The sequence below is a fragment of the Ahaetulla prasina genome, chromosome 13 (genome assembly GCF_028640845.1).
Source record: "Ahaetulla prasina isolate Xishuangbanna chromosome 13, ASM2864084v1, whole genome shotgun sequence".
NCBI lineage: Eukaryota > Metazoa > Chordata > Lepidosauria > Squamata > Colubridae > Ahaetulla > Ahaetulla prasina.
Window position 1 is genome coordinate 1106473 of NC_080551.1, and position 139605 is coordinate 1246077.

Sequence of the window (139605 nt, forward strand, 5' to 3'; positions counted from 1 at the left end):
GACATCTGTGTCAGGGACAAGAGGCGGCTGCATCCAAATGGGAGATTTGGCAGCAGCAGCTACAATTACTTTCAATGGTGTGGCTTGTCGATGATACCTGAATTTTTAAAACTTTTTCATTGCATAAACTTGCAAATATTTTGGCTTTCAGAATGTTTACACAGAATGAGTGTGAAAGGAACAAGAACCGTTCCATGCTCCGAATAAATGGAGATCCTTCCTCTTAATATGGCCAGGGCAGATCAGAAAGGGCACTGAATGTAGGAAGCTATGAATGAATTTTTTATTTGCAAATTCAGTTGAAAAAGTCACAACAGCTGTGGATTCATCACTACAAAGTTTCTAATCATCGTGAATACACTGAAATTCTGCCTAGCAAAGAACCAAAGCTGCCTCCTGTATACAACATTCCTGGGGAAGGCCCTGCAGTTTTAAAGGAAACCCAAAAAACAGCTCTTTTTAAATGCAAAATTCAAAACGCTACCCAGAGATACTAAAGTGCATGATGATAAATAAATAGCAACAATCTAATACATTGTTGCCTAAAAGTAGGCATGGAAACAAGTGTTGAAGTACAAGAAGAAAAATGGAGTAAATGGAGTAAAAACTTTGCAAGAAGACAGAGAAATGCATAAAATAATAAAATGAGGTCATCATCTTCCTCAAAGTCATGATGTAGAGGAGGATCAAGAGAGGCACTTTTTATTTAATTTCCCTTTTGTCACTTTCTAGCATAGCCAGCTATGTATCCTGAAACTTTATTTGAAAAGGTTTCCAGAAGAAGAAATCTCAAAGCTTCAGGGTTTTCTGCGTCTGCAAAGAGAGGACAAGACTGTTATCCCCAATCATGATCAAAGTCTGCAGTTCTATATGAAAAAACAGAGAGCTTAAAATTGGACTGGAATCCAATTTTCCCTCCCAGCAGCGACCCAGAGAGGTGTTTCAATTCTCAGAGCCACTCCCTGGCACAGGACTCTCTTCCCTCAGAGGAGTGGGCACCACACACCTATCTTCTACTGCCTTGTGTTCTCTGAACATTGTCCCGGGGCCATAGCTTGGCTCAGGGAGACAAATGGAATAATGGGCCAGGAAGAGTCAGCATCCCAGAAAGGCTTAGAGCCTAAACCACTGTGTCGTGTCCCACTCCTCCGCTGACGGCCGGGTCGGGGAAGTCCGTATCAAGCATGCCTCTGCAGCTCTGCCAAAGTCCTATCAGAGTTCTCAAGGCAGGCAGGAGACCAGGAAGTGACTTCAGCAATCCAAGTTAGACTTTGCCTGACTCAGAGAATGCCAGAAAGCAGATCCTTTATATAGGCCATGGGGTGTGGCTCCATGACTCAGCACTTATCCAGGCCTGCCCCTCCCTTCCTTTTGCTGACGTCGCCTCTCAACTCTCCGGAAGCGAGGATCTCTCCAGCCTCCAGCTGTTGACAATCCTAGCTCATGACTGGCCTCACATTCTTCAGGCTCACATGCTGTGGGGGAGGGGTTTAGTTGCTCCGTTTGCCTGGGCATGGTGCCAGGACTGGGGGCTGAAGGCACGTCAGGCCCTTCGTCTTGCTCAGCCTGTCTGGGCATGGTGCCAGGGCTGGGGGCTGGAGGCATGCCAGGACATTCTTCCGAACTATCAGTGTCAGGCAGGAGATAAGAGCGGCAGGGGGAGCGGGCGAGACACAACACACTGTATAATAGAGTGAAAGGAGTGTGAGAAACAGAAACTCAGGCCCACCAGGGAGAGTTGCATGGAGGACAAGCAGGTTGTGCTATCCAGCCCTCCCTGTAGCTAGAAAACCATTAACTGGCAGGTTTGCCCGAATGCTGACGATTGCCTTTTACTTTGAAGAACTCGCATTAACCTCTTTTTACCTCGGATGCCCTCTTTCCTGCCTTGCACAACTGTCAGTGTTCTTCCCTGAGCTGAACAGATCACTTCCACAGCATAGCCAGCACTTATCTGCAAGAGGTCAAACCTCAATAGTGAAGTCTTATTTTCAGTCCTAAGCACTAGCTCTTTACCCGTCTCCCGCACCAGCACCCAGATCTTGTCAAGTACCCAGCCTCTCTCTGGAACATTGGAGAAAGTCTTCAGGCTGAGAGGAACACGGAGAACTTACTTGGGCTGAGCGTGATGTTGATAGCCAGGCCCAAGGTGGGAACCTGCTTTCATCTCCACTGCGACTGAACACTGGCCAAAAAAAAAAGGCAGGCAAAGCTGTCAGGAGGCGACTCGGGAGCACCCATCCCATCCTCTGCCAAAGATACTCCTGACTTACCCGTGTTTCTACATCAGTCCATTCTGACTCGGAAGCCTCCTCAGGGAGGCGAGGGCTTGAGGGAGACGATCGCCGCTTGCGTCTGGAAGAGTTGGTGGGTTAGGTATAGAAAAGGAGAAGGTTGTTAAGGTTTGAAACAGTTCAGAGGCAGGCTTGAAAACTCTTCAGGTCAATCTCCTGCTTGAAAGTACCCAGGTACAGGCTAAGGGGAGAGGAAAGACTGTCCCTGTTTTATATTAACCTAGAGATATTTCCAATTTGTAATTTCATATGCTTACTCTGTATTTTTACCATTTTACCCACGGGAGTTCCTGGCCTTCTCGGAACCCAGATTCTTTAGGCATGCACGAAAGATGAAGGCCTGGTCATCATCTCCACTAACACCCAGGAATCACCTCCGTTTCCACTCCCACTGATCTGGGGCATGAAAGGGCAAAACCGTTTGGGCTGAATGGGACTCACCCTGTTGGTGACTCTTGTTTCAAGGTCTCTATTTCAGTGAACTGAACAGCCTGTCCACCGCCTCTGGTCTTGAAAACATCCCCCTTTCAAAAACAAAATCTGTTTATAAGAAAATCTCTGAACAGAAAAAATTTATTGGCACAATTGACCAGGTAACAACTTATTTTCATTGCATTCTTATACATATGTAAGTAAAGCTAGAAGAAAAGGTTTTTTTCCTGATCTCTCAGAAGTACAAAGCAGCTAAATTACACCCCTTTTCCAGAGATAAAGCCCAGTCAGTCAGTCAAAAGCTCAACTAGGTTTGTACCACTATTTGCCTACAGCCCTGAGTAACAAATTATAGACAGTTTTGCTCCAGTTTAACACTTCCACCCAACAGCCCCAGAAATTGTAGGAAAGCATCCCTGGTTGCAATGTGCTTTTTTCTTGGAGGACCTCTGGAGAAACTCGATGCACAACACAGGATGCTCCCAGGGCAGCACTCTTAACAAAAGTCTCCTTGCCAGCCTAACAGCTTACCTTGATCAGCTTTGTCTCAATCTCCCCATCCGAGGCCAGCTCCTGGTGGGTCAGCATGTATTTGTCACACTTGGCCAGCGCCTTCTCATTTGCAGAGGTTACCATGATGGCATGGGGGACTTGTGGCTGCATGACTGTTTCGGTCTGGATATTGGAAGGAGGTTTATGATCCACCCACCTCTCTCCTGCTGAGCGAGACCGTCTGTGACGAAGGCGAACAGGAGGAGCATTCTGGGAGATCACCAAAGGAATTGTATAAAATTAGTAGGCAAGTTTCCTAAGCTTATCCTTGGAAAGTGCATCTTCTAGGGATAGTCGAGCAAGTTAACCCTAACCCAACATTTGCTACTGAAATCTTACATACACTTCATTTGTATTATAGGAAGAGGAAAAACAAGCACAAATTGGCAACCGCAGATTAGCCGAAGCTCTCTACCAATCAATTTGGGTCAGTAGTTTAGGATCCTTCCAGGCTTCAGCAGGTAAAAATCAAAGAAACCAGAAGCACCAAGAGAGCAAAGAATGCCACATTTTGAGGCCAGATCTCAAAGGTTCTGCTTTTACGCACTCTGCCTCTCCCAGCAATGCAGAATAGCAGGAAATGGCCCAGAAGTCATTCAAAGATCATTTTATGTATGCATACATACATAAAATACAAAATAGTGCACTCTCTACTATGATGATTATGAACATAGAAAAAAAGGCAGAGAATAGTAAGCCGTTCCCAAGCTGCAAAGTAGTAAACCCCTTCAGGCCTAAGTGGCCTTTACTATTTTTACTAAAGACTTGCAGCCTTTACTATTAAGGGCATCACCGCAAGATATTGGAATTTCTTTGAAATTCCAAAGGGGTTGTTTTTTTAATTTGAGATTTATTTGAAGAGCTAATTTTACTTAGTTAATTCAAACTAGTTACCCAAAATTAGAGATTTGTCGTAAACAAGTATGTAAGGATAAACTCATTGTCAATTAACGTGAAGACATCAGGACAGTGTCCAAATGGCAAGAAAAAGGGACAGAACCTCACAGGACGACCATTCAGCCTCGATGGAGAACCTTGACCCCAGGGAGAAAGCTGGCCTGGGCAGCAAGCAGCTCCTCCAGATTAGCCCCGCCTGTGAAGGCGAACAGGAGGAGCATTCTGGGAGATCACCAAAGGAATTGTATAAAATTAGTAGGCAAGTTTCCTAAGCTTATCCTTGGAAAGTGCATCTTCCAGGGATAGTCGAGCAAGTTAACCCTAACCCAACATTTGCTACTGAAATCTTACATACACTTTATTTGTATTATAGGAAGAGGAAAAACAAGCACAAATTGGCAACCGCAGATTAGCCGAAGCTCTCTACCAATCAATTTGGGTCAGTAGTTTAGGATCCTTCCAGGCTTCAGCAGGTAAAAATCGAAGAAACCAGAAGCACCAAGAGAGCAAAGAATACCACATTTTGAGGCCAGACCTCAAAGGTTCTGCTTTTACGCACTCTGCATCTCCCAGCAATGCAGAATAGCAGGAAATGGCCCAGAAGTCATTCAAAGATCATTTTATGTATGCATACATACATAAAATACAAAATAGTACACTCTCTACTATGATGATTATGAACATAGAAAAAAAGGCAGAGAATAGTAAGCCGTTCCCAAGCTGCAAAGTAGTAAACCCCTTCAGGCCTAAGTGGCCTTTACTATTTTTACTAAAGACTTGCAGCCTTTACTATTAAGGGCATCACCGCAAGATATTGGAATTTCTTTGAAATTCCAAAGGGGTTGTTTTTTTTAATTTGAGATTTATTTGAAGAGCTAATTTCTACTTAGTTAATTCAAACTAGTTACCCAAAATTAGAGATTTGTCGTGTAAACAAGTATGTAAGGATAAACTCATTGTCAATTAACGTGAAGACATCAGGACAGTGTCCAAATGGCAAGAAAAAGGGACAGAACCTCACAGGACGACCATTCAGCCTTGATGGAGAACCTTGACCCCAGGGAGAAAGCTGGCCTGGGCAGCAAGCAGCTCCTCCAGATTAGCCCCCGTCTGTGAATCTACAGCTCTACCAATGACAGCCATTCTCTTGTTCTGTCTGCAACTCCCATGGTGGTGAGATATGTTTCCCTGCCATTCAGTCAGGGGTAACCATAGCTGCGACATAACACTGACCCTGCAGCACAAGTCCTCTTCTAGCTCTAAGGGCCCTTTAGTGCTGGAAGCTGCCAGAAGTCCTGTCCAGCACATGCCCCGTCTTCTCTCTGACATAACCCAGGGCCTGGCTTGTTCTGGCTCCTGCAGTCTACTCCTGGCTCTAGGGAGGCCATTGTCACCCTTGTCAGGAGGCTTGCTGTGCCGAGTAGGTGTTCTCTGTTCCCACTCCGAGATGCAGGAAGCCACGGAAATGCTGCTACAAGAATTTGAACGCCTCTGCAGCTTTGGCTGGCTTCTGGCAGGAGGATCATAGTTGTTAGGCAGGTGAGGGATACAGTTACTGGAAAACTGAAGAAAGGTGCAGTTAATGAATAAGGCAAAAAGAAAAGAACACTACCACAAAACTCAGCCCCATCTCCGATACGAAGCAGAGTTAGAAAGAGAAAACATGCACAAACAGAAAGATTCAAAGCTAATTCAAGGTGGTGGCTCACAGAGAATTCTCCTGGCTGAACTACAGTCTCCCAGCCATAGGAGTTTGATTTCTCAGATTCATTTGCCACAGTGGTGGATGTGTGCAGAGACAGGTGCACATTCACTCTCAAAAGAAACTTACAGGTATTGGGGGAGGAGACAATGATCTTTGTAGAACTTTCTCTCGATCTTTTTCCCGGGAAGGCCTCTCAGGTTTGTTACTCTTAGGCTCTGTGACAATGGCTTTGAGCTGCTTTAGTTTCTCATCTTTCACCCAAAGTTTATTCTGCATCTCCAGTTGCTTGGCTGCCACACGCCGCTCCTGCACGGTAAGAAGAAAGGCTACCATTACACACGGTATACTAACCAATGCAATATTAACTGATTGGCAGGTTTTTGATTCCAAGGACATGTCTCTAAAGTGAAATAGATGCCTGCTGAAATATTAAGATTCTGAAAAATTATCTGCTATGTTAATTCAGGAATGGCAGGAAAACAGTAACACCAGTAATTTTAATGGGCAAAAATAAAGAGATTTTTTTCTTTCAAAGTAATTTTAGTTAAGTGGTAAGAAGAACACATACCAGTTGTCAGAAAATTAAGGTATGGGTTGACACCTACTAATTCCAGCCATGGCCACATATTTGTATTCCAAGGAAAGGCAGCCTATGGTTCAGTAATGCTGGCTACATTTGCCTTAAAATAAGATCTGCAGTCTCTCCTTCATTAGACATTAATGAATGCCTAATCATGGTCTTACCACCACGACAAAAGACAGAGGCTGCGGCCCAACCTCCAAGGTCCCTTCCAATCCTGAACATCAGGCTTTCTTTATTTTAAAAAAAATTACTGCTGCCAACTGTTTACTTAAATCTTGCATGAATAAATTATAGCAATAAAGTCCTCCTCTGGTAGAGAAAACCATCACCAGGAAAGAAACGGGAGATGCCCACACAAATCCTCAACCTTCTCTAATGCAGTCTGGAAGATCAGCTTGCACCCTATACAAGAATGAACGTCAGATGCATTCCCAGAAATGTTTAATGAACAGGCCAAAGCAGCATTGTACATCTTTGCATTTACAGTTTAATGTCCCCACTCTTATGTGGGAAAAATTAAGCACACAGAGACATGCCTTATAGTGTTTAGCTGCCTATCCAGCAATCAAGTAAGTTAGCCAGACTTTCCAGAAATAGCATTAAATCCTTCCAGCTATGTCTTCTACTGTGAAACGGAAACTGCTTCTTCCCAGCCCCATGGTTCAGTAAACCAGTCATACTCACACATTCCTTTTCCCATTTCATTGTCGTCTCTGTCACCATGCCCTGTAAACGAGCTTCTAGTCGGCGCTTGTCTGAAACGTGACGCTGCAGCTTTTGACTCTTGCTTTCTAGTTCCTGCTGCAGGTTGCGCTTCTCTTCTTCATAAATTGCTGTTGTTTTCTCCAGGATGTCAATCTGGTATGAAAGATTGCAATGTGGTTGGAATGCAGTACTGCAGGCTACTTTTGGTGACTGCTGGCTGCCAGCAGTTCGATTCTCAACAAAAGTAAAATGAGGGTCTAGATTGTTGGGGGCAAGATGTTGACACTGTAAACTGCTTAGAGAGGGCTGTAAAGCACTGTGAAGCAGACATAAGTCTAAGTGTTATTGCTATTCTGAAAACTCCCTCCACAAAATTTAGCACAACTTTTTTGTTTTTTGGCAAAGCAAGATCCTGCATTGTAAAAGTATGGTATCATAAAAGTCATTAGCAACCATCACAAGACAGTAGTTAACCACTGTTTGCCAAAATTATGTTTTCAAACCTGTTGAGTAAACTGAGGTCTCCCTTTTAGTGTTCAAAATTTCTTAGCCCTTGTGGTATTGCACAGAATTCATGATGCTGCCCACTCTCTTAAAAGCCTGCTAACCTCTCAGGTCTGCCTCATGTCAAGAAATTACAATCCATCAACAAATGGAGAACTACTTCAGCAATCCAATTTTTTATTTCTGGGCAGAAATATTTACAAATGAGTGCTATACTTAATCATGAAACAATAAATAAAAACCTTATATTCCAGAGTTTTCGCTTTCTTCTCTAGTCGCTCAATCTCAGTTTTCTGTCCTGTTATAATTTTTTCTCTTTCAGCTATTTTCACTTGTGCAAAGTTCTCCTTGGATACAATGCTGGCATCAAGTTCTTGCAACATGTTCTTTACACATAGAACTAGAACAGAAAAAGATATTTGATTTCTATAGCTGCCTATCTAAACAAGTGATTCTGTTTATCACAGAAACATGGAAACAATATAAAATAAATATATATGGTCACTGAGTAAAACTATTGCCATGTTACTATAACCATGAAATGAGTCCTTAACATTCTTGGGGCCCCAGACCTGGGCACATAACCGGGTCTCCATGGCATTATGAAAGGCCAACAGGGTTGCAGTCATCCTCATTTCTGAAAGGAGAATGTTCCAGAGAGGCACTACCACAGAGAAGGCACAAGTCCCAATACCTATCATCTACATGCCTTGGTTGACGGAACCCGTAGCGTGCCCAACCTGCCAGACTGAGCTGATGGGTAGAAATGACTGGGAGAAGCCCAGGTAATCTGATCAAAGTCTTAAAGGGCTTTAAAAGTAGCAACCAGCACCTTGAGTTGCATCAGGTAGCCAATGCAGCTCACATAGCAATGATGTTATATGTGTCAAATATCTGACACCATTCAGCTGCACTCTGCATTAGCTGAACTGGTTGAATGCTCTTCAAGGGCAGCCCCATGTAGAGTGCATTGCAGTAATCCAGAGGAGAGGTCATGAGGGCATCAGTGAGCAAAGTGTCCAATCCAAGAATGGGTATAACTGATGCACAACCCTAAGGTATGCAAAGGCCCCCAATTTACAACGGGTGAAACATGGAAATTCCAGATACAGGATGTTGGACAAACACACATTCTAAGATCTTTTCGTGGAAAACTTACCACCTCTTCTAATTATTTTTAGGCTACTGTGTATTTGCTGATTTCAGTAAGCAATCACCCTCCCATGAGGAACCTCACAATTTATTCACTTTCAGCCAGGACAAGACAAGTTGGTGCCAAGTACTTACCGTTTTTGGCAAACTCTTCTGACAACTTCTGCCGAATGTGGTGCCGCTTTTCAAGCACTTCAATCAGCCGAGGGAGGGTCTGGTCATCATTGATGTCCAGAAGTTCACAGGAAGGCACTGGAGGGAAGTTCTGCAGGAGCAATTCTCTGACCAAGGGGCCTCTGTCTAGACAAGCAAAACAAGTCACGGTCAGCCTCCACTCCAACCTTCACTCTATTTATCTTCTATGTGTGCAATCTGTATTCACTAGTTAGATTGCAATGTCATTATGTTAATGTAAAATAGTTTGTATACTATCCTATTCAGGTTTTTTTTTTAATTTGAATTTATATCCCGCCCTTCTCCGAAGACTCAGGGCAGCTTACACTATGTCAAGCAATAGTTTTCATCCATTTGTATATTATATACAAAGTCAACTTTTATTGCCCCCCCCCCAACAATCTGGGTCCTCATTTTACCTACCTTATAAAGGATGGAAGGCTGAGTCAACCTTGGGCCTGGTGGGACTTGAACTTGCAGTAATTGCAAGCAGCTGTGTTAATAACAGACAGACTTAGTCTGCTGAGCCACCAGAGGCCCTTAACAGAAGAGGGCTCTTTAAGAGTGTCGTCTGACATAAAGAAGAAGGGAGGGGGAGCAAAGGTTTGAAATCAGTATGAACGCCAGACGTGCGGGCTTTCCAACGAACCCTGCATTCCTGAGATGATAAAACTGCCGGTGACCTTCGGAAGATTACCACGGGGGGCGAGAAGCAACTGGCATTGGACCAGCCCTGCCTGACCTTTGGTGGGGAGGAGGGACTAACGAGGGGATATGGGATGTTAGCCATATTTTGTCTCAGATTCAACTTTACACGGCTGTAGTCCAGATGTATTTAGTAAAAGTACTTTTCTTTATTTCCAAATGAAGTCAAGGTGTTTCATTTCCTAAATATAATCAGAGACAGTCTGACATTAAGTTGAATCTGCACACCATGTCGATCAACCAGGATTTAAGCCTAAATACCGAGGGGGTCGAAAAGAAAACTTCGATGGGAAGCCAGCCAGCTTCTGAACTGGAGGAGCCACCAGGAGGTACTTCTACTGTTAGTTTTAACGCTGAACTGGAGGACTGCAGAGCTCGGTGGATGGAACAATTGCAGCTGGAAGAAAAAATGAGGCAGCCAGATCCCGAAGAGCCTCCCTCTGGAGTGGCTACAAGGAGAAAGGGGAAGGCCAGGCTTTCAGATTGGAAACAAGAGCAGGAAATCAGAGACAGGCTCCAGTTGGACGAGGCATTGCGTCTTTACCGTGAGGTGAAACTAAGGCAAGCAGCTCGCCAAAGGTATGAATCCCCTATTCGGTCCTCCAGGGGGGAGGGAGAAGAGGACGAAGGAACTGCCAGGGGAGCAGCTGGGGGAGTTTCCCAATGCGTAGAGATTTCGGAAGGCCCAGAGCCAGAAATCCCCTTCCCAGAGGCAGCTGAGTCGGATGGAGGGCGTACGCCACCTGCTGGCCAAGTGAGGCTGCGCAGAGGAAGAAAAAAGCCTAAAATTCCCCCCCTATCTGGGAAATTCGATGGAGATGCCAAGGAGCTAGGACTGTTCCTGGCGTTAGTGAATAACCATATGATGGACTGGGGGGAAGAATATTGGTCGCAGGCAGTGCAGGTTAGAGCTGTGACCCAAAACGTAACTGGAAGAGCAGCTGCGTGGTTTGTGTCGTTATACAACGGGCACTCCCCCTTACTGCAAAACTACGAGCATTTCATGACTGCACTGAGGAGGAGGTTCGAGGACCCCCTGGCAGAGCAGAAGGCCAAAGGCCGGATGAAAACCATCAGACAAGGGAGGAGACCAGTGGCTGACTACAACCAGGAGTTTAGTGATCTGGTTCCCATGATGAGAGGATGGTCGGAGGTGACCCTTGTGGACATTTACAAAGATGGCCTGAATGGAGATTTGTATGCGCTGTGCTGGGCACGGGCCTCTCCAACCACACTGTATGGCTGGTATACCTTGGCAGCGGAGATGGAAATCGAGCTGGCGAGGGATAGTAGTCGAGCAGAGCACGTTGGAAGGCAAAACCCCGCCCATTTCCCTAGAGGCCCTTCAAAGAGGCCCTTCGGAGAATGGGAGGCAACGTTCTACTGCTTGCTACAGATGTGGGAAAGAAGGCCACCGAGCAGCTGACTGCCAGGTGAAGCTGGTGCCAAAGACGACTCCTAGTGGTAGAAAGGAACCGGTGAAACCAACTACTAAGGCGCGAGAGCCGGCAAAGGCAAAAGAAGGCGTCGCCAAGAAGGCCACTTCCATCGAGGAGGAGCGTGGGACGCCAACCAAGTCAGATGACAGCGAAACCACATCCGAGTCCGATGAAGACCTTCTGGTGAGTTGGACACGGGGTCCTTTGAATATCCCGGTCAAACTGCATGTCCCTTCCTCGGGAAATAAAGGGGAAATGCTAGCGCTCCTAGACTCCGGGTGTACTAGGTGCATCATCAGCCCCGAGGTAGTAGAGAAAATGGAACTAAATTGAGAACCTTAAGTAGGCCTATAGCCTTTGCCCAGTTGGATGGCTCTGTGGCAGGGGGAGGCCCCGCCCATTTTGTAACGGAACCCATAGAAATGACGATGGGAGACCATCAAGAGGTCCTAAACTTCATAGTAGCCCCGGGGATGGACCAGCCTCTGCTGCTAGGCCTGTCATGGCTGCGGAATATGGGGAACCCCCCATATTAACTGGAAGACGGGGGTCTTACGCTTTTGCTCTAAGGCGCCAAGAGTGGAGACGTGATGGGGGCAATGACAGAACGAATAGAAGGGGAGGAGAGAATTCCCTAAGAATACTGGGACTTATGAGAAATCTTTAGTGAGAAAGCATCAGATGTTCTACCCCTGCCCCCCATAGGCCTACTGACTGTGCAACAGATATACTCCCAGAGGTAAACCAAAAGCTTACCCCATGACCCAAAAAGAATTGGGGGAGCTACGTAAATTTATAGACAAAAATTTAGAGTGGGGGTTTATACAACCGGCTAGGCCTCGAGTGGCTGCACAAATGATGTTCCGAGAAAAGAAAGATGGCTCCTTTCGTCTCATAGTCGACTATAGAAATTTGAACGCGATATGCGCCAAAAACGTATACCCCATGCCGCTCATGGAAGACATGTTAGCCCATCTAGCAAAAGGGAAGTTTTTTACCAAATTAGACCTACGAGAGGCTTACTACAGAGTTCGTATAAAGGAAGGGGATGAGTGGAAAACAGCTTTCAACTGCCCCCTGGGATGCTTTCAGTTTCGAGTACTTCTGTTTGGACTGCAGGGGGCGCCTGCAGTTTTCATGCAATTAATAAATGAAATACTCCATCAACACTTTTTTAAAGGGGTTCTTGTTTACCTCGATAATATACTTATCTACACAGAAACAATGGACGAGCACATAAAGCTAGTAAGAGTGGTACTCAAAAAATTATTAGCCGCAGAACTTTATTGCAAACTATCCAAATGTGATTTTCATCAAACAAAAATAGACTACTTAGGGTACCGCATTTCGGCGGACGGATTGGAAATGGACCCAGAGAAAGTGAAAGCTGTCTTGGAATGGGCCCTTCCACGCACACGCAAACAGCTGCAAAGTTTCTTGGGATTTGCGAACTTTTATCGTCAATTCATCCCCTCCTTTGCTCAAATTGCTTTGCCAATCACCAACCTCTTAAAAACTAAAGGAGATATAAAACCCAAACCTTCATTACCCCTTGAATGGTCAGTGGAATGTCAAGTGGCGTTTGAAAAGTTGAAACGGCTGTTTGCTGCTGAACCTATCTTAAAACACCCCGACATGGATGTTCCTTTTGTGGTATAAGCAGACACTAGTGATGTAGCGGTCGGAACCATTTTGCTCCAAAACAATGCTGATGGTAAACTACAACCTTGTGCTTTCACTTCCCGAAAATTGACTGAAACTGAAAGAAGGTGGGCTATTTGGGAGAAAGAAGCGTTTGCAGTCCACTGGGCTCTTCGTACTTGGAGACAATTCTTAGAGGGCTCTAACCATCCTTTTGAAGTTTGGACTGATCACAAAAATTTGGAAGTTCTAAAAACTCCTAGAAAACTTTCGCCTAAACAAGCCCGCTGGGCTCAATATTTTAACCGCTTTAATTTTACTTTACATTACATTCCCGGAGGAAAGAACTTTCTAGCGGATGCTCTTTCACGACTGCCACAATACAATGGTGCACGTTCCGAGGTGGTACGCCCAATACTCCCCATTCAGCAATTAGCAGCTCCGGCTATAACCCGAAGCCATACCAAAACTGAGACATCACTACCAGATGAATTAACTAAGTTGTTAAAAGAAGCTTTGAACACAGATGACTGGTTCTCGACTCATTCGCACGAATGCACGCTCCGTGATGGACTAGCTTGGATTGGAGCAAAGCTATATGTTCCTGTATCACTCAGAGAAACCATACTACAACGATGCCATGATGCTAAAATGGCAGGACATTTTGGTTTTGTAAAAACCTTGCACCTTCTTAAAAGACAATTTTGGTGGCCAGAACTTAAAAAGGACATTAAATCTTATATAGCAAGTTGCCCTGTTTGTGCATCATCTAAAAGACCACCAGGAAAACCTCCTGGATTGCTTCAAACAGTAGCCCGGCCAGGAGCCCCATGGAAAGAAATATCCATGGATTTCATAGTGGAGTTACCCGAAAGTGCGGGCAATACAGTAATCTGGGTAATTACAGATTTGTTCTCCAAACAAGTCCACTTCATCCCATGTTCCAAAATACCTTCTTCAAAAACTTTGGCAAAAATGTTTGTACAACATATTTACAGACTCCACCGAGTTCCCGAACGCATAATCTCGGATCGAGGAGTTCAATTCACTTCTCAGTTTTGAAAGAGTTTTTGCGGCTGATAGGCTCCACCCAAGGATTAAGCTCCTCCCATCATCCTTAGACTAATGAAAGCTGTGAACGCTCGAACGCGTTATTAGAACAATATCTACGGTGTTACATTAATCATCAACAAGACAATTGGGCGGACTTGCTACCTTTTGCGGAAGTAGCCTACAATAATTCAATTCATAGTAGCACAGGATTCACTCCTTTTAAAATAGCCTCTGGTCAAGACTTTGTTCCCATCTCAGAACTTCCAAAGGAAAAAACCACGATTTCATTGTTATCAGAATGGATAGATCAAATACAAAGCACATGGAAGATGACTCGCAAAGCAATTGATGACGCCCACTGTGCACACAAAAAACAAGCTGATAAAAAAAGGTCTCCAGAGAGCAAGTACCAAGTCGGAGATAAGGTTTATCTCTCCACCAAATAATTACAAACCACTCAAAAGTAAAAAAAAACTTGGGCCTAAATATGTGGGACCTTTCCCGATAGTAAAAGTCATAAACCCAGTGACTGTACAGCTAGAATTGCCAAAAACTCTGAGAAGAATTCACCCTGTTTTCCATGTTAGCCTACTGAAACCAGAACACACGTCTTCGTTCTGTCAGAGACAGTCTGACAGTCACTTAGTTGAGGAGCAATCCACAAAGATCAGAGTCTACATGGTTAGTAAAGGCAGAAGAACTACATAAGGCAATTGCTGGAAGGAGAAATTTCTATTGTTATTAATCTCAGGTGGTCTAACCAACCTAAAGATTTACCTCCATCAACTGGTCCACCTCGGATTTCCAGCTGTCGGGAGAGCTCCTCTCTGAAAGCCTGGTTCTTAAATCGCCGACCAGGAGTTAGTCCACACAGAGGTTTGTCAGCAGGTCGTGCAACCTCCACTTCTTGGGTGATTTCTGCAAATCTCATGACTTGCTATCAAGTTTTTTGTTTTTTAAAAAAAAAGGAGTATTAGAAGAACGGAAGAGTATATTTGTGGCTCAGGCCTGAACTGTGGATTCCTTGGTGCTCTCTGAGCTTGTTTTCTTGTAAATGTTTCTCAAAACCTGCATTTCCACAAGCCTAGGGATCCCCTGGGGAGAGGAAGTCTGCGCTGGCTATGCAGTAATACCTCGGTACTTGGCATTAATTCGTTTTGGGAGGTGCGATGGGTAGTAAAGGGGACAAGTCCCAAACAAACCACGAGACTTACCATCTACATTCCTTGATACAGAGTCTGTCCCTTGTCCTATGTCAGCGACCTTCCCTGTATGGCTGATTTCCTGTTCATTCCCCATAGCCATCCCCCTCTTCCTCTAGCAGCGTGTTTGAGTACTAAACAAAGGTCGAGTACTGGGACATTTTCACATCAAAATGCATCAAGAAATACATCAAATGCATCAACGAGTTTTGAAGCAGCCGAGTACCAAGGTAATAATACCAATATTATACATAATAGTGTATCTGTCCTAGTGACTTTGCTCTATTTTTATCCACATTTAATGTTTAACTGATTTTTTTGAATATTTTTAATTTTGATTTTATTGTCTGTCACTAAGAGTCACTTTGAGTAAGATGAGCTACCATATAAATTTGATAAACAGCACACATATTCTGAAATGTGAATAGGAAGAATATTCCAGCATTTAAAAAAGTTTCTATAAAGGACAGCTGTCTCAGGAGCAAGGTATATATAAAGTGTGCTACCAGTTTTTATAAATTCAAGCATCTGAACTTAAACAACAAATTTAAATTACCAAACTCTCATCATAGTCTTCTGCCTTTGGATTCACGCAGACAATCATACGCACTTTACCCTCACCATCAAAATAATTCTTAAAAAGATGAGTCAATTTGGAGTCTCGGTAAGGGACCATCTGAAGAATTAAGCAGAACAAAACATTCTCAGAGTTTAGGAACTGAGAAAGTGAGGAAAGGAGGAAAAACCATAGAAATAGGTAACTACACACCTTATTGGTTCCATAAGTTTGATTCTCTCGCAAAGCTTCTATACAGGTTCTTAATGTCATCAGTGATTGATTGATATTACCTGGAAGAGTTAATGGCACTTGTCTGACAACCATCTGATATGATGCCTACTCACAAAAGAATTTGTCTTTATAAGAATTTCTTAATTTCCTGTTTTTGAAAGAACATGGGATCACCTCTCCTATGAAAAGGAAATAGCCACTTTGCGTTTTCAATATCCTTGCAAAGGATAGGGAAAGAGAAATTTCCAGAAATAAGGACCATTTTAACTAAACTTTGGACAGTGGTCGAAAGCCTTAGCTAAAGGACTACTATGGAAAGTATAAGGGGAAGGTTTACGACAGGGGCACCATCAGGCCAATCTTGGCAGGTTCAGCACTGGACTATGAGGAAATCCCAAGACTCTAAACTAAACTAGAAGACTATGCCAAACCACTTCCATACAGTTGCCCAGAAAACTGTTAGTTTTTCTAACTCTGAGAAGACATCACAAGTTAAACATGATTAAAAAGGAACTCTATTTTACAAGGAAAACTCCACCCAAATAATCCTAACAATTGTCCCAATGCATATCCATCTTTGAAGAATGGCGGCCTGGAAGGTACCATAATGTATAAACGTGCTATTTTACTTTTGCCTAGTAAGAACAGGGACTGAGAATGTTTCAAATCCTTTGCAATTAAAGTTAAAATATTATATTAAAATTAAAGTTAAAATAATATTTTCCACCTGAATAGTTTTTCAAAACTAAAGGAATTCCATATTAATTTTCCTCCAAGATTTATCTATCACTTAAGAAACAAGAGCTATTTTAGCTCTTATATAACAGAAAAAACATACAGAACCAAGAGCCAGAAAAACCTTCTGGATAGAGAAGAATCTTTCAAAGAAACTTCCATATTTCTGTGGGCCCCTTGGCCTCTGTGATCATTTTGTGGCTTCCCTCACGTCAGTCAGCCCTGTTTCTTTCTGCTGGGAAAGGCAATTTAACAGAGTATCTCCTGCTTGCTTGAAGGAACGGTCCACTTGAATTCAAACCAGAAATCCTTGTCTGAAAGAAGACACACAACCCCATTCACTGGTATCAAAGTACCCACCAGCCTCACGGAGTCTGTTTCCTTCGGCTTTGGTCCTGTTTGTTCTCTCACTCCCTGCTAGGTCAACCAGGGATAACTGGCTCAAAGATATTAACTCTTTGTCCTGCAAGAAAAGAGATGTTATGATTTTCAATCAGGAAACTACATATACATGCATCAAGATGAGAATTTCTGGACTTTTTAGGGAAAGCATAAGTTACAGCCAGGACTCTGAGCAACATTTATGATGACTTGTGCTACTGGTCGAACAATTATCACTTTTTGAAAAGTTGACTAAAGAAAGAAATCATCTCTTTGCTAGCCAACCTTGATTTTACCTGCAGAACATTATCTCCATCTGCATTGAGAGGAGCCTGGGCCAGTTTAATTAGAAATACACTGTGGGAACGACTAGATTCTCGATTCAGTTGAGTGTGTGCAATGCGCCTCTTCTTTTGGCCTGTTAAAAGAAGGGAAAAAATTTAGATCAACTATCATAATTCAGTCAGGGCAGAATTTTAGCTATTGTCTCTCAAAGAATATTGTTGAATGATGAAAAAAAAAACGCAAACAACAGAAGATTGGAGCATCTTCCCTATCAGAAAAGGCAAAAACATTAGGCTATTTTCACGATCTTTGTAACATCTTCCCCTTCCCCAACTTTGATTGGCCCCAACTTGCAAACTTTTAGGAAGGCCCTAACCGCATGGCTGGGCCACTGTGCTTGGCAGATTGGCAATGGGGTGGGGGGAGCTTTTACAATGGCTTTGATCAGCTTGATGCAAGGATGGATTTTGCTGATGAACAGTTGCTTTTGTTTTCAAGAGGTTGTTTATTTTATGCATGTATATTGCTCTAACTTTCTTATTGCTGTTTGTTGTGAGCTTAGGGAGATAAGCGGCCACACAAATGCAATCCATCCATCCATATACTATTAAAACTCATGTCTATTTATTTGTGACCTTTAACTGGGCAAAACAGTTTACAATAGAGCAACAATTATTAAACCAAGACACCTTAAATAGGCTAACTTATCAATTGCAGGGACTCATTACTCCTGTGGGAATGAAATTTGGGAAAGTAATGGATGTTCAGCCATCCACTTCATTGTGATCACATGATCATGTCTAACTCTCCTTGACAGCTTCCCACAAGACAACAAGGAAGTTGGCAGTGAAGATCGCAATTTCCTCCCCAGCCTCTCCCCACAGCACACCATATGCACCCCAACCTGTGCCCACTTTCATGCAACCTTCCCAATCCATGCTGCACCTTTCACACACCACATCATACCCTCCCCCATCTGGCAGCAGCCATTTTGGGCTGGCCTTGAACTTACAACTTCTTGTCAGCTTCCCCACTGACTTTCTCTCTGCAAGCTTCTCATAAGCAAAGCAAATGGAGACAGGGAGATTTCCAATGCACATCAGCTTTCCATAAGAAAATTCAATGGGGAAGCCAGCATAAAGTCAGAAGTCACTCTCACTCCCACTGCTTTTTTGTCTATCTGTGGGCATTCTGTTTCTCTGTTTAGGTAAGGAAATATCTCTGAAAGAATGACGCAATGGGACCCAAGCTGTCTAGTAAATTCTAAATGGAGAAGAATTACAGTTAATGAATATGTATTCTGCTACAAATACACCCTTCCAAACTCCTTGTAACTGAAACTCACACCTACAAATACAGATAAGAGAGAAATGCTGCAGCTTATAGATGAGTTATTTTATAATGACAATCACTGGAACCACAAGGCTTTAAAAAGGAAAAAGCAGATCAATGGGACAGTTCAGCATGATTTTCAGTCCATGGCTCTGTAGCAGGGGGGCTTCAATACAGTGCCCAAGTCCTACTGGAGGCTTTTCAGGGGACAGCCAATTATCTGGTTGACTAATACAGAAACAAGATGCTGAATAAAACACATTTCCTTTCACGCCTCATGGCTCTTTTACTCAATAGCATGCTGTCTTCAAAATGATTTGACATGGAGTGTTTCAAGTGACATTTTCAGGAAGTAACTCTATTTCTTACCTCTCCAAAACACTTCAAAGGCTTCTTCTGTAGATTTAACTTCTACCTCAGTGCAACCTGCAACATACATGTTGTGATTTTGATCCTCACGGAGAATTTTAGATTGAGGAAATCTGCAACAGGGATATTCCAATGATATCAGTTATCTAAAACAATTAGTTCCTTTTAATAATTTAAACAATACAGCCAAAAGACGACCAGAGGTAGATGCAAGCATTTCGTATTGGCTCATCAGCACCTACATTACAATAACATGGTTGAAATCAGCCTCAAGAGAATTAATTAAGCCTGTGACATATGCAGGAAAGCAACCAATGGTAAGCCTTATGCCCGTGGGAGGCATAGATTGACATAAATCCATTTCTGCACGCACAAGGGGGGCTTCAGTTAATGGCAACTGCCTCAGCAAACTGTTGATATCAGTTATCAGTATTTGACAGTTACTTAAGACAATGTTGAATTAGATAGATGCATTTTAGTTTCTGCTGAGACTGACAGCTATCATTAGTTTATCCAGGCAAGCGAAGAGAATAGAGGGAAACACAGACTGTCCAGATTACACACAGGGATACAAGCATATTCTCTTGTCCATGCAAACTACTAGCGAGCAAAAGTCACATTACAAGCTTTACAAGGTAGAAAGTAACCACTGATTACTACAAAGGTAGGGAGGATAATATCCACATACGTGAAGTCAGCATTCCGCAGTGGAGTGCCACAGTTGTTCCACCTACCAAAGAAAATAATTTTCCCCAGTGACTTTCCTTGTTACTAAATATTCAACTGACAAGCATTTCCCTAAGAACCACTTTTATCATGACAGCTACTAAGTCTCAGAAAACATTCCCGTGCCCAGTTAAAGAATTGTCCAAATTTTGGCAACAACTAATAGTTAAACCAGGCTAAACCAAAGAGTATCAACAGGAGAAAGCAAGTCCTACTTAGCAATGTCTTTTGATAAAGCAGACTTTTAAAAGGCTATTTCCAAAGCCTATGAACATGGGAAAACTACAGCTCTCCAAATTTAGAGCTCGAAACAGGAGGATGCTACTGTTTATCTAAACAGTATCTATCTACCTATCTAGGCTTAGAACCCGACACAGCCTATTTTCCCCAAGCCATCAACTACCGGATCTATAATCTACTATATACATTACCTTTCCTTGAATCTAAATCACTGAACCACAATTTTACTTGCATATACTATAACTGGCTTGTTAGCATAGTTCCTGATTGAAGAAAAACTACTCACTTTGGTTTTGTGGGATCAAGCGGAGATTCATCCAAAAGATCATAAATGTAGTTGTTATAAATTTCAATGTAAGACACAAACACACTGTAGACACTGTCTTCATCAATATCTTCCAGTTTACAATTATCTTGCACATTGATCATGTCAGCAATTTCAGGGTCTACTTGTCGCCTGCCAAGGTGAGAATCATCTGCAGTTATTGCTTCAATGAAGCTTCTCTAACATTCCTGAATGATTCCAGTCAGTCAGAGCCACTTACTTGCCCACCGGTGTCTTGGGAACTGGAAGTGCTTCTCTTTTCTGGCGTTCAAGTAAAGCATCCACTTCACATTGTACCTCAACTCCATTCTTATCATCAAGTTTGAAGACCTGGGGATTAAGGGTCACAGGATAAATAAGGGGATCCTTGCCAAGAGATATCCAGAAAGTGTTATTTCACTAGTTCCGGGACAGTAATGAAAGCAGTGAAGGCTCCGATCCTGGCCTGGATTGCTTGAGTTCCGTTGAAAAGGGGGATGACTTTACTGGAGACTGGCAGGCCTGCCTCACTCATTCAACTCACTACCACAATTTTAACAAGTTCAAAATGCATCAAGTACAATCAGATATTACCCTTCAAAACAACCTATTTTCAGCAAACTGTTTGTGGAAATGGGGGGACTCTTCATCTCCACTTGCTTTTTCCTTCTCTTTCCCAATTTTCCTTCTCCTTCTTTTCCTCAAGGTCTTATGGCTATCCATTTTTAGGCCCTCCTATTTATTTGTGCTAACCTGCCAATTCCCAAGACTTGGAGACTGAACTCACGTAGCGCTTGGCCTGAAAAGACGCTATGCTGTTGAAGATCATGTCCAAGCAACGAGGAAGCAGACCTCCCTCACCAGACGATCCTGTCATAGTGTGCGTTTTTCCACTTCCCGTGACTCCATATGTAAAAAGGAGGCCTAGAATTCAAAAGCACAGAGACACAATTTTCTTATATACTGTATGAAAATACTTTACCATTATTTTTTTGCCATCTAATGAGAAACTTTTAAACATAGTACAAGTTACCAAGATGTCCAGATCATCAGCTGTCAATGGACTTTGCAATGCAGTTAACAAGTACAATCAATGTGCATGAAGGAACAGTTATGAGATGAATCTTCGGGTCTAAAACCTCAGAAAGACATTAAACAAGGGGAGGTTGAAAAATTATTTTCTTAAGTTTCTTTTGAAGAAATCAGCATGAAAGAGAACTTGCAGTAGTTTTTTAAAATTGTGCCAAGTGTTCAAAAGTGCATCTGCACTAGAGACAGCACTATAAACAGATGTTTTCAAGCACTGAGCAATATAATTTAGGCATATTTCATTCTAAAGCAGTGGTTCTCAACCTTTATAGTGCTGCGACCCCTTTAATACAATTCCCCACGATGTGGCGACCCCAACCGTAAAATTATTTTTTTTAGGCAGCGATCTCAGCGCGCCTCAGCAGCCGCAGAAGGGGAAAAAAAGCGGCAAACTGTTTTTTTGAATTTATCGCGCCAGAAGCCGTATTGGCTAGCGATCTGAACTGCTTGCGATTGCCTTGAGGACGGAGGCATTAAAGCGGAGACTCCTCCCCTATTAAGTTTATGGCGCCTGAAGCCAGATAAAGCTAGCGATTGGGAGTGATTGCAGTTGGCTTGAGAGGGAGACATCAGAGCAAAGATTTCTCTTTTTTAATTCATCTCGCCTGAAGCCGAATTCGGCTAGCGATTTGAAGAGCCTGCAGCTGGCTTGTGGAGTCAACCATTAGAGCGCGATTCTTCGACTCGCAAGTATACTTCCCATATTGCTGATGGTCTTAGGTGACCCCTGGCAAATCGTCATTCGACCACCAACGGGGTCGCGACTCACAGGTTGAGAATCGCTGTTCTAAAGGAACAGACAAAAAGATCCATGTGGTCATCTTGGCAATGAATCAGATATGTTTTTTTCCTAATGCCTTCTTCCCAAGTTTTTTTTTAATTTCTCAGTCTTACAAATGGGATCTTTTACTACCATATTCAATCCTGTTTCCATATTATAAAACCTTTGAAGAATTGGTGGAACTATCAAAGATGCAGGTCACAAATAAGATTAAATATTTGGGAATCTACTTGATAGCAAGATGTAGTACACTTAGAGAATAACTATAGTAAACTCAAACAACAGAGAGTGACAGACTTGGCAAAGTGGGAGAATTTACAATTATCATTAATAGGGAGAATATTAAGATGAATATATTGCTTAGAATTCTATATTTATTCCAGACAATTCCATTTAGGTTGGGGAAAGAATATTTCGAAGAATTGAATAAAATTGTATTGAAATATATCTGGCAGGGCAAAAAAGCGAGGATAAAACTAAAATTGTTGCAAGATGCCAGAATACGAGGAGGTTTGGGATTGCCTAATTGGGAATTATACTATCAAGCAATAAATCTGATGTGGATTAAGGAATGGATAATGTTAAGTAATACTAGAATATTGACTTTAGAAGGACATGATTTGTTGCTGCGATGGCATGCCTTCCTATGGTATAAGGAAGCAAAAACACAGAGGTACTTCAGAAGACATTTTATATGAGAGGCCTTATTATTAAATTGGGAGAAGATTAAGCGACAATATTATTTAAAAATTCCAGCCTGGTTATCAACTATTGAAGCATTCTCATATTTAGAAAGGAACATTTAGAAAGGAACAAATAGTTAGATATAGTGAATTATTAAATGAAAAGGGTGAACTTAAATCTATGCAAGAATTAGAAATACAAGGTATAAAGATGAATTGGTTTTCTTACTTGCAAATACATTGTAGATACGATAAAGATTGTAAGACAGAAGGTTTCTATAATAATTTAACTAATTTAGATAAAATTTTAACAGGTATTGATGAAAACATAATTAAAAAATTATATAGATATTTATTAGAGGTTAAATTGGAAGAACAAGTTAAAGAAACAATGATTGCTTGGGGGAAAAATTTTGGATATGGGATTGACTTAGAGAAATGGCAAAAACTGTGGGTGCAAAATTATAAAATGACAATGTCAACTGCATATAAAGAGAATTTGTATAAGATGTTTTACAGGTGGCATCTACCCCTAATGAGAATAGCCAGAATGTTCAAGAATAAATACGAAAAATGTTGGAAATGTCATGAGATACCGGGCTCATATTACCATGTGGTGGACATGTGTAGAAGTGACAAGATATGGACTAAAATCAACACGTGGTTGGAAAAAATGATAAAAAAGCTCATAGACTTTAAACCAGAGGTTTTTTTATTGGGGATTATACCTGAAACATATAACAGAGAATTGAGATATTTGATTGTAAATTTATTAACAGCGGCTAGAATTGTGTTTGCTAAAAATTGGAAAAATGAGAAAATACCAACACAAGATGAAGTTATTAAGAAAATAATGGAATGTCATCTAGAGTGGACAGGTGTTCTTTTACCATTTCTTTGCCTATTTTAATTTGTGTTTTTAGTCTGTCTTTTACAGTTGTATTTTTGGCAAGTTCGGCTATTTTTTGTTTTTGCGTGAAGACAGATGCAAAGAAGGAATTAAGCAGTGCTGCTTTCTCCCTGCTGCCCATAACTTCCTTGCCATCTTCTCCCTTTAGTGGACCAATTGCTTCCTTGACTTTTTTCTTGTGTTATTTCATTCAGTGCCTTAGCTTTTCTGACTTCAGCTTTGCAGATTCAGGCTATATGCTGGTATCTCCCTTTGTTTATATGTCCCTCTTTCCATTTTTTATATTTATTTTTTTTGTCTTTCCATTTGTCAGAGAACTCTTTGTGCAGCCATGGTTTCTTTTTGAATTTCTTATTTTTCTTTTTCGATGGTATTGTGCTGGACTGGGCTTTTATAATCAATTTTTTAGAACTTCCCATGCTTTTTGAGTTATTTTCCCCTTGAAGATTTTCATCCATCAAAACCTTTCCAAGTTTGTTGAAACCAACCCTTTTAAAGTCTAGGACAGGGGTGTCAAATTCAAGGCCCGGGGGCCGGATCTGGCCCACGGGGTGCTTAGATTTGGCCCACTCTTTCATCTGACCTAACTATATAAACTTTACTGTCTCTTGGTCCTCTGAGATGCAGCCCCTCCCTTCTGGGAATGCAGACTACATAGCACAGGCTATATTATCTACCTGGAAAAAATTCTCTAGACAATAGCAGAGTAGACAATAGTCAGATGAAAGTCAACTTCATACATCCCATTGTCTTTCCTTAAGAGTTCACACAGGCTGCTTTGAGTCATGCTCCACTTTTATAGGCGGATAGCAAAAATATTTGTAAGCTTTACTGTGTTTCACAGACAAGTGAGCACAAAATACTGTGGGCAGATAAACTGCAAGTGCAAAAATTTCAGGACAGAATTAGTTGGTTTAGTAAACTGAGCTTCCAATGTGCACAATTTACACACTCCTGTGCTGTGATGCTAAGTTTCAAAACATTTTTTTTAAATTTACATTTATATCCCGCCCTTCTCCGAAGACTCAGGGCGGCTTACAGTGTACAAAGCAATAGTCTCATTCTATTTGTATATTTACAAAGTCAACTTATTGCCCCCCCAACAATCTGGGTCCTCATTTTACCTACCTTATAAAGGATGGAAGGCTGAGTCAACCTTGGGCCGGGCTTGAACCTGCAGTAATTGCAGGCTATTGTGTTCTAATAACAGGCTCCTTACAGCCTGAGCTATTCCGGCCTTCATTTAAAAATGAAGACTTCTAGGGTGGACTTACTGAGCTCAGTGCATGTGCATTCAATGCATGCTTATTTCTTGATGTCCAACTTTTAGAATGAACTTATATTCAGGTTTTGCTCACCAGTGGTGCTTGGCAATTCCAAGTACAGAAACAGATTTCCACTACTGGTTTACTAATTGCAATTGAGATCATTAAGTCCATTGTTAAATGGCACAGTTGTTGAACACAACATCAGTGATCATGCAAACTCACATCAGATCTTACCGGTTACATGAATAGAATAGAATAGAATAGAATAGAATTTTTTATTGGCCAAGTGTGATTGGACACACAAGGAATTTGTCTTGGTACATATGCTCTCAGTGTACATAAAAGAAAAGATATGTTCATTAAGAATTCTAAGTACAACACTTAATGGTAGTCATAGGGTACAAATAAGCAATCAGGAAACAATATCAGTATAAATCGTAAGGATACAAGCAACAAAGTTACAGTCATACAGTCCTAAGTGGAAGGAGATGGGTGATGGGAATGATGAGAAGATTAATAGTAGTGCAGATTTGGTAAATAGTTTGACAGTGTTGAGGGAATTAGTTGTTTAGCAGAGTGACGGTGTTCGAGAAAAAACTGTTCTTGTGTCTAGTTGTTCTGATGTGCAGTGCTCTATAGCGTTGTTTTGAAGGTAGGAGTTGAAACAGTTTATGTCCAGGTTGTGAGGAGTCTGTAAATATTTTCACAGCCCTCTTCTTGATTCGTGCAGTATACAGGTCCTCAATGGAAGGCAGGTTGGTAGCAATTGTTTTTTCTGCAGTTCTAATTATCCTCCGAAGTCTGGGTCTTTCTTGTTGGGTTGCAGAACCAAACCAGACAGTTATAGAGGTGCAGATGACAGACTCAATAATCCCTATGTAGAAATGTATCAGCATCTCCTTGGGCAGTTTGAGCTTTCTGAGTTGGGGCAGAAAGAACATTCTTTGTTGTCCTTTTTTGATGACATTTTTTTTAAATTGAAAAAGTTTTACAAAATTTTAACAAATATCTGCCCTCCTTCCCCCAACTCCCCCCACAACCCCCTAGCCTTCCCAGAGCAAAATACAGGGTATATCAAACATCTAACAATCATAAGCTAAACTTATGCTAATTATCCATAAACTCTCATCCTCCCCTAGGACCTTAACTCTCCTTTTACATAATATTTTTAATGACGTTTTTGATGTTAGATGTCCATTTTAAGATCTTGCCATATGGTAGAACCTGGAAATTTGAAGATCTCTACAGTTAATACTGTGTTGTCTAGTGTTGTAAGAGGTGGAAAGTATGGAAGGGTTTTTCCTAAAGCTACCACCATTTCTAGTTTTGAGTGTGTTCAGTTCCAGATTATTCTGGTTGCAGCACGAGGCTAGTTGTTCAAACTCCCGTCTGTATGCGAATTCATCGGTCTCGAATGAGACCAATCACTGTTGTATAATCTGCAAATTTCAGTAGTTTAACAAGTGGATCGTTAGAGATGCAGTCATTGGTATACAGAAAGAAGTGGGGAGAGCACACAGCCTTGTAGGGCCCCGGTGCCAATTGTACAGGTATCTGATGTGATTCTGCTTAGCTTCACCTGCTGCTTCCTGTTTGTTAGGAAGCTTATGATCCACTTACAAGTCTGTTCCGGTACCTGTAGCTGGTTTAGCTTAAGTTAGAAGAATGTCTGGAATGATGGTGTTGAATGCTGAACTAAAGTCTACAAAGAGGACCTTTGCGTAGTTCTTTGGAGATTCAAAATGTAGGATGTAGTGCAGAGCCATATTAACAGCATCATCCCTTCATCTATTTGCTCAGTATGCAAATTGCAAGAGGTCTAACAGAAGATCCATGATGGTTTTTATCTGGGACAGCACTAGCCTTTCAAAGGTTTCATGACTACAGATGTTACAGCAACGCGTCTGTAGTCATTCAGTTCCTTGATGGTGGGCTTCTTTGGCACTGGGATGATAGTAGAGCGTTTGAAGCAAGAAGGAACATAGCACATCTCTAGTGATTTATTGAAGATACGGGTGAAGATGGGGGGCCAATTGGTCAGCACAGACTTTTAAGCAAGGAGTTATCTTGTCTGGGCCTGGAGCTTTTCCTGGTTTTGTCTGTGAAATAGGTCTTGCACTTCCTTTTCTATGATCACTAGGGGTTGTGAACCCAATGGGATGGGGTCAGTTGTAGGAGGCTTGGCTGATGTTGGTGTGTCTGGAATGGGGGTTGTGGAGATAGGTGGCTGTAGTTTCCTTTCAAACCTGCAGTAAAACACGTTCAGGTCATCTGCCAGCTGTTGATTTCCTTCAGCCTGGGAAGAAGGTTTGCTGTAGCCGGTGATATTTTTAAGAGTTTTCCACATGTTTGCTGGTTCATTTGTTGAGAACTGTTTCTTTAGCTTTCCAGAGTAGTTTCTTTTTGCTGCTCTGATCTGCCTTGTTAATACATTTCTGGCCTGATTGTACAGCATTTTATCACCTTTTCTGTAGGCTTCCTCTTTGGAATGACGTAGCTGCTTAAGTTTAGTGGTGAACCAAGGTTTGTTGTTACTGTATATTCGCACATACCTGGTCGGTACACATAGGTCTTCACAGAAACTGACATATGATGTTACAGTATCTGTGAGTTCATCCAGGTCTGCAGAGGTATCTTCAAAAATATTCCAATCAGTGCAGTCAAAGCAAGTCTATAGCTTTAACTTTGCCTCCTCTGTCCAGGTCTTCACTGATTTGTTGGTTTTGTGGTTTTAAGTCTTTGCCTGTAAGCAGGTACAAGGTGAATCATGCAATGATCAGTATCCCACAGCTGCTCATGGTAAGGACTGTTAAGCATATTTTAGTGTTGTGTAGCAAGGGACTAAAGTATTCTTGCCTCTAGTGGGACAACTTACATGCTGAAAGTATTTTGGTAGCTCTTTCCTTAAGTTTGCCTTCTTTACATCTCCCAAAATAATGGCCAGTGAATCAGGGTATTTGGCTTCAGCCTCCAAAATTTGGTCAGCTAGTGTTCATGCCTTGTTTATATAGGCTTGTAGTGGGACATAAACAGCAATTAGAAGAAATGAGGAAAATTCACGAGGCGAATAGTATGGTTTGCAGTTGATAATTAATTTCTCTAAATTTTCATCACAGAATTTATATATTATAGTTATATCCTGAGACCAGCTGTTGTTGATATATAAGCATAAGATATATACCATGAATCAGTGGTTGTTAAGTACAACATCACATGAATAGAATAGAATTTTATTGGCCAAGTGTGATTGGACACACAAGGAATTTGTCTTGGTGCATATGCTCTCAGTGTACATAAAAGATACCTTCATCAAGGTACAACACTTACAACACTTAATGATAGTCATAGGGTACAAATTTAACACGTAATGCTAGTCATAGGGTACAAATAAGCAATCAGGAAACTCATGACCTCTCGCCTGGACTACTGCAATGCTCTCTACATGGGGCTCCCCTTGAGGAGCACCCGGAAACTTCAGTTAGTCCAGAATGCAGCTGCGCGGGTGATTGAGGGAGCTGTTCGGAGCTCCCATATAACACCAATCCTGCGCAACCTGCACTGGCTGCCTGTGGTCTTCCGGGTGCACTTCAAGGTGTTGGTTACCACCTTTAAAGCGCTCCATGGCTTAGGACCAGGTTACTTACGGGACCGCCTACTGCCGCCATTTGCCTCCCACTGACCCGTGCGCTCTCACAGAGAGGGACTCCTTAGGGTGCCGTCGGCCAAGCAATGTCGGCTGGCGGCCCCCAGGGGGAAGGGCCTTCTCTGTGGGGGCTCCTACCTTATGGAACGAACTTCCCCCTGGACTTTGACAATTCCCTGACCTCCGGACCTTTCACCGCGAGCTTAAGACCTACTTATTTGTCCGCGCGAGGCTGGCATAGAATTTTTAGATGTTTTATGTGCTTTAATTTTTAATTAGTTTTTTGGGTTTTAAATGTATTTTAAATTTTGGGCCAAATTTAATAAGTTTTTTAGCTATTGTTTTATTTGTATTGTGTGTTTTGATTGTTGTTTTTATATGGCTGTTCACCGCCCTGAGTCCTTCGGGAGAAGGGCGGTATACAAATTAAAAAATTATTATTATTATTATTATTATTATTATTATTATTATTATTATTATTATTATTATTATTATTACGACTGAGTTGCAACTTTCTGCTGAATTTCCCATTGAGTTTGCTCATTGGAAGCAAACTGTGAAGGTTGCAAATATATTTTATTTGATTGAAGTTTACTATAACCATTACAAGCACCCTAAATTACTATCACATGACCCCGGGAACATTGCAATGGACAAAACTTTGAGGCCCAGTTGTAAGTCTAATTTTTCAATGTTATGGTAACTTTTAATGGTCACCAGTCAGAAAAATACTTGTTAATATAATACAATTTTTGCAAGCTGCTTAATACTATAATATAGGGTGGCACAGTGGTTAGAATGCAGTATTGCAGGCTAACTCTGCCCACTGTCAGGAGTTTGATCCCGACCGACTCAAGGTTGACTCAGCCTTCCATCCTTCCACGATTGGTAAAATGAGGGACCCACATTGTTGGGGGCAAGAGGCTGACTTTGTAAACTGCTCAGTGTGCTGTAAAGCACTATGGATATAAGTGCTATTGCTATATATACAATAATTGCATTGTTTGAAGTTGCTATGTAGGTGGCAATCCAAACTGTTAGTACAATTAAATTAAAAACTGCAATAGGAAGCAGGAGTTTTGAATCAATTATATGAACAAATGTAATTCTTTGTTGGGGGAAAAAGATTCATATTACTAGTCCAGAGAGAGATTCAGTCTTAATAACTTAATTACATCATACCATTTTTTCCACGGATAAGATCTTCCACTAGGGGTTTAGCAACCACATCAAATACATATTTCTGAGAAATGCTTGTGCCAAACACTTCTTTAAATGAATACTGAACCTGGAAAAAAGTTTAACAGTTAGGAAGCAATTAACCAGCAGCTTTACTCATTTGCTGTTTCACGTAGTCTTCTCATTTACTTTCATACTGCATCAAAGTTTTGAATGCACAACTGCTTCATAGTCAATTTATCTAATGCTCCAACAATAATACCTGTGGTCCTTTTCCTATTTTCTTGAGAAAAAGTAACTAGTACAAAAAAAATCTAAAAGTTTTTATCTCCCTATAATAATGTTGAATGCCATTTGGTAGGTGAATCAGTCTTCCCAAAAGTACGTTTTGCTTCATGCATTATGTATTTCCAGCAACAGAATCACTAAAAAGAACCTTAGTATGATTAAAAGGTAAAGGTTCCCCTTGCACATATGTACTAGTCGTTCCCAACTCTAGGGGACGGTGCTCATCTCCGGTTCAAAGTCAAAGAGCCAGTGCTGTCCGAAGACATCTTTGTGGTCATGTGGCTGGCATGACTAAATGCCAAAGGTGCAGGGAACGCTGTTAGCTTGCCACCAAAGGTGGCCCCTATTTTTCTACTTGCATTTTTTACGTGCTTTTTAACTGCTAGATTGGCAGAAGCTGGGACAAATAACGGGAGCTCACCCTGTTACATGGCACTAAGGATTCGAACCGCTGAACTGCCGACCTTTTCATTGACAAGCTCAGTCTCTTAGCCACTGAGCATTACTGTATTTTTCAAACTATAAGACGCTCTGGACTACAAGATGCACCTAACTTTTGGGGAGGAAAACAAGAAAAAAAAATCTGCCTGCCTCCCAGCAATTTGCCTCCTTGCAGCAAGCAGCAAACAGCCTGGTCCACTTCAGCACAGCCTGATTTAGCACGAGCAGCCGATTGGCGGTTGGATCTGCCTCCTGGAATACCACTGATCAGCTGTTCCAGGCTGCGGGGATCACTGCCGCCTCCCTGCGCCCTATTTTCAGCCTCCGCACATCCCGTTTTCGGCCCGTTCCAGGCGGTGGGCAATGCCATCGCTGCTGCCTATCCCTGCCATCTGGAATGGGCCAAAAATGGGGCGTGTGGAGGCGATCTCTGCAGCCTGGAACAGCTGATTGGCAGTATTCTGGGAGGCAGATCCAACCGCCAATCAGCTGCTCATACTAAATCAGGCTTTGCTGAAGCTGACCAGGCTGTTTGCTGCAAGGAGGCAGAAGCCAAAGAGTGGGGGCTGGCAGGTGGGTGGGGCTTCGGCAACATTCACTCTATAAGACGCACAGACATTTCCAACCACTTTTTTGGGGGGGCGGGGGGAGTGCATCTTATACACTGAAAAATACGATAATTCAAAAAGGAATTCTAATCCTATGCATACACACTATGATAAATGCAGCTGCCTTAAATGACACAATCTTAATAAAAATGCAGATTGAAACACATAGTTAACAATAGTACATTTTCAACAAGAACTACCTCTTTATATTCTCCATTACGGGCAATACGGTACCCATCAGGTGAGTGAACTTGGACTGTTGTGCTGCTGATCACTTCTATGCAACACTCTTGGTTTGGTACACTGACTGGGCGGACCCGGCAATACACCTAAACAGAGGAAAAAATGCCCTATTTAGATACACCAGCTTAAGACTGTCCTCCTTGTCTACAGAACAAATATCAGAATGGAAAGTCTTTACAACTGGTCCTCAACATACCACAATTGAACCCACAATTTCAGTTATAAGTTGGGTCACATGACCATCTGTTTTTACATTTTTTGCAATGGTCATTATGCATACCAGCACGCATAAAACAACCCTATTATTATGGGGCAGTTTCTGTTGGAAACAGGAAGTAAATGCTGGTTCTCAATTAAAACCTCATAAATTGTAGTCATGGGGCAGCAGGGTGCTTCAAACAGTTGTAAAAGTGGGCCAGATGCTGAGCTCTAAAAATGTGGTCATGTGATGGGTGGGAATACCTCCCCCACCAGGTTTCAGAATTTTAAAACCAATAGTAAGTCCCATTTTAGGGGATATATTGTAATATAATATAACAACAGAGTTGGAAGGGACCTTGGAGGCCTTCCAGTCCAACCCCCTGCCCAGGCAGGAAACCCTACACCATCTCAGTCAGATGGTTATCCAACATTTTCTTAAAAATTTCCAGTGTTGGAGCATCTACAACTTCTGCAGGCAAGTTGTTCCACTTATTAATTGTTCTAACTGTCAGAAAATTTCTCCTTAGTTCTAAGTTGCTTCTTTCCTTGATCAGTTTCCACCCATTGCTTCTTGTTCTACCCTCAGGTGCTTTGGAGAATAGTTTGACTCCCTCTTCTTTGTGGCAACCCCTGAGATATTGGAACACAGCTATCATGTCTCCCCTAGTCCTTCTTTTTATTAAACTAGACATACCCAGTTCCTGCAACCGTTCTTCATATGTTTTAGCCTCCAGTCCCCTAATCATCTTTGTTGCTCTTCTCTGCACTCTTTCTAGAGTCTCAACATCTTTTTTACATCGTGGAGACCAAAACTGGATGCAATATTCCAAGTGTGGCCTTACCAAGGCATTATAAAGTGGCACTAACACTTCACGTGATCTTGATTCTATCCCTCTGTTTATGCAGCCCAGAACTGTGTTGGCTTTTTTAGCAGCTGCTGCACACTGCTGGCTCATATCTAAATGGTTATCCACTAGGACTCCAAGATCCCTCTCACAGGTACTACTATTGAGCAAGGTACCACATATACGGTACCTATGCATTTTGGTTTTTTTGCCTAAATGTAGAACCTTACTTTTTTCACTGTTGAATTTCATTTTGTTAGATAGCGCCCAATGTTCAAGTCTGTCAAGATCTTTCTGTAACTTGAGCCTATCTTCTGGAGTGTTGGCTATTCCTGCCAGCTTGGTGTCATCTGCAAATTTGATGAGTTCCCCATCTATCCCCCCGTCCAAGTCATTGATGAAGATGTTGAAGAGTACTGGGCCTAAAACAGAACCTTGGGGTACTCCACTGCATACTTCCCTCCATGTGGATGTAGTTCCGTTGAGGACTACACGTTGAGTGTGGTTGGTCAGCCAGTTACGAATCCATCTGGTGGTGGTGCTGTCTAACCCACATTTTTCTACTTTAAACAGTCGCTAAGCAACTGGTCCTAAGTTGAGGACCATTTGAACTAGCATCAGAAGATAAGTCCAATGGTTTGTAGCTCATATGTGCTTCGATTAAGGCATCGATCTTTTTAGGTTGGCAATATTTGAAATCACCTTGATACCTGCCGTTTCTGGGGTTTAAAACAACCTTATCATAGCTGGGTGAAAAACCACTTACCCAGAATCAAGGAAATAATGCTAAATTCTAAATGAAGCTTTCAAAAAAAAGTGTCAGTCTTTATTGGCTTTGCAGATTTTGCCTCTTCTCATATTAGAAAAACGTAGTAATTCATATACAAACGCATTAACAAAATAAAGAAGCAAGTCCAGCTTTCAGAGTCAAATCCTACAATATGGAAGAATAGATTAAAGAGCTAATTCTGCTGTAAAACAGCCACTTACCCCAACAGGATCCTTCAAACTATTGTTAGATGCTTTTTTAAATGCGTGTTTCCTAGGAGTTTTAATTCTTCTGGAAATTAATAAATGTCAGATAAGTTACAAATAAAATCAAAGATGCACACTACACAAAGCAATCAACTCAACTGATCTATGAAATGCTCTATTGCAGCAATGCAGAGGAAGACCAAAGCAGCCACAAAGGCTGTTAAAAGCAACTAATACAAGTGGTATTACTTTATTAATACTAATAAACAAAGTGTGAAGAATGCGTGGACGTGTTACTTAGAAGATGCCTTCTAATATCCATAACAACTGCATGTAAAATCTTCCATATTTTTGAATTAACTATTGTGAACAGAAAATCCAAATCTACAGAGCAAATCCTTAGACAGTAAAAGAAGGAAAATGAAAGCTGGAAAGATTGGTCTATTTTCCACCAGAATTTTCGTAGATTTAAAACCCACCATTTTTCTATTTTTCCCCAAAGGCCAAGCCTCCTTAATTGTGAAAATCCCATCAGGGAGTAGCTGCTGTGCCCTTTCTCCCCACTGTACTATAAAAGCAGGGCCCTCAACAAAACTTTTAAAATGTATAACTAAAATTCCCAGTAAGAGCCATGGTGGCACAGTACTGCAGGCTACTTCTGCTGATTGCTAAGCAGTTCTAGTCTTACCAGCTCAAGGTTGATTCAGCCTTCCATCTTTCCAAGGTCAGTAAAAATGAGGACCCAGATTGTTGGGGGCAATATGCTGACTCTGTAAACAGCTTAAAGAGGGCTGCAAAGCACTGTGAAGCGTATATAAATCTAAGTGCTATTGCTATATGAATATCAAAATGACAGGCATAACAGCTGAAATTCAGCAGTGACTATTTTTTAAAATTCACACCACTTTCCCCATGGAAAATGCCTAGTATAGTTGTGCAATTTGTTTGGCATCGTGTCTTCAATTTTCTTTATCACTTCATCCATTAGGTGCTGGCAATAGTTACTTATAAGCAGTGTAACATCCATATAATCTATGCCCATCTCACAAATCAAATTATAACAGCCAAGATTGGTTTTTTGGTGATCATATTTCAACACTGCAAATGTGTACGTTAATACTGTACCCTTTATCTGAAAAGGCTGAGGATTCCATTCCTATACCTGTACAGCAGTTGACTATTGTGCCAGATCACACTGCTTTCTGTAGGAAGGTAGCACCCACCCCCCTCCTAGAAGAATGAAACATTTTAGAAAATATTTAAAAGGCAGAATATATTTCCTGACAGACCTGCCGCCGTCCTCTGGGTTCACCACGGTGCTGGTGGTGGTGGACATGCTCACCAAGATGGCACACTTCATCCCATGCCGGACTGCCCACAGCCGCAAAACGGCCCGCCTCTTTCTGCAGCACATCTTCCGCCTCCATGGTCTACCGGACAGGGTGGTTTCGGACCGCTGGAGTTCAGTTCACAGCCCGCTTCTGGAAGAGCCTGATGGCCGCGTTGGAGGTGCAGCTGTGTCTGTCGTCATCGCACCATCCGGAGACCGACGGGGGTACAGAGAAGGTCATCGGTATACTGGAACAGTATCTCCGTTGCTTCATCAACCAGCAACAGGACAACTGGGCCGACTACCTGTCCCTGGCGGAGTTTGCTTTTTAACAACTCTCAGCACACCTCTACTCAGATGACCCCGTTCTTTGCCAATGTGGGTACCATCCGCGGCTCTTCCTCTGGCACCACCGACTCTCCTGTTCCCGAACGCAGACCTTCCTGACGGAATTGCATGCGGTCCAACAGTTGGTACGCCAGCAGCTGAATCGGGCAAAGGAGGATTACAAACGGTCCGCCGACCGCTCCCGACGGGCAACGCCCCGCTGGCAGTTGGAGACCGGTGTGGCTCTCCACCAAACACCTCCCGTCCGACCGCCGGTAAAGAAGTTGGACCACCGATTCATCGGCCCGTTCCCTGTCGAGGCAGTCATCAACCCGGTAGCCTACCGACTGACCCTGCCACGATCCATGCGGATCCACCCGTTTTCACCGGTCCCTTCTGGTTCCTGAGGCCACACCGAGTCCCCTTCGGTGCCCAACAGCACCGTCACTGTCGCCGAGGACGGATCGGAGGAATCTGAAGTCCACAGCGTCACGAGACTCGCTGGCTAAAGGGTCGTTTCCAATATTTGATCGCGTGGAAGGGATACGGGACTGATTTCTCCTGGGTAGATGCCTCCGACGCTCATGCCCCTGACCTGGTGCAGGCCTTCCATGAGCAGAACCCAGCCCGACCGCATCCCGATCGTCAGCCCGGGGAAGGGCCCTGCGGTGAGGATAGTGTTGTGACCCAGGTTCCTGGACCCAGACTCCTGGACTCGGATGATTCAGAAAATGAGGGAGAAGACCTGGCAAGCCCTGCTTCTCTTGAGCCCTCTCCTCCCTGGCACCCACTCAGAGGGAGGGGCCGGGGCCTGATTCTCCGGGCCTTCTTCTGATTTGGCAACGCCCAAGAACAGTTTTGAGGGACGCAAGGTTACGAAGGCTTGATCGGCGCGCAGCAGCGGAAGAGTTGGGACAAAGCCAAGTCATAATTGTCATGCAGTGACATCTGCAGAGACTATAAATAGGAGGCGGGACTTCCTGGTTTTTTGTCTCGGACAAAACAATGAATTTGGCGCAAGCTAATTCATGGAGGGAAGAATATATTCGTGAGTAATTCTGGCCTTATCTATAATTTCCTCGTTATCTCCAGAAACTTGGCAGGCCCGTGGGTAGACGTGGCCAGGACATGTATCTATGTAAATAAAAGGAAAAAAAAGGAAGGCCTCTGACGGACTCTTTGCTGGGAGTATTGGGGGAAGGGAAACAGAACAGGTAAAGGTTCCCCTTGCACATATGTACTAGTCGTTCCCAACTCTAGGGGACGGTGCTCATCTCCGGTTCAAAGTCAAAGAGCCAGTGCTGTCCGAAGACATCTTTGTGGTCATGTGGCTGGCATGACTAAATGCCAAAGGTGCAGGGAACGCTGTTAGCTTGCCACCAAAGGTGGCCCCTATTTTTCTACTTGCATTTTTTACGTGCTTTTTAACTGCTAGATTGGCAGAAGCTGGGACAAATAACGGGAGCTCACCCTGTTACATGGCACTAAGGATTCGAACCGCTGAACTGCCGACCTTTTCATTGACAAGCTCAGTCTCTTAGCCACTGAGCATTACTGTATTTTTCAAACTATAAGACGCTCTGGACTACAAGATGCACCTAACTTTTGGGGAGGAAAACAAGAAAAAAAAATCTGCCTGCCTCCCAGCAATTTGCCTCCTTGCAGCAAGCAGCAAACAGCCTGGTCCACTTCAGCACAGCCTGATTTAGCACGAGCAGCCGATTGGCGGTTGGATCTGCCTCCTGGAATACCACTGATCAGCTGTTCCAGGCTGCGGGGATCACTGCCGCCTCCCTGCGCCCTATTTTCAGCCTCCGCACATCCCGTTTTCGGCCCGTTCCAGGCGGTGGGCAATGCCATCGCTGCTGCCTATCCCTGCCATCTGGAATGGGCCAAAAATGGGGCGTGTGGAGGCGATCTCTGCAGCCTGGAACAGCTGATTGGCAGTATTCTGGGAGGCAGATCCAACCGCCAATCAGCTGCTCATACTAAATCAGGCTTTGCTGAAGCTGACCAGGCTGTTTGCTGCAAGGAGGCAAATTGATAGGAGGCAGAAGCCAAAGAGTGGGGGCTGGCAGGTGGGTGGGGCTTCGGCAACATTCACTCTATAAGACGCACAGACATTTCCAACCACTTTTTTGGGGGGGCGGGGGGAGTGCATCTTATACACTGAAAAATACGATAATTCAAAAAGGAATTCTAATCCTATGCATACACACTATGATAAATGCAGCTGCCTTAAATGACACAATCTTAATAAAAATGCAGATTGAAACACATAGTTAACAATAGTACATTTTCAACAAGAACTACCTCTTTATATTCTCCATTACGGGCAATACGGTACCCATCAGGTGAGTGAACTTGGACTGTTGTGCTGCTGATCACTTCTATGCAACACTCTTGGTTTGGTACACTGACTGGGCGGACCCGGCAATACACCTAAACAGAGGAAAAAATGCCCTATTTAGATACACCAGCTTAAGACTGTCCTCCTTGTCTACAGAACAAATATCAGAATGGAAAGTCTTTACAACTGGTCCTCAACATACCACAATTGAACCCACAATTTCAGTTATAAGTTGGGTCACATGACCATCTGTTTTTACATTTTTTGCAATGGTCATTATGCATACCAGCACGCATAAAACAACCCTATTATTATTATTATTATTTATTATTTAAACTTTTATTATGGGGCAGTTTCTGTTGGAAACAGGAAGTAAATGCTGGTTCTCAATTAAAACTTCATAAATTGTAGTCATGGGGCAGCAGGGTGCTTCAAACAGTTGTAAAAGTGGGCCAGATGCTGAGCTCTAAAAATGTGGTCATGTGATGGGTGGGAATACCTCCCCCACCAGGTTTCAGAATTTTAAAACCAATAGTAAGTCCCATTTTAGGGGATATATTGTAATATAATATAACAACAGAGTTGGAAGGGACCTTGGAGGCCTTCCAGTCCAACCCCCTGCCCAGGCAGGAAACCCTACACCATCTCAGTCAGATGGTTATCCAACATTTTCTTAAAAATTTCCAGTGTTGGAGCATCTACAACTTCTGCAGGCAAGTTGTTCCACTTATTGTTCTAACTGTCAGAAAATTTCTCCTTAGTTCTAAGTTGCTTCTTTCCTTGATCAGTTTCCACCCATTGCTTCTTGTTCTACCCTCAGGTGCTTTGGAAAATAGTTTGACTCCCTCTTCTTCGTGGCAACCCCTGAGATATTGGAACACAGCTATCATGTCTCCCCTAGTCCTTCTTTTTATTAAACTAGACATACCCAGTTCCTGCAACCGTTCTTCATATGTTTTAGCCTCCAGTCCCCTAATCATCTTTGTTGCTCTTCTCTGCACTCTTTCTAGAGTCTCAACATCTTTTTTACATCGTGGAGACCAAAACTGGATGCAATATTCTAAGTGTGGCCTTACCAAAGCATTATAAAGTGGCACTAACACTTCACGTGATCTTGATTCTATCCCTCTGTTTATGCAGCCCAGAACTGTGTTGGCTTTTTTAGCAGCTGCTGCACACTGCTGGCTCATATCTAAATGGTTATCCACTAGGACTCCAAGATCCCTCTCACAGGTACTACTATTGAGCAAGGTACCACATATACGGTACCTATGCATTTTGTTTTGTTTTTTTGCCTAAATGTAGAACCTTACTTTTTTCACTGTTGAATTTCATTTTGTTAGATAGCGCCCAATGTTCAAGTCTGTCAAGATCTTTCTGTAACTTGAGCCTATCTTCTGGAGCGTTGGCTATTCCTGGCTATTCGTGGTGTCATCTGCAAATTTGATGAGTTCCCCATCTATCCCCCCGTCCAAGTCATTGATGAAGATGTTGAAGAGTACTGGGCCTAAAACAGAACCTTGGGGTACTCCACTGCATACTTCCCTCCATGTGGATGTAGTTCCGTTGAGGACTACACGTTGAGTGTGGTTGGTCAGCCAGTTACGAATCCATCTGGTGGTGGTGCTGTCTAACCCACATTTTTCTACTTTAAACAGTCGCTAAGCAACTGGTCCTAAGTTGAGGACCATTTGAACTAGCATCAGAAGATAAGTCCAATGGTTTGTAGCTCATATGTGCTTCGATTAAGGCATCGATCTTTTTAGGTTGGCAATATTTGAAATCACCTTGATACCTGCCGTTTCTGGGGTTTAAAACAACCTTATCATAGCTGGGTGAAAAACCACTTACCCAGAATCAAGGAAATAATGCTAAATTCTAAATGAAGCTTTCAAAAAAAAGTGTCAGTCTTTATTGGCTTTGCAGATTTTGCCTCTTCTCATATTAGAAAAACGTAGTAATTCATATACAAACGCATTAACAAAATAAAGAAGCAAGTCCAGCTTTCAGAGTCAAATCCTACAATATGGAAGAATAGAATAAAGAGCTAATTCTGCTGTAAAACAGCCACTTACCCCAACAGGATCCTTCAAACTATTGTTAGATGCTTTTTTAAATGCGTGTTTCCTAGGAGTTTTAATTCTTCTGGAAATTAATAAATGTCAGATAAGTTACAAATAAAATCAAAGATGCACACTACACAAAGCAATCAACTCAACTGATCTATGAAATGCTCTATTGCAGCAATGCAGAGGAAGACCAAAGCAGCCACAAAGGCTGTTAAAAGCAACTAATACAAGTGGTATTACTTTATTAATACTAATAAACAAAGTGTGAAGAATGCGTGGACGTGTTACTTAGAAGATGCCTTCTAATATCCATAACAACTGCATGTAAAATCTTCCATATTTTTGAATTAACTATTGTGAACAGAAAATCCAAATCTACAGAGCAAATCCTTAGACAGTAAAAGAAGGAAAATGAAAGCTGGAAAGATTGGTCTATTTTCCACCAGAATTTTGAGATTTAAAACCCACCATTTTTCTATTTTTCCCCAAAGGCCAAGCCTCCTTAATTGTGAAAATCCCATCAGGGAGTAGCTGCTGTGCCCTTTCTCCCCACTGTACTATAAAAGCAGGGCCCTCAACAAAACTTAAAATGTATAACTAAAATTCCCAGTAAGAGCCATGGTGGCACAGTACTGCAGGCTACTTCTGCTGATTGCTAAGCAGTTCTAGTCTTACCAGCTCAAGGTTGATTCAGCCTTCCATCTTTCCAAGGTCAGTAAAAATGAGGACCCAGATTGTTGGGGGCAATATGCTGACTCTGTAAACAGCTTAAAGAGGGCTGCAAAGCACTGTGAAGCGTATATAAATCTAAGTGCTATTGCTATATGAATATCAAAATGACAGGCATAACAGCTGAAATTCAGCAGTGACTATTTTTTAAAATTCACACCACTTTCCCCATGGAAAATGCCTAGTATAGTTGTGCAATTTGTTTGGCATCGTGTCTTCAATTTTCTTTATCACTTCATCCATTAGGTGCTGGCAATAGTTACTTATAAGCAGTGTAACATCCATATAATCTATGCCCATCTCACAAATTAAATTATAACAGCCAAGATTGGTTTTTTGGTGATCATATTTCAACACTGCAAATGTGTACGTTAATACTGTACCCTTTATCTGAAAAGGCTGAGGATTCCATTCCTATACCTGTACAGCAGTTGACTATTGTGCCAGATCACACTGCTTTCTGTAGGAAGGTAGCACCCACCCCCCTCCTAGAAGAATGAAACATTTTAGAAAATATTTAAAAGGCAGAATATATTTCCCTGGATGAGAAATGGAGAAACATGTTTTAAAGACAAAGCAACTTCCTGACTCCCCCCACCTTTGTCAATGGGCCATCATCTGCAACATAAGGGGCATCATAAGAGCACAAAAGTGCCTACAGTTCCTGTCCTATTGTTCTTTTCATTATAGTATTATATGCATACTTTTACTTATACCTTTTTACTTATATATACTTTTTCTCTCATGATGGGTTATTGTTTATGTTGATTGTATATACTGTTGTGACAAAATAAAAATAATAAAAAATAATAGGACCCATCTAGCAACTGAAACTCACCACATGACACCTGGGAAGGCTAGCTAAGACCCCCACCCCCTGGGGGTCTGACAACCAATCAGGATACTCATCCTGTGCCCCAGAAAGTTCAAAGCTCAGAGAAAGCATAAAGCCAGGGAGTGCACAGGATCTCAGCCCTTTTCTGTTCAGGATCTCAAGCCATGTGATCCTGGCCACCATTAAACCATCTTTCCAAGCAGCCTCCATGTTTCCAGTGTCTTTGTCCCCACTTGGAACTGAACCCAGATGGATATTTCTTCCAACATTTCCTTTACAAGAACACATAAAGTGGTAAACACACCAGTTGTGAATGGGGGGGTTGGGTTGATAGGAATTTTATTTCTACATCTAGAAAGCATCACTTGGGGAAGGTAACCGTACACTAAAAGGATATATCATACACAGCTTCAAGCCTTGCCTTTTGCAAATATAGCAAACTCCCCAAACTGACAGGCAAGTTCTGGGTTGCCTGTAAAATCTGCCTATAAGCAAGCAATTCAAAACCCCACTAAGAGGGACCTGTCCCTTTCCTGGCAACTGCGTTATGGCGACAGGATAAGAGCGAAACAAGCATTCAAGCGGATAAAGAGGCCTGGCTATACGGATGGTAGAAGACGAGCCGGGATTTCCCTTCCCAGAGAAAGAGGCCCGCCACCCTCTAAACTCCCACAGGGCCCGGGCTTCTCTTCCGCGACGGCCGACAGGGCCGGAGAGCCCATCTCCTTCGCGCCGCTGCTCCCCCGGAGCCCCAGGCCGAGGCCGGAGCAGCCCCGGGTGAAGCAGCTCCGCCGGGGGAGAAGCCTCAGGCTACGCGCCGCATCGCCCACCGCGGCCCTCCGAAAGGAGCGGAGAAAACTTACGCCGCCGCCTTCATCGCGCCGCCCAGAGCGGTTCAAACGTTCCCTCCACTTCCCAGCATCCGTTGCACCGCCCCGTTTTTAAATAGAGCCAATCGGGGAGAGGAGGCGGGCCCGCCCTCTTTCGGGCGTTTCGCTTGTGGCGTCATAAAGGCAGGCAGGCGGGCAGGCGGGCGGGCAGGCGGGCGAACGCGCGCGCGCCGGGAACCTGGGCTTCCGGCAGGTCTTGCTCTGGGCTGGGGCCCGGGGCGGCGGGAGAAAGAAGACGCTCGAGTGCCGCTGCGCCTTCCCCACTTCGGGAGCCGGAGGAGGAGCCTGAAAGGAAGAAGGGAAGGCCAGCGGCAACTGTGGGAGATGGGAGCTCAGCCTGGTCAACCAAAATCCAAAGGCTGCCCGCGCGCGCATCGTTGATGCATTAATTTATTAATAAAATCTATTATTAGATTTTAGAGGCCGCCCACGGTGACACCGAGCGGCTTACAGACGCGCAGAAATTTAAATACCGTTCAAATACAAGAGACCCTCGCCTGCCTGAGGCGAGGCCTCTTTCGCCAACTCCTGCCCATAGTCCCGCCCTTCTTCCCCCCTATTGGCTCCCCGGGTCACGTGACTGTCCAGAATGACGTGGGGCCTGGTAGCTTCTTGCAGGACATCTCAACACCGACGATTCGCCGCGGGCCCCGGATGGAGAGGAAGCGGGCGGGCTGTGGGTTCTGGCGCTTCTGCTAGGAGGCAGGGCGGGATGGTCTGCGGGGCCTCCCATTTGGTGGAGTGCTTTGTGGCTTAAAGAAACCTTGCAGAGGCGGCTGGGCCGCCGCCAAGTCCCGTCTGCGAGTTTGTTTTTCCTTAAGCCACAAACCCCCACTGGGCCAGGGGGCTCCCATGCGCCACTCTCTCTAGCAGTAGAGAGCCCTCTTGACAGCCGGCTCGCCCCCCTCCCCTCCGTGGCTTTCCCCTGTTGAGATGGCGGTAGCGAGGTGGCCGTGCTGAGCTGGTGGTGCTGGCCGAGCCATCACTCATCATTCAGAGGCGAAGGGACCCAAGTCTTCAAGGTCATCGCTGCCTTGAATGGGGGGCACCAAAGGGTCAATCCGTGCTTCCCCTGGAGGACTGGAGGACTGATTCTTGGGTAAAAACACAGTGCCCAGAGCTTCAGTATTGTTGCCAAGATGACTTGGGGATGTGCCTGGACATCCTCAGCAGAGGAAATGACAGCAAATTAGCAAAGTAACAACCCAATTTCTCACAAGAGGAGCTGCGTAACAAATTTACAACAAATGCATTGCAACAATCATCCTCTAGCATCTAGCAAAATAGATACCCACACAAATTTATCTAAACATACCTGGCAACATAACCAGCTGCAGTAAGGCATGTGATAAAATAGACCACAACCTACTACTGGATAAGATAGAAAAATGTAGGTTAGATCAGCGGCCCCCAACCTTTTGAGCACCAGGCACCTGTTCTGTGGAGAGAGGTTTTTCCATGAACCACGGTTTGCATGCTTACACCCTCCAGATGGGGCTTTGCTTGTTTGCAAGCAACCAGTTTTCTGGCATGCTGCAGCCCACAGCATCACCACCAGATGGATTCGTAACTGGATGACCAACTGCACTCAGTGTGTAGTATTAAAGGAAGCTCAGCTGTGGGAACTGGGCAAATGCAAAAGTGTGGAAGTGGAAAAAGTGTGGAGTGAAAAATTACAAAATAAGGGGAGAACTGTAACAGAATGCCGTAAACTGCTTAGAAATGAGAGAACGCAGAGACTGCTTCCTGGAGAAGCTGAAGGGCCTCAAGGTCCTGCAACCACAGCTGACTTTGGTGTGTTGTCAGCTGGCCAGACACCATTGCAGCGCCCAAGTGCTACACAGGCTCCAGGTGCAGCTGGCAGTTGGCAAAAGGCCCTGGCCAAATTAGAGTAGGTTAGCCTCCTTGGGTGGGCTGCTGCCCAAATCCAGCCCTTTAGCTGTGGCACAGGCTTTCTGCAGCTCAAGGTTTTGGAATGCAGACAAAATTATGCAGAAGGCAAAAGCAACCTGACAGCTGGGACGTTCCTACATTGCCCTCAGCTATGCCCAGGCGAGACCACCAGAGTTCATGGAGCCCACATGGCGCACACCTGTGGCACTAGGGACTGGGTAGCTGGAAGACTGGAAATGCCTTCAGAGCAATTGTTTGGGGAGGATGGAGAATGGCGGTCCTAAATTCCCAGAATAGCTCTACCATGGCTTTGTCAAACATGGCCCTTCCCGTGCTCTTCCTTTAATCTTCTGGCTGTCCTTGCCCAAAGTGCCACTGCCCTCTCTGCCTGCAGCCTGTCCGGACCCCCATCCGTGTGGTTACCAAGACCCCTTCCAAAGGCCAGATGGAGCGCAACAAGGAGAACGTGTCTCTGATCAACAGAACAGCTATGAGCGGTGGGTGTACCCTGATTATAATTTTATTCTGCATTTAATGTTGTGCTTCTGATATGTAAACATGGCTGTGCTGCCTTAAGAAACATCTGTGCTGCTCATCTCAGAGGAAACCTAAGGTGGCCACTGCCCCTCCCCCAATTCTCATTCATGGGATGTTGAATCAAGATAGAGCTCCATGAGGCTGCTCTGCCTCCAGAGAAACACCTGTTGGACATGGCTTCTTCAAGGCCCACTCTCAGCAGCCGCAGCTTGGACAAACGTGGTCCATGGCCCACAGACCACGTCCTGCACCCTGAGATTCCTCTCCACAAAGTAGCAAACTCTCCTGGGCCAGTCAGAGGTGGCTGCATCCTGGTGCCCCAACTGGCCATATTTCCCTGGGAACAAAAGCATCCGTTGGCCCCACAAAACCTCTGGCCAAGCCCCCCCCCCATGCACCTTACCTACCCCAGCCCCAGGTGTAGAGATGGCCAGCGCCTGAAAAAGAAAGGACCAGGGTGAGCCCTTCCCTCTGCAGCAAGGGGGGCAGCTGAAGAAGGGTTGCTGTCCCGAGGCCTCCCCCACCCCCCACCCCCGTGCGGGAGCCCCCAGCGACCATCTCCCTTGGTTTGCGAGGAGGGCCTTTGCGGGGAGGGACCCTCCAAGTCCCAGGAGCCCCTTTGCCCGCGCCGGCGCTGCCTGCCTGCCTGCCTTCCCAACGCCGGAGGGCCGCTCACCCGTCACGGCGGCGGTGTGTCGGGACCCGCAGCTGACCCTCCGCACCTCGGCCTCCTCGGGCAAGTCCAGCAGGGCGGGGAAGGGCTGCACCGAGACGAAGGGCGCTTCGTCGCCTCCGGGCCCGTCCGCAGCCCCCACCACCAGCCTGTCGCCGCCCGGGGAGACGCTGCGCTCGCCAAGGGGGCGATTCCGCGGGGTCGAACCGGTCTCCTCGGCGGCCGCTGCTACTGCAGCCTCGCTGGCCTTTTTGGAAGGCAGCCCGAGCTGTCCGGCCTCGTTCCAGCCCCACAAGTACAGGTCGCCCGCATCTGGAAGGGGGGAGGGGGAGGTGTGAGTGGCAGTCGGGGGGGGCTTTTCCCCTCGCTCGCCTGCCCAGGGAAGGGGCCGCCGCGCCGCTCACCGCTGACGGCCGCCGAATGCCAGCCGCCCGCCGCCGCCTCCGCCACGGCCAAGCCCTGCAGCGCCTCCACCGGCCGCGGCTCCCACCGGCTCTCCAGGTCGCCGTGGCCGAGCTGCCCGTGCCTGCGCAGAGACGGAAGGGCGGTCGGTCCCGCTCCGCTCCGCTCCCCTCCCACCCCCCATATTCCCCGCCCGGCCTCACCTGCCGCCGCCCCACGAAAAGAGCGTCCCGCCGGCCGCCAGCAGCAGCGCGTGCTCCAGGCCCAGCAGCAAGCGGCGCGCCCGGAGGCCGGCGGGCAGCGCTGTGAAGAAGGGCGGCCGGGGGGCCACGTAGCCGCCGGGCACCAGTGGCAGCTCTGCGGGGGGGGGAAGGAAAGGGCGGGTCAGCTGGGCGACCCCTCCTCCCTCCCTCCCTCCTGCCGGCCGCCGCCCACCTATCGCCGCCGCCTCCTCTGCCCGCAGCTCCCTCCGCCAGGCCGGCCGGCCTTCCAGCAGCGCGTCCGGCGCCGTGGCGACGGGCCAGGCTTCCAGCGCGGCCTCCCGCAGCAGCAGCACGTGCGTCTCGGAGGGCAGCGCGTCCAGGCAGTCCCTGGGCAGCGCCGCCGCCACCGCGCCCTGCAGCCGCACCCGCCCCGGCCCGCCGGCCGCCACCAGCGCCGCGAAGCTCCAGCTCGGCCTCACGCGGCGCACCGGCCCGAGACCCTCCGCGGACAGCGGCTCCGGCCCGCCCACCGCACCGCCGGCCCAGCGGAACCCCAAGCAGAACCAGCCGCTCTCCCCGCCAGGCCCCGGCGCCATTCCTCCGGCAGGCATCGGCTGGCGGGCGGGCGCTTCGCTGCTGGGAGCCGGCCGGGGACGGCAGGCTCGGCCCTGCTCAGCCAGCGGTCCGGATCGCCGTTCCCCCCGCGCGGCAGAGCCCGCCAGCTCAGGGGCGGGTGACGGTCGTTGCCATCGCCGCTACGGCGCAGAGAAAGGCGGGCAAGCCCGGAAGCCGCGGGGTGGGGCCTGCGCGCTCGACCGACGGGCACGTTCTGAGCTGTTCAAATGGTACCATCAGATTACAGTTTAACATAGCTGGAAGGGACCTTGAAGGCCATCTAGTGCAACCCCCTGCCCAAGCAGGAGACCATACACCATTTCTGACAGATGGCAGTCCAGTCTGTTCTTGAAAGCCTCCAGGGATGAAGCTCCCACAAGTCCGAAGGCAACTTTTGTTCCACTGATTGTTCCCACAGTCAGGAAATTCCTCCTTATTTCCATGTTGAAGCTCTCCTTGATCAGTTTCTGCAACTGGTCATCATATGTTTTAGTCTCCAATCCCCTAATCATCCTGGTTGCCCTTCTCTGCACTCTTTCTAGAATCTCAACATCTTTTTAAAAGTGTGGTGACAAAAACTGGATGCAGGATTAAGGCTTTATAGAGTAGTATTAGTACCTCACTTGATCTTGATTGTGTCCCTCTGTTAATGCAATTTAGGCTTGCATTGGCTTTTTTGGCTACCACTGCACACTGCTGGCTCATATTTAATTGGTTGTCCACTAAGGCTCCAAGATCACCTCCAGTGATGAAGCACCCACAATTTCTGGACGCAATTTCTGTTCCACTGGTTAATTTTCCTCACAGTTAGGAAGTTTCTCCTTAGTTCTGCGTTGCTTCTCTCCTTGATTAGTTTCCATCCATTGCCTTGGCTTCTGGGGCTTTTCAAAATAAATTGTTTCCCTCTTTTTTGTGGCAGCCCCTCAAATAACCTGGAATACTGCTATCATGTCACCCCTAGTCCTCCATTTCTCTAGACTGGCTTTACGGTATTCCTGCAACCTTTCTTCATATATTTTTGTCTCCAGGCCCTTAATCGTCTTAGTTGCTCTTCTTTGTATTTTTTCCAAAGTCTCAACCTCTTTTTTTGTAACATGACCAAAATTGGTTGCAGTATTCAAGGATTGGTTTTACTAAGGATTTATAAAGTGGTACTAATACTCCATGTGATTTTGGTTCTATGCCCATTATACAACCCAGGATTGTATTAGCTTTTTTAGCTGCTGCTGCATACTGCTGGGACATGTTTAAGTGATTGTTCACTAGGACTCCAAGATCCCTGTCACAATTACTGTTTGTGAGCCAGGTTTCACCTAATCTATACTTGTATTTCTTTCATATAATGCAGTTCCATTTTCTCTTTTGTTAGAACTGTTTCTTCTGAACAAGTTAAATTTCTTTAGCTGTATGTTCCAGTCATGAGTTTCACTCCACCAAGTTTCAGTAATAGCAACTATATCATATCTGCCTTCAAGTTCACTGTTTGTTCCCTAAACTTGGAGTATTAGTGTATAGGCATCTGAGTCCTTTATAGTTGACCCTGGGTTTGTTTCCTACATCTTCTGTTTTATATCTGAGTTTTCCTTCCTTCCCATCACTCCCTACCTCCCTCAATTTTAGTTTAAAACCCTTTTGATAAAATGACTTCTACACCAAACTGCCTCTCTCAGTTAAAGCTGAAGGAAATTCCTTTATTGTTGTTGCTCCAGAGTGGAATCAATTATTTAAATGATAAGAAAGCAATTTTAACAAAAGAGCAGGAACATCTTCTGAAGAATATGAGCCTTTTGACACGAGAAGTGCCTGGCATGCAAACTGTTAGCTATCTTATGCACTTGTTGTACTATCCTTCCTTTCAGTTTGGCTTGTGTCCAAACCCCAGAAAAAAATAAAATATTATAATTTTTATCTTTGTGTTAAAACAGCAGCTGATGGGGAAAAAATCTTGGCAGAATGAGGTGGGTTGTTCTGAGTTCAAAACTGAACTCCCCCCCCCCAATTATTCCTGATTTGTTTCAGCCGGGTAGCCTGGCTTGGGAGGGAGGGAGAGATGCTACAAAGAAGGGAAACCCAATCTAAAGATGAGTCTTGAGGACATATTTCTCTTTAAGTTTATTTTGTAATTTATGACTAAGAAATTGGTGGGATGGTGGTTATTCCCAAAAAGCATCAACAAGTGTTTGGTGTTTCCTTTGGACAACAACCTTTCTCCCCACAACTGAGGTGAAGCACTCTCCATCCACCCATCCTTCCTCCCTTTCTAGAGTCAGCAGAAAACTTTACATCATGAACCATGTTGTCTCCATTGCTACTCTTAGCCTGCTTCTCCTGCCTCTGGTACCTGTCCTATGCATTTCTCCAAGCCTCATTGCCTAAGATATCTCACACGTGCTCAGGCTGCCTCGTGGAATGTGAAAATAAGGATTCACAAATACATCAGTCGCCTCTGCGACTCTTTTAGTCCAACCCCTGCTACAGCAGGAGACCCTACACCATTTCAGACAAAAGGATGTCCAATCACCTCTTGAAAACCTCCAGTGATGAAGCACAACCAAAGAGAGAGGCATGTTTGTGCCAAAATTTGGCTTTCTCCCCTTGCTCTCTTAACCTTGGCACAAACCTTTTCCAGGCCTGTCTGCATAATGTTGTTTTTATCTCATTGACAGCCACCTTCAAGGCCCATTGAAGCCAGATTTCCCCCCCAAATTCCTAAAGAATAAATCAAGAGAAATTTTATAAATTTTGTTTTTCAGAAAACAAAAGCTGGAGAAGAGGGGAAAATAAGTTTCTGTCAAGATTGAACTGCTTTGCTTCTTTCAAACCTTAATGCTTTTCAACTTGCCAACGAACTGGGGGGAGAGGAGGGGGACATAGAATGTCAAGAACATATGCACAGATCATGTGCTTTACCAAGCCATAACCCTGAAAGCAGGGAGCCACGATGAAACTATCTGGTTTCTAGGAGCCCCGAAAATACCTCGAAGTATACAATGAGGGTAATGGAGGTGCGCTGCATTTTGAAGTTATTGGAGGGTAGTTTTTCTCATTGGTACAGTATAAAATGGAGAATTCAGCAGAGTTCAACTCCTAGGCACGGACTAGACAGGGAGATCCAGGTTGTTTTCTTGGCAACAGCATAGATGTTCTTTTCCATGCCATGTTTTATTTCCTGTGACCCTCAAGATCATCAGGATATCTAATTCTTTGCTGCTCTCCGAGCCTGTTTCCTTGTAGACATTTCATTACCAAACTAGATAACATCATCACTGTTATCTGTGCATCTGGACTCCACAGTTCTACCCTGAGCTACAAAGGTTCTATTGCATCAGATATCGGCTGGCTTTGAGCAGCGCTTTACTCAAGTACTCCAGCAGGCTATGAATCCCAGCAAATGTGCTTCTTGCTCACACCTGCCTCCCTCCTCTTGTGGGTCAACCCCCTCCTGTGCTTCCAGATGAGGCAAACAGTGGTTTACCACTAATGTAGCAATGAAAGGGGGAAGAGACATCAGGAGAAAACTCCCCTAGGATGCGTCTGAATGACGCTTCTTTCAAAAGCCGAGCTCCACTCTCTCTTGTACATTCTCAAGGGAAGGGGCAAGAGAAGACTAGGGCAGGGAATTGGGCTTCTCCCCAACCTCCATGGAGTCCTTGGGCAAGTTCTGTTCTTAAGACTACAATAAGGAAATGAGAAGGAAGCAGGACAGACAGAGTGGCAGAAGGAAATTAGAGGGCCTGGGTGCTCTCTGAACTTGGCTGTTTTCTTGCACGTTTCATTACTCAAACTAGGTAACATCATCAGTGTTGGTAAAGGATTGGGTTTGCTCTCAGTTGATGTTCTAGTGGCTTGCCCTGTCAGTGTTGGTGGAGGTGGTCTTAGAGGTTCTTTCATTTGGCAGCTCCTTGGTTGGGGTACTGTTTACTTGATTGAATTTCCTAACAATGAGAACAATTAACCAGTGGAACAGCTTGCCTCCAGAAGTTATGGAGGCTCCATCACTGGAGGTTTTTAAAAGGAGGCTAGAAAACCATTTGGCTGAAATGGTATAGAAGAGTGTTGGCAAACCTTTTCGACACCATGTGCTGAAACGGGAACGTGCATCCACGTGCCGGAAACTTGAAGAGCAGCCATCGAGCATGTGCACGTGAAGACCAGCTGGCTGGTGCGCATCCACGCACCGGAAACGAAGTGTATCAATGAAGCGCCCCTCCCCGCCCACCACCAAGAACAAGCCAGCCCAGCCCACTTCTGCCAAGTGGCGCGCCTTTTATCCCAGCACTGGCAGATGTTCCTTCCATGTGGACTCGGCTCCGGAACAGCCCGGTTGCCCCAGAAGAGCAGCAGCAGCAGCAGGGCGAGGGGCAGGAGTGACTGGCTGGCCCCCACAGCCGCTCCCCTACTGGGGAGCTAGGCCCTCGGCAGCATCTCCCTGCGTAAGGAGCTGTGCTCTCCTCTGGTCCTCCTGCGGCAGCTCACCTCCCTGACGGCGGCTTCTCCTCCAGCATCCCAGCCAGAAGTGGCAGCACAAGAACCACTGCCACCCCCCTGCCCTTGGCTGCAACAGGAGCAGAGGATGGGGTGGGTGGTGGTGGTGGCAGTTCTCGCACTGTTGCTTCAGGCAAACTGCCCCAGGGGGGCCAGAGGAGAGTGCAGCCCCTCACGCATGGAGACACTGCTGAAGGCCCAGCTCTCTGGTGGGGGGAGTGGCTGCAGGGGCTGGCCTGTGGCTCCTACCACTCGCCCTGTGGATGCCACTGCTCTTCTGCCCGAGCCAGCCAGGTGCTCTGGACCACGGACTCACAATGGTGCCGGGGGCTGGGGCCACTCAAAAAGCCTGCTCAGGCCCTGGGCCACCTGTCCTGGCTGACAGCTCTGCTCCCCTAGGAAGCGACTGCTGTGATGCTCTCTCCGCATCTTTGAGCATGCAAGCTGTCGCTTTTTCAGGTTCTGGGGTGCCGGTCACACACGCAAGAGTGCCAGAAACTGGAAGAGCAGCTGCCCGGTGCACATGTGCACGCCAGGAAGATGATCTTCTGGTTTCAAATGTGCGCATGTGCATGCGCTAGAAACCTGAAAATCATTTTCCTGGCACATGCACATGCACTGGGCACCTTCTCTTCTGGTTTCCAGTGCTCCCGCACACATGAAGACCAGCTGGCTGGCACACTGGAACCCGGAAGAGCAATGGGCAATGGCTCACATGCCTGGAGAAATGGCTCTGCATGACACTTCCGGCATGCATGCCATAGGTTCACCATCACGGGTATGGAGTCTCTTGCTCAAGCAGGGGGTTGGACTAGAACAGAGGTCACCAACTGGTCCGCGAGAAAATTTTGGTGGTCTGCAGCACAGCCCGGTGGAGGAGCTGCTCTGTGATGACCAATGGCCAGTCCTGTGACTAGAGCTCTGGAATATGGGACCGGCCAGGTAGTTCGTGGTGGGGCTGGAAATCTCTGCCGTAGGGGGAAGTACATGGAACTTGCAACTTACCTCACTGGCCGGAACAAGGTAATGATGCTGTTGTGGCAAGGGTGGGGTGGGTGGGGTGGCAGCGCAGGCAGGCTGAAGCAACGGGTGATGGCAACCTGTGGCTCTTTTGTCCCCCTGCTGTGGCTTCCTGTTGGATGATCCTACAAGCTGGCCCCGCCCCTCGCCCACCCAGTCACTCCTCGCTTGGCCTGAGAAGGGCAAGGTGAGGGATGGAGGTTCGCTCCATATTCCAGAGTGGGAGTGAAGCTTCATCTCTTGCTGGGTCTTGTGGGCGTTTCTTCCGGCCCTTGTTGGTATTGCACGCACTTCGGTCACACTGGAGACTCAGAATGAAGAGATGAGAGAAAGAGATACTGTGTGTGAGAGATGAGAAAGAGAGGAGAGATGAAAGCGAGAGATACTAAGAGAGATGAGAGAGAAACTGAGATATATACAGAGAGAGGAAAGAGAGAGATGAGAAATGCCCGTGTTTTGTTTTGGATGAGAAACGGGTCCAAATGGCTCTTTGAGTGTTTAAGGTTGCAGAAACAGGCGGCCAAGCTAAGTGCCTGAAGGACCCCCATCCTGTCACTGGGAGTCTAGGTGCTTCAATGAGCAACGCGCTGGATTCATATTAATGGTCCACGGGATTTAAAATTATGAATTTAGTGGTCCCTCAGGTCCGAAAGGTTGGTGACCCCTGGACTAGAAGACCTCCAAAATCCCTTGCTATTATTCTGTAGTCTATTATTATTATATATTATTATATATTAATATAATAATATTATATATATATATTATATAATAATATATAATATTATATATATATATTATATATTTATATATATTAATATTATTAATATATTAATAGATATTAATATAATAATATATATTATTATAAAGTCTATTATTCTGTAGACTTCTGTATTTCTGATTAAGCCCAACCGCCCAACCAAGGTTTAGCTAAAACCTTTTCCTTTCTAATGTGGCATACGGGAACAGTCTGCCGGCTCTTGCTCAAGGTGCATCCATTGCACATTGGTAGAAGGCTTCGACTGGACCGTGGAGGTCTTTCCTGAAGCTCCAAGGAAGAAACGGACGCTTGGGAGTTGTGGATCACGGAGTTTATTTGGGCGCTTTCCCTCCAAGAGAGCGCAGGGCCAGCCAGGGGGCTCTTCTGTCTGCCCTAATGGGGTCTGCAGACTGGGCTCTTTTTAAGACTTGTGGCCTTCAACTCCCAGCAAAGCTGGCTGAGGAACTCCGGGAGCCCAGTTTGCAGACCCCCGGCCTAGAACTATTCCCACATCGTTTCAAAAGCCCAAGGAACGGAGAGGAGGCAGACACGGCGGCCTCTCCCATTCCTCTCCCTACAATCTTCGGCCGATTCGTGGACGAAGCTCTTTGGCCCTCAGCCGGCCGGCCGGGCCGACGGGGCCCCCTCGGTTCTAGTTCTCGCCGGGCTCCGCCGCGCCGCTTCTTCCCCTGCTCAGCCACGGGCTCCCTGGGCGGCTCCCGGGCGGGGGGTCCCGGGAGGCGGCCTCCCCCTCTGGCGACAGTCCGGGCGGAGCTCCGGGGCGGACGGCAGGCTCAGCGCTCCCGGGGCGACTTCGCGGGCGGGCGCCGGCGCGGGCGTCCTGCTTCAGGCCCCGCTCGGCCGACGGGCAGAAGCGGCTCTTCAGCACCCGGCGGATGACCTCGGGCGTCACGCCGAAGCCTTGCGCCAGCCGGCCGGCCGGCCACTCCCCGGGGAAGGCGCGGTGGAGGAACCTGCGGAGGGAGGAAGGGAGGCAGGCCAGGGTCAGGCGGGGCTGGACGGGGCGAGCGGGGTCCGCGCGCGGCTCTCCTTACCGGATCTGCTCCATGGCGCGGAGGGTCAAGGTGCGCTCGGGGGGCTCCGCGGCCTCCATCACCTTCCGCAGCCGCCGCTCGCGGGCCTGCCGGGCCCGGCACTGCAGCCTCCTGCGGGCGAGAGGCGGGTCAGGCGGGGCGGCGGGCGGGGGGGGGGCGGCGGGGGAGGGGGGGGGGGCGCGCCTACCTCTCCAGCTCCTGCAGCTGCTCGTCCAGCGCCGGGACTCCCTTGTCGGCAAGCGCGGCCGCCACCCCGGCCAGCAGCTTCCGCGGACCCGGCACCCGCGGGGGCTTCATGATCGGTAGGCGGCCCCGCGCTCGGCTCGGCCTCCCTGCGCCCCTCGCGATCGGCCCCTCCCCACAAAAGCAGCAGCAACGGCAGCCGGAGGAGCCCGGCGGTTCTGCGTCTCCCGCGCCTGCGCCTGGCTTGCTTCCGCCTCTCCTTCGCCCCTCCCGGAGCAGCCTCCCCGCCCCTCCCCCCCGAAGGGGAGGCGCGAGGGGGGCGGGGCCTTGCTTTGCGCTCGGAGCCTCGGACGTTCCGTTGCCGGCCTTCGGTTGCCTGCTTTGCGTCGCTTGTGTAAAAGCTTTTGCCGCAACGGTGGGCTGAGGAGGCTTCAGTCGCAGGTCTCTAAGGCGCCGCGGCGCCCCTAAAAGACGCGGTTGAAGTGCCCGTAACGCTGCTGGCGGCCCGCCTAGGCAACCCCGGAGGCCTTCCAGGGAGGCTGCCGAGAGCTGAGCTGAGCTGGGGGAAGCCGGCGATGACGGAGCCGGACTGGGAGCAGCTGCCCACCAACAGCTTAACCTGTTTGCCTGAAAACCTCTCTCACAAAACATCCTGGGCATCCGGTGGCCGAACCGTTTGTCAGCCTCGAGCCCTTCTTCACCCTCAGCTGGGTTTTGCATGATCCGGCAAAGGAAAGTGTGGAATCAAAACTCAGAACCCAAAGCAAATAGCCAAGGCTCACCGCCGTGATCTCTCAAGATGCCACACACCTGAGGGGTCTCTTCCAAACGAATAATGGGAGACACACCCGGGCATTCACACATTTCAGAAAGAGGACGCACACTTCTGCATTCACAAGTAATATGATAGATCTCAGGTTACTTCTGTTGCCTATAGGAGGAGTTCTGGTCTTAGAAGAAACGTTTGCATCTTCAAATTCAGGGGATGCAGTGAGAATGTTCCTTAAAACTAGTTTTTGTCTGAAACGGTTTCATTCATTTGCAAACTCTTTCCCTCCACAAAAGCCAGTGTCCCCTTAGAAAGAACTGAGTTTCAGTTCCTTCCATGGTTTATAAACTGTAGAGCTGACTTAACAGGATCAGCTTTCAGGCCTTGTTTAACAAACAATCAACTATCAAACTATCAAAAACAGCACCACAAAAAACAGATTAGGAACACAAGTTAAAATAGGGGAAAAAATGGTAAGTGAACACCTGTCTACCCTATTACACCCCATGGTTCTGAAGGAACTGGCAGACGAGATCTCAGAACCACTCAACTATATCTTCCAAAGATCCTGGAGCACAGGGGAACTGCCAGAGGACTGGAAAAGAGCTGATGTAGTTCCCACCTTCAAAAAAGGGAAAAAAACAGATCCCAGAAACTACAGACCTATCAGCCTGACCTCAATACCGGGGAAGATTCTGGAAAAGATAATCAAGCAACGAATCACCAAACACCTAGAAGCAAGCAAAGTAATAACCAAAAGCCTACATGGGTTTGTCAAAAACAGATCATGCCAGACTAATCTTATTGCATTCTTTGACAAAGTGACAAAATTAGGGGACCAGAGGAATGCTGTCGATATAATTTACTTGGACTTCAGTAAAGCATTTGATAAAATAGACCATAACCTACTACTAGATAAAGTAGAAAAATGTGGGTTAGACAGCACCACCAGCAGATGGATTTGTAACTGGCTGACCAACCGCACTCAACGTGTAGTCCTCAACGGAACTACATCCACATGGAGGGAAGTATGCAGTGGAGTACCCCAAGGCTCTGTTTTAGGCCCAGTACTCTTCAACATCTCCATCAATAACTTGGACGAGGGGATATATGGGGAACTCATCAAATTTGCAGATGACAACAAGCTGGGAGGAATAGCCAACACTCCAGAAGATAGGCTCAAGATACAGAAAGATCTTGACAGACTTGAACATTGGGCGCTATCTAACAAAATGAAATTCAACAGTGAAAAAAGTAAGGTTCTACATTTAGGCCAAAAAAACAAAATGCACAGGTACCGTATATGTGGTACCTTGCTCAATAGTAGTAACTGTGAGAGGGATCTTGGAGTCCTAGTGGACAACCATTTAAAAAAGAGCCAGCAGTGTGCAGCAGCTGCCAAAAAAGCCAACACAGTTCTAGGCTGCATAAACAGAGGGATAGAATCAAGATCACGTGAAGTGTTAATACCACTTTATAATGCCTTGGTAAGGCCATACTTGGAATATTGCATTCAGTTCTGGTCACCACGATGTAAAAAAGATGTTGAGACTCTAGAAAGAGTGCAGAGAAGAGCAACAAAGATGATTAAGGGATTGGAGGCTAAAACATATGAAGAACGGTTGCAGGAACTGGGTATGTCTAGTTTCATGAAAAGAAGGCCTAGGGGAGACATGATAGCAGCGTTCCAATATCTCAGGGGTGGCCATGAAGAAGAGGGAGTCAAACTATTTTCCAAAGCAACTGAGGGTAGAACAAGAAGCAATGGGTGGAAACTAATCAAGGAGAGAAGCAACTTAGAACTAAGGAGGAATTTCCTGACAGTTAGAACAATTAATAAGTGGAACAACTTGCCTGCAGAAGTTGTGAATGCTCCAACACTGGAAATTTTTAAGAAAATGTTGGATGACCATTTGTCCGAAATGGTGTAGGGTATCCTGCCTGGGCAGGGGGTTGGACTAGAAGACCTCCAAGGTCCCTTCCAACTCTGTTATTATTATTAAATTGACAAATATCCATCCTCTGCCGCACTGAGAAAAATTAGAGGAGGTATTCTGTGGTTAACCTGTTTTTTTCAATTAACTTCTGGAAGAGAGGCTGCTTACACAAGCTAGCTCTTCCAGTTTACTAAGATAACAAGCTCACTTAAGGTAACAAATTAGGCAAGAAAGTCAGCTGGGTAACTTTGGGCCAGTCACTTTCTCTCAGCCAACCCACCTCACAGGGTGGGGTTTTTTTTTTGTGAGGAAAAGAGGAATAAATACATGAAGAAATAAAACTTCCAGCTCTAACCCCAATCAAATCATACTTCCCATCTTGTGCTGTAGCAGCATCCAGGGCCTGCTGGAGACTTAATCCTCATTCACTGCTATCTGAACTTCTTTGCCTAAATTGAACAGCTCCAAGGTGATGACGATGATTTTGGGACTCTAAAATTTGCCCAACAAAAGCAACCCCTTGGGGAGTCGAATTCGGGAGATCTGTGAGAATAGAATAGAATAGAATAGAATAGAATAGAATTTTATTGGCCAAGTGTGATTGGACACACAAGGAATTTGTCTTGGTGCAGATGCTCTCAGTGTACATAAAAGAAAAGATACGTTCATCAAGGTACAGGTAGTTCTCGATTTATGAGTATAATTGAGCCCAAAATTTCTGTTGCTAAGTCAGACGTGTTAACTGAGTTTCATCCCATTTTACAATCTTTCTTACCATTTCTCACATGATCCCAGAACACTGCAAAGTTGTAAACATGAATCAGTTGCCAAGCACCTGAATTTTGATCATGAGACCATGGGGATGCCGCAAAGGTTGTGTGACAAATGACCATAGGTCATTTTTTTCAGTGCTGTTGTAATTTTGAACGATCAGTAAACAAACTCCTGTAAATTGAGAACTACCTGTACATCGCAGGACAAATTTTAAAAAAAAGATTTTATTGATTTCCCATTGTTTACATTTTGTTTGTGCTTAATAAACATGTTGTCAATACAGATTACGTTTTTAATCTCCACCTCTTTTTTTCCAACCACTGGTAAAATAAAGTCCATGTCTGATAATATTCTGTGTCCTCTTTCTGTTTAATCTTCAGCATAAGTCTGTCCATTTATGCACAATCTAGTATCTTCCTAATTATCTCTTCCTTTTGTGGTCTTTCTTCATTTTTTCAATATTGTGCAAATATAATCCTCACTGCTGCTAAAACGTGCAATATTAAATACATAGTTTGCTTATCAGGTTTTTGATATTATATGTAATAAACAGTTCAGATTTAAAATCTACATTTTTCCTATCATCTTTTCTAACTACTTATGAATTTTTGCCCAAAACTTCTTTACTTTCACACGAGTCAACCACATATGATAATAAGTGCCCGTTTTTTGGTTACATTTCTAATATTTGCTAGATGTATTTTTAAACATTTTAGCTAATCTAGCAAGCGGTACGTGCCAGTCTCTTGTGTCTGAGGGTGATCCATTTGTTTAGCCATGTTATCACACATGCTTGGTAATAAAAAGCCAGTCTGGTAATCCAAATCCTCCATTTAGATTCTTGTAACATTTTCAATTTAATTCTCTCTTTCCTTGCAGATAAATTTCAGGATCAGTTTATTCAAATCATCAAAGAATTTTTCAATTTTTATAGGTACTGTTTGGATCAGGAAAAGCAATTTTGGTAAAATATTCATTTTTACAGTAGCAATCCTTCCCAACATTGATAAATGGAAATTTTTCTATTTTTTTCAAATCTAATTTTATTTGCTTAAATAATTTTATACTTATCTTTTTTTATTGCTGCACGTCTTGCTGTTAGGTATATTCCCAAGCATTTAACCTTCTTGACTATTTGCAAGTCTACCTTTCTGCCAGTTGTTCTTTTTGTTTTTGTATAAGGTTTTTGACTATAACTTTAGTTTTTTCTCTATTTCCAATCTTGCTATCTCTCCAAACTCCTCTTATCTTTTTTAATAGTTTAGGAATTGACTCCAATGGTTTTTCTACAATAAATACTAAATCGTCTGCAAATCCTTGTAATTTATATCTTTCTTCTATTATCTCCATTCCTTTAATTTCTGAATCTTGTCTAATATTCCTGTTCAAGACTTCCAAAGCAGTGGTGAAATCTGAACCGGTTTACTACCAGTTCGCTGGCTGCGTGCGCATGCGTAGTGCACACCATGCACCAAATGTGAGGTCCGTACGTGCAGTGCATGCCAAAAGGAGACATGCGGTAAGTAGAACAGCCTGCGAGGGGGGGGGGTGAACAGCTGTGGTGCACGATCTTTTTTTTTACTTTTAAAAGCATTTTTTTACAACCTATTCAGCCGAAGAGATTGTAAAAAAATGCTTTTAAAAGTAAAAAACGGCTCTGACAATCGCGCGGCTCAGCTGTGGTCATCAGAGCCTTGTTTTTACCTTTTAAAAGCATTTTTACAACCTATTCAGCCAAGAGATTGTAAAAATGCTTTAAAAGTAAAAAACTCTGACGATTGAGTGGCTCAGCTGTGGTCATCAGAGCCTTTTTTTAACCTTTTAAAAGCATTTTTTTACAACCAGCGGAAGAGGCTGTAAAAAAATGCTTTTAAAAGTAAAAAAAAAACGGCTCTGACAATCGCGCGGCTCAGCTGTGGTCATCAGAGCCTTGTTTTTACCTTTTAAAAGCATTTTTACAACCTATTTGGCCGCATAAGTTGTAAAAAAATGCTTTTAAAAGTAAAAAAAGGCTCTGACGATTGAGTGGCTCAGCTAGGCATGGTGGGGGGGCAGAGATTTTTGCAACCAGTTTTCCCAACCACCTGCTGCAGCCATCGCTACTGGATCGGCCAATGCGGTCCAAACTGAGAGCATTTCACCCCTGTTCCAAAGTCAATATAAATAGTAAAGGCGATAGCGAGCATCCTTGTGTTGTTCCAGGACAATTCCTTAATCAAATTTCTTCAAACTTTGTTCCTGTTCTGGCAACGCACTTGGTGTTCTAATTCCTTAGTATCTGTCCTGCAAATCCTACATTCAGTACTGAGGCACAAATTAGCAGCAACAGGCATCTGACCAACAGCATAAGATTTAGTAGTTCACTTTGCAAAGTGTCCACAAGCATGGAAAGCTTTGAAAGGATAGTTAAATCATAAAGTGTAAAGCCAACAAGTATGAAAAACATGGGGCTGTGTGGGTGCAAAGTATCGTGTCCCACTCCTCTGCTGACGGCCGGGTCAGGGAAATCCGAATCAGGCGTGCCTCTGCAGCTCTGCCAAAGTCCTAGCAAAGTCCTCAGGGCAGGCAGGAGACCAGAAAGTGACTTCAGCAAGATATGTTTAGACTTTGCCTGACTCAGAGACTGCCAGAAAGCAGATCCTTTATATAGGCCATGGGGTGTGGCTCCATGACTCAGCACTTATCCAGGCCTGCCTCTCCCTTCCTTCTGTTGCCTCCACCTATCAAGTCTTCTGACGCGAGGGTCACTCCAATCGACAGCTGTTGGCAATTGACCTTCCTCAGGCTCACATGCTGTGGAGGAGGGGGAGGGGTCTAGTTGCTCCGTTTGCCTGGGCATGGAGCCAGAGCTGGGGGCTGGAGATACTTGCTCTTCTTCAGCCTGTCTGGGCATGGAGCCAGGGCTGGGGCCGGGAGATGCCCCCTCCTCAGCCTGTCTGGGCATGGAGCCAGGGCTGGGGCCGGGAGGACATTCTTCAGCGTTTGGAAGCAGATAAGCAGACCCCGGCTGCGGTGAGAGCGGGCAAGACACAACACAAAGGTACGTGTAACTATATTAAAACAAAAACAAAAAAACCCTGTTGCCCTTGTCAAGCTCTGCAGGACTCAATAGGTACCAGCCTCAGGGTCCTCCCAAAAATGACAGGATGATGCAGCTTGTAAGTGAAAGGACGGACAAAACCTTGTGGGTAGAACTGTATAAAACTTTAATACAAAGTTGGCTACAAAAGAAACCTCTTCCCAGCCCATAGGGCTTTTCAAGAACTGTCCCAGGGCTTGGGCAGGCTGACTGGCAACTGCAGCGGGAACCTGGCTTGCAGAGAGAGCAGAGGAGGGGTGCAGCCCAAGTGCACAGAACCATTCTCAGAACTTGCTGTTAGCTGGAGGGGAAACACGGCTCTGCAGAGGTGGAAGTTTTGGGGAGAATGGCTGAAAGAGATGTAGGTGTCTGGATGCACCAGGGCAGAGATTCATTCTCTGCTGTTGCATAGGTCAGCAATAGGCGCCCCCCCAGCCCCAACTCTTTGGGCTCCAAGGATCCGCTGAGATTTTGGGTCAGGTCCCCTTCCTGAAGGAAGAAAAGGCCAGCTGGCTAGGAGTCGCAGGCTTGGCCCCAACTCAAGGTGAGGGGAGAAGTGAGGAGGCTGCTACCTGGCTTGGCTGGAATGCATAGCAGCCACAGTGGTGGCACGATGGGGACTCCCGCGCCGGATGAGGGGAGCTGAAGCCGAGTTGATGGCCAGTCCATGCAGGTCAGCACGGTTGAGAGGAGCTGCAACAGATGGGAAGGGGAAGCTGCTGTAGATGGTGCCTGCGACGTTTCCAGGGTGGGATAAGCAATTCAGGGAGCCGGGGCTCATGTAGAGAGGCCTCTTGCTCGATGAAACTCTGTCTGGAAAAGGAAACGGCATCTGGAGGTCTTGGCCAGAAGCAGGCAGGACTATCTGCAACTCTGTAAATGGACCCTAATCTCTTCTGCACCCCGAGATCCACAGCAGCTCCAAGTCCAGAACCCCCTTTCTGTGGCCAAAATGGTTGCCGGAGGTGAGGTAGTTCTCAGGGGCAAAATGGCCTTGTAGCCGGGAGTGACTGTAAGAAGGTGCACAGCTTCTCCCCCCCCTCCCACTCCCCCCGTTAGCTGTGTTAGGGCTTTCCAATCCTGATCTAAACTGCAGAGCCAACACTGTTTCCTCCACACAGGGCCGAAGGGGGCAAGGAAGCTCCCCAGGCTATGTGGGTGCCCAGACAAATCTATTGGCCTGGCCCCCGTTTGCTACTCTCTAGAGCCCTTGTGCTCTCCTGAGCCCTGGAACGTTGCCAGACAGGGAAGGCCCCTGCAGGGATCCCCAGCTCCCAACCAGACACTCACTGCCTTCTGCTTTATTCTTGGCACTGGCAAAGCGCCGCCCTCCTGCTTTCAGCATCCGCGCCAGAGTGCAAGGTTCGCCCACCATGGCTGGGCCCAGCCAGCTGAGGTTCCTGGGTGGCTGGAAGTGGAGTTGTGGCTCACGAGGGGGGCCAAGGCCCGAGAGGGCACCCAGGATAGTTGGGATGAAGCCTTGGTTTCCCAGCAGCTGGACTCGTGCTGTGGGTTGCTGCTGCAAGATCTGGCGGCCGAGCTCCTGAGCCGAGCCCCTCAGGAGGGAGAGGGGGACAAGGGTCATCAGATCCTGGGTGTTGTGGTTGTTGAACACATCCTGGAGAAAATGGGGCTGGAAGACAAAATTTGAAGTTTTGGGAAAACAACTTTCCTGCGCCGGTACCCACCAGGCTCTGAAAGGTGCAGATTTTCTGCAATGACTCGCCCTGCCCTATAGGAGGCAGGTTGTTTAATGCCTCAGATTAGGAAATGAGAGCCGGTTTGGTGTCATGCTTAAGGCACCAGGTGAGGAGTCAATGGGGTGACCTCCTCTTAGCCCAAGGAAGGAGGCAGTAACAAACCACTTCTGAAAAATCTTGCCAGGAAAGTTGCGGGGACTAGTCCAGGCAGTTGCCAGGAGTCAAACATTGACTCAAACGCACGCCACAAATCAGAAAATTATTAACGGCATATTTGAGCACTTCCAAATTAGGCAATTGATTGCTATATTATCTGGAGGGGCAAGGACAAGTCCTAGCCAGTCATTAGATCACATCAATGGAAGCAAGAACTCCAGGGGATTCTGCTTCAGACTTCGAGTGCTCTCCTCTTTCAGACACCAGCTTTAAGGCGGTTGCAAACATGCCCTGGCACAGAAGAGAAGGAGAAGGAACAGAAACAGAGGCCAAGGAGGGAGGGAGGAGTTTAGTCCCAAGCAAAGACAACCAGAGAAATCCCATAGCCCCATCAAATACTTCACAGGATGTCACACTGAAGACGGTTCTAAAAACCTGAACATAGAATAATCCATTTAGGTTAAGGGGGGGGGGCAGACTGGCTGAAAGTTTGGAAAAACTAATGACACTAAAAGCAAACTGAAAGCAGAAGCAGTGGGCTCCCATTCATCGGATGGGAAGGCTTTATTCTGAATTTCTGCCCAGAGCTGGGCTTGCATCACATGGCTAAATGGTCCTGCCCAGCTACAGGCTGCCTTGAGTTTCCCCACTGGACCACGTTGGTGCCCAGCCCTTCCCCGGGATGGCAGGCCTGTGCAGAGGGTCACCTGGCATTCAGAGACATTGATGTGGGGCCTCTGGACTTCCACAGGCTTTGGCTCGGCGCTGCGCAGCAGGCGGGTCAGCTGGTCAACAATGCCAAGCCCCCGGATGAGGTTTTCTCGACGCAGGAGGGCCTTGACTCTCTCGACTTCCTCTTCCTCCACTATTGCTTGGGGAGTCATGCTGTCATACTGTAAGGAGGCCATCTGGGAAGCAGAATGGCAGCTTGTTAATTCAAAAATTAATTTAAATGCCCATTTAAATTAACTTTTACACACTCTCCAGAAAACCAAACCAGAGGCTCTTTGATTCTCTAAGATTAGAACTGATGCCCGTAGGCTCCAGCCCCAATTTCCTTGGCTTGTGAGGGCCACCGCTTTGGCCAGCTGCTCAGCAGCTCCAAGGCTGAGGGGTTCTTGCTAATTCCTGAGCACACCAAGCCCCACTGAGGCCACTGCCCTGGTCTGGGTCCTCTGCACATCATCCTAGGGCAGCCAGCCAGCCGAGGGAAGGGCCAACACATTGTCCTCAGTATCAGATTTCAGCCACCTTGGCAGCTTCTTTTGAAGGTAACACCAATCAAGATCAGTTTCTATTTCTCCCAAGTTCATGCAACATTGTGTGGCACTCCACCTGGACTTCATTTGGGCAGAGGTCCATGTATTTGCCATGCAGAAGCTAAGGGAGTAGCCCACCCCCACCCTGCTCGCAGGGCACCTTGGGGCTCCAGGTCTTGCTGTGGCTGTATGCCATTCGGGTGAGGGCAGCCTTGCCCTTGCTCTTCTCCTGAGCCTTCTCTCCAGCCGACTCCCCCTGCAAGCTCTCCTTCACTTCCCGTTTCTTCCTCCCAGCTGTGTTTTCCCTCTGCTCCTGCTTCTGACGGATCTCCTCCAGCTGCTGCCTGGAGCAGAAAGGGCCATGCAGTCAGCAGTCAAACAGACTGCTCTTACATTTGCAGTTTCATTAGGACCAAAAGCCCCATTTCTCCCCCCTCCCACCCCCAGCTACCTGGCACACTCTTCTCTGGCCTTGGAGGCTACCGTCTCTTGGAAGAGGGATCCACTGTGCTTAAAAAAAGGGCTGTACTTTTCAGTGCCATGTGAAGGAAAGATGCGCCGGTAGTGGCCCAGGTGGCTGTTCTCGTACTTCTCTGCTTGGGCCAGCCAGGCGGCCTGGCTGCTCTCCATCTGTTCACGCCTGGAAGATAACAAGAGCTGGCCCTAAACCATAGTCCTGCTGGGCCATAGGGAACCTCCCTGCCCTGGGCTACACACACACACACACCAGCCTATACTGTGTGCACAATTATTAGGCAAGTTGTATTTCGGACAATTGATTTTGTTATTGAACGACTACAGTGTTCTTGGTCAATCTAAAATGTTAATAAACCTCAACCTGAATGTTTAAGAAAGTAAAAGTGAGTTTTGGTTTTCTTAGGAGAATATCTGTGTGGACAATTATCGGGCAACTATTAGTGTGCAGAATTATTATGCAACTAAATGAAAAATCAAAATTTTCCCATCTTGCTTGTTTTTACCTGTTAAAGTGAGAATAATAAACAAACAACTCAAAATGTACAAATAAACTTTTCTGAAATTAAAAAAAAGATGTGACCAATATAGCCACCCTTCTTTTCAATAACAGTTATAAGCCTTCCATTTATGGAGTCTGTCAGTTTGTTGATCTGTTGACGATCAACTTTTTGTGCAGCAGCAACCACAGCCTCCCAGACACCATTCAGAGAGGTGTCCTGTTTTCCTTCACCATAAACCTCCCGTTTAAGAACCCACAAGTTCTCAATAGGGTTTAGGTCAGGTGAGGAAGAGGGGCATGTCATTATTCTGTCATCTTTAAGGCCTTTATTGAAAAATCTGGCTTCAGATATTTCTTGGCCCATTCTTGCCATTTCAACTTATGTGCCTTGTTCAGTGGTGGTCGGGTTTCATCCTCCCTTACCTTGGCTATGTCTCTGGGCACTGAACACCTTGTACTTCTGGGCACTTCAGGCAGGTTGCAATTCTGGAATATGACAGCACTGGAGGATAATGGATTCCTAGTAGTTTCACATTTGATTCTACTCAAATCTTTTGGCAGTTAATTCGCATCTTTTTTTCTCAACACATTTCTTGTGGCCCTGATGACTATTTGCAACAAAATGTTTAATGGTTCTGTGATCACATCCCAATATTTTAACAAGAGTGCTGCATCCCTCTGAAAGACTTTTTACAATTTTTGACTCATCAGAGTCAGTTAATTCTCTTTTTTGGCCCATTTTGCCTGAGGAAAAGAAGCTGCCTAATAATGTGTTGATCTCCTTAGATCACATTCTCATTTACACAAATATACATCACCTGAATGTGCTTATATTCAGTAAGCATTCCAGTTTATACACCTTGGAGGTAGAAATATGCATAAAAATGATGATATGGTCAACATACTCACTTGTTAATACAGGTAGTCCTCAACTTATGACCAAAATTGAGCCCAAAATGTATGTTGCTAAATGAGATATTTGTTAAGTGAAGCTTTCCCCATTTTACAACCTTTCTTGTCACAGTTGTTAAGTGAATCACTTCAGTTGTTAAATTAGTAACACGGGTGTTAAGTGAATCTGTCTTCCTCATTGACTTTGCTTGTCCAAAGGTCACAAAATGTGATCACTTGACCCCGGGACCGTTATAAACATGAACTAGTTACCAAGCATCCGAATGTAAATCACATGACAAATGGGGATGCTGCACTGGTCATAGGTGTGAAAACTGGTCATGTCACTTTTTTCAGCACCATTGTAACTTTAAACCAGCGGTCACTAAGTGAACTACTGTAAATTAAGAACTACCTGTAATTGTGCACACAGTGTACAGTTCAGATTCTCCGCTGGCTCTCTGACTGTCTCCCCTGTGGTGGCTGGACAGAGACTGGTGAGGGCCCTCTGGGAAAGGCCACCACAGACCTGGTCACAGAGCTACCTGGCCTCTCGGGGCTGCTGGTGGGGCTGCAGAAGGCGCTCCTTCACCCGCCTCTTGTCTTCTTCCAGCACCTTCTTCTTGTCACAGGCCCGCAGGTTAATGAGATTGATTGCATCGCAGAGTAAGGCATCCTTCACTTCCCGATCCAGACGCGAGTCCGTGGTAAAGCTGGGAGAATGGTTGACCTGAAAGAGTGATCAAAGACACCCCGCCCCCCAAGGCAGCCTTTGCATTCATTTTGACCTGAGGAACTAGGGGAATCACAGCGTCTTTTTGATATCTCTTCTTGTTTCTTAATTTCCTAAAAAAGAACAGCTTGTAAGGCTGTATGTAGGACTTCGGTTAGGAGAGAATACTACTGAGAATATCCCAAAGGTACTTTTTCAAGAGGCAGCTGGACTTTCTGGTTTTTCTTTGAAGAAGTTTTGCTTCTCATCCAAGAAGCTTCTTTAGCTCTGACCAAAACATCTTCAAAGAGAAACCAGAAAGTCAAGTTGCCTCTTGAAAAAGCACTTTTTCAAGTGACCTGGTTGACTGAGAATCTCCATAGACACTACTAAGAATAAAAGTTGGGTATCCCTACAGGCAGAGGAAACTTCCTCTGGGTCTCAAAGAGAAACGCTCAGGAAATTCTCTGCTGAAGGGAATGATGGGAAGGGCTGGCAATAGAAACTGAGTGGACGGTTCTTAATTTGAAATATCTGTTTCTACTGCTTGATGGATGTTTAAAAAGATTGCCCTACTTCATCCCCAACTTTCAAAATCTCTGAGGAGGATCTCATTCCTATTTCTTTCAAAATTCAACAGGTGCTAGAGCAGGTAAACCAAAGGGCAACTTTTCCTGCTTCAGATGGACACTTTAATTTATATCTCACCCATCTCACTGTTGAACAGCTTTGGGAAGGATATCTACCTCCAGAAGCCACGGTTTGAGTTTCCGATCAAGGAGGATGTCGAAGCCCAGAATCTCAAAGCAGGCACAACCAGAGATGTGGTTGGGAAAACAAGTGCGATAGTTGTGCTTCAGAACTGGGTGAGCAGCAATGAGCGTTTTGATTATGATGTCCTCAATGTCCTGCCATAGTTCAGCTGTGTCATAGCTGTGCTCCCGCATCCAAGTGTTCAGGGTGGACAGCTTCCTGTTGAGTCAGGGGAGGGAGAAGAGCTGCTGCAGGAGCAATTCTACTCCAACACTGCCCCAGGATCACTCACCCACCCCAAGAACTCTAGGCCCTTCCAAGGCAGTCTGGCTTTCCCTTGGGGTGCAGCCACTTCCCTCCCAGTCACAGAGGGGTGCAAAGAGAAGCCTACAGTTCCCAGCCTTGTTCAGGGTGGGTACAGCCTTTTGCTTTGGGGCAGAGAGACTTCTCCCAAGCTCCTTCTGAGATGGAGATCTTGACAGAGTCTTTCCCGCTAGGACGCAGGTATGCCTTGTCGCCCCCCTCAAGAGCCAGACAGAGGGGGCAAATCAACTACTTTTTTCAAAGCAGCTGTTTCATGGAGTTGAGAAAAGTGGAGTTTCCTACAAATGGGCACCTGGTGTCCTATTCCCCACCTCCACACCTCCCCCCGGTCCCTACTAGCAGAAGTGCTGCCTCCTCTTCTGCAAGGGAATGGGAAGCAATACCTCTTGCTGCCCGTGTTGTCATCCCGCACAAAATTCTCATTATGCTTGTTGATGGCATAGTTGGTCAAGTGCATACAGATGTCATCCTGTGAGAGAGACGTTGGGAGGGGGAGCCTGATTCTCCACTCCTGAAGGCCCCTGGAATTCTCCCCTTGCCCACCTGCTTCACCTTCTCCTTGTTCCCCTGTACCACCACTGTGCCAGCCCAGGGAGCCTGCAGGGCTTGACCATGTCAAGTTCTCCATAGTTATTCCCAAAGCCCCATCAGACACCAACAGCTTATCTTCCTACAAAGCGAATGCCAGTTCCTGGGCTTCTTTACCAGGTTGCTGCTGTTGGGCTCGATGTACCTCATGGTGGCAAAGCGGGCCAGCCCCTCCTCATAGACAAAGATCTTCAGGGGGTCGCAGGAGGTGACCAAGACATAAATGCGCATGTCAAACTTAAAGCCATCAATGAGGAAGGGCTGCAAAGAGAGGATGAGAGACTGAGGGAAAGGAACAATTCCCAGCCGCCTGATTCGAGCCCCGAGGACCCATAGCCGAGACCACATTTTCAACTGTCTAGGGCTCTTGCTCTATATCCCAGGGCTGGACAACTGTTGGGCCCCAGGCTCCTGGGCCTACCTTAGTAATATACTGCTGGCAAATCATGTGCTCGCCGTGCTTTATTTCCTTGGGGTTCCGGGTAATGAAGATGCCCCTCCCCTGGCAGCCACTGTCCGGCTTGCAAATGTACGTCCTGTTCTTCCTCATTCGCCCATAGGCTTGGAAGTCCCCATAGCTGCAGAAAGACAACACAGGGACTGCCATGTAACCAACCCACGTGCCCCCAGCATCCCATGGCATGTCAACTGAGAGGGTTCCCTGTGTCTGGCACAACCACCGCCACCTCTCGTTCACTCACTCAGCTGGCAAGCACCAGGTGCGAGGGAAGATGCAGTACTCCTTGGGAAAGAGCCTCAGCATCCGGTTGAGGTTGCGGGCCAGCAGGTCCTTGCGGCAGATCTCGGCCATGCCAGGAAAGTGGTTGATTTTCTGGAATGAAGCAAAAGCAGGAGAAGGAAATGGAAGTGCCTTGGCACAGCTTTCGTTTTGTTGCTCTGCAGAATGCTTTGCCCCACTTTTCAGTCACGGAATGCATCTTCCCAAACAGCTTCAACATTTCAGAAAATAATTATGACTGCGTGTAAAAAACAAACAAACCCCAACCTCCATAACAAAAAACAAAGGCACATTAGCAACTTTTTATTCATTTCACCCAATAACTAAACCAAGTGAATTGCTGCATAAAAGTATATGGGGTGGGGGTGGAAATATAGATAGGAACCCAGCAAGGGCTCCTCTCTGGTGAGTCCCTATTCTCATTCTTCTGAGGCTCTTCTAATCTTTTCCCACTGTTGGGAGCTACATGGAATGGGCAATATAAGCCCTGCCATGGGATATCCCAGATCCTAGTGCCTCTCCCTCTCCCTCTCCCAACTCCTCAGCTCCAGGAGAAGGCTCCCCACTTCAGCCAGCCTTCCCAAGCTATAAAAGAACTGAAATCAGCACTTATATTTCTCCGCTCCCTTCGCCCTGGCTGTGCTGGGTACCTGAAACCTCTTCATTTCCATGACACGCTCCAGTGAAACTGAGCAGTCAGTCCAGTAAACAGTCCACTCCTCATCCTCCCCCACTTCTTTCAGGCCACAGCGCCGAGCAGCACGCCTAACTGCAGCAGAGTAAACAGATGGACAAAGCTGGTTCCAAGAGGCATCCGATGATCTTCTGGCCTTGCTTGCAGGACCAGAAGCTACAGGCACTTGAACATCAGGAAGGATCATTCAGATTATTCACCCCTCCAAAGGAGTCCCTGGAATCCTCCCTTTCCTGGCAAGGAATCCAGTGGCTCTCCTGGCCCAGATTAGACAGCCCTGGCTCATTACTGCCAAAGCTAATAAAGGCAGACTTCCTCCTTTGGAATGCAAAAGCCGACTCCTGCCTGCTTCTCCCCTCCCCCACCCCAGAAAACCCCGAGATTTCATTCTTGATACAGGAGAGAAAATCAGGTTACCTCTCGTTATTTCACTTTTGCTCTGATTCTGTGCCAATCTCTGTGCCCGAGTGTGCAGAGGAAAGCGCCAAAGAAGCCGCCTTTACTCACCGCTTTCGTATTTGCAGTTCGCGAGGTTGATGGAAAGCAGCCTAGGAGGAGAACAGAGAAGGGCGTCGCGCCGGGCGGGAGAGGGAGCAGCCGGCGCTGCTGGCCTCCCAGAAGGAGAAGCCCCGGCCGGCCGGAGGAGGAGGAGGAGGCCCGGGGCGCTGCACCCCCTCCCTCCCTCCCTCCCGCCCGTCCTCCGGGAGCGCACCGGTGCCTCCTCTTCCTCTTCGGCCGGGGCTCCTCCGGCTCGCCCTCCTCCGCCGTGGGTTCCTCCGGGCCGGCCCCGAGCTGTTCCCAGCCGGGCTCTGGGCCTTTGTCCGGAGGGGAGGCGCGCGGAGGCTCCTTCCGCTCGGTCTCCGGCCTCTTCAGGCATTCGTTGGCAGATTCGTCCGACAGGCCGCCGCCGCCCTCCTCCTCCTCCTCCTCCTCCTCGTCCTCCTCGTCGCTTTCGTTCTCGGACTCGCTGCTCTCTTCTCGGCCGATCTTCATCCTCTCGGGCCCTTGGGCAAGAGCAGCAGCCGAGCCGTCAGCGCCGCGGCAGCGATTGTGACAAGCGCAACCATTATTACTGCGAGCCCGCAGCCCGCGCGCGCCTCGCCCAGCCGGGACACGCTCCCCGCGCACGGGCCGGGGGAAGCCTCGTTCGCGGCCGGCCGGCCCGCCCACGGCCTCCCGCCCGCCCAGCTCACCGAGCCCGGCGCCGCCAGAGACTCCCTCGGGCCGCGACGCGGTCACCATGCCGACCAGGATCCCCGCCCGTCAGGCGGCCTACGGAGCGCGCACGGGGCCATGGCAACGAGGGACGCGAAGGCGGTGTGCCACTAGCCCTTTCGTCATCTCTGGGCGACGAGCTGCTTTGACGTCTCCGCCCACATCCCGCCCCTTGCGGCTGAGGCGTTTCTGCTCGGCCCCAGGCGAGCGATCGTCGCGTCGCCCGGAGGAAAGAGCCGCCAGACCCCGTGCGGGAGCCTCCCCGGCGCTCTCCGGCGGGAGGAATAGGCCGGCCGGCCAGGGATGCAGATGCGGACGGGAGGTGGGGTTTGCCAACGTGGCGCGGCCGAGAACCAGGTGATTTGCGGTGAATACTAATACATATAATACGTTGTAGGAATATGTTATATTAATATAATAAGAGTAATCCGACATGACCTGTGTTTACAGAATCATCTATTGCAATGTCCTTCCTGTCGAAGACTACTTCAGCTTCAATCACAACAATACACAATAGATTTAAACTTAATGTTAACCGCTTCAATCTTGATTGCAGAAAATATGACTTCTGTAACAGAGTTGTTAACGCTTGGAACACACTATCTGACTCTGTGGTCTCTTCTCAAACTCCCAAAAGCTTTAACCAAAAACTGTCTACCATTGATCTCATCCCATTCCTAAGAGGACTATAAGGGGCGTGCACAAAGTGCCTACCGTTCCTGTCCTATTGTTTTCTTTCATTATATGTGCTTTATATAATGTTGTGACAAAAATAAATAAATAAATAAAGAATGCTGGTCAGATTGTCCGCTGCAAGGCACAGCAGGATTCTGAGCCTCCGAGTTAGAAAGACCAAGAGAAACAGAAGGCAAGGTTGAAAGGGTGAAGAATCAAAGAAAATAGGCAAAAGTGCAGCGAACAAGGTTGATTTCTAAAGACAGAAAAGAAGGGAGACATGTGATAAATATCTTTGTGCAAATGAAATTTACCTTTCTTTTTCATGCCATGAATTCTTCTGCTGACCAACTTTACTGTTTTATGGGCCGCCTCCCCTGGTTGTGTTAAATGTATGGGCTGCCAGATGCTTTTTAAAAAATCAGTTCAAATGCATTGGCCCTGCATTCTCCAAAGAGAATACATGGGAGTGTGTGTACCTTTTTCGGTTGTATTAAGAAATGTATAAATATTTGTTTAAAACCACTCACGGGTCTGTTGAATTGGAGCAGTATGCAAGGCCAAATAAATACATATACTTTATTTTTATGAGCTCCCTTTTATTTATTGGGAAAAGGCAAAATTGTATGCTGTCAATTTATTTAATGAACAGACTGCAATATGAGATGGACTGGATCAGAAGAAATAAAAATTGGAATTAACATTACAGGAAAAAAGCTTTGACAATTTTAGGATGAAAGAGGAGAGAGTAAAAAGCCAGTTGAATATTGAATCTTCTGAATCAGAATAGATCTGGAAGGGACCTTGGAGGTCTTCTAGTCCAACCCTCTGCTCAAGCAGAAGACCCTATACCATTTCAGATAAAGTGACTGTCGGTACCAGCCTAATGCAGATACACTGAGAAAGTATGTCATGGAACAGTGCCGTACTTTCTCTCTAGGCTCAAGACAAGGGTCGTGAGCTCATGAAACACAGAGACAGCAACTACCTGGGAGGAAGAAAGACCATATCGGACCCAGAACAAATTTGCAGAGACACCATATACAAAGCTATGTATTGTCAAGGCCACATTTTTTTCCCAGGTTGAGAAAGGCTGAAGGAAGAAAAATGGATGTTTTACATTATGGTCCTGAAGAAAACGAGATCAAATCACTCCATGCTATTTGCTCTACTGGAAGCACTAATAAAAACGCTGAAGCTTAAATATTTTGAAACTTAATGTGAAGACAGTGGAGAAGCTCCTGATATTTGGAAAAATCAAAAGGCCATTAAGGCCAACAGAAGACAGGGCACCCATGATAGGATCTGGGTACTCTGTCTTCTGTTGGCCTCCCTATCAAGATGGTTCCCATTGTTTGGAATTGACTGACAAGAAAGTATAAAAGATGGGCATTATGCAAACACAACCCCTTTTTTAGATTGTTTTTTCTAGTCCAATTACAAGATGCTAGATTTACATTAAAGATTTTGTGGCTAAAAACTTGTGTTTGATATATCCTGTCACAGCATACCAAAGCTGACTTAGGCAATTGGGTTTGAGCACAACATGCGATGCTGCCATAAATAAGTATGGTTGAATGCAAACGTCTGGTTCAGTTAACATTGAAAGCAAAGGCTAGCATCCCACAGTGGAATAAACCCAGTGACCCAGGCCCACGTGTGGCTGACTGTGTTGCATAACTCTCAACAATTACAGCATCTCTTTTGGAGCTACCAGGACATGGTGAAGGCAGAGGGTGAGGTGAGCTTTAGAAAAGCAGGGGTTCAGCTCTGTTCAGCTGTAAAGGTGTCCAACTGGCTGATCCTTACAGGTGGCAGTAAACTAAATGTACTGATGTGATTTAGGGTTCAAATAAGAAATAAGACAGAATCCCTTGAAGATGGTGGTGATGCCAGTCACTTGTAGGGGTCTTTTAAGACACCACAGGATGATTTAATTGGATTTACTGTAATGAAAAACTCAGTCTATGATTTCCCTCCTAATAGCAGTGAAGCTCTTCCTCAAAAATGCTTGCAGGCCCCTTTAAATACCCCCACAAACAGGCTTCCTTTCTAGAGGTATTTTATTTTCCTTACCAGTTACTAAGCTTTGTGCTTTATCGTCAATGTAAAAAACATTGTCCATGCCTCATAAATGGTTGGGCTCATCTCAAAATTGCAAGTTCAGTCCAAATTTCATACATGCAAAATCAAATTTAACAAAGGGTGTCCCAGAAAGGCTTGCAAGGCAGAAAGCTCCCCTGAGCGCCCCCCCCCTTCCATCAGCCTGGCTTCCTCCGGAGCAGCCCCACTTGGGGAGGGGCCCCCACATTGCAGCGGGAACCTCAGCATCCCGCTGGTCCTGCAGGGGGCTTCCTCCAGCCCTCTTGTCAGGAAGGCCATGGAGGTGAGGGAGGCATCTCTCGCAGGAGGTCCACAAGCTCTCGCTGAAGCTGGGCTACCTGGCTGTCTGGGAGGAGACATTGCTGAATCCTGTGAAGCGCTGAGGCCTCCGTGAGGCCTTCGTATTCCTGGACAGTTTTGGTGGGCAGATGTCCTGCCAGTTCACAAACGGCCACATTGAAGGCCAATTCTTCTTTGGTACCGAAGCAGGCTTTCCGGGCCCAGAGAATGACGCGGATGCCCGGGCGAGCTCTGGAGCCAAGGGGGCCCTCGGGGACAGCCCCGCGCGTGGCAAACAAGTTGTGGGCAATCTCTCGCTGGGTCAGATGGCGGGTGGCCCGGCCGATCCGATGGGCCAGCGGCTCCACCTGCCGCCCGTCACCGCAGTAGAAGAGGAAGGCGGGCGCCGGGGCTTCCCGCAGCAGGTAGAGGCCCGCTTCGGGCAGGAGGGGCTCGCTGGGGGCAGACTCCACCGAGAGCTCCCAGTCCAGGTAAAAGGCGTGCAGGTGCAGGTGGTTGACGGAGGCGAAAGCGCCCAGGCTGTTGAAGCCGAGGCGGAAGCCGGGGTGGGCGCTGAGGAGCACGGCCTCCAGCCCCGCCAGCAGGGCCTCCGGGGTGAGGATCTGGGGCAGGGCGAGCGCAGGGTCGGGGATGAGGAGCACGTGTCCCCGCTCCAGCGGACTGACGTTGATGGCCACCAGGGTCCCGGGCGAGCTGGCCAGGCCGGGGCCGCGCCGGCGCAGGCAGAAGAGCACCTCCTCCCGCCCGATCTGGCCGAAGTTGAATTGCCGGGGATCGAAGCTCTGCCGGACGCTGCGGACCTCCTGGGGCCGCCTCCTCTCGGTCGCCCGCTGCACGTTCAGCTGGGCCACCAGCCCCAGCCGGCCAGGCAGGACCCGCGTCTGCAGCCGGCCCAGGCGGTAGCGGAAGAGGCCCCGCCGCAGCCGCTCCTCCCAGCCTTCCCGCAGCGCCCGGTCGAAGCGCGACCAGGCGGGGCTGCCGGCCGCCTCCGCGCCGCTTCTCGGCCACTCCGGCCCGGGCAGCACCAGCTCCTCCGGCCCGTAGCAGAAGGGCTCGGGGGGCTCCGCGGGGCTCCCGCCGCCCTGCCCGGCCTCCCCGGGCCCCTCCGCGGCCATGCGGGAAGCCGGCTGCGGGACTTCCGCAGGAAAGACAGACAGACGGCCGGCCGGAGGGCTCCCGGGGACCGCCTTGGCCGCGCCTAAGCTCCGCGTGGCGGTGGGACCGGCTCCCGGCCGTCCTCAGCCCGCAGGCGCTTCGCCTCCCCGAGCGGCCGCCTGGCGCGATCTCCCTGCCGGCGCCGCTGGGCTGTCGGGCAGCCGCTCCGCCCAGGGGCGGGACGAGGAGGCGGAGGAGGAAGAGGAGCCGGAGCCGCGGTTGCCAGACGGAAGGATGGGGGGTTCGGGCAGCCGCCTGCCCCGCGACCTGCTGGCCGAGTACCAGGTGCGTCCCGGGAGGGAGGGAGGGAGGGAGGGGGGCCCGGCTGGGGGTCGGGGAGCCCTGCCTGCCTGCGCGGCCCCTGACCGCCTCCCTCCCTCCCTCCCGCAGGAGCTGACCTTCCTGAGCAAGCAGGAGATCCTGCTGTGAGTACGCGGGGGGCGGGGGGTGGAGGGGTGAGACGCCCCCGCCGCCCTTTCCGCCTCGGGCCCGGAAGCGCCCGCTGACCGCCGCCTTGCCTTGCAGCGCCCACAAGCGCTTCTGCCAGCTGCTGCCCCGGGAGGCGCGCGGCCAGGCCCTGCAGATGCGCGTGCCCGAGAGCCGCCTCCTGACGCTGCCCGAGCTGCGGGTGAGCCGCCCCGGACCCTCCCTCCCTCCCTCTCCCTCCCTTTCCGGGGCTGGGTGGCGCCCTCCGCCGGCCCTGAAGCCCCCTCACCCCCCGGCCGGCTCTTGCAGGCGAACCCCTTCCGGACCAGGATCTGCCGCATCTTCTCCACGGCGGAGCCCGGCGAGGAGGCGCTCTCCTTCGAGGACTTCCTGGACCTGCTGAGCGTCTTCAGCGAGTCGGCCACCCCCGAAATCAAGTCGCATTACGCCTTCCGCCTCTTCGGTAGGGCCTCGGACGGCCGCGTCTCAGTGGAGGAGCCCCCGCTGCGCCCTCCAAGCAGGGCCCGGTGGAGCCGTGCAGTTTGGGGGCTTAGATGCCTTGCTTGGTTGCCTGTGGTGGGCCGACAGGAAGGGCCCTGCCCGCCTGGGAACGCTGACTTGGCCTTAGGGTGGCACTTCAAAGTGAGGGTCCGGTGGAGGGAAGGGGCGGGGGTGGGGATCTCTTTTCTCCTGGCCTCTTGCTTTGAACCAGCCGGAGACACGCCCTGCCCCGGAGCCCGTTTTAACAAGCGAGACAGGGACTCTTAAAACAGGCGGGTTTTAATCTGGTTTCATCTCCTCCTCCCCTCGCTGGCTGGATTATGGGGAGGGGGGGGCGCGGTGGCTGTTTCTCTGGATCCTTGAATGTGCACCTGTTACCAGAGGAGACCCACTTTCACCTGCCAAATGGGGGCTGGGCTTTTCTCTCACACCTGCATGAACTTGGAGCTCAGCCTTTCCTCCTAAACGCCCCTTACCAGAGCTGAGAAGGCTTCTAGCTTAGGGAATGCTAAGCACAGCTTCTCCCTAGATTTCGATGATGACGGCACCCTAGATAAGAAGGATTTGGAGAAATTGGTGAATTCCCTGACGGGAGAAGGAGAAGACAGCAGGCTGAGCTTGTTAGAGATGGAGCAGCTCATTCAGAATGTGAGTGCTGGGAGGTGGGGGGGGCACATCAGAAGGCTAGCCAGAAGGGGCACAGCCAACTCTGACACACAATGCCCCTTCCCCATTTGGGCAGATCTTAGAGGAATCTGATATTGACAAAGATGGGACCATCAACCTCTCCGAGTTCCAGCATATAATTTCCCGCTCTCCAGACTTCACCAGGTAAACTGCCTGTTTGGGGCGGGTTGAGCTTTGGCAGAATCAGTTGTTTTTTGTGAGGGACAGCTGTGCTTTAGAAGGAACCTGGTCAACCTTTGATAATGAAGTCCTCCTATCTTTTTCTTCCAGCTCCTTCAAGATTGTGCTCTGAATCTTTTCTTCCACAACTTGCTAGATGGTTCCACATCTCAGAAAGTGACTCATTTTCTCACAGCAACCAGAACCCAAACCTTGACCCCATCTAGCTCTTCGATCCACTGGCCTTGCACTGAACTCCACCAGCTGGTGTTTCTATAGGGAGAGCTGGGTGGGACAAGGACATTGGGAGCTGTGGCTGGTTTTCTTTGCTTCTGCCTCCCCTGGCAGTTCTGTGCCATGGCTTGGGGTGGCTGCTTAGGAGATCCAAATTGTGGCAGGGCTTTGATGTCGCTCCTGCTGCTTTCTGCCTTCTCCTGGAGCAATGGAGACTTTTCCAATTAAACCCTGCTGGGCATATTGGAAGGTATGAATCGCTGGACCATTTTTCTTGCTTTCTGAATGGTGGGGAAGAGCACCAGCCATAAGCCAGCCTCTGGAGTTTGATAAACACAGTCATGACATGATTTTATCTGATTTCTACACTTTGCTAAATAAAATTAATGGAACCCACTCACGTTCCTCCATCTTTATTTCACTTCTAAAGAACAAGTTCATCAATATCGCTCCCAGCACGGCAGAAGGTGCCCAATTCTGCCTTCGAAGGAGTGAAGAAGAGAAAAACAGGAGTTTTGCTGTCTTAACAGTCTTTTGACACATTTCACTCCGACCAAACCTCTCGCATGGGTGGGAAGTTGGCAGGAGTAGGGCTGCGGGAGCCCCATCCAGTCCTTCGCCAACAGCTGTAGCAGCTGCCCAGCTCTCTTCTCTCTGGGAGCCAAAAGCAGCACAGGAAGATCCCTGCTTCTGGTGGTGCAAGGAACTTTCCCTGCAGGAATCCTGGTGGGTCCTCTTGGACTGTCCTTGGGCCTTCCAAGAGTTAACACCTTGGGTGGGTGGGGACTTGGCCTTTTCACAGAGTGGAACAGGCCCAGGGAGATGTGGTCACAGACCACAAACAATGATCAGATAATCAACAAACTCCTGAACCAAAGTCAAGCCCCATGTTAGGGCAACTGCACCTGAGTTACCAGTGAAAAGATCTGCTGGAAGAAAATGGCTCCCCCCTTGTCAGGCCAGCCAAACATTTAGAAATGGGGCAATTATTCAGAGCACCACTTGAGGTCTCAAAGGCAGCACAGGAACTGTTTCAATGGCTTCATCCAAACACGTTCCAAGAGTCGTGGATCACTCCTCCTCCCTCCCCTGGAAGGCAAGATATTAAACCTGTGTAGAACGGGTTATTAAATGTTTCGCTGTGGAGAAAGTTCTCTTAAGGTGTGATGGTTGGAGTCTGTCAAATCTCGGGAGACAAGATTTTTGAAATAGGCTCCTTTTATGAGCTGGCTGTAGCTTCTGTTGTTCTGGAGGACACCCTGAAGGATGCTCCCCGATGCTTTCTGCTCATCAGTAGATATCACCTATTACCCACTCCCTTCCTTCCCCAGGACTAGGTCTCTGGTTTTACACACAAAGAAACCACACAGGGTAGTTTTTCTGACACAAAATGGTCCACCAATCGCTTCCCTAGAGCAGAGTTCATTAGAAGTCAGACCAATAGCTTCCAGGCTCTCCTTCCCGAAGACAGGACGCTCAACCAGAGTATCTCCTTTCACAGGTGACTCCCAGGAGGATCTTTGGTACCACTCAAGTTACCCTCCCAGCAACGGTCCCATCCACAAGGCTGAAGAAACGGGAGCCAGGTGCCCGCAGACCCTGAAAAAGCCCACAGGCAAGTTGTCCCATTCTGTTCCCTCCTGGCAGGGCTTGTAAGGACCAGATCTCTTGAGCTGAAGGGCAGCCTAGAACGTGAGACTGCATCTGGTTTCTACATCGGGAGGCTACCCCACGTGGCATTACTGCCATGCAGGAACTAGAGTGCCTGGCCCTATTCCCTAACTGAGTGGGGCTGCCCTTCTGCCTCTGCCAGAGTATGGTGACACCAGAAGACTCCGCCCTGCTCCTTTCAAGCCCACAGAATGGCACCTCTTGGGGAAGGTCACACAACCGAGTCCTGGATCTCAGAACCAAGGCGAACCCGAGGGCGCTGGGCAGGACCCAACACCTCCACGAAAGTCTTGGATATATTAAGTGGTCGTCGATCGGACTCCAGAAAAGCCACGTGTGGGCAGGTTAGGGACTCGTGCCCAGGCGTGCTCACCACCAGACTCTCGCACAGAGCCTGGTAGCCCTTGTGATCTGCCAGGGCACCAGACATGTTTAGGCCAGCGAGGGGAGGCATATTCTCAGCGGGCAGGGCTTCTCTGTCCTGCGAAGTCCTGGGATGGGACAAGCTGCATCGGCCTTGCTTGAGGCAGACCTTCAGGCTGACCTGGTGCTTGTGCAGCGTGAAAAGAACCAGCAGCGTCACGGCAGTACTGAAGAGCCCACACATCACAAGGAACTCAGTCCAGTAGGTCCGGCCCTCCAGCAGCACTGAGATGTTCTCTCCCGAGATGCTCCTGGAGGTGCTGAGGGTCTTCAGGGGGTCTTGGGCAGGCACCAACTTGGCCCAGAGCCCTGGCTCCACAGTCACACAGTAGCTCGCCATCAACTGCTGGAAGCTGCCTTCATGAGACCAGCATTCGTAGCGCCCCACCTCGGCTGGGCTCCCCACCAGCAGCAGCTCTCCCTTGGGCAGCACCAGGACAGCGGAGCTGAGGGCAGCCCCATTGTGCACCCAGTGCCGGGAAGCCAGGTTGGACAGCAGTGGGCAGGGCAACGGCATCACAACGTTGGGCTGGAGCACCACCTGCTGACATTGGGGTTGCTCTCCTGGGGGAGAGAGCGCCCATCAGAGCCGGCTTTGTAGAACCGGCATTCTCAACAGCCAACTTGGTTCAGCACAAGAGACACCAATCCCTGCACGATGCTCCTTGGCTTTGGAGCCAGGCGGGAAGGGCCGGTTCCACTCCCCTCCTACTCCCAGCTTTCCAATCCCAACCATGGCAGATGTGCCCCGTTACCTGCTGAATGGCTGAGTTCTACACCACTGGTCTGGCAAAGCTGGCTTGTCTCAGCCTCTTCGATGTCCTGAATCCAGGTCCTGGTGGGAGAAATAGGGTGAGGCCTGGGAGAAAGGAGGAGCAGGAGGGGTACCCCTGAGGACCATGTGCCCCTGTAAGGACAGCACGTGATGAAGAAGAGCAACAAAGGACGGAGTGAAAGGAGGGGGTTGGTTCCCTCACACCAAAAGGTCGGGCAGCTTGGGCTGGGGGTTGGAAGCCAGCCTGTGGCCGGATCCAGGAAGCACTCACACTGGCTGGAGTGGCCAAGGGCTGGGGATGAGCAGCTGACAGGCCCCTCCACTCCAGGCACAGTAAGGGTCTCCAGCCAGAACACATTCTCCACAGCTCCGATACAGGCTGCAATTGGCCACGGGCACCTGTGCCACGGCATCATACGAGGCAGCATAAACCAGACCCTGCAGGGAAAACAGGAGACATTCTGGCATCTTTATACAAGAACGTTGGAAGAGGCTGTGCCACAGGGCATGCTAGGGCAATGCCCCTCCGAAGGCAGAGGCATTGCCCTAGCATCAGGAAAAACACCTCTGCTGTGATTAGGAGTGGGGGGGGGGCGTTTCTGTCCTGTACCCAGCATTACTCGCCTCTTGTGAACTAAGCAGGGACCCAGAAACGCATCCTTCCCAAGCAGAAGCAACAAGGCAGCGGCAGCAGCTGCCTGGGTGGCCCCGATTCAGAAGCCCACCAATCACCTAGCCCAGAGGCTGGCCAGTCAACTGCTTCTCTCATGCAAAGAACTGGAGCCAGAGGTCCCCCCTGCCCGGTCTCCCTCTTGACTTCCGCTCTTGCCTGGGTAGAATCCAGCAGCAACTCCAGGACAGGTTGCTCAGGAGGGAAGAGCTGAATCTCCTCAATGATCCGGACTCCTTGTCTTGTGATCACCGCCTTATGCAAGCGGCCGTCATCTACAAGACACAAGAGGTGCCCAGTGAGAGGCCCATGGGCTGCCCCCATGCCCCCTTTCCTCCCTCCCTGCGAGGGGGTCTTTTTTGCTTCTGGCTGGCTCAGTCTGACATCTGAGCTCCAAGAAGATGGGAAAGGCCCAGGTTTGGATTTAGCATCACCTCTGCCGTCTTTCCTTGACTTGCATTGACCACCCCCCGGTTTTCTTCAAATTCCGTATCCGCCATCTCAGACATTCTCCACATAAAGCCCTTTATATGCTGACTTGATCAGTCTGAAGCCGTGGCAAAGCCAAGGCAGCCGTGGCAAAAGAATAAATGAATCTGGCTTCCCTCCTCACCTTTCTGCCAGTCTTGCTCACCTGTGCCCAAGAATAAGACATCGTAAGTTTGCTGCAGACTCTGGACACGCTGCACACTGAGCTGCCGGTAAGGGGAGCGGGGCTGCACAAGGAGGGCCTGGCTCCTCACCACGCTGTTCATGAGGAAGTGGTCCTTGAGGTAGTTCAGAACCCGGTCCGGCATCTGAAGCGAAGACGTAATCTTCATCTGGCGGGTCTTGCGGTTGATGCACTGGGAAGAGCAGGAGTTTGCTGGTGAGTCCTGAGATGAGGGATCTCGAGCAGAGCCCTCGCCCACCCCTGGGCCTCCCTCCCTCCGGATTGCTCTGGGGAGAAAACCAAGAAGTTTTGGAGTTCCTCTTTGGGACGCTGCTCTGCGAGGCTCCTAACGTTCAACTGTTTTAACCTAGTGTCCCAACAGAGATTTTCTCCAGAAGGAACTTTGCTTTCTTTTTCTCACCAAAAAAAAAAAGGAAAGAAAAAGGCTAGAATTTGGGGACTGCTAAGTTTGGAAGTTTAACCCAAACACAAAAGGTAGGAACAGCACAGGAATTTACAAAATCTGTAGTTCACCTCGTTTTTAAGGTGTCTAGATGCTCAAAGAATTCTTCTGCCCATACATGCAGGCGAAGACGAGCATTTGCACACCTATGGCAAAAGAGCAGAACAGCACCAGCAGCTGGGAATTCCAGAGCGGACTGACTTGCTCTTCACAAATGCCAGGGCGCATGGCTGGCTTAATGAAATGTGATGGGGAAAGAGTTAAAATCTACTGCACCACTTCTTGTATCAATTACTCCATTTCTTACATTGTAAGAAAAGTTTTATAAAATGATACATGAGAGGTTGATCCTCTGGGATTATAGTTCATTTATTTTATTAGGAGACTGGAATGGAGTAATTGATACAAGAAGTGATAAGAGAACCTCTTCCAAGAAGATACCTATACATGCAAAACTACCAAAATCCTTCTTTGAAATGATGGAAGACTTTGAGTTTAGAGATATATGGAGGTTACGGAATCCAGATGAGAGAGATTTTACTTTTTTTCCCGATAGGCATCAATCTTTCTCACGTATTGATTTTATTTTAATTTCTAATGACTTGCTTTCTAGGGTGAAGAAAATGAAGATATTTCCGAGGTGTTTAACTGACCATAGCCCAGTATGGATGGAATTATTACAAGGGAAAAAAGGTGGTAGAACATGGAGGCTGAATGAAAATCTGTTTAGATATGAGGATAATGTAAATCATTGTAAGAAACAGTTGAAAGAATTTTTTGATTTTAATATGCACAAGGGGACACCTATAGGAACTGTGTGGGAGGCGAGTAAAGCTTTTATTAGAGGTATATTGATATATTTGGACAATAGGCAGAGGAATAATAAACAAAGGCAGCGTAGGTACTTGGAAGAAGAAATTCAAAAGAAGCAACAGTTATTAATTCAAAACCCACAAGATCACAAACTTAAAGAGGCTATAAGAATATTACAGAGTCAATTTAATATTAAATTGATTCTGAATTTAATAACAGCAGCAAGACTGTTGATTGGACAATACTGGAAGAAAGAAGAGGTACCTACAATAGAAGAATGGATATTGAAAGTCATTAATTTGGCTGAGATGGCTAAAATCTCAGCTTTTTAAAAAGACAATATGCAGGAAAGATATTTAATTGAATGGAAAAAATGGATTATCTACAAAATAGATATCAGATTAAGAAATATCAGACTGCCTTTGAATAATTAGGAAGTATTATTTTATGTAATGGGGAGGGGGTTGGGAGATGAAAAGATTTGGATGAGGTTAATTGGATTAGAAAGGAAAAATTTTACTCTATGTTTGGTTTATGTATAATACCTTGTGATTGACCCGGAAGCGAGAGAAGGAGGGGAAGGGGTTTCTGGGAGGGAGGGGAAAATGTTTTGGTTTTTTAAAAACTTTTTCAATAAAAAAAAATCTACTGCACCAGTAACCTGAATGGTGGGTAGGAAGAGCCGCCATGAAGGAAAGCTGCAGTTTTCAGATGGCCCAGGACCCCTCCTCCTATAATAATAATAATAATAATAATAACAACAACAACAGAGTTGGAAGGGACCTTGGAGGCCTTCTAGTCCAACCCCCTGCCCAGGCAGGAAAACCCTACACCATCTCAGACAGATGGTTATCCAACATTTTCTTAGCACTGGCCTTTGATCTGGCTCCCCCTGAAGGGCGGAAGGCTGGGGAGGGTGTCCCCGTCTTTCAGTTTGATCCCAAGGGCTACAGGGCTGGGCATTTTAACTTAGCTACATTTTATCTTGGAAGCTTCTTTTTCACAAGGAAATCACATTTCTGGTGCATCCTGTTTAATCATGCAGATGCAGCATTTTGGACCAATTGAAGTTTTTCTACCACCCACTTTTTTTTACTGCCTGGAGCTGAGAGGGCCGATTTCAGTCATCCACTTCAACTCCTGCTGAGAAAGCAGCCCAGTTAAGGCACCCCCAGAAAGTGACTGTTCAGGCTCGGCTTCCACATAACCTCAGAGTTTAGTTAGATGTGTGGATTAAGTGAGGTGAGAGCGCTGACTTTTTGGGCTCCCCATGAGATTTTCTCCTTTTTGCTACCAACATATTTGACTAAATTGGTTTAAATTTAGTTTGACTTTAACAGTCTTTACTTGGGCAACACACCCAACCAAGCCATCCCAGGACATAATGTTAATCCAAGGAGTGGAGCTAAGCCAGACTCCAGCACCAGAGGAGAGGTGCCAGGCAAACCCAACGCTTCACGTTCTTAGGGGACTCCTGATATATTTGAAGAACCGCTCAGAATGATGAGGTAACTGGAGATGAAAGATTGTGAGCAGCTTGAAGAAAAGGAGGGGGGGTCGCCTCACTTTGAACCCATGAAGGACTTTGCTGGCTGATCTGATTTTGATTTAGTAATGATCTCAATTCCTGATCAATTAGCATCAACCAATGACAACACTGACGAATTAATTTGAAGCCTTTATAGGAAATAAGAAGACTATGAGAGCCCTCAGCAGAGTCCTCCCTAAAGGACAGAGAGCGAAAGAAGAAAGAAGGGCCGGAATAGCTCAGGCTGTTAAGAAGCCTGTTATTAGAACACAGTAGCCTGCAATTACTGTAGGTTCAAGCCCGGCCCAAGGTTGACTCAGCCTTCCATCCTTTATAAGGTAGGTAAAATGAGGACCCAGATTGTTGGGGGGGCAATAAGTTGACTTTGTAAAAAAAAATATACAAATAGAATGAGACTATTGCCTTATACACTGTAAGCCGCCCTGAGTCTTCGGAGATATAAATGTAAACAAAAAAAAAAAAGGAGACATTAAAGCGGGTGAGAAACCAGCTTCTACCAGCTACCCACCATAGTTAAAAAAAACCATCAGAATCCTCACTGCTCCCTCCTCCTTCAAGGGTGATGCTGTGAATAATCCTAATGCTCCACACAGGAGCAAGAGAAGCCACCCAGGTCCTCGTGGTCACATAATTCTCATGATAGCTTCAAAGAAACAGTTTGGCTGCCCCGTCGGAATGGGCGCAAAGGATGGTTGCTGGCTTTTACACAGCTGCTTCCCATCAGGCTCCTGTCCTTTTCAGCATGGCACATCTTCCAATCCCAATGGTGAGAATGATCATGACAAGCTGCTGCATTTTGGACCGTCTCCTGATGAGATGGGGCAAAGCGCAAAAGGGATGCAGCTGTCCCAAGTCTACCCAAACTGGAAACCGCAACCCACCCAATACTTCCACACGTGACCCTTTTCCAAAGGTTGCTAGGCCTTTGGCAGCACACCCTTCCCTCCTTTTAGCCCAGACGATACCCCCTCCCCCTCGTGCCTCTGGTGAAACCTTAGAAGGCCTTCATGGGGTGCTGCTTTTACAAGACAACTCATGCTCCCAACTAATCCAATCCTTAACAGATGGGATACCTGGTCATTCAACCAAGAGTGCTTGGAATTTGGCCTAGACAATGAGCCCCCAAGATCAGAATTTCAGAATAACAGAGTTGGAAGGGACCTTGGAGGTCTTCTAGTCTAACCCCTTGCTCAAACAAGAGAATCTATGCCATTCCAGACATATGGCTGTCCAAGTCTCTTCTTAAAAGCCTCCAGTGATGGGAGCACCCACAACTTCTGAAGGGAACCTGTTCCACTGGTTAATTGAGAGAACAATTAGAAAATTTGTTAGAAAATTTCTCCTTAGGTCCAGTTTGCTTCTCTTCTTTCCCCATGCAACAGCTACATTCTAGGCTCTCTGCTCAAGCCACACCGTTTCACTGTTGTTTGGACTCAATAATGGAAGCATATTTATAAGATTTTAATTATTCTCAAATCTATTTGATCGTTTTGGCTTTTATGATCTAAAACAATCAAGTAGATTTGAGAATATATAAAATCTTGTACTGTAATCAAATGTTTGTTCATTCAAGCTGGCAGTAAAAGTTCTCAGTTCAATTTATGGTACAGTTGTTAGGCACAACATCACATGACTGTGACTTGCAACTTCCTGCTGATTTCCCTATTGACTTTGCTTGTGGGAAGCTGGCTGTGAAGGTGACAAATTCCGTGACGTAATGAAAGACCTTCGGAGACAGGAAAGGAGGCTCTTCTCGGGAACAGAAGAGATGGCTTGCTCACAGCAGCAAACGGGGAGGGGACGGGGACGGGGAGGAAAGGCTCAAGCGACTCTCCCTAAGTTTTTGCACTATAAAGAAGATGGCAGAGGAACCATAATTTCAGACTTGCAGGGTTGATGTCAGCCTTACCAGACAGACAGGAAACAGAACAAGAGAAACTTAACTCTACTTTATGATAGATAGATAGCTTTATTGATTGGCCTATAGGCCGTATCAAAACACACTCTAATTAATTGTAGAGCTACACTAACAGAATCCTGCAAGTCTCCCTGTCTCCCACACACCATTGCAGGTGGCCTGGGACGCTGGTGTCCACTGTAAATGCCAAGTGCCTGAACTGCAATCCCTTGCTCTGGAGATGCTGCAACAGCCACCACTTCAAGGACCAGTCATCGATTTTCTTTTACGGTGTCGCCATAACTTCCAGTGTCCACTGAATAAGTGGTTGGTAAGTGCAAACTACCTGTACCTATCTCTGTGTGTGTGTGTGTACCCAGAGCAATCAGTAATGTTCCATTCGGATTTGATGGTCTCAGTAGTAATCTAACTGAAGAGGGAGGAGATGAAGAGAGAGGGGCAGTGGAAGCCACTTACTGCTCCGGGACGGGGTTCTGGCACAGGATGGACGTCTGTGTACCACTGTTGTGTCTCCCGGTTGACCTCTTTGTAGAGCCCATCAAAGGCGTCCTTCACATCAGAGATGGAGAAGGCACACACCGCTGCAGCCCCAGGGCCTTTCCTATCCCTGGCAGAGAGGGGGCAGGAGAGGTAGCATGGGCCGTGGGTGCCTGAGAACACCCTTTCCACCATTCGCCTGCATATTGGGCCTTAGTGATGATGTGCCCTCTGCCGAGGCCAGCACCCTCTGTGGGTGCTTTGGTGCCAGTCCCCCCAAGACTCACCACTGAGAGGTAAAGACCCCATAGAACACCGTCTCTGGCCAGCTGTTGCCTGACGTCAACACAAACATGTCCTGAAGCACGTTGAAGAGGAAGCCGTCCTCTGGATGGGAACAGAGCAGCTGAGCCTTCAGGAAGGTTGTCCATCGTCGCTGGAGCACACGCTCTCCGCCCAAGTCACCCTGGGAGGGGGGAAGGGAGGTAGGAGGAGGAAGTCAGGAAGAACAGGAACAGGAGGAAGAAAAGCAGGCTTGCCAAAGGTTGCCACTCCCCCAGCTGAGTGGCAGCAGAGCCTCCTTCTCCCTTGGACACAGATCACTTCTGAATGGTCCCTCAGCCACTCAGCCCTGCCCCTCCAGCCCAGGGGAGCCCCTCCAAATCTTCCTTCCTTAACAGAGACTGTTGAGCCCCTGGGAAACTCTGGCACCCAGGGGCAGGACAGAGAGAATGACAGCTGCCAGGACCAGACGCAGCCCAAACACCAGATTCTGAGAAAGCTTAGCACAGAAAGGCAGGACGGAGTTTTGTGCCAAACAGCCATTCGTTCCTTTTCAGAAGAGAAGGCATTCATCCTGCTGGGAGAGGATCGAAAGGTTCTCCGCGTGATCCTGGGGTCACTCAGCAGACAGCTGGAAGAGGGACTCTCACATCTCCCTCCAAGGCTGCACTTCCCTGCTACCCTGGAGGAGCAACTATCGCTTTCCATCTGCTGCCTGTTGACCACACACTGATTTTAAGAGAAATGTCCCTTCTGGGGGAGCCCCAAAGCTGCTTGAGGAGCTGGGAACCTCCTCCAATTGTGCTTTGAAAGGACTCGGTCCTTGTTCCGGATGCCGGAGTTGAGTTCTCCCTGGAAGGCCTCTGGGTGTCTTCCAAGGGGTGTCCTGGCTGCCTTTTGGCACTCAGAGGGTTGCCAGCCAGCTCGGGACACCACAGCCAGCTTGGCACTGCAGAGGCAGAGGGCAAAAAGGGACAACTAGAGAGGGGCCGTGAAACAACTAGAAAGGGGCTGTGATAGCTCAAGCTGTTAAGAAGCCTGTTATTAGAACACAGCAGCCTGCAATTACTGCAGGTTCGAGCCCGGCCCAAGGTTGACTCAGCCTTCCATCCTTTATAAGGTAAGTAAAATGAGGACCCAGATTGTTGGGGGGGCAATAAGTTGACTTTGTAAAAAATATACAAATAGAATGAGACTATTGCCTTATACACTGCAAGCCGCCCTGAGTCTTTGGAGAAGGACGGGATATAAATGTAAACAAAAAAAAAAAGTGGCACAACCAGATTTTGGCTCTCCCCCCACCCAATGCCCCTCACCTTGCATACACGTGCAACACGGGACACAACGGTGTCTTCAAAGAAGTCAAACTCCTTTCCGGTTTCACTGAAGAAGAAGTAGATCTTGCCATCTTCATCCTCCGGGCTGTTGCTCTCCTGCAGAAAGGCTGAGCCCACAAAGAACGGCTCTGCCCAAGACAAAGACGGGTTGGGCCCTTCTTTTTCTCCACTTCCTTTAAGGGCTCCAGAAAAAACAGTGGGGAGGAGGAGAGCTGCACAGACAAAGCTGCTATTGCTGCTGCCCCACCACCCAAGGGCTTCAAGCAGCCCCAAGTGCCAGTCTCTGGCCACGGACTCCGTTGGCAGAAATAGGGAGAGTGGTGGAACCTCCCCCTTTCCCCTTCTCTCTCCTATTCCTTTGGGGAAAAACTTCCCCCTAGAGAGAACTCAACTCCTTGAATACTTTAGTTGGCCAAGTGGGATTAGACACACAAGGAATTTGTCTCTGTGCAGAAGCTCTAATGTACATGCAAAACAACAGAATAACAATGATAATACCAATAGAGGGGGGGAGTAAAGAAGATAATAAGGATAAATAATAATACTACAGCCATATTATGGGTAAATACACATAGACATTAGACAGAAGTAGGTGCTCAGCAGAGTAATGGCACGAGGGAAAAAGCTGTCCCTGTGTCTGGTTGTTTTGGCATTCAATAGCAGCATCCCAAGAGAAGGAGCTGAAACAGTTAATGTCCAGGATGTGAGGGGGCTGAAATACCTCCTCAGCCCTCTTCCTGGCTTATGCAGGTCCTCAATGGAAAGCAAGTTGGTTGCAATTATTCTTTTTGCAGTCTTAACTATCCATCGGAGTCTCTCCCTGACCTGTTTTGTTGCTGTACCAAACAAACAGTAGCAGAAGTGCAAATGACAGACTCAATCATTTCTCTGTAGGACTCTATCAGCAGCTCCTTGGCCATCTGAACTTCCTGAATTGATGCAGGGAGGATATTCTTTTTAATGATGCTTCTAATGTTAGATGTCCATTTCAAATGCTGAGAGATTATAGAACCCAAAAATATGAAGGACTCCAGTGCTGATACAATGCCGTTGAATATAGTAACAGGTGGTAAAATAGAAGGGCTCCTCCTAAAATCCACTCTCATTTCTACAGATTCTTCCGGCTGCACCACAGGCCAGTTGTTCAACCTCCCATCCACATGCAGACTCAGCACCGTCTCAAATGAGGCCAGTGACTGTTGTATCATCTGCCAACTTCACGACTTTAACAGATCCTGAGAGATGCAGTCACTGATAGAGAGAATAGACTATGGAGAGACCTCAGGGGCAGCTGTGCTAATTGTCCGGGTGACTAATATGATTTTCCTGAGCTTCACCTGTTGCTTCCTGTCTCTCAAAAAGCTGATAGTCCACCTACAGATATGAACAGGCACAGTAAGCTGAATCACTTGAGAGTGAATAATTTCTGGAATGATGGTATTGAATGCCTAAAAATCTACAAAAAACTCCGAGCTTGAGTCCCTGGAGATTCAAGATGTTGCAAGCTTCTCACCATAAACCAGTGTCGGCAAACCTAGGGCACGTGTGCTGGAAGTGGCATGTGAAACTATCCCATGAAGAATGTGCGGCCTCGCTGGCTCCTATTCCGCGTTCCTGTGATCACACGCACACTGGGCGGCTGGCCGTCGCATGCGCGGGAGCAGCAGAACCTGGAAGAGTGGCATTCTGGCACACATGCACAAGCTGGCACCTGACCTTCCAGGTTGTTGTTGCACGCATGTGCGATGGCCAGCTGTTAGCCGGGTGCGCTTCCATGCCAGTATCCGGGTGCCAGCTCACGCATGCGCGATGGACCGCTGCTCTTCCCCTGCGCGTATCGGTGCTCCCCTGCGTGTGAAGGCCAGTGGGGCCGCGCATTCTACACGGATGGTTTCGCGTGCCACTTCCAGCACACAGGCCGGCACATGGGGCCGCGGTGTGGCTCAGGCTGTAAGAAGCCTGTTATTAAAAAACACAGCTGCCTGCAATTACTGCAGGTTCTAGTCCCACCAGGTCCAAGGTTGACTCAGCCTTCCATCCTTTATAAGGTAGGTAAAATGAGGACCCAGATTGTTGGGGGGGCAATAAGTTGACTTTGTAAATATACACATAGAATGAGACTATTGCCTTACACAATGTAAGCCGCCCTGAGTCTTCGGAGAAGGGCGGGATATAAATGTAAATTAAAAAAAAAAAGGTTCGCCATCACTGCCATAAACAAAGACTTGGAAATGTCTAAACTGAACAACCTCCAGCAGGTTTGCTCCTAATATGCACAAGCAGGTTCTGTAAAGTGGCGTATTTGGCATTAGATACCTGGCCAAAACAAGACATGAACATACCTATTTTTGTATGAAGGGGAGCCACAAGCAAATTCAAAACTGCTATAATTATATGTTTTAATCTGGCTGCTTTTTAATTTCATTTAATTTCATGTTTATACTTCATGTTTTAGGTACAATTTTCTGACGGTACTAAGGGCAGCTTAAAAAATAGATGAAGCAAGATAACGATGTTGTAAACATGTGACTGCAATAAAACAAAGGGCAATCAGCAGTAACATGAATCCAGCAATTGCCCAAGAAGTAATTTGCTCAAATCCTAGAACCTTCATATGGACCTGCCCATGTAGGTTTCATGGCAAGAGCGGAGAGCTCTGGGACTCCACCTAGGAAACAGTCACAAGTTGCCCTGGTGGAGACTCATCCAAACCTGGCCAATATCACCTCAGAGCTGCCCCATGCCGAGTGGCCAGTGAGCAGAGACCTCAACATCCAACATCAGAGCCCAAACAGAATTTACAAAAGTTACTGACAGGCAAGGACCTCCAAGTCCATCAGAACAGCTCTCTGCCCTGCTCCGTGCTTGCCCATCCTGAGTGGCAGGGCTGTTATCTGAGCGCTGTACAAATGTGAATCCTCCCCCCTAGGTGCCACCACCATCATCGTCCTCCTCCTCCTTCTATCCACTCATCACATACCTTGCAACCAGTTGAGGGAACTTTCCGTCTTGATGGACGGGCGGCTGCCAAGGCTGCGGAAGATGGTGGGCTCGTTGCCCTGAAACTTGCTTACGGTACCCGTATACAGTTCACCATCTGAGAGAAAGCAATCATTATAGGGCCATGGGAAGTTTCTGCCTGCATTACCTGGATCTCCCCACCAAGAGAGTGGGCAGAAGATCCCCCCCCCCCCATATTGTCCGTGGTCAATGAGCCCAGGGAAGATCATCCTTCCTTGCAGGCAGCAGCCCCTCTCCTAGGGTGGCCTCTTCGAGAACCCCAAAGCTCCTTACCAACCATGATGGCTGTAGATCTGTACTCCGGGTCAAAGGGGCAGCGTCCCTTCCCGTCCTCCAGCAAGAGTTTCCCCGAAGGGTCTTGCTGCAACTGGAAGGCTGGCAGGCTCTGCAGGAGAAAGAGGCAAGGACTGGTGAGTCCCCGATCGGAAACGGCAGATCCACAACCCTCACCAGCCTGAGCTGGCCAACTCTGCAACGCCCCATTTTCTATTGGTCCTCTCTCCTGCACTGCAAACAGATCTTCCATGCAATCTCTTCTCTTGGGGAAGGCTAGCAGGGAGCCCTCATGAGGAGGTTGCAGAGCCAGGCAAACCCAGCAGTTGTGCCCATCCACCCCCACAGCAGGCAAGGGGGCTATCCAGAATGTGGCTTCAGGCTGGGCCTTCCCACCATTTTGGAAGAAGAGGGCTTGATCCTGCACAAGGCTGTTGTCAGGCACAACCACCCACCCATGTTCTGCCTACCATACAGGAATCTCCCCAGCCTGGCAGCCTCTCTAGGAAACAACTAGATATGGTTCCAAGGAATTCAGGGAGGGTTGGTTTGGGTCCTTTTGCAGTTGTGTGCAGTGACTCCAGACTAGCTCTGTGCTTGATCCCCCCTCCCTGCCAGGCTGGGTGGTTCCCAACAGCTGTCCAGGGCAGCTGTGAAAACCCTCACCAGGGACTCACTTCAGCCTGGGGCTAAAACATGCCTTATTCTGAAGATTATTATCTTAAACTAGATTAAAGACATGCAACATTTCAAGGGGGGTGGGCACTCTGAGTTTATTAATGCATAACAGGCAGGACAAGTGTAATAAGAAAACTGGCTCCGATTTAAAAAAAGTTAGCCTCATTGTTCTGTTCCAGCAAACATTCAACCATCTGCAACTAGTGATGGCCTCAGGCTGTGCCTTGCTAAGCCAAAGGAGAGCAACAATGAGGGCGGGGTGGGTGGGTGGGGGATGGTCCTCACAATGTAAGTGCAGGCAGGGCTGAAGGCGCTGGTCCCGCAGGTGTACAGATGGGTCTCATTCAGCTGCAGGAGGACCTTGATGTAGTTGTGGCAGTCTCTCTGCAAAGGGAGGGAGGAAGAGGAGGCGGCTTCACTCAGGACCAGCCAGCCACAGGAAGCCCCTGCTGGGTTTGGGCTGCTCTGGCTGCACTGGGAGGAAGAGGCAACGCCCCGAGGGGTCCCACTGGAATTGAGCACGGCTCTTCTTGCCAGAGTTTATCCCCACCCACCCACCGGCTGGCATTACCCACCTTAGGGTCCTTGCCCTTGAAGATGCACTGCTGTTTCTTTTCCTCCTCGGCGTGCCAGATTAGCTGCAGGAAGGAAAGCAGGCCGCCATCACTCGTCTGGCCTCTCCAGGACCATCCTTTTCTTGTAGCGGCTCCCCTCCAACCTCACCAAGCAATGCCAGTCATGGGCAAATTGGCATGCTCCATTCCAGGTCCAGACACTGAGAGGGAAGCAGCCCCGAGGCCAGCCACAAAGCCAATCTTTCCTGGTTTATCCAGGCAACTGCTGGAGGTGGAACCACAACCAGACCCTCCCCGTCACCCTCAGCGTTTCAAATATGGTGGCTGCGTAATGAGATGGCAGACAAGGGAAGCCACCCAGCTGATGGCTGGGAGGGGAGAGCGTTCTCCCCTCTACCAATATGGCACGGCTGCTCCTTCCAGCCTGAGGATCAAAGCCTGCCTTTCTGCCTTAGATGCTGCTAGTTAGGAACACCACCCCGGAGCTCTTTTGACTACCCCGCTGAAGCAGGGAAGGAGGCCTAGAGACCAGGGCATCTGAACTGACCTGCTGGTGCTGGGGCCCAGGAGAGAAGGCCCTGGTGTTCAGAGCAAGAAGCATCTCGCGGGCACCAACGTACAAGACCCGCCCATCTGGGCTCAGCATCATTGTGGTGTAGTTGGAGACTTCAGGCACCTGAAAGTTGCTCCACAGCCGCCTCCGAGGAGAATCTAGGGGAGCAGGAGAGATGACGGTGAGTGGATGCTGTGCCCAGGCAGCCTCCTGGGCATCTTTCTGGACCGGGATGCCCTATGCACGGTCACTCACGCACTCGTGACGTCTCGCCTGGATTACTGCAATGCTCTCTACATGGGGCTCCCCTTGAAGGGCATCCGGAGGCTGCAGTTAGTCCAGAATGCGGCTGCGCGGGTGATAGAGGGAGCCCCTCGTGGCTCCCGCATGACACCTATCCTGCGCAGACTGCACTGGCTACCTGTGGCCTTCCGGGTGCACTTCAAGGTTTTGGTGACCATCTTCAAAGCGCTCCATGGCATAGGGCCGGGTTACTTACGGGACCGCCTACTGCTACCGAATACCTCTCACCGACCCGTGTGCTCTCATAGAGAGGGACTCCTCAGGGTGCCGTCAGCGAGGCAGTGCCGTCTGGCGACACCCAGGGGAAGGGCCTTCTCTGTGGGGGCTCCCACCCTCTGGAACGAGCTACCCCCAGGACTTCGTCAGCTTCCAGACCTTCGGACCTTCCGCCGCGAACTTAAAACATACTTATTTATTTGCGCAGGACTGAGTTAGATTTTAAATTTACGGGTTTTAAATTGGGTTTTATTTTTATATATTTTTTAGTTATTGGGCTTTTAGAATAAGTTTTTTAATATTGTTTTTATGCTGTATTTATGTGTTTTTAAGTGCCTGTTAACCGCCCTGAGTCCCTCGGGAGATAGGGCGGTATACAAATATGATTAAATAAATAAATAAATAAATAAATCTAGCCTGCCAACAGTGACCACGTGCCTGTTTCCAACCAACAGTGGGTAGTATTGTTTCCACTGTGATTTACATCTGTTTGACATTCAAGAAGCTGCTGTGCAAATCGAGCATCACATTCAGAGGTGAGCAGGCTCTGTACCACATAAACCTCAGCATCGCTCACTTTTATTATGTCCCAAGTTTCCTCCCCCCAAATCAGAAGCATCTCGCGCTGTTGATCTGTGTATGCCCCCCTTGACCAAGCTGTGCCAAGGCTTGCCCAGAGTCTCCTCACGGTTACCGGGCAAAGCTGCTGCCTGTGGCACACTTGCAATGAAGGCTGCTAATGGATCCTCTAAGGGTTCCTCTGTTGGCAGCCGCAGCACAGAAAAGATGCCAAAGAGAGCAATGATGGCGACCCATATGCCAAAAGGTGAAGGGGCTGCATTCATGCCATTTTTAAAAAATATATTGCATGTCAGTGATGCTAAGAGACAGGAGACATATGTAGCAGATGTGAATTAAAATGCTCTGATCAAATACATGGTTTAAACATGTCAATTACATGTAAGGGTGGCAAAGAATGGAATGCAAGTCTAAAAGAACAAGTGATTTGATAGTTCACGATGGAAATTTGAGAAAATGTGTGAAGAACACAAGGGCGATGAGAAAGCATAAGTCATGAAAAGCACTAGAAGTTAATCTACCAAGGGACCGAAAGGAAAAGGGTGGGAAGCTGCTTGGACCATAGGGGGAAAAAATGACATTTTGAAGAACTACAGCCATGTGGCGTTTCTTGTGTGGGAAGTCTAAAAAAGTGAGTTTTGTGGCATTATGTAAGGAAACAAAGTAGGTAAGAGACGAATCATGAAACTAAGTTGCTTTAATAATATGCAAAGAGAGAAAACAATAGTTGCAAATAAAATAGCCAAACAATAAGCATATTTTTTAAAAAAGCAGAGAAAACACACAACTTGGATGGGGGAAAGGGAGGATTGTTTTGGAAGTGGGAGAGAAAAGGGCTAAAGAAGGAGCTACCTGAAGGGTAAATGGCATTAAAAATACAGGTGATAAAATGAGACAAAATTGAACTGTTTGAAGGAAAAAAATTGAGATTTATATTGGCAATAGCTGTTATTATTTCTTATACAACTGGAAGGATAACAAGAAGGAATGTAAAAGCTATGGGTTAGACACAGGGGTGAAATGCTCCCGGTTTGGACTGGATTGACTGATCCGGTAGCAATGGTGGCGGGTGGTTTGAAGAACCAGTGGCAAAAATCCCTCCCCCCCCATGCCCACCCAATGCCCAGTCGCCCACTTCCCCGCTTGCTGCTTCTTTTAAAAAATGCTTTTAAAAGGTAAAAAAAAGGCTCTGACAATGCCAGCTGACCTGCCTAATCGTAAGAGCCTTTTTTTTTACTTTTAAAAGCATTTTTTAACAACCTATTCGGCCACACGCTGTTCTACTTATCCCATGCCTCCTTTTGGCGTGCACTTCACGTGCGCACCTTGCATTTGGTGCGTAGTGCATACTGTGTATGTGCGCGCGCAGCGTGCACAGCCAGCGAACCAGTAGTAAATCGGTTCAGATTTCACCACTGGTTAGATAGCATCCCCAGCAGATGGATATGCAACTGGCTGACCAATTACGTTCAATGGAATTGCATCTTCATGGAAGGAAGCTGTTGTGTCTTGCCCGCCCTCAGAGCAGCCGGGGCCTTCTTATCTGATCCCGAACACGGAGGAATGTATGCCTCCCGGCCCCAGTCCTGGCTCCATGCCCAGACAAACTGCAGAAGAAGGAGCACCTCCCGGCCCCAGTCCTGACTCCATGCCCAGGCAAACGGAGCAGCTAGACCCCTCCCCCTCCTCCACAGTATGTGAGCCTGAGGAGGGTTTATTACCAACAGCTGATTGGAGTGACCCTCGCATCAGAAGATTGGAGAGGCGGAGGCAACAGAAGGAAGGGAGGGGCAGGCCTTAATGAGTGCTGAGTCATGGAGCCACACCCCATGGCCTATATAAAGGATCTGCTTTCTGGCAGTCTCTGAGTCAGGCAAAGTCGAACTTATCTTGCTGAAGTCACTTACTGGTCTCCTGCCTGCTCTGGGGACTTTGCTAGGACTTTGGGCAGAGCTGCAGAGGCAAGCCTGATTCGGATTTCCCTGACCCGGCCGTCAGCGGAGGAGTGGGACACGACATCAGCATACACAGGGGTACCTCAAGGTTCTGTCTTGAGCCCAGCACTCTTCAACATCTTAAGAGTTTTTTCCAGTGAGACCGGGCAACCTGGTCTACCCAAATATGGGATGGCGCCTACTGCTTCCACTTTTGCCTTTCAGTCCCAATCCAGGAGCCTTCACAGGCAGACGCTTTCGCGACAAACTATTTTAGTAAATATAATAATATTAGTAAATATTATTGTAAATATAAATTCAACACTCTTCAACATCTTCATAAAAGACCTAGATGAGGGGACAGAATAGGAACTCATCATGGGACCCAGATGGTTGGGGGCAAGATGCTGACTCTGTAAACTGCTTAGAGAGGGCCGTAAAGCATAAGTATAAGTGCCCTTGCTATTTGCAGATGACACCAAGTTGGGGGAAATGGTTAACACTTTGGATGATACACTCAAGATTCAGGACTTTGATGGATTTGAGCATTGGGCTCTATCCAACAAGATGCAGCTCAGTGGTGAGAAAAAATCCTGTTCTTAGGCAGGAAATACCAGATCCACAGGTACGGGATAGGCACTACCTGGTTCAACAGTAGGGCCTGTGAGAACTAGGTGTCCCGATGGACCACTTCTTGAATATGAGCCAGGAGTGTGCTGCAGCTGCCAAAAAAGCCAATGCAGTCCTAGGATAACAACCAAGGTCATGGGAAGTGACAGTACTGCTGCATTCCACACTTGGAATATTGCATCTGGTTGTGGTCACCACTATACAAAAAAAACGCCGAGGCACTAGAAAGAGTACAGAGGAGAGCAACAAAGATGATGAGGGGTCCGGAGGCTAAAACCTATGATTAAAGGAACAAGCTTAATGAAGAAAAAACTGAGGAGAGACATGATTGCCATCTTTCAGTATCTGAAGGACTGCCACAGCTTGCCTCCCAAAGTTGTGGGTACCACATCACTGGAGATTTTTTAAAAATGGACAACCATTTGTTCAAGATGGTATGAGGATTCCTGCCTTGGAAGATTTCTGAGGTTCCTACCAGCCCTAATATTCTATGGTGTGACTGGGAAACTATTGGATTACCGTATATACTCGAGTATAAGCCGAGTTTTTCAGCACGTTTTTTGTGCTGAAAAGCGGCCCCCTCGGCTTATACTCGAGTCTACCCTTGCAGAGTTAGTTGTAGTTGTAGGGTTTTTTGCCCTCGGGAACAGCTGGGCTGGCAGGACGAGCCCAAATGCTGCCGGCATGCTTTGCCAGCTCGGCCGGCTCGTTTTGGGGCGGCGGCTGGCCTCTGGCGTTTTCTTCCGCCGCTTTTTGATGGTGGCGGCGGCGGTGGTCGGCGGAGGGGGCGGGGGGCGGAGGGGGCGTTCGACATTTTCGCCCCCCTCTCACTCGTCCTCCTCTTGCCCGCGGTGGGGGCGGAGGGGGCGTTTGTCACTCTCGCCCTCCTCTCGCGGTGGGGGCGGAGGGGGCGTTTGTCACTCTCGCCCTCCTCTCACTCGTCCTCCTCTCGCCCTCGGAGGGGGCGTAGGGGGCATTTGTCACCCTCGCCCTCCTCTCCGAAAAGCCAAAATTGAGTGCGAAGCGGCAGTGGGGGTGGGTGGGTGGGGGGAGGCCGCCGTGAAGTGCCGGCTGGGGGAGCCCGGGAGCCAATCGCCCCGGTGGAAAGCGTGTGGCTTCTGCTCAGGCGACGGAGGCACGCCCCAGCTCGGGGCCAGAGTCCGGTGGAGCCTAGTGCGAAGTCCCAGGGCAAAAAGGGCTCCGGGGCGCGCGCCGCCGGTGTTGCGCGCTCAAGGCGCCCTGGCCGGGGGGATGCCTCTGTGCGGGCTCGGCGACTAGCCCGACCGCTTGGTGCATGGCCCAGCTATGGAGGTGGTGGACGAGACCGAGGCTCTGCAGCGCTTCTTCGAAGGTAAAGGCGAGCGCGGAGCCAGGCACGTTGCGCAGGTCGGGGAGGAGGGTGAAGCCAGCCCGCTTTCTTTCTCAGCTACTCTTGGATTTGCTGGGGGAGGGGAGATTAGCGGCACGTGAGGACGGCGGGCCCCGCCGCCTCGGGTAACGTGCGTTGCCTCGGGGACCTCAGGTGTGTAGTGGGAAAGGAAGAAACGAGGGGCTTCGAGCGAAGTGGATTTAGACTGACAGTCGCTTTGGAGGCTGAAACGGCGTCGAAGCAGCACTAGGAGGGCTCGCTGAGGGCGATGTCAGAAGGGGAATCAGATACTCCGCAACCTCCGCCTCGCGAGTGGCTTTTGGAACGATTCTCTTTCCCCTCCCGTTACCCCCCAAGCCCAGCGCGTATCCTCAAAATTGCACGCCTCAGTTCTTTATTTACTTTCTTCTCGCCCCTTGGCGTTTGACACACTCGCCCTCCTCTCACTCGTCCTCCTCTCACCCTCGGAGGGGGCGGAGGGGGCGTTTGTCACTCTCGCCCTCCTCTCGCCCCTTGGCGTTTGACACACTCGCCCTCCTCTCACTCGCCCTCTTTTCGCCTTTGGAAAAGATAGCTTGCCGGTCCACGGGTCTTGGCTCTATCTTTATTTTTTACATTGACCAGTAGCTGCCTCATTTCCCACCCTAGGCTTATACTCGAGTCAATAGTTTTTCCCAGTTTTTTTGTGGTAAAATTAGGTACCTCGGCTTATATTCGGGTCGGCTTATACTCGAGTATATACGGTATATATAATTATAATCTTAGGCCATGAGAGGCGACAATAAGCAGATTTTAGGAGATGCTTTGTAGCTTTGTACATTTGCTAATTTATAGATGGTGAATAAACTAGAAGTAGAGAATGTTTTGTATGACAATGGACTTCTTGGATGGTACTGAATGTAGAAAGAGCAGTAAAGGGTAGAAGTAAAACATGCATGAGAATGAATGCCATGCTTAGGGATGGTTCAACATTGAGAAGGCTCCAAGACAAGGAGGCATGATGTGCCTCTAGCTTTTTATTTGTGGATAAAGTACAAGGAATCCTTACAGTGACTGCAGAGATGTATTGGCTCTTACTTTTCCATGCAGAGGAGGCCATGTTGTTGGCTAAGAAACCAAATGAGCTGCAGCAAATATTATTAGATAATATTAAGTGAGAAGGAAGATGGATCTGAATAATAATGCATTTTTGTGGCTGAGAGCTGACATCGCCAAGAGGGCACATATCAATCAAACAGAAAACCAATTGGTTTCTGGAGAAACAGACACTCTGCCTTGCTGGGGCTTTTATTTCATTCTGTTTCATCCTATCCAGCTTCTCTCAGCCACCAGATGCCTGGTTAGGCTGTCTACAGCATCTCCTGCCTGGCCCACAGTAGAAGCATATTACTGGACGTCATCTGCATATTCATGATACTCTCCCACCCCGAACCAAGAATGACCTCTCCCAACAGTTCTATAGAAGTTAAACTCAATGAGAGGGAACACCGAGCCCAGTGGCCTCCACATCAGTCTGAGCACAGACAAACACTCCTTTCCACCCCAGAAATATCAACTGGAACCCCTTCTTAGCAAAAAGCAAAAGCATTGCCAAACAGAGTCCCTAAACCTTTTGATCAATGGTATCAAAATAGAAACCTAAAAGAAACACAGTCTTTTAAAGCAATATTTAAAAAGAAAATCTCCCCTAGATTCTAGGCAGCAAAGAGTTAAAGATTTGTTCAAGAACTCTATCTGATCATAGTCCGGTTTGGATTGAATTTGATCAGGAAAAGGAGGCTAGGAGATCATGGAGGTTGAATGAGAATTTGTTTAAATATGAACAAAATGTAAATGAATGTAAAAAGCAAATGAAAGAATTTTTTATTATGAATATGAAAAAAGAAACATCTATAGAGATGATTTGGGACGCTAGTAAGGCGTATATGAGAGGAAATCTTATACAAATGAATATTAAATATAAAAATAAATTGCAGAAAAAGAAAAAGGAATTGGAAGAGGAAATTAAAAAGAAAGAACAGTTATTGATAAATAGCCCAGGAAATAGTAAAATAAAAGAATCAATAAATATATTAAGAGGTCAGTTTAACATGTTGATGGCAGACCAAGTAGCAATTAGTTTACAATATGTAAAACATAATATGTTTAATAATGCCAATAAGCCAGGAAGATGGCTTGCTTATTTAATAAGGAAAAAACAGAAATCACGAACGATTGATAAAATAGAATATAGGGGTAAGGAAGTTTATCAAAAGAACTTGATTAAAAAAGCATTTTTAGAGTATTATAGTAAGTTATATACTAGGGATATGATTGATGATACAGAGATAGAAAGATATTTACAACAACAAAATATTTGTGAGCTTACAGAAAATCAAAGAGAAGAACTGAATCAATTAATTACTTCAGAGGAAATTTTGTTAGCAATTAAGCAACTTAAAATCGGTAAAGCACCAGGTACAGATGGTTTAACAGCTGTTTATTATAAAAATTTACAAAATGAGATGGTTGAACCACTTAAAGAGTTATTTAATAAAATTCAAATGGGAGGAGATGTTCCCCCTTCATGGAGGACAGCCTTTATTTCGTTAATACCGAAGGAAGATCGAGATGGTATTAAAGCAGAGAATTATAGGCCTATATCACTTTTAAATACTGATTATAAGATATTTGCCAAGATACTTGCTAATAGATTAATGCCAGTGATGAATCAAATAATTCATAATGATCAGTCAGGATTTATTAAGGGTAGGCAGATGAGATATAATGTGAGGCAAATTGTAAATTTACTTGAATATTTGGAACAAAACAACCAAGTCTCAGCGGGGTGCTTTTTTTTGGGTGCTGGAAAAGCATTTGATAAATTGGATTGGCAGGTTTTTTTTAAAGTAATAAAAAAAATACAATTTGGGGGTTATTTTATCCATGCAATTAAAGCAATATATCAGAAGCAAACAGCACAAATAATAGTAAATGGTGGGTTAACAGAAACTTTTAAAATTGGGAAAGGGACGAGACAGGGATGTCCCCTGTCTCCATTACTTTTTATTTTAACTTTAGAAATTCTTCTGAATAAAATACGTGGTTCCGATCGAATAAAGGGAATTAGAGTTAAACATCAAGATTATAGATTAAGAGCTTTTGCAGATGACTTGGTTATTACTATATCTCAACCAATATACTCAGCTACTGGTTTAAAAGATATAATTGGTCAGTATGGCAAAGTATCTGGATTTAAGGTGAATCAGCAAAAGACAAAGATAATAATTAAAAATATGAATATACAACAAAAAGAAGAGTTAGAAAGAACTACAGGTTTTGAAATCGTTAAAAAGGTTAAATATTTAGGAATATATATTACAGCTTCAAATGTCAAATTATACAAAAATAATTATGAGGTATTGTGGCAGAAGTTATGGAAAGAAATGGAGAGTTGGAAGAAGTTACAACTATCCCTGTTGGGAAGAATAGCGGCTATAAAAATGAATGTTTTGCCCAGGTTTCTATTATGATACCCGTGCTTAAGAATGACATCAAATTACAGGAATGGCAAAGGGGTTAATAACTTTGTATGGATGGGCAAAAAGCCAAGAATAAAATAAAAAATAATGCAGGATATAAGGGAAAGGAGGGTCTTAAAATGCCTAATTTAAAATTGTATTATGAAGCAGTTGTCTTATCATTAATTGCTGATTGGATTAATTTGACTGAGGAAAGAGTTTTGAATATAGAAGGTTATGGTTTGTTATATGGGTGGCATGCCTATTTATTATATGATAAGAAAGTAGATAAAATATTTAAAAATAATATAATCAGAAATGCATTATTGAGGGTCTGGAGGAAATATCAATATAAATTAGATGGAAAGATTCCAATATGGACAATCCCGAGACACATGATAGAAAATATAAATATATATCAAAAGATGGAGGTAGTTACCTATAAAGAACTTCTTTGTATGGAAAAGGGGGAATTATAATTAAAATCCAGAGAAAAGATGGGGGAAGAAGGGAAAAATTATACATGGTTCCAATATGGACAATTACAAGCTAGATGGAAACTAGATCAAAAAATAGGTGTTAAGCAAACTGAGGATAATTTGTTAAAACAAATGAGAGATCAAGGCCAACAGCATATTAAGAGATTGTATAATGTATTAGTAGAAATAGACTCAGAGACTGAACTGGTTAAGGATTGTATGATTAAGTGGGCACAAAATTTTCAGCAACCAATAATGTTGGAAACTTGGGAAAGAATTTGGGTGAGGAATGTTAAATTTACACAAGCGCAAAGAGAAAAATTTTATAAGATGTTTTATAGATGGCATTTAGACCCCAAAAGTTGTCATGTATGTATCCTAATGTACAGGCTAAATGTTGGAGATGCGATTGTGAAGATGCCACTTATTACCATATATGGTGGACTTGTAAAAAAGTTATAGCATTTTGGATTAAAGTATGGTGGATCATGCAGAATATTTTGAAAAAGATTAAGTTTACTCCGCAGTTCTTTTTACTAGGAATAATTATGGATTGTACAGCTATAGAGACTAAATTGATTTTGAACTTAATAACAGCCGCAAGACTTTTGATTGCTCAATATTGGAAGAAAGAAGAATTACCTACAATTGAAGAATGGACACTTAAAGTATCAAATCTGGCAGAAATGGCAAAAATCTCTGCTTATTTGAAAGACTATACACAAGAAAAATATATTTTAGAATGGAAAATGTGGATTGATTATATTCAAAATAAGTATCACATAAAAAATATCAAATAGCATATGAGTAAATTTAGGAAATATTTTGTATTAGATATATTTCTGAAGGAGAGGGGAATAGAGAGTGTGATTAAGTGTGGAGTGACTAGAGATTATAATTTAGGAATTATTTTAGATTATGATTGTTAGTTTTGATACCCTGCATTTTGTTCTGGGAAGTCGGGGTGGGGGCGGGGGTATGGGGAGGGAATTGGGGGTGGAGGCTAGAGATGGAGTGATGGTGAATGTACAGGGATTATTGAAGATGTATAAATATAATTAATGTAGGGTCGGGTCTGCCCAGTTACCATTTTAGAATGGTGAGGAGGGAGAAAAGAGAGAGTAGGAGGTAGGAAAGAGGAGAAGAGGAAGGAAGAGGGGTAGAAGAGGGAGAAGGAAGGTGTAGGGTGGAGGGAGGAGAGGATGTAGATAAGAGAAGGAGAGGAAGGTTTGGAAAGAAGGCAGAAGAAGGTAGAAGAGGGAAGAGAGTTAAAAAGGGGGGTGGTGACTGGGCAAGCCCGACTAATTGTATATAATTGTACATTGGATGAATTATTTGATATGAATGTAAAAATAAAATTTTATAAAAAAAAAAAAAAGAAACCTAAAAGCAACAACACTGCTGCACTTTCTCCATTCGGGATTTCTTGGAGATAATCCACAAGAGCAAATAGTCACGTCTGTTAGTATCTAAGTCTGGATTCTGACTGCATTGGATCCGGATAATCCATTTCCCCCTATAAAAGGTAAAGGTTCCCCTCACACATACGTGCTAGTCATTGCCGACTCTAGGGGGCGGTGCTCATCTCCGTTTCAAAGCCGAAGAGCCAGTGCTGTCCGACGACATCTCCGTGGTCATGTGGCCGGCATGACTCAATGCCAAAGGCGCACAGAACGCTGTTACCTTCCCACCAAAGGTGGTCCCTATTTTTCTACTTGCATTTTTACGTGCTTTCAAAACTGCGAGGTTGGCAGAAGCTGGGACAAGTAACGGGAGCTCACCCAGTTACACGGGAGCACTAGGGATTCAAACCGCTGAGCTGCCGACCTTTCGATCGACAAGCTCAACATCCTAGCCCCTGAGCCACCACGTCCCTTATTTCCCCCTGTAAGCCTTGACAAAAACTATCGTTGAAAAGGGAAGGCTGGGGACAGTTACTTATTTTATCAAACTTTTAGACTGCTCCAATCATAAACTAACTCAGGTTAGAAACAACAGAATACAAAGCATACAAAAAACAAATCCATAAAGCACAAGGCTAAGATTCAGGAATAAAACCTAATCAACACCCGCATTTTAAAAAAGAAACGTCACCCCAGACCCTGTTCAAATAGTTTGCAGATGTTCTGACTCCCAAAAGGGAGAAGTCAGTGTCTGCACAGATGCTAACCCAAAGGAGGAGGGGGTGCCAGAGAAGACAAACGGCAACACCTGTGTGAAAGAAGGCAGAGATCACCCACCCTAGTTGATGATATCAGTTAAGCAGAAGGTGGTCCCACAAATAACAAGGCCCTGAACCTTTAAACAAACAGTGAGGAGTGTTGTGGCTCACATGACAACGCTGGGGTGAAAATCTGAAAGCCAGCGTTCAAAACCCGGGTGCTGCTGTGTGATGGGATGAGCTCCCATCCTTCACTCCAGCGCCTGCTCATTTAGCAGTGTGCAAAACAGGTAGATAATAGATAAGTTCAGGTGGATAAATAGATACCGCTTGGATGGGCACATTAATGAGCCTCCAACCAGGCATTCCCTGGGCAACAGTGATGTCACCAGCGAATCCTTTCAACCCAGAAGCACCTCAGTGCTTGAAATAGCAGCAAGTTTGTTGTGCGGCAACAAACAGCACTCTAAAGTGCCTGCTAACCAGCAATGTGATGCAGGCACAACAAGAAGCACCAGGAGACGCTGCATTTTGGACTAGTTGTAGCTTCTGAGTTATCTTCAAGGGCAGCCTTCAATGTTTAGCACATTGCAACAACTCATCTGAAGAAGTCAAGGACACACAAGCAATTATGAGTATCCTGTTTGTTGGTCAATCTATTCTATTTGGTTCTAGGAGGAATTTATCATACACCACCAGATGTTGTGTAAAGTCTCTCAAGGGCACAGCTGCTACATCAGCCAGAGTTGCAAGTCTAAGATTCCCTTTATGAACCAGTTTGGTAAGGGACAGTGAGATTCTATCTAGATTGTGGTTTCTTAAACTTTTTCCTGTCAGGATCCCTTCTCATTTTTAAAAATTATGGAGGACCCACAAACAGCTTTTGTTTGGATTATATTTATATCTGGTGAGACCAAGAAAAGGCCTTCTCCCTCCCTATGGAAGCCCATTCCCCCAGAGATAAGATTGGCCCCCATCTTGCTACTTTTCCAAAAGGCCCTGAAGACACGGTTCTGTCATCAGACCCGAGAACCCCAGGCTGAGCTGGAGCCAAGCAAGTGGCTAGTGTGGTTGGGTTTATTGCTGCCATGCAGTGGGGATGGTGGTGTCTTATGTGTTCCATGTTGTGGATTGTTTATGCTGGAAGCTGCCCAGAATCACCGTGTGTGGGGGATGGCCGATCATGCTGGGACTGAGCCTCAATCCATCTCCTCTACCAAACCTAAACAGCCTCCGGGAACCCAGACGGCATTTCAATGAACTGAGGTCAAAACGTAAAGTTGTATTTGAAAAGGACCCTGTATCTGCCGATGACCTTCCCCAGTGGCCTCCTGCAAATGTGCAATAGGAGCTCGTGGAGCCCTGCAGCACCTCACAACTGAGGAACCAGGAGCTCACTCTCTCCCCCCCCCCACCGTTACTAGTTGGACACAAACAAAGCCCCAAAGCATGTAAAGGAGAACGATCCCCAATCCCCATGAGAGGAGGAAAGAAGGAAGCCATCGTCATCAGTGAGAGAACAAGGTTCATCCTCCCTCCCTCCCTCCCTCCCTCCCCCTCCACAGCTACAGTAGTTGTCATGTTTATGCCCAAGCCTGAAACTCAGCTGAAATAGGCCCAGGGAATCCATTTTCTGTAGAATTCTCTGAAGTTGTAGTCCTCAACAATCTTCCCTGGGGATTGCTCTAGATTTATCCAAATCAAAGATCAATCTGGACAAATTTGTCCAGATTCATTGTGGATGGCATTTTTATGAGTGGGCCCACCACTGCCTCTCTTTTGGAAGACGGCGGCTCCCTTCCACTTCACCTTCTCCCTGGAGCCTTCTGCTTCTTGACTCGATGGGGTAGTGCCAGGACTGCACAGGAGGCTGGTACTTCCTTAGGAGGAAGCTCATCCCAGGCCATCAAAGCCTCAAAGGCCAGACCGAAGCAGGAAAGTGATTCCACAGACTGACCAGGTCTCTGCTTGGCTGAGGGAGGCTCCAGTCACAAACTCTTGCAAACCGGCCCGAACTTCCTCTCCCTCCCTCTGACCCTCCAGCTAGTCAAGGAGGAGCCAGCAGAAGGCATGCAATCTAAGGGCTTCCGGGTACCTTCTCCAAGGTCATCTCTCTGGCTGAACACACGGGGCAAAAGGCTGAGAATCTCAGCTCTTTGTACAGTACTGGCATTATGGCTTTTGTTTTTCCCTTTTTTTAACTTGTATTCCCCCAACCAAAAATCAGTCATGTAAGGAAATACGCAGAAAATATTAATGTTTCACCACACTTATTACCATTGAGTGCATATGTGGAGAGGCAGTGTGCTGTGGGGGTTAAAGACGCCAGGCTAAAAACCAGCAGATCCTGCATCTCACGTCCTCCTGAGGCTCAAAGCTCCTGGGCCAGTCACAATCTCTCAGATCTTGGAAGAAACAGGCAAAGGAAAGCCACTTCCAAAAAACTGTAGGGTCTACTCCAAGCAATGGCTGGGAGCAACTCTGACTTAAGGGCAACAAAAAAAGGGGAGGGGGCTGCATATGGGCTCCTACCTATCTTAATCGGATCACCTGATGCTAGCGGTGCCCTAGGTCTGGATGCTGTCATGGCACCTGGACTTTTTTAGGGGGGGGGGATTTTAAACTGCTTCAGGGCTTACCCAAGTAGCTTTTTCAGCCTGAGCAAGTTGGCTAGGGGGACCACATATATGTTCCCAGACCAGGGGTGAAATGTAAAATTTGTTACTACCGGTTCTGTGGGTGTGGCTTGGTGGTAGTGGTGGTAATGTGACTGGGTGGGTGTGGCCAACTTTTTTTTTTACTTTTAAAAGCATTTTTTTCTACAACCTCTTTGGCCGAAGAGGTTGTAAAAAAATGCTTTTGAAGGGTTCTGACGATCCCAGGTGAGCCACGCGATAATCAGAGGCTTTTTTGTTATTTTTAAAAGCATTTTTTCAGCTGCATAACAGCCTGAGATGCAATGAGGACAGAGCAGCCTTCCCGCCTTTCTCTCTACTGAAAGAAAGAGAATCAAAGCATCACTGCAACTATTCTGCCAAGAAAAGACAAGAGACGCAACCGCTCTGGCTACTCAAGTCTAGTGAAGGCAGAAAAACCAAAACTGACCCTGGCTGGGCCACCAGGGAGCCTGTGGAGGAAGAGGGGCGGAAGGAGGCACATTTAGCCTTGTGGAAAGAGAACTGAAGCCCTCAGGGTGGACTCTCAAGGATGTCACACACACACACACCCCCAACAAGGCCTCCTGCCTCTTTTTGGAATGGGGGTTGCAGAGAGGCAGCTTTAGAAGCCCTCAAAGGCTGACGCTTGAGGAAGAACCTTTGAGAGAGGAATGGTTACCCCAGGAGACGGAGTCCCCTTCCTGCAGGGCTCTGAGGAAGCTAGAGAGCAAGTCATGGGGATCCCTTAATTGGACTTTAGCCCTCGGGACTTTTCCCCCGTCCCCATGGCCCAAATTCGCTCTGAGGCCAGACCGCAATGCTACCTCACATTCTTTCACATGGGCAGAGATGGGTGGATTTTCTGCCAGTCTTTCTCCTACACCCCCCCCCCCGCCAACATGATATGTGCTGGAGAAACCAGCCCCAGGTCTGGGAATCCAAGTTTTACTATTTATTTAGATTTAATTTAATTCTTATTATTCATTGTGTGTTTCTGGTGATAGGATTATTGATCTCCCAGGGGACAGGTAGCCTTATGAAATTACTTCACAGGTACTACAATGCAGGGGCAATCTGGGCAGTAACCCAGAGATTATTCTGTCAGTGAAAGAGAAAATCAATAGCTCAAATCAAGCAAAGCACCTTCCAAAAATCTGCCCGAATGATGGATTAGAAGAGCAGGTCAGAAACCCAAAGCTCTCTCACAGGGTTTTTTTCCCACCTGAAGCCATTTCCCTCAGTAATTTATAGTGTTGGAAGTGACCACAAGGATCATCTAGTTTAGCCCTCTGCAAAGTGCAGAAAAACCCTTTAGACTTCCGGAGATGGGGAACCTGCAACTTCCACAGGTAAAGACTTCTCTGCAAAGGAGGTGTCGTGTCCCACTCCTCCGCTGACGGCTGGGTCCGGAAATCCGAATCAGGCTTGCCTCTGCAGCTCTGCCCAAAGTCCTAGCAAAGTCCTCAGAGCAGGCAGGAGACCAGTAAGTGACTTCAGCAAGATAAGTTTGACTTTTGCCTGACTCAGAGACTGCCAGAAAGTAGCTCCTTTATATAGGCCATGGGGTGTGGCTCCATGACTCAGCACTCATTAAGGCCTGCCCCTCCCTTCCCTCTGTTGCCCCCGCCTCTCCAATCTTCTGATGCGAGGGTCACTCCAATCAGCTGTTCTTGGGAGTAAACCCTCCTCAGGCTCACCTGCTGTGGATGAGGGGGAGGGGTCTAGCTGCTCCGTTTGCCTGGGCATGGAGTCAGGGCTGGGGCAGGGAGATGCTCCTTCTTCTGCAGTTTGTGGGGGCATGGAGCCAGGACTTGGGCCGGAAGGCATACATTCCTCAGTGTTGGGGAGCAGGTAAGAAGGCCCCGGCTGCTCTGAGGGCGGGCAAGACACAACAGGAGGGCTCTCCTTTGGAGGAACTTTTTCCTCCTGCTTACATGAGATCCGGACAGCTGCAACCTGTGCCCAAGACTTCTGGGGCTACTTTCTGTGACCACGGATGGTGGCTCCTGACCTTCTTCTCTGGACCTTCTGCTTGTCCCCCTGGACAAAACTGTCAGGTCCTGCATATTCTTTGCTGTTCTTCACTTTCAGGGACGCACACACAGGCACACAGGAGCCTTTGCCCATACTAATACATTCTGAGGAGAATGACTTCACGGGTTTTGGAGAGCTGCTTCTGCCCCTAATCATTTGGCCACGTACAGGGTCTCTTTTCTTCCCCCCCCCCCCACAACCCCTTGCCCTTGTGCGCCAGGAACAACAGGAGAAAAAGACATCCTCCCTCATCGGGCAACGTCTAATATCCTTTGGGCCCCCAACCCTAAATCCTGCACCCCTTGCTTATATAAAGCAGCAGCAAACAATGAAAACTACTCCAGCTAAGCTTGGAAATATTCTGGAATTATTAGACCAAGAGGGGGAAGGTCTAGACAGATGATCTCAAATTCTGTGAGCAGTGGCACTAACATAAAAATGACCAGTTTTTATTTTAAGAGACACTATTTGTATTCCCTCATGCTGAATCAAATGCAGCCCCTACCCCAGCTCTTGCTCACCCCACTGCAGGACCCTGCGGGATGGAATATGTGGGGGCTTCAGGCAGGGATTACATGGCCTGCTGCCCCTCTCCTCCTCGGGGATGGCCTGGCTCATCACTTAATTCAGCAAAAGGGATGCCTGGCCCAGCAATTCAAGCCCCAGGTGGTCTTGGCCTCGGATCGACCGAGCCAGCCCAGCTGCCAAGCGGAGCCAAGCAGCAGCAGCTCAGGGGTTGGCTGGGCTGGCAGCTGGGCCTCTAAAGCTTTTCAGAGCTGGATCCAAACACTGCAGGACGGTGCCTCTGCTCCAGGTGGAGCCTCACAGCCACCTGGCAAGGAGTGGTTGAGGGTATTACTCCCTGGCATTCAAAATAACAGAGGGGAGGGGCGGACTCCTCCAGCAACATGGTGGCTTTGAAGCCTGACTGAGGCCCCCACCCAGCGGGACTTCGGCACTGCCCCACCTGGAAGGGGAGGCCTGCCCACTGACCTTGGCAGACCTGCTCTGTGCCAATCCTGCTTTGGGCTGGAACCTGTTGGGACTGACTGCAGCAAGTCTGTGCTTGGTTATTAGTGGATGGCTCCAGCTTGCTCTGCTCCAGGGAGGGCTGGCACGCCAAGGCCGGAAGCTCTCCCAACACGGGTGGCAAAACCCAGGCAAATCAGGCAGCTTTGTGCACGCCAAAGGACGGTGGCACAGCCCCATCCCGGAAGCACCCTGCAGCTGGCCGGATTCCCAGAGCAAGAAATGGATCTCTCTCCCAGCTTCCTGCAGGGGCCTCTTCAATGATGGTTTAATCTATCACAGGGACACAGAGTGCAAAGAGTGGCCTTCACTGCCCTCCACAGCCCCCATGAGAATCTGGTAGCCTCTGGCTGGCAGCCACACCAGATTCCACCAGGAGGCAGAGATTTGCACCAGGAGCAAGACCAAAAAAGACCTGCAACCAGGTTCCAGAAACCCTCCCCCCCAAAATAGCAGCGCTGGATGGTTAGATCCAGATTGTGTGATGGTCACCACAAAGCGTCCAACCACACCTGTGTTTTGTGAGAATAACTGGGGCTGTTTAGCCAAAGGTTCCTCCACAAGGAAAGACAGCTGAATCCACTGACCACCGATGTTCCACCTGTCTACTTTTCTAACTCACAGGCTTCTTAGGGTTGCACTGCTACAGACCAAGGAAGGGAACATTCTACGGGAAGAAATTCTTTAGGTAAAGAGAACTGCCAAAAAATAAAACCTGGAACTCATCGCTCGCCCTTCCAATGCGAAGCACCTCAGGAACAGTCCAAGGCAGCTCCGAGCTAAGAATTAAAACAGGTGCAAACTGAAGCACCAAAGGCTGAAGCAGGGAAGGTGGAAGCAGCGGAGAGGCTTCTGGGGCTCTGTCCGGAGTGAAGGGAAGGCACAAGGAAAAGACGGATACAGGAAGAAGGCCGAGTCCTCAGCTCTTCCTCTAACGATGAAGGAAAACAAGGAGGGAAGTCTCCTGGGGTTTTTTTTCCAGTTGTGAACAGGAGGCATGGTGTTCTGTTTCCCTCCCCCCAATACTCCCAACAAAGAGTCAGTCAAAGGTCTCCTTTTCTAATTTATTTATATAGATAAATGTCCTGGCCACGTCTACCCCCGGGCCTGCCAAGTTTCTGGAGATAATGAGGAAATTATAGATAAGGTCAGAATTACTCACGAATATATTCTTCCCTCCATTGATACAGTTTGCCCGCGCAAATTCATTGCTTTGTCCAAGACAAAAAACCAGGAAGTCCCGCCTCCTATTTATAGTCTCTGCAGATGTCATTGCATGACAATCATTCCTTGGCTTTATCCCAACGCTTCCTCTGCTGCGCGCGCCAGTCACGTCTGCGCAGTCTTGCATCACTCCAAAACTGTTCTTGGGGCGTTGCCAAATCAGGCTCAAGAGAATCAGGCCTTGCCGGCCCCTCCTCCTCCCTTTGAGTGGGTGCCAGGGAGGGAGAGGGCCCAAGAGAAGCAGGGCTTGCCAGGTCTTCTCCCTCACTTTCTGAATCATCTGAGTCCAGGAGTCCGGGTCCAGGAACCTGAGTCACAACACATGGCTTGGCAGAAATCAGCCTGGGTGTTTCAACAATATGTAAGGCCAACTCAATCTTTTGGACCCAGTGACCAGTTTAATTGCTCATGTGAATGCAACAGGTATAGCATATCTTGACTTCAGCAAAGATTTTAAGTGTCTCTCAAGTGATCCCAAAACGTGGGCTGGACTTTGCTACATGAAATGGGTAGATAGAGCCTGGCAGCTCTATGAACGAGAAGACAGTGTTGCGTGGTGCCCTGTGCCACACAGCCCATTTTAGGTTCTTTGCACTTCAACACATTTATAAAGGACTCGGATGAGGGGCTGGAAAATAGGAAAATAGCATTTGCAGATGACACAAAGACAAAGATCACAAACATTTTAGAAGATGGATCAAGACTGAAAACATTTTAAGATACAGAAAGTAGCAAAAGGAAATTTGACAGAGACAAATAATCCCCATCTTGCTGACCAAAGGGGGATACTATCTACCTTGATTCCAGCAAATCTTTTGATAAGGTGCCACAGGATATTTTCACAGACAAACTGCTTTGGACAGCACCACTCTGAGGAGGGTCCACAACTGACCCCACAACTGTACTTGGAAGACTCCAGGTGGAGCAGGGCAGGCAGAGCCAAGGGGTTCCCGCAATGATTTGTCTTGGAGCCGCTAGTACTCAACCTATCAATTCATGACCAGAATAAGGGCTGCTTATCACATCTGTGAATTTCAGGTAGTTCTCAAATTATGACCATAATGCAGCAGTTGTAAAGTGAACACTGCAGTTGTCACGTGAACCCACTGTTTGCTATGGCAGAGTTTTGCTGAAAACTGGGAGCAATTGCTGATTTTTGGCAAAATTATTATAAAATGTGGTCATATAACTGCAGGATGCTGCAAATGGCTATGTGGCTGTGTTATGCAGCACCCAAAATGCATTCATGTGACCACGGGGGAAGGGCATTGGAACTCTGTATGCGGGTCTTTTATAGGTAAGTCCTAACTCTGAACAGTCACTAAACAACTGGTCACAAGTCAGGACTACCTGTACACAAAATTGGGACACATGGCCAAAGCCCAGTACAATATATCAAGATTGTAATCTAATGTTGGAAGATCAGGCTAAGACAGACCTGGGCATTTACTGCCCGGGGGCCACATCCAGCCATTTAGCTGTCCCTGTGCGGCCTGCAGCATTGGCAGTGGGCAGAGTGGTATCTTCCCAGTAGCAGCATTGACAAGGGAGCAGGATGGGTGTGGATTTGACAAGGCAGCATGGGGGCAGGGCAGCTGTGACCCTCCACAATGGTTTCTCATGGGAAAATTAATTGTCCACATTTGGGTTAAAGGGAACAAGACATCCTTTAACAAGAAGCAAGAAGTGTTCAGTTTAGATATGTGTATATACAAGATGGGGTATTCATGATTTGGAAACAATAAGTGTGAGAAGATCTTGGGGTCATTGACAATAAGCTGCACCTGAAACTTGCCCAAAGCTGTAAAATACATCAATCCAAAGGTTTCTAATAGCTGAAAAGAAGTTAACAAGCATTTTCCAGAAGTGATTAGAAAAGGGAGTAGGCGAACCCAGTAACCTTTCAAAGGTGCCACGGGGCTTTGAGCAAGCTGGTTACTCTCTCATCTCCCAGAACTCTAAACCCAGAAACAACAACTATTGTAGTCTCCTCATGAGGAGTAGCTGCCTGGAGCACTTGTAGGCAATCTCAAATCCTCTCGCCTCCAGAGAAATTATGAAGAGCTGGTAGACTACAGGTAGTCTTTGACTTATGATGGCAATTGAGCCCAAAATTTCTGTTGCTAAGCGAGACAATGGTTAAATGAATTTTCTCCCATTTTACAACCTTTCTTGCCAGTTATTGAGTGAATCGCTGCAGTTGTTAGGTTAGTAATACAGTTGTTAAATCAAACTGGTTTCCCCATTGACTTTGCTTGTCAGAAGGTTGCAAAAGGTGATCTCATGACCCCAGGTCACTGCAAATATCATAACTATGAACCAGTTGCCAAGCGGATGAATTTTGATCAGGTGACCATGGGGATGCTGCAATGGTCCTGTGAAAAATGATCTTAAATCACTTTTTTCAGTGTTGTTATAATTACAAATGGCCAATAGAATGGTTGTAAATTCTACCTAATTCTAAGTACAGGGGGCTACCTGTACTTGCTGGCTCTTCCTTCCACTGTGATCATCAGTTCTGCTTTTAGCAGAGTCTGGCTGGTCAAAGACCCTAATAAAAGTATTTGCTTTCCATTGAGCCAGGTTCACAGGGTGCAATAGAGATGATACAGGATCTTGAGGTCATGACCTATGAGAACAGACGGAAGGAATCCGGGATGCTCAGTTGGAGGAAAAAAAGAAGACCTGGGGGATGTTATGAGAAATCTATGAATCTATGACTACAGAGCTATGAAGGGACCACAACAGACAGCAGGACTTATGAAAAGCATCCAAGTGTTTTGATGGATCACCAATTGGAGATGAGTCAACAATATGATGCAATGTGATTCAGTCTACAAGCCGACACAACCCCAGACTGCTTCAACGGAAGTACAGCATTAAGATCAAGATCAAATTCTATTCTGGATTGGTCTGATCACACCTAGAAGGGCAAGCACTGTATTTCAGCATCAGTGAAATGCTGTGGCATGATTGAGGGCTACAATTTAATAAAAAAGGAAATGGAGCCCTAGGTGGTTATGCCAATGCCATTCTGCAGGCAAGGAGAGGGCAAGAGAGAAATTAACTATAAACTCAAGTCTTCAGGTCCAGCTTGTTTCCCACCCATGTTATTGAAGGAATCACCAAACCCTTCTCTGTAGTCTTTGAAAACTCCTGGGGGTCTGGTGAGGTCCCAGATAATGAAAATGTCAATTTAATTTTCAAAAGCGGGGAGGAGACAACTTGGGAAACTATAAACCTGCCACCCTGATGCCCATCTTGGCAAAGTCTTCAAACAGATGATCAAGCAGCAGGTCTGTCCCCACTTGAATAGGCAGGAGCTAGCATGGACTTCTCTCCAACAAATTGGGCCAGGCTTACTTATTAAGTAGCTAGATTAATAAATCAGATCAGAGGAATGACACAGAATTATTTGGATCTCACCAAAACTTCCCACAACCTCCACAATGTTCTCCTTCAAAACAGGGTAAAATATGGCTTAGATGATACAGGTCGTCCTCTTACAACTACAATTTCTGTTGCTAAGCAAAACAGTTAAGTGAGTTTTGCCCCATTTTACAACCTTTGACACAGATGTTCCCACTGACTTTGCTTGTCAGAAGGTTACAAAAGGTGATCACATGATCCAGAGTCCCACAACTGTCATAAATATGACTCATATTTATAAATGACTAAATTGCAGCATCCTCACGGTCACGTGATCAAAATGCAGGTGCTTAACGGTTGTAAATGGGGAAAAATGGTTATAAGTCACTTTTTTCAATGCCATTTTAACTTTGAACGGTCACGTTGTAAGTTGAGGCTTACCTGTATCCCTCTTATACAGATTCAATTAGCTAAATGACCCAAAAGTGGTTGTCAATGGCTCCACTTCAGTGGAGGAAAATACTGAGAAGAGGGTTGTGCAAAGGCATTGTGGAAGCCCTGAGAAAACATCACAAAGGGCCGGCAGTTACATTGGCCAGGCAGGCCTCAGCAGCAGCTGGAGAAAGAAGACAGCAGCGGTCGACTGGGGATGGCTGGACAAGTCAAAGGGCAGAGATGGGGGGAGAGAGAGGCAAGTTGGGAAGTCGAAACACCCACTGAGGAGGTAAATGCAGGCAGCTGCCAGGTGCCCCAATGTTTATTATGCGACTTTGGTGCTGCTGCAAAGGCTGTCACTTTGAGGATCACTGCCACCTGTACAGCACCTTGTAATTTCAAATGGTTTCTGAATGAACTCTCATTGAGCAAGCAAGTTCAGCAGATGCCTGCAAAGAGGGAGGTATCTGGAACACAGAAGATGGGCAGACCCAGGACAAAACCCGGGGAGGGGGGTTCTAACCACAAAGGAAGCATCAGAACGTCTTTCCAGGAGGACCTACCGCTGCACTGTGGATCACCTGCCTTGGGAGTGGTAGACTCTTCTTCCCCAGAGGTGTTTAAAGAGCAGCCAGGTAAGCATCAGCCAGGATGCTGCAATATAGGATACCTGTTCTGGGCTAGGGGCTGGACTCCAATTTTAAGACTTGTATAATTGCACGAATGGCAGGGATAGTCCTCATCTTTTAGCAACAAGGCAATGTTGGCATTACAGTGAACTCCTGAAAGTGCAAAGTGGCCGTGTAGAATTCTTCAGAGAAGCAGCAAATTGTCTTCCCTGAGCAATATTGTGTCTGAACTCTCCTTGGATCATGCAAATTGTGGTGTGACACAGGCAAGCACTCACTTGAAGCTGCACTAGCCACTTTTACTCCAACTGGCCCCACCCTCTCTTGCATCCTGGAGGGGAACAAGCTTCAACAGCAGGCTGCAATTCAAGAACAGACAGCAGCCCACCCACCCAACCCCCAAGTCATGGTGCGTCCCCTCCCCGCCCGGGTTTTAAGTGTCCCATCCCAACCAGCAGCAGGTCAGAAACCCCTCCAGGAGAACCTTTTGTTTCAAGTCTGGTTTTGTCAGTGTGTACTTTGTTGCATGATGACTCAGAGAGTGCATTAAAGTAAACACTTCATAGCTTGTTCTTCTCCGTCCTGGGCGGAGAGTCCAAGTGCATAAGGAACGGAGGCCTGGACAAGCCACAAGCAACTACAAGCTGCTCTTTCTCTGTGATATTTAAACGGTCTGGTCCTTGCCGCTGAGCATTCTGGGAAAACTGAAAAACCAGCCTTCTTCGGGTTCAGTTTCTGTGGAATTACAGTTCTACTCTAACTTTGCATCATATTCCTCTGGAAGGAATTCACTGCCTGAGGAATGGAGTTCCTATGGAATATCCATCGATTTGTTGAAAAATATTTCGTGTCAGTTCATCAGAAAAAGAAAACCTGGCCACTTTATATACTCTTTTTTCATGGAATAAAAGTTGTCTACAGTCTTGTGCTTTTAGCTCTTTTTCTCCAAAACCCTCTTTTGTCTTGTTCTCGTAGTTACAGGCGCAGGAAGTTTAGGCTGCCGATTAAAAAGCCCCTCAAAGACCTCGCCGCTCCCTTTAAGGCGAGACAAAGCGATTCTCCCGGAGGACCGAGCCGTTCCCGGCCAACCAGGCTGGCTGGGTAGGCCCCGCTGCCCCAGGCGAGCCCGGCAGAGGCTCCGCGGCTCAGCAGGGAGTCGCGGGTGGCGCAGGCACCGCTCCCCCGGGGGCCGCTTCCTCAGGGGGCGAAGGCGTCGCGCCACGACCGGGCGGAGGGTCGAGATGCACGCTTGGGTGTTGGGGGGGCGGGCGGGGCGGTTGGGCCAATGCAGGCTTCTCAACACGCGTGTTAAGGCTGCGCCGAATGGAAACCGGGACCAGCAACTTCCCCTCCCGAAGACCTGGCGCCTTTCGCCCCTTGGCTGCTCTTGCGCGTCCCAAACGGCGGCCGGGCTGAGGGGCGGCCTGGGGGTCCCCAAAGCCCCGAGCAGCGGAAAAGGCCGGGCGGCCGCTGCGAGTTTCCCCTCCGGGGGGCCCAACCCGCCAAGCCCCGTTGCCAGAGCCCGGCTTGCAAACGCGCAAGGAGCGCCGAGTCCGCACGACCCTCGCCCGCCGCCGCAGCCGCCGCTCCTCCTTCGCGCCCCGGCTCGGTTGAGGCCGCGACTCCGCCCCGCCCGCCCGCCCGGACGCGGCTCACCTACCGTGGCCGAGGCTCAGACGGGGCACCGCCTCCCCGGGGGCGGCCGAGGGCAGCAGCGAGCCCAGCAGCGGCAACAGCAGCAGCAGCGGCGGCGGCGGCCCCATGGCGCGGGGGGCCCGGCGAGCGGCGAGGGCGGCGAGTGCGGGCGGCGGAGGGCAGCGGCGGCGCCCAACCCAGCTCGCGCTGCTCCAGCTGGCCGGGGCGGGCGTGGCGGCGCCTCCGCCTTCGGGGCGTGGCGGGCAGGCCTGTACCTGAGCAGCAGCAGCCGCGCCCGGCCGACCCTGCGGGGAGGGCGGAGCTGGGGCACCTGGCGCGCACCTGCCCGCCTCCGAGGGCGATTCCGCCGTGGCGGCGCCGGGCCGGGCCACCCCTGGTCGCTTTGGCCCCTCGAGATCCGCTAGTCGCTCACCCGCGCGCAGAATCCGGGGGCTGGAGGAGGCGAAAGTGAGGCTGTTGCGGAGCGCCTGTTAAGACCCCTTCGGGCAGGCAGACTCCGGCCCCTTCTTACTCTTTGGTCGTTTGTTTTCCCCCCGGAGCGGCCTCGATTCTTTCCAGCATCAGCCGCCCAGAGTCGCGAATTGTCCGACGGCTTCCTTTTGCAGATGCGCTACCTAAAACCGCCACTGGAGGCGCTGTTGGGAACCACGCCAGGTAAGGCCTGGCCTCTCCGCAAGAAAGCCGAACTCTTGAAACGAATAACATTTCAAAAGGGAACTTTTATTGGGAGAAAGTGATAGCAAGGAAAGCAAGGCAGGATCTGAAATTCCCTGCTCAGAACTGTTAGATTAGACGTTGCAAAAAACCCTCCCCTATGCCCAGTCATAGGTGAGGCTAGGTGAGCCAACCCACAGGTGTGAAGTTGTTGTGAGAACTCCCTGAGAAGGTGATAAAAACTGTTCTCAGGTGCCGCTTGGCCTGAGGCCAATCCCTCCCCCTCCCTCTCCCAAGCAGGTACATCAAAATGACAGAAAAAACAAAAACAGGGAAAGGTTACAAAGGAGTCTCCTGGCCCTCCCCGCCAGAATGGCAGTTTTGGGGGTGGGGGAGATGATCAGCCTCTGGCTCCCAGGACCTCTTCACAAATCCCCCTCCTTTAGGCAAGCAAGACTTCCACTTTTGGCCCATCTTGGCTGGGGAGGAGCCTCCGCCCCTCGCCACAGATCTAATGTCCGCTGGTGCCAGGCACAGACCAGGAAGGGTCACCAAGAGTTGCCGCTGCCCAGGCAGAGTCCAGGCCTCCTGGGATCTTTACTGCACCTGCCCCCTTACCTGGAGCTGCTCTCTGGATTTCTTCCAGCTGAAAAGGGAGCCAGGAATCCTGGCATCAGCCAGCCAGGTGCAGTTAAGAGGCTGCCTGTCCAGCTGCTTGTGGCCAGCTACAATCCAGAAATTGAATTGAATATTTTATTTGGCCAAGTGTGATTAGATACATAAGGAATACATTTTTCTCTTGATGAAGCTCTCAGTGTACATGCAACAGAATCATCATCATTATTCCAAAAAAAAAAGGAGAGTAAAGAAGATAGCAAAGGTAAATAATTTATATTACAGCCAAACTACATGGGTAAGTATGCATAGATATTAGATAGGACTGTGGGAATTGTGTTCAGGAGAGTGTTGGCAGAAGGAAAAAAACCTGTTCCTGTGTCTGTTTTAGCATAAAGGCCTCTATAGCAGCACCCCAGGGGAAGGAGTCAAAACAGTTTATGTCCAGGATGTGAGGGGCCTCCGGATACCTTCTCAGCCCTCCTGACCCAGACAATGTACAGATCTTCCATGGAAGGTAGGCTTCCATAGACAGGGGGTTCCTGTTACCCCCTAAGAGTGCAGCTGCCTCCTTGCCCACTTGATTGGTACCAGATGGGGAGGGGCTACAAGCCACTACAAGCTGTGGAGACAGAGCTGCTTTGAGAAACTGGGCTGACCGAGCCTTGCAGGACCCTGCTGAGCCATCCTCCATGGCCAGCTGGAAGGATGGCCTAAGTCTCTCCCCTTCCCTGCAGGCAACACTCCCACCGTTTCCATAGCAATGAGTTCCCAGCAATAGCCATGGCAACTGGAGCCTGGGAGAATGGCCCTGGAGCCCGAGAGGTCAGCGAGCCAAGCTGACACCAGCAGGGGAATTGGGGGGAGGAGGCAGAGGCCAAAGGGGTGCTGAGAAGTGGGTCACCCTGGCCTTTGGCAAAAAAGGAAGGAGCCTCGCCCCACCCTTTCCATCTACCTCACAAACTTTGAGGGAGAAGTGCCTTTTCTCTCTACCTGTGGTGGTGTTGTTAGTTGCGAAGTCGTGTCCGACCCATCGCAACCCCATGGACAATGTTCCTCCAGGCCTTCCTGTCCTCTACCATCCTCTGGAGTCCATTTAAGCTCATGCTGACTGCTTCAGTGACTCCATCCAGCCACCTCGTTCTCTATCGTCCCGTTCTTCTTTTGCCCTCAATCTTTCCCAGCATTAGATTCTTGTCCAGGGAGTCCTTCTTTCTCATTAGGTGGCCAAAGTCTTTCAGTTTCCTCTTCAGGATCTGGCCTTCTAAAGAGCAGTCAGGGTTGATCTCCTCTAGGACTGACTTGTTTGTTCGCCTTGCAGTCCAAGGGACTTGCAGGAGTCTTCTCCAGCACCAGAGTTCAAAGGCCTCAATTCTAGTTATAGAATTATTCATAGTTCAAAGGCCTCAACCCTCTACCTATACTTACCTGTTACAAAAGGAAGGAGAGAGGAGGCAACCTTTGGGGCCCCTCCCTCAGGTCACCTGGAAGGAAGAGTCCAGCTGAGCACCTTCTGGGCCTCCTGGCTGCTCTTCTCATCCGTGACCCAGTGGGGGCACTGCTCTGCTCTGTATGCCCCCCCCCCGCCCTGTAAAGAGTAGCATGGGCCCGTAGTGTTTCTTGCTTCTGCTAAGACTAGGTTAGAACACAGAGCCCAGGTCCCTAAGGGGCCTGCCTGACACTCTGTGCCATCTGTGTGAGAGCCCTGGTTGCTGGAGCTGGCCAGATGGCTCCCCCTGGCAGAGGCAACCTCTTTTGGCAACCGCCCCTGAGAAAGGCCTTCCCAGCCCCCTCCTTTGGGAACTTGACCAAGGTGCAGATGGCAGGCAGCACCTTGGCTGTCCATTGGTTGGGAAGACCTGATTGATGTGTCTCCTTAGTGCAGGGTCTGCCCCTGTCTGGATAGCCCTTGACCCCAGTTCTGCCCCTCTGTGCTCAAGGGGCCAAGAGACCTTCAGGAGTCCCTTTCTTCCGGGTTCTTCAGAGGAAGACACCCTCGATTCCTTCCTTCCTTCCAGCTCAGAAGCTAAGTCCTGGGTGGGAAGCACCACCTGGGAAGTGGGCACCAGAGGAGGCTGGTTGAAGAACCAGACTCCTCTTGGGAAGGTGCCCAAGGTTTTCTGCAGGGAAGGGCCAGTTCAGCCCCCCCAGATGGGAGCCATCAGCAATGCTGAAGTGGAGAGACTGACCGGGTGTTTCTCAAATGCTGCCCCAAAGTAGAAGAACTACACAACTGGGATATTCTAGTCCTCAACTAAGCAATTCCATTTTTAAAAATTGGTTTTACTAATCAATTTTCAAGCAATTGTAAAATAATGCAAAATAAAAAGGAACTATTTATCATCCACAAAAACAAAAGGGAAATACTAAATAAACAAAAACATTGTATTGACTCTCCTACAGTATATTCTGAATTCATCTGATCTTGTTTTTTTTTTTAAGTAAGCTTTTGGTTTGACCAAGATTGACCCTTTTTCCCAAAAGAAAAATTAAAATTCCTGATTAGCTGAACATAGCAGCTATTATGGTCACCATGTCTCTCAGGCCAGCATGCTTCTCTGAATCTGAAGTTCAGGGGCTGACAGGGCTTAGGGTTCCCCCTGGCTGCAAGAGCATCTGGTTGCTGCTTCTCAGCTGAGGATCTTGGCTTGTCTTCCTTGTCCTGCATGTATTTCAAGTACACATGGTCACCTAGGATCAGGAGTGAAATGCTCCCGGTTCAGACCAGATCGCCCGATCAGGTAGGGATGGCGGCGGGTGGTTTGGAGAACTGGTAGCAAAAATCCCGGCCTCCCCCCCGCCGCCCATGCCCAGCTGAGCCACGCAATCATCAGAAGGTTTTTTTTTTACTTTTAAAAGTATTTTTTCTTCGGCCAAAAAAATGCTTTTAAAAGTAAAAAAAAAAGGCTCTGATAATCGCGCAGTTCAGCTGGGATCGTCAGAACCCTTTAAAAGCTTTTTTCCCTCTGGCGATCCCAGCTGAGTTGCCTGATCATCACAGGCTTTTAAAAGCATTTTTTTACAACCTCTGAGAAAAATGCTTTTAAAAGTTAAAAAAAAAAGTTGACCACACCCACCCAGTCACATTACCCCACCACCACCAAGCCACGTCCACAGAACCAGCAGTAACAAATTTTACATTTCACCCCTGCCTAGGATGCTATTTCCTGTCAGGTAGGCAACACTGTGCAACATTGCCCAGGAAAACAAATGAAAAGCGGGTAATGGAAACAGGTAAAACTCATTTACACCATCCCTATCCACCATATCGCTCCGGTTTTTTTCTATCCTCACAAGCCATTTCATCTGTTACCTTTTGGCAATGGCATTGGAACTGTCTGCTATGAATGTCCCTTTTCCCGGGGTGGTCTGAGAATTTCTGTGCTGGGAAGCATTGGGCTAGGAGAGCTCCTAGGTCCCTTCCTCCCCAAGGAGTCCAGCATTGTTTATACTCATCTACTGCATTTCTTCCTTTGCACGGTTCTTTGCCGCGGGATCTGAATTCATCTCCTCTGCAAGACCAGAAGGTATTCCAAGGCCTGGCTCTTCAGTCCTGGCTTTGCCACCCACCCACTTCCTGACACTCCCAGCAACAAGGAAGTTGGAATCCGTGTCTTTTCTGCCCTTCCAGCTGCTTATTCCACACAAGGGACCACATCCGATCCACTTCCCTTACCTGCAGGATTTGCAGGTCTTAAGGTTTCTGCATCCTTCCCCCCCCCTTCCCCTTAAGAAGTGTTCTGTCCAGTAAACAAATCCATCCACTTGCTCTAATCGGTCATCATTTATGGAGATCTTGCACATTCCCATTTTCCATCAGAAAGACACCTGATTCAATCGTCCATTTATTTTTATATCAAGACTTCTTGTTGTGTCACAGAAACTGTCACTCGGGTTCAGACACACAGTCATGTCTGCAACCAAGACACCTTTGGGGTCTTCACAAGCCTTCCTTTTTCTTATTTTTACTATGTATCACCTTTTTTCCTTCTTTCTTTGTATTTTAATATATTAACAATAAATACTATATATAGATTTTTTTAAAACCCCTCTTTATACGTTCAGCCATTAACCCTTTAAACAACCAAGGAAAGATCACCCACCTTCTCTTGTTCTGGCCTCCAGGCTGAGTTACCTGCTAAGCCTTTATTTTACCATTGCACCGGCTTTAGTTCCTTCATATACCACTTTTATCACATTCCACCACCAATTCCTTAATAATACGAAGCTTTTCATAATTCAAGCCTATTCACTGTCACCTTCTTCTGAATCAGTAGATGTTGATAAATGTACAGTGAATTTCTCCCATTCAAATAATAATAAACTGATAACAAGATAATATTAGAATGCTAAGATAGCAGAGAAAGCTATCTTAGAACCTGATTAAGCACAATTTTTAATTCACATCTTCCTAAGCATCAATGACGCGAGACTGGGAATCAGAGGAACACGTCCAAGAACCAGGGAAGGGCCCCCCAGCCCAGATGTTTTACAGGCAAAAGAGCCTCTCCTCTGGACCCAGCCGGACCCATGAGCACTTCTTATACACAAGGCCTGTTTTTAAAGCTTCCAGAGGAGGCGCTAAACATCTTGAATTACCGTATATACTCGAGTATAAGCCGATCCGAATATAAGCCGAGGCACCTAATTTTACCACAAAAACTGGGAAAAACTATTGACTCGAGTATAAGCCGAGGGTGGGAAATGAGGCAGCTACTGGTCAATGTAAAAAATAAAGATAGAGCCAAGTAAAATAACATGAATATTTATTTGAACGAAAAACAATAAAAGTGCAAAAGGGGGAAGGAGGATTCCCAGCTTTAGAAAATTTAGAACTACGCCGCCTTTGGTATGACCTGAGCATAGCTCATAAAATTATCTGCTACAATGTACTTCCTATCAATGACTACTTCAGCTTCAACCACAACAATACACGAGAACACAATAGATTCAAACTTAAAAGTGAACCTCTCCAATCTAGATTGCAGAAAATGTGACTTCAGTAACAGAGTTGTTAATGCCTGGAATGTGCTACCTGACTCTGTGGTCTCTTCCCAAAATCCCCAAAGCCTTAACCAAAGACTATCTAGTATTGACCTCACCCCATTCCTAAGAGGTCTGTAAGGCGTGCATAAGAGCACCAGCGTGCCTACCGTCCCTGTCCTAATGTTCCCTTTAGTTGTATTCCTTTTATGTATTCAATTCATGCTTATATTTATATAATTATTTAATATGTATTTGACAAAATAAAATGAATGAATGAATGAATAGAATAGAATAGAATAGAATTTTTTATTGGCCAAGTGTGATTGGACACACAAGGAATGAATGAATGAATGAATGAGTGAGTGAGTTACTTCAACAACATTGTCTCACAGAAATTGACAATACAACTGCAAGCATGAAAATGAGTCCTCCTTTAGCTTCCAAGGGACCAGGGTGCCTCTGAAGGTCAGTGCTCTAAGCACTAAGAACCCAGCACAAATCTAAGCCTGTATGCACACCAATAGTGAAAATACCCTGCACAGTGTCTCTTGGCAGAGAAGGTTAATTTTCATAGACGTTGGGGTGGCTCTTTTTTTTTTTTTTTGGCAGGGCAATAAGGGTCTCTAATATCATTAAACCCAAGTGTGAGGAAAAAGACAGCAGCTAAAATGTTAAGGCCAGTTGTGTGACCTTCTCCAATACAGTTGGCCTGGCTGTTTGCCAAAACTTAAAACACCCTCCCATCCCCCCTCCCTGCTAAAGCTTCTTTCTTAAAACAATTGTGGTCTTTGCCTTTCATTGTGCCAATCGACTTTAGAAGTCTGTGTGTGTGTGTGTGTGTGTGTGTGTGTGTGTGTGTGTGTGTGTGAGAGAGAGAGAGAGAGAGAGAGAGGGAGGGAGGGAGGGAGTGCAAAAGGGGGAAGGAGGATTCCCAGCTCTAAACAAAGGGAAATCCCGGAATGCCAGCGCGAAAGGCGGTGCTCACGTTCCTCCTCCCTTGCTCAAAAGCCCCAACATGATATTGGAATTGGATGCCATTATATACCTGCTGAGGGGATAATTTGAATAACTTGAAAGATATAAAAGCTCTAAACATATTTGTTTAAAAATCTAAAATCTATACTTAAAATAAATGAATATAAAGTAATAAAGTTCTTTAAAGTTGTAATTCACTTTGCTGCTGAAAAAGAAAAGAAGCTTAACACCTTAAATGGTATTTATTAACTGAAATATCATCAAATCAAATATATAATGAGGTATATTATAATGACCTTTGTTTTCAGAAAGAAGCATGATGGAAGTTTTTCAATAAAGGGAAATATAGAAAAAACTTAGTGTCATGCTCATATATCATCTTTACAGATGTTGTTAACACTATACTATGGCAGCATATGATGGTACAATGTTTCAATCAATTTCAGGATGAAAAACTCATCAATGAGGAGGAGGAGTATAATTTATTAACCTTGTATGATATCAGTTTCTCAAGGACTCTAGAAGGACCGAGGAAGAAATCTCTGCCCCTCCCACTTTCCCTTTCCTACCCAGCCTTCCAAGGGGACCTTTGAGGAGAAATCTCTGCCCCTCCCACTTTCCTTTCCAAGGCAGCCTTCCAAGAGGACCTCTCGAAAAGAGCGAAAGCTTTCTCCTGGCCGTTTTACCACCACCACACCCTCCACGCCGGCCATCCTAGGAGGGGGAAGTTCAAGGACCACATCGATGGCACGAGCTCAGATTGCCGGCTGGGGATGATGGGCGCTGCAGTGCGATCTCGGGAGAGACTAGGGGGGAAGAAAGAATGACTGTTTCCCCACACCCTAGGATTGGGGAAAACATTGACCCCCCCCCCTTAGTTGCGGGAGAAGGGTTGCGCTTCAAAGCGGTCGCCTCCATCCATCAATCCATCCTTCCTTCCTTACTTCCATCCATCCATCCATCCATCCTTTTTTTTTCCCCAGCGAGCGGTGCGTGTGTGTGACATGCAAGCAAGACGTCTCACGGGGCGTGTGTGTGTGTGTTTGTGGTGGGGGTCTCGTCCCAGCCACCCACCCACTCGCTCCCTTTCCCTCTTCGGAGCGTGGGCTGTTCCCGTTCGCCCTGGCCTCCGTCCTCCGATCTCCTGCGCTGGGAGGCGGCGGCGAGCCAGCGAGCAACCGGGCACCGCGGACTTTGGCAAGGAGGAAGGTGGGAGGGAAGCGGAGCTGCCGGCTGTGGGGGTTGAGGCGTGCAAGAGGAGTGGCGTGGAAAGGCCTTTTGTGTGTGTGTGCGTGTGTGCGCGCCTATGTGCCCTAGGGAGGCGGAGCTGCCGGCTGTGGGGGTTGAGGCGTGCAAGAGGAGTGGCGTGGAAAGGCCTTTTGTGTGTGTGTGCGTGTGTGTGCGCGCCTGTGTGCCCTAGGGAGGAAGCGGAGCTGCCGGCTGTGGGGGTTGAGGCGTGCAAGAGGAGTGGCGTGGAAAGGCCTTTTGTGTGTGTGTGCGTGTGTGCGCGCCTGTGTGCCTAGGGAGGAAGCGGAGCTGCCGGCTGTGGGGGTTGAGGCGTGCAAGAGGAGTGGCGTGGAAAGGCCTTTTGTGTGTGTGTGCGTGTGTGCGCTTGTGTGCCCTAGGGAGGCGGAGCTGCCGGCTGTGTGGGGGTTGAGGCGTGCAAGAGGAGCGCGCCTCCTCCTCTTCCTCCACGCTCGCTCCTCTTGCACGCCCCTCAACCCCACCATCCCCCACCCTCTCCGCGCATGAAGGTCACATCCTCCCTCTTCCAGGCGGCGGCGGCGGCGGCTCGGCTCAGCGGGCGCCACAGCCGGCAGCTCCGCTTCCTCCCACGGTCCCAGTCCAGCGAGCGGTGGCGACATGCGGCGCCGCTCCGCTTTCACCGTTCGGGAAACCTCCTCCCTCTTCCAGGCGGCGGCGGCGGCGGCGGCGGCGGCGGGCGGGAGCCGCCAGCCTTCGGCCGACGCTTTCACCGTTGAAACCCTCCCTCCCTCAGCCGAGAAGGCTGGCGGCTCCGGCTCAGCGGGCGCCACAGCCGGCAGCTCCGCTTCCTCCCACGGTCCCAGTCCAGCGAGCGGTGGCGGAGTGGCGCTCGGCATGTCGCCACCGCTCGCTGACTGGGACCAGTGGGAGGAAGCGGAGCTGCCGGCTGTGGCGCTCCGCTGAGCCGAGCCGCCGCCGCCGCCTGGAAGAGGGAGGAGGTGACCTTCACGCTGGAGAGGGTGGGGATGGTGGGGTTGAGGCGTGCAAGAGGAGCGAGCGTGGAGGAAGAGGAGGCGCTCCTCTTGCACGCCTCAACCCCCACAGCCGGCAGCTCCGCTTCCTCCCTAGGGCACACAGGCGCGCACACACGCACACACACACAAAAGGCCTTTCCACGCTCACTCCTCTTGCACGCCTCAACCCCCACAGCCGGCAGCTCCGCTTCCCTCCCACCTTCCTCCTTGCCAAAGTCCGCGGTGCCCGAAGCCGTTCGCTGGCTCGCTCGCTCGCTCCCAGCGCAGGAGATCGGAGGACGGAGGCCAGGGCGAACGGGGACACTGCACCACCAGGGCTTCCCCGCGCCAATGCACAGCCCGCCAAGTTTGCGCCGTCCGCCCACCAGACACGGGAATGGGGGCCGGCCTGGGGGCGACAAATCCCGCGAGACCCCGGCGGGCCCGCCCCCCGTCCCTCCCATGGGAGTCCGTTCGGTACCCCCTCCTGTGCGGGGTTCCCGAAGACGTAGACTCGAGTATAAGCCGAGGGGACGTTTTTCAGCACAAAAAACGTGCTGAAAAACTCGGCTTATACTCGAGTATATACGGTAAGTCAGGAAAGCAGATTACAGCCTGAGTGGATCCTTTACAGTAGTCCTCAATTTACAACTGTTCATTTAGTGACCATTCAGTTACAACGGCACTGTAAAAAGTGACATGACCATTTTTCACACGACCGTTGCAGCATCCCCATGGTCATGCGATTAAAACTCAAGACACTTGGCAACTGATTTATGTTTATGATGGTTGCAGTGACCTTCTGACAACAAAGTCAGTGGGGAAGCCAGATTCATTTAGCAGCTGGGTTACTCACTTATCAACTGCAGTGATTCACATAGCAACGGTGGCAAGAAAGATCATAAAATCGGGCAAAACTCACTTAACAACAGTAATTTTGGGCTCAGTTGTGGTGATAAGTTGAGGACTACCTGTATTATAATTAACCTTTTTAAGAATAATTCAATACCCAGCACTATGACTTTGTCTCATGTAGATGTTCAACATCTGATGAATGAACAGATATTTACTGCACAATCCTTTGGGCACAATGAGACAGGATGAAAAGGGATGAGCTGTTGCAACAGCATCAACACCTGATCTTGAGCTGACTAGATGATCGAAAAAGAGATCATGGTTGGCATCAAAACAGTGACACAATTCAAAAGGCTCAAGGCCTCCGGTCCGCAAGAAGGTCATTTGTTCTTCTGGGCCAGTAATGCAAACCCCCCAAAAGCCAGTCCAATAAAGGCATGAGAGGCTATTAATGTTTCTTTTTTTTATTGAAAAAGTTTTACAACAACAATTAAATTTTTCCCCTCCCCCCCCCCCCGAGTTCCCGGAGCAAACACAAGGTATACTTCAATAAACAAACAGTCATACATTAAATTTTTAAAATCTAACACAATTATAATCCTTCTCTCTCACATAACCTGACTTCTTCCATTAAAATAAAAAACAACATCCTTCATTCAAAGGCAATCCGAAATTTCTTAATCTGATATCTATTTTGAATATAATCAATCCAGTTCTTCCATTCGTTTACATATTTTTCTTGAGTACTGTCTTTCAAGAAGGCTGAGATTTTAGCCATCTCAGCCAAATTGGAAACTTTCAATATCCATTCTTCTATTTTTTTTTTTTTTATTCAAAAGGTTTTACAGAAAAATTTTCCCCCCCTTTCCCCCCACCTCCCCTCCCCTCCTTCACAACCCCCCTCCCCCCCGACTTCCCGGAACGAGCACAAGGTATAGTTAAAAATAAAACAAACATATGCTAAAAAAATTTCGTCCCGACTTAATTATACCCCTACAATCATCAATTCCTAACTTCCCCCAAAAACAATAAAAAATAATACATCATAATCATTCAAAAACAGTCTGATAACTCTTAGTCTTAATCCAATTCTTCCATTCATTTAGATATTTTTCTTGAGTACTGTCTTTCAAGAAGGCTGAGATTTTAGCCATCTCAGCCAAATTGGAAACTTTCAATATCCATTCTTCTATTGTGGGTAATTCTTTTTTCTTCCAATATTGTCCAATCGACAGTCTTGCTGCTGTTATTAAGTTCAAAATCAATTTAGTCTCAATCACTGTACAGTCTGTTGTTATTCCCAAAAGGAAAAATTGTGGTAGGAACTTTATCTTTTTCTTCAGAACATTCTGCATAATCCACCAAATTCTTATCCAGAAAGACTTAATTTTCTTACAAGTCCACCATACATGAAAATATGTAGCATCATCACAATTACATCTCCAACATTTTGCTTGCATAATCTGGATACATACATGATAATTTCTTAGGATCTAAATGCCATCTATAAAACATCTTATAAAAATTTTCCCTTAAATTCTGCGCTTGCATAAATTTAACATTTCTAACCCAAATTTTTTCCCATGTTTCCAACATTATTGGTTCCTGAATATTCTGTGCCCATTTTATCATATAATCCTTTAGTAAATCTCTTTCAGAATCTATTTCTATCAACACATTATACAATCTCTTTATATGCCCCTGGATTTGATTTCTAATTTGTTTAACCAGATTTTCTTCATTTTGAATAATACCAATTTTCTGATCTTCTTTCCATCTAGCCTCCATATTGAAACCAAGTATAATTCCTCCCTTCTTCTTTTAATGTATCCAAAGATTTTAGTTGTAAATTTCCCCTCTCATTATATAAAAGATCTTTATAAGTAATCATTTCTTGTTCCTGTTCTATATTTATATTCTCTACTGCGTGCCGAGGACTTGCCCATATAGGAATTTTATAATTTAACTTATAATAATATTTTTTCCAGACACGCAGAAGAGAAATTCTCAACACATGATTCTTAAAAGCTTTATCTACTTTCTTATCATACAATAAATATGCATGCCAACCATATAATAAATCATAACCTTCTATATTCAAAATCCTTTCCTCCATCAAATTAAACCAATCACTTATTACCGAAAGAACAACTGCTTCATAATACAGTTATTAATTAGGCATTTTTAATCCTCCTCTTTCCCGTGTATCTTGCATTATTTTCATTTTAACTCTCGCTTTTTTCCCTTCCCATATAAATTTATTAATTCCAATCTGCCATTCTTCCAAATTTTTTTCTTTCTTAATTATTGGTATCATCTGAAACAAGAACAAGAATTTAGGCAAAACATTCATTTTTATAGCTGCTATTCTCCCCAACAAAGATAATTGTAATTTTTTTCCAAGTATTCATTTCCTTCTGAATTTTTTTCCATAACACATCATAATTATTCTTATACAATTTTACATTTGATGAAGTAAGAAAGACTCCTAAATATTTAACCTTTTTTACAATTTCAAATCCTGTTATTTCCTCTAATTTTTCTTTCTGGTTCTTAATCATATTTTTGGTTAACACTTTTGTTTTATTTTGATTCACTTTAAACCCTGAGACCCTTCCATATTGATTAATTACTTCCAACAAATATACACTCAAATTTATAGGCTGAGTCAACATAACAACCAAATCGTCTGCAAATGCTCTGGCTTTGTATTCATGTCTTCTAATTCTAATACCCTCTATCTCCCTTAACTCTCTTATCTTATCCAATAAAGGTTCCAAAGACAAAATAAACAATAAAGGTGATAATGGACACCCCTGCCTTGTTCCTTTCGCAATTTTAAAACTATCTGTCAAACTACCATTAAATATTATCTGAGCTGTTTGCTCTCCATAAATTGCCCTAAGTATTCGTATAAAACCATTTCCAAATTGCATTTTGTCTGTTAATTTAAATAATAATTCCCAATGCAAATGATCAAAAGCTTTCTCTGCATCCAAAAATGCTGCCGGAATCTGATTTTTCTTTTCCAAATATTCCAATAAATTCACTATCTGCCTAACATTATTCCTCATTTGTCTCCCTTTTATAAAACCAGACTGGTCAGTATGAATCCTTTGTTGTACAATTTCCATTAACCTATTTGCCATTATTTTCGCAAAAATCTTATAATCATTATTCAAGGGTGAAATCAGTCTATAATTCCCAGGCTTAGTACAATCCTGATCCTCTTTTGGTATCAATGAAATAAAAGTAGTCCTCCATGATGGTGGCACTCCTCCTCCCATCAGTATCTGATTAAATAACTCCATAAGTGGATCAACTATCTCATCCTATAACTTTTTATAATATATTGCTGTAAGTCCATCTGTGCCCAGGGATTTCCCTATTTTAATGGCTTTATTACCAAAATAATTTCCTCAGAAGTTATAGGCCGATTCAACTCTTCTCTTTGTTTATTAGTTAAACCTTTAACCTTATATTCTTTCAAATATTTATCAATATCCATATTCAATATTGTATCTCTGGCATATAAATTTGTATAATATTCCAAGAAAGCTTTTTTAATTTTATCCTGTTGAAATCTCACTTTACCCTTGTATTCAATTCTTTCAATAGTACGTACTTTCTGTCTTTTCCTTAACATATAAGCCAACCACCTCCCTGATTTATTGGCATTACAAAAAGTATTATGTTTAGCATACTGTATATTGGTTGCCACCTGATCTGCCATTAACATATTAAATTGACTCTGCAATATCCTTATCGCATCCCTAATTTTTAAATCATGTGGATTATATACCAGTAATTGTTGTTTCCTCTGAATTTCCTCTTCTAAATCCCTACGTTGTTTTTGTAATTTTCTCCTCTGTCTACTATAAATATATATCAAATTTCCTCTCATAAAGGCCTTGCTGGCATCCTACACCATTTCTATCGAAGTTCCTTTATTCAAATTATAATCAAAAAATTCTTTCATTTGTTTTTTACATTGATTTACATTATCCTCATATCTAAACAAATTTTCATTTATTCTCCATGATCTTCTTCCTCCTTCATATTGCAACTCCATCCATACCAGACTATGATCAGTTAAACACCTTGGAAATAATTTTGTTTTCTTAACCCTAGAAAGCAAGTCATTGGTAATTTATATAAAATCAATACGTGAAAAAGATTGATGCCTATCCGAAAAATAAGTATAGTCTCTATCATCAAAATTCTGCCTTCTCCATATATCTTTCAACTCAAAATCTTCCATCAAAACAAAAAAAGATTTAGGCAGTTTTGCATGCGTAGGAATTTTCTTAGAAAGAGTTCTTTTATCTTTTCTAATATCCATTACACTATTCCAATCCCCTAATATAATAAATGTTTTATAGTCCCAAAGAGTCAATTTTTCATGTAACAGTTTATAAAAATTTTCTTGTTGTTGATTAGGTGCATATATGCCAATCACAAGTGTCTTTTTTCCTTCTAAGATCAATTCAATAGCAATATATCTTCCTTGAATGTCCGTTTCAATTAATTTAGCTGATATATTTTTCTTCAAATATATAACTATACCATTTTTCTTATTCGGAGCAGAAGAAACAAAATGTTTACCTAATTTCTAATTAATCAAATATTTCTGGTCTGATAATTTTATGTGTGTCTCTTGCAAACATACCACATCGTTGTTAAATTGTTTCAAATAATGGAATATTTTTCTTCTTTTATGTGCTGAGTTCAAACCATTAACATTCCATGTCAAAAATTTATTTGCCATCACTGGCCTCTTGAAGCTTCTGAGCAATTAGCTGAAGACTCTCACTCTTCGGCTTGGCTCCTCCCACAGCTTCAGTAGAAGAATCCCATTCCTGTCTTTGAAGTCATTCCTCTATCTCCTTACGCCTAATAGCTCCCCTTGTCATTCTTTGTTCTTGAGGTTGTTCTTGAAGTACTGACATCACAGGAGTCATTTCAGCTTCCACTCTCTGTTTCTCTTGAAGACTTTTATCCACTGTTTCTACATCCACTTTCAATACATTAAAGAGAAAATCTTTTGCTTTCAACTCAGTATCAATTTGATATCTTCTGCCTTGAAAAAATATTGTTAAACCAATTGGAACCTCCCATCTATATTGAATCTGATGCTTCTTAAGCTCTTGTGTAAAAAATCTAAAGTCCCTCCTATCCTTTAACATTTTTGCAGGGATCTCCTTCAAAACCAACACCTCCTGTTCTCCTATTTGCAATTTCTTTTGATATGTAGCTTGCAAAATTTGATTTCTCATTGTAGAAGTCAAAAAATAAATTACAATATCTCTTGGAAGCTTTTTCTGCCTCGCTACCCAAGAATTAACCCTATATGCCTTATCAATTTGAAAATCCACTTCTCGAGGATCCATTCATAACATTTCAGCTAGGGCTTCAGATATAACTTTTTAAAGATCTTCTTCCTTCTGATCTTGAAGACCTCTAATTGTCAAAGCCTTCTCCAACGCTCTATATTGCAATACTACCACATGGTCCTCATTTTTGTCCACTTTATTTTGGAGCTCTCCAACTTTATTATCTAAATACTGATTTGCTTGACTAATTACTTCCATTTTATCCTCCATTACTTCCAATTTTTTTGCCAAACCTTGAAAAGCCATCAATAAATCTTCTCTAATTTTTTTATTAGTCTCTTTAATTTCCTCCCTAAGTTGATCCTTCACACCATGAATATTATTCATAAGTTCTTTAAATCTTTCTTCAGAAACTCTGTTCTGTTCCTTTAACATATCTTCTAAGTTAGTTTCAGACCCCCTTCTCGTCATGGGAGCTTTTGGTGGTTTAAAAGCCATTTTAATTTAAATAAAGTCTCTAATTAGAATTGTAAAATCTCAAAATCTCAAAAAGTCTCAAATTAAAGTTGTAAAATAAAAACTTTCACCTTGCCTCCTATGGAGAGCTTCTATTCAGCTAAAATCCACAAAGACGAACTTCGCTTTCTCTCACAAGCAGCCTCCAATCCACTTCCTCTCAGATGCCATTTTTTCCTTCACTAATTTAAAGTGAGAAAAAGTTTTTCCCTTTTTTAAAAGAAGTAGAAGTCAGCTCTCTTCTTGCTTCCCCAGTAATCGATCACTTGTATTTGTCCCGTCTGCTTCTAGTATTCAAAATGGAATCAATTGAGCAGAGGTGGACGTCTTCCTCTTGTCCTGCCTAATTAGCAGGATCGAGCCGAGTCTGGAGCAGGGCTGGGTTAGGCAGGCATCCCTCCGAGGCTCTGCATAACAAAGCAGAGCCCCTGGGGCAATCTTCTGCTCTCCAGCCACTCTTCGCTATTCTCTTTCACCCAGAGAAAAGCTTTGAAGCTGGCTAACAGCTGTTCTCCGCTGTTTTACCAGCTTTTACAGAATCTCGGTTCGGGACGCCATTCCAGACGTCCTCCGGGGAAGACAGAAGTTACCGGAAGACTATTAATATTTCTGAGTGTAGCGAGGAATTGGGTGAGTAGGTAGCCAGAGTGTCAGGGTTCCAAGTAACACCTCCAACGAAAGAAGACTCTGAAGCTAGAAGTTCCTCAAAGTTCCATTTTATTACAGATGTCATATTGGCACATCTGGGAAAACCCGAATCTGAAAGCTTCCAGGTTTTCCCCACCCAAAAGGAAGTCCAAGTCCCTGCCCAGCTTCCACATGTCCATCACATGGTCCCAACTGGAGATGCCTCCAGTTCCAGCCCTCCAGGTGCAGGGCAAGATGTCCTTGACTCTCTGAGAAAGGAATGTTATTATGACTATATATCACCCCTGCTCCATACAATCCCCCCTCCCAGTTTCCCACAACAGTAAATGTGGCCCAATGCAAAATATGGCTTCCAGGCCTGACACAGAGAGCTTTTTGTTACCAAGCTCTTACAAGGTAGGTTGTAACCAACTGCTACCAGGAAGAAAGGACAGGGGGCCACAGTGGCTGCCTCTGCCCGGTCCTCTGAAGGCACGGCTGGCTATAAGAACCCTTCCTATGCCTGATTGCCCCACTCCTGTTTTTTTGTATTTTCTTCCCACTTTCTAGAAGGAAAAGATTGCTTAGACAAGCTATCTCTTCCTAAACTGCTTTTCTGTGCCAGATTAGTTAATTAGTCCTGCTGTCTGAAATTGGCCTGATCCTGAGCAAGATTGGCCCGAAGGCTTCCTTTGGTGTTCTAAGCTAGGGGAGCAGATAAGCAAATAGCTGGCGCCAAAGCATTCCTTTCTGTGTGTTCTCCCCATTGTGTGCTTGCTTGCTGTCTTCCCCTCCACTGGTTGTAAAGACAAACATTGTTTTCACCTTGCTATTCTAGCATCAAGGTGAGGATTACAAAGGGTGGGGGAGCAGGGAAGAGGGCTGTAGGATTTATTTTACCCCCTTTCTCAAACTTTCTCATGAGTCAAATTCCAGAATATGAACCTTCTCTGCTGTTCTCTGCTCACCTGGATGATTGGGGTTGTATTCTTCTGACAGGTAAGTATTTAGGGGCAATTTCTTAATAAACCTTTTTAAAGATTTATTGAAATTCTTGTGTCTCTCTTGGTATTCTTCTCTGGTGATCATCCTGCACCTTCTAAATTAAGTATCGACATGCAGATTAGCAGAAAGAAATCCAGGAACCGAAGCCCGGAGTTGGCCCCCCGGAGGGACATAGGCCCGTCGGCTGTTTTGGAGGTGAATGTGGCTGGACGAGGGGTATGCTGCCCGCTGCTTCAAGAGACCCTCTGGTTCCCTTTGCCCAGCTCCTCAGAGTGGCTGGTGTGCTCTTGGGTCAGGGCAGGGGTGAAATCTAAAAATTTTCCCTACCAGTTCTGTGGGCGTGGCTTAATTGGTGGGCATGGCTTGGTGGTCAGATGACTAGGTGGGCGTGGCCAATAATAAATAATAAAAATAATTAACAAAGTATAAAAAGCAGTAAGGTACCAAAAACCAACTTTCACACTTTACACACACACAACACAACACAACACAACTGACTCACAATGTAAAAGCAGCTGCACTTCACACTTCACACAGCCACAAAAAGCTCAAAAACCAACTTTCACACTTTACACACACACACACAAAATGCCACATACAGCTTTCTGAGATTTTGTGTGTTTGTGTAGTTAGAGTGAAACACTACAGAAACACACCAAATCTCAGAAAGCTGCACAAATATTTTATTTTATTATTTTATTTTATTGTGGACTTCAAATCCCAGTTCCTCAGCCAGCAAAGCCAACCAATTGATCACTGAGGAAATAGATTAGCTAAGCGATTGATTCTGTCTGGCTGAAAGTGAAACTGCTTTCGGGCTGGAAAAAGAGCCATGCGTTCATCAGTAATCAGGTAAGTGCCTTAGAATCTCTACTCTTACTTGTAGAAAACATGTTTTCTACAAATAAGAGTACAAGTAAAGTGCTGATGAGGAACTTAGGTGAGATCGCCAGAGGAGACTTTAATCTTTTTTTTTAAAGTTTAAAGTCTCTGCCGATCCCAGCTGAGGGGCGGGATCCTCAAAGGCTTTTTTTTACTTTTAAAGGCCTGTTTTGGCTGAAGCAAAACCGGCTTTTAAAAGTAAAAAAAAAAACCCCTCTGCTGATGGTGCGGCTCAGCAGAGGCAGGGGGGCGGGGCCAAGGATTTTTGCAACGGTCCTCCAAACCAGCAGCCGCCATCGCTACCGGATCATGCGAGCCGGTCCGATATGGGAGCATTTGACTCCTGGGTCAGGGCTCTGCCAGAATCTGCCCCTTATTATCTGTATGGGGTCTCCTCTGCTCAGGCTCCTTGTCTCACTGAGGATTCAGGTGAGGCCATAACAGGCATCCAAAGCCGCCACCTGATCGCTTTGCGTAGGCCAAGCCAATAAGCAGACTCCAAGAGGACATTTTCTTGGCAAAGGTATAATAGTGGAAACTTCAGCGCTCCCAGAGGTTGCACCCATCCCCTCTCCTGCCTCTCTCTCTCCCCTGGACTGAGCTCTTGTGTACTTTCTCTGATTGGTTCTCCGAATGACTCTTGCATCTCTTTGTCAAGGTTACCCTCTAGGCGTCTCTGGGTTGAAAGCTTGACTAAAACCATTCAAGAACTCTCTGACAAATTGAAAGACAAAAAGGACAAGTATAAAAAGTGGAAAGAGGGGCAAATAACTAAGGCAGAATATCAGCAAATAGCCCGAGCCTGTAAAGATGAAGTGAGGAAAGCTAAGGCTCACAACGAACAAAGACTAGCGACGAAAGTAAAAAATAATAAAACTTCTAACAACATGTTAAAAACAAGAAAAAAGTCAAGGAAACAATTGGCCCATTGCTTGGAGAAAGTGGCAAGAAGGTGACAAACCACAGGGAGAAAGCAGATCTACTTAACTCATTTTTTGCATCTGTCTTTACACAAAAGGAAAAAAACAATCTAACCTATCAAAAACAGCACTACAAAAAACGATTAGGAACACAAAATAGGGGAAAAAATGGTAAGTGAACACCTGTCTACCCTAGATGAGTTCAAATCACCAGGACCAGATGGATTACACCCCATGGTTCTGAAGGAACTGGCAGACGAGATCTCAGAACCAAAGATCCTGGAGCACAGGGGAACTGCCAGAGGACTGGAAAAGAGCTGACGTAGTTCCCATCTTCAAAAATGGAAAGAAAAAAAACCCCAGATCCAGGAAACTACAGACCTATCAGCCTGACCTCAATACTGGGAAATTTGGGTTAGAAAGGTTAAATTTATGCAAGCGCAGAATTTAAGGGAAAATTTTTATAAAATGTTTTATAGATGGCACTTAGATCCTAAGAAATTATCGTGTATGTACCCAGATATGCAAGCAAAATGTTGGAGATGTAATTGCGATGATGCTACATATTTTCATATTTGGTGGACTTGTAAGGATATAAAGGCCTTTTGGATAAAAATTTGGTGGATTTTACAAAATGTTTTGAAAAAGAAGATAAAGTTCCTGCCGCAATTTTTTTTGTTGGGAATTATTACGGACTGTACAGTAATTGAGACTAAATTGATTTTAAATCTAATAACAGCAGCAAGATTACTAATAGGACAATATTGGAAGAAAAAAGAAGTACCTACAATAGAAGAATGGATATTGAAAGTTGCCAATTTGGCTGAGATGGCGAAGATATCAGCCTTTTTGAAAGACAATACGCAAGAAAGATACTTAAAGGAATGGAAAAAATGGATTGACTATATTCAACGTAGATATCAGACTAAGAGTTATCAGACTGTTTTGAATGATTATGATGTATTATTTTGATTGTTTTCGGGAAGTTAGGAATTGATGATTGTAGGGTATAATTAAGTTGGGACGAAATTTTTTAGCATATGTTTGTTTTATTTTAACTATACCTTGTGCTCGTTCCGGGAAGTCGGGGGGGGAGGGGGGTTGTGAAGGGAGGGGGGAGGGGAGGGGGGGGGAAAGGGGGAAAAAATTTTCTGTAAAACTTTTTGAATTAAAAAAAAAAATACTGGGAAAGATTCTGGAAAGATAAGCAACGAATCACCGAACACCAAGCAAACAAAGTAATAACCAAAAGCCAACACAGGTTTGTCAAAAATAGATCATGCCAGACTAATCTTATTGCATTCTTTGACAAAGTGACAAATTTAGTAGACCAGAGGAATGCTGTCGATATAATTTACTTGGACTTCAGTAAAGCATTTGATAAAATAGACCATAACCTACTACTAGATAAAGTAGAAAAATGTGGGTTAGACAGCACTACCACCAGATGGATTCGTACCTCAATGTGTAGTCGTCAACGGAACTACATCCACATGGAGGGAAGTATGCAGTGGAGTACCCCAAGGCTCTGTTTTAGGCCCAGTACTCTTCAACATCTTCATCCATGACTTGGACGAGGGGATAGATGGGGAACTCATCAAATTTGCAGATGACACCAAGCTGGCAGGAATAGCCAACACTCCAGAAGATAGGCTCAAATTACAGAAAGATCTTGACAGACTTGAACATTGGGCGCTATCAAACAAAATGAAATTCAACAGTGAAAAAAGTAAGGTTCTACATTTAGGCCAAAAAAACAAAATGCACAGGTACCATAAATGTGATACTTTGCTCAATAGTAGTACCTGTGACAGATCTTGGAATCCTAGTGGACAACCATTTAGATATGAGCCAGCAGTGTGCAGCAGCTGCTAAAAAAGCCAACACAGTTCTGGGCTACATAAAAAGAGGGATAGAATCAAGATCACGTGAAGTGTTAGTACCACTTTATAATGCCTTGGTAAGGCCACACTCGGAATACTGCATTCAGTTTTCAGGGCCTCTGGTGGCTCAACAGACTAATGCAGTCTGTTATTAACAGCAGCTGCTTGCAATTACTGCAGGTTCAAGTCCCACCAGGCCCAAGGTTGACTCAGCCTTCCATCCTTTATAAGGTAGGTAAAATGAGGACCCAGATTGTTGGGGGCAATTAAGTTGACTTTGTATATAATATACAAATGAATGAAGACTATTGCTTGACATAGTGTAAGCCGCCCTGAGTCTTCAGAGAAGGGCAGGATATAAATTCAAATAAATAAAAATAAAATAAATAAATAAATAAAATAAAAATAAATAAATAAGTTTTGGTCGCCGTGATGTAAAAAAGATGTTGAGACTCTAGAAAGAGTGCAGAGAAGAGCAACAAAGATGATTAGGGTAATGGAGGCTAAAACATATGAAGAACGGTTGCAGGAACTGGGTATGTCTAGTAACTAGTTTAATAAAAAGAAAGACTAGGGGAGACATGATAGCAGTGTTCCAATATCTCAGGGTTTTTTTTTTTTTGTTTGTTTGTTTTGTTTACATTTATACCCCGCCCTTCTCCGACGACTCAGGGCGGCTTACAGTGTATAAGGCAATAGTCTCATTCTATTTGTATATTTTTACAAAGTCAACTTATTGCCCCCCCAACAATCTGGGTTGCCACAAAGAAGAGGGAGTCAGACTGTTCACCAAAGCACCTGAGGGTAGAACAAGAAGCAATGGGTGGAAACTGATCAAGGAAAGAAGCAACTTAGAACTAAGGAGAAATTTCCTGACAGTTAGAACAATTAATAAGTGGAACGACTTGCCTGCAGAAGTTGTGAATGTTCCAACACTGGAAATTTTTAAGAAAATGTTGGATAACCATTTGTCTAAGATGGTGTAGGGTTTCCTGCCTGGGCAGGGGGTTGGACTAGAAGGCCTTCAAGGTCCCTTCCAACTCTGTAGTAGTTGTTGTTGTTGTTGTTGCTGTTGTTGTTGTTGTTGTTGTTGTTGTTGCTGTTGTTGTTGTTGTTGTTGTTATTATTATTATTATTATTATTATTATTATTATTATTATTATTATTATTATTATTATTATTATTATTATTAAGTGCTACCCAGCTTTTCTGAAAAGGCAGCAAGCTTTGGCCAACTTACCCCAAAATAACCTGATACATCTGAGACGGCCGATCCTTTTTCCAGGCT

The 139605-nt window shown here is 46.6% G+C and overlaps 7 protein-coding genes across 26 annotated transcripts; 1 reads left to right on the top strand and 6 right to left on the bottom strand.

The window, feature by feature from the left end:
- Nucleotides 1-261: 261 nt before the first annotated feature.
- On the bottom strand, nt 262-34523 carry KIF23 (kinesin family member 23). 5 transcript variants are annotated; one of them, XM_058156760.1, is made up of 24 exons: nt 34480-34523; nt 33370-33439; nt 31291-31419; nt 29757-29862; nt 20988-21124; nt 20442-20551; nt 20183-20353; nt 19619-19660; nt 18931-19043; nt 17241-17362; nt 16924-17026; nt 15808-15887; nt 15595-15714; nt 14614-14773; nt 8960-9124; nt 7915-8072; nt 7148-7321; nt 6007-6186; nt 5409-5738; nt 3258-3488; nt 2736-2818; nt 2274-2355; nt 2115-2185; nt 262-813 (listed from the first exon to the last, which is right to left on the bottom strand). In XM_058156760.1, the coding sequence occupies exons 1-24, from the start codon at nt 34506-34508 to the stop codon at nt 798-800; spliced, it is 2982 nt and encodes a 993-aa protein (XP_058012743.1). In that variant the 5' UTR covers nt 34509-34523; the 3' UTR covers nt 262-797. The 5 variants fall into 5 exon arrangements, with proteins under 5 accessions (XP_058012743.1, XP_058012744.1, XP_058012745.1 ...); XM_058156761.1 differs by lacking the exon at nt 19619-19660; XM_058156762.1 differs by lacking the exon at nt 5409-5738.
- Nucleotides 34524-37249: 2726 nt separating this feature from the next.
- RCCD1 (RCC1 domain containing 1) lies at nt 37250-47565 on the bottom strand. 10 transcript variants are annotated; one of them, XM_058156600.1, is made up of 7 exons: nt 45825-47561; nt 45593-45746; nt 45392-45513; nt 44991-45299; nt 44718-44751; nt 39437-39506; nt 37250-37453 (listed from the first exon to the last, which is right to left on the bottom strand). In XM_058156600.1, the coding sequence occupies exons 1-7, from the start codon at nt 46201-46203 to the stop codon at nt 37265-37267; spliced, it is 1257 nt and encodes a 418-aa protein (XP_058012583.1). In that variant the 5' UTR covers nt 46204-47561; the 3' UTR covers nt 37250-37264. The 10 variants fall into 10 exon arrangements, 9 of the variants coding, with proteins under 9 accessions (XP_058012583.1, XP_058012586.1, XP_058012592.1 ...); XM_058156609.1 differs by having other exon boundaries at nt 37323-37453; nt 45037-45299; nt 45825-47558; XM_058156605.1 differs by having other exon boundaries at nt 37323-37453; nt 44722-44751; nt 45825-47555.
- A 5219-nt stretch (nt 47566-52784) lies between these two features.
- NGRN (neugrin, neurite outgrowth associated) lies at nt 52785-53968 on the bottom strand. Its single transcript, XM_058156236.1, has 3 exons — nt 53712-53968; nt 53525-53635; nt 52785-53443 (listed from the first exon to the last, which is right to left on the bottom strand). The coding sequence occupies exons 1-3, from the start codon at nt 53819-53821 to the stop codon at nt 53122-53124; spliced, it is 543 nt and encodes a 180-aa protein (XP_058012219.1). The 5' UTR covers nt 53822-53968; the 3' UTR covers nt 52785-53121.
- Nucleotides 53969-60356: 6388 nt separating this feature from the next.
- Nucleotides 60357-70630, bottom strand: TTLL13 (tubulin tyrosine ligase like 13). 5 transcript variants are annotated; one of them, XM_058155819.1, is made up of 16 exons: nt 70252-70630; nt 69771-70062; nt 69566-69606; nt 69015-69133; nt 68327-68457; nt 68047-68203; nt 67743-67886; nt 67421-67506; nt 66707-66932; nt 65794-65978; nt 63833-64021; nt 63542-63725; nt 62830-63030; nt 61557-61899; nt 60839-61079; nt 60358-60586 (listed from the first exon to the last, which is right to left on the bottom strand). In XM_058155819.1, the coding sequence occupies exons 1-16, from the start codon at nt 70298-70300 to the stop codon at nt 60445-60447; spliced, it is 2730 nt and encodes a 909-aa protein (XP_058011802.1). In that variant the 5' UTR covers nt 70301-70630; the 3' UTR covers nt 60358-60444. The 5 variants fall into 5 exon arrangements, with proteins under 5 accessions (XP_058011806.1, XP_058011802.1, XP_058011801.1 ...); XM_058155818.1 differs by having other exon boundaries at nt 60358-60616; XM_058155820.1 differs by lacking the exon at nt 60358-60586 and having other exon boundaries at nt 60894-61075.
- Nucleotides 70631-70725: 95 nt separating this feature from the next.
- On the bottom strand, nt 70726-74466 carry GDPGP1 (GDP-D-glucose phosphorylase 1). The gene has a single exon (XM_058155827.1). The coding sequence runs from the start codon at nt 74464-74466 to the stop codon at nt 73318-73320; it is 1149 nt and encodes a 382-aa protein (XP_058011810.1). The 3' UTR covers nt 70726-73317.
- CIB1 (calcium and integrin binding 1) lies at nt 74465-76909 on the top strand. Its single transcript, XM_058155828.1, has 7 exons — nt 74465-74791; nt 74897-74931; nt 75032-75134; nt 75242-75395; nt 75963-76081; nt 76176-76264; nt 76391-76909. The coding sequence occupies exons 1-7, from the start codon at nt 74465-74467 to the stop codon at nt 76410-76412; spliced, it is 849 nt and encodes a 282-aa protein (XP_058011811.1). The 3' UTR covers nt 76413-76909.
- Nucleotide 76910: 1 nt separating this feature from the next.
- Nucleotides 76911-117066, bottom strand: SEMA4B (semaphorin 4B). Of its 3 annotated transcripts, none has more exons than XM_058155824.1 (14): nt 116852-117066; nt 92638-92801; nt 92091-92153; nt 91801-91899; nt 90838-90949; nt 90524-90640; nt 87523-87671; nt 86212-86390; nt 85904-86048; nt 80687-80897; nt 80212-80327; nt 79654-79820; nt 79363-79442; nt 76911-79171 (listed from the first exon to the last, which is right to left on the bottom strand). In XM_058155824.1, the coding sequence occupies exons 1-14, from the start codon at nt 116952-116954 to the stop codon at nt 78396-78398; spliced, it is 2481 nt and encodes an 826-aa protein (XP_058011807.1). In that variant the 5' UTR covers nt 116955-117066; the 3' UTR covers nt 76911-78395. The 3 variants fall into 3 exon arrangements, with proteins under 3 accessions (XP_058011807.1, XP_058011809.1, XP_058011808.1); XM_058155826.1 differs by having other exon boundaries at nt 85904-86054; nt 116852-116984; XM_058155825.1 differs by having other exon boundaries at nt 85904-86054; nt 116848-116976.
- Between the last annotated feature and the right edge of the window lie 22539 nt (nt 117067-139605).

What these genes read in the sequence shown, in the direction of transcription:
- GDPGP1 (XM_058155827.1), bottom strand. Translation starts at nt 74,466, where the DNA reads ATGGCCGCGGAGGGGCCCGGGGAGGCCGGGCAGGGCGGCGGGAGCCCC.
- RCCD1 (XM_058156600.1), bottom strand. Translation starts at nt 46,203, where the DNA reads ATGCCTGCCGGAGGAATGGCGCCGGGGCCTGGCGGGGAGAGCGGCTGG. An exon ending in TTTTCGTGGGGCGGCGGCAG is followed by an intron (nt 45,514 to 45,592) that starts GTGAGGCCGGGC and finishes GTCTCTGCGCAG; the next exon opens with GCACGGGCAGCTCGGCCACG. An exon ending in TACACCTGGGGCTGGGGTAG is followed by an intron (nt 39,507 to 44,717) that starts GTAAGGTGCATG and finishes ATTAATTTCCAG; the next exon opens with AAGAATTAAAACTCCTAGGA.
- KIF23 (XM_058156760.1), bottom strand. Translation starts at nt 34,508, where the DNA reads ATGGAATCCTCAGCCTTTTCAGATAAAGG. An exon ending in ATGGAGATAATGTTCTGCAG is followed by an intron (nt 17,027 to 17,240) that starts GTAAAATCAAGG and finishes CTTTTCTTGCAG; the next exon opens with GACAAAGAGTTAATATCTTT. An exon ending in AAGAGGACTTGTGCTGCAGG is followed by an intron (nt 3,489 to 5,408) that starts GTCAGTGTTATG and finishes GTGATCTCCCAG; the next exon opens with AATGCTCCTCCTGTTCGCCT.
- NGRN (XM_058156236.1), bottom strand. Translation starts at nt 53,821, where the DNA reads ATGAAGCCCCCGCGGGTGCCGGGTCCGCGGAAGCTGCTGGCCGGGGTG. An exon ending in CAGCTGCAGGAGCTGGAGAG is followed by an intron (nt 53,636 to 53,711) that starts GTAGGCGCGCCC and finishes TCTCGCCCGCAG; the next exon opens with GAGGCTGCAGTGCCGGGCCC. An exon ending in CGCGCCATGGAGCAGATCCG is followed by an intron (nt 53,444 to 53,524) that starts GTAAGGAGAGCC and finishes CTCCCTCCGCAG; the next exon opens with GTTCCTCCACCGCGCCTTCC.
- SEMA4B (XM_058155826.1), bottom strand. Translation starts at nt 116,954, where the DNA reads ATGGGGCCGCCGCCGCCGCTGCTGCTGCTGTTGCCGCTGCTGGGCTCG. An exon ending in GGGGTCTTTACCTCTCAGTG is followed by an intron (nt 86,055 to 86,211) that starts GTGAGTCTTGGG and finishes CCTCTCTGCCAG; the next exon opens with GGATAGGAAAGGCCCTGGGG. An exon ending in CCTTGGCCACTCCAGCCAGT is followed by an intron (nt 79,443 to 79,653) that starts GTGAGTGCTTCC and finishes TTCTCCCACCAG; the next exon opens with GACCTGGATTCAGGACATCG.
- CIB1 (XM_058155828.1), top strand. Translation starts at nt 74,465, where the DNA reads ATGCGGGAAGCCGGCTGCGGGACTTCCGCAGGAAAGACAGACAGACGG. An exon ending in ACCTGCTGGCCGAGTACCAG is followed by an intron (nt 74,792 to 74,896) that starts GTGCGTCCCGGG and finishes TCCCTCCCGCAG; the next exon opens with GAGCTGACCTTCCTGAGCAA. An exon ending in TGGAGCAGCTCATTCAGAAT is followed by an intron (nt 76,082 to 76,175) that starts GTGAGTGCTGGG and finishes CCATTTGGGCAG; the next exon opens with ATCTTAGAGGAATCTGATAT.
- TTLL13 (XM_058155818.1), bottom strand. Translation starts at nt 70,300, where the DNA reads ATGGTGACCGCGTCGCGGCCCGAGGGAGTCTCTGGCGGCGCCGGGCTC. An exon ending in GAACTGCAAATACGAAAGCG is followed by an intron (nt 69,134 to 69,565) that starts GTGAGTAAAGGC and finishes ACTCTGCTGCAG; the next exon opens with TTAGGCGTGCTGCTCGGCGC. An exon ending in TCAATGTCTCTGAATGCCAG is followed by an intron (nt 61,900 to 62,829) that starts GTGACCCTCTGC and finishes TTTGTCTTCCAG; the next exon opens with CCCCATTTTCTCCAGGATGT.